At 43.9% G+C, this 144,179-nt stretch overlaps 1 protein-coding gene across 1 annotated transcript; it reads left to right on the plus strand.

Annotated features, from left to right (window-relative positions):
- Positions 1-4,546: 4,546 nt before the first annotated feature.
- On the plus strand, positions 4,547-94,944 carry LOC138513101 (E3 ubiquitin-protein ligase TRIM69-like). Its single transcript, XM_069627767.1, has 5 exons — positions 4,547-4,649; positions 12,997-13,092; positions 30,684-30,803; positions 72,903-73,046; positions 93,914-94,944. Exons 1-5 carry the CDS (start codon positions 4,604-4,606, stop codon positions 94,417-94,419), a joined length of 912 nt encoding a protein of 303 aa, XP_069483868.1. The 5' UTR covers positions 4,547-4,603; the 3' UTR covers positions 94,420-94,944.
- Positions 94,945-144,179: the final 49,235 nt, after the last annotated feature.

Consider the following 144,179-nt stretch of genomic DNA (forward strand, 5'->3'; position numbering starts at 1 on the left):
TGCCTCCCTAGTAGGCTCACCCCACCATCTTATCGGAGAAAGAGAAGAAGAGGGAAATCCAACACTGTTGCAGGCCTGGAATTGTGGTATACAGTTCCTATTGTTCGAAGAGAGGAAACGGATCAGTTGAAAATCAGGAAGTCTGTAAAATAATGTCAGTTTCGAGAAGCCTTCCATTTGCGACTCTTGTCCCATTTCACTGATGACTTGACTGGTAAGGCAATATATTGTGACAATTTCTTGGGTATTAAGAAGTCACCTTAATGGTCTGCTGTGAAGAACACCCTCCTTGCCGTCCTCTTTCAATGACTTTACCCTTAGATTTCATCGCCTCCCCACTGAGCCCCTTGTTTCTGTACAATTTGCTTTCACACAAGGCATTGTGAAGCCACTCTGCATCTAGTTCTCTAGAAACCCCCTTTAAATGAAGCTAAATTCAAAGTATTAAAATGCTATGCTGTATTCATTTTCTTCTGAAAGTCGTTTTTTATGTATAGGGAACTGCATTTCAGATGAAGAAGAAGGATACTGATTTAAGAAGACTAGGCCTTATATTCTCTGCTCCGGCCTATTATATGTGGCCCGTAGCCCAAAAGGGAATAAAGACACAGACACCAGGGGTTAATTAAAAAGTTTATTACATGCTGTGTCTGTTTGTTTATGTGCAGACTAATCCACCCTGCCAACCATGGGGCTGGATGGAATTTTGAGGAAATAAAAGATGGAAAGAACATAGGGACAGAAATCCCCTGGTCATGAATGGACTGGGTCGGGGAGAAAAGAAACTAGGAGTTTGCAAAAAAGTGACCGTTTGAGAGCAGTTGAAAAAAGGAAAAGGAAGAAACCAGAGGAGGGGTGAAAGAAAAGAAAATGTCTCCCTGTGATCCCTCCAAAAAAGGGTGGGATGACGGAGCAGAGCCCCATATAGCGGTAACTCATGGCATGGGACATGTACAGGAACTAGAAGTATAAAGGTTTAATAAGTGAATAGGGGTTTTTAAATATAGAGGGGTGCCTGTTGGGGCCTCTATGAAATCCACCTTGGTGTCTGTGGCCAGTTTGATAAGGTAATAACTCAGGGTATAGTCCATCGTCCGTTATCAGCAATGTTATGTTATAGGTGCAGCGCCCCTCCATAACCGGCTGCCCTGGTGGGTGGTGGGGGGGGGTAGTAGTTCCTTTGGGGACTGTCCCTGGCTTGGAGTGAGTGTGAAGAAACAACTTCCGGGGCACAGTGGTCCAGGGATGAATATCGGTTTCTAAACAATCAATCAGACCCACACCTCTAGTACATCAGAAGGGATCTGAACAGATTGGAACACAAGTAAATTATAAACCTCCTTGTCCAATTTTGGTAACATGGAGGGAACGGCAGGCTTATCTTCGCAAGGTCGTGGATCGCTGGTTTAGTTGCAACACAGAGAAAATACAATTATTACTTAATGATAAAAAGGACTGTCCAGTCAAGGTTGTATAAAAAAAAGGACTTTATTATTATTACAACAGACAGTTCTAGCACACTACAAATACGATCCACCCTGTAAAGGAACAGAGAGAGCAGACAGTTTCATGTAGGAAAGGGATGCACTCTGGATACTGACAGGAGGGTAGTTGGTCTTAACTGTTCAAGTTTATTTGGTTTCAGCACTAAGGGAGCAAGTGGTTGTAAATTGTAAATGTCACTAGGGGCCTTCGGAGAAGGACCAGGGGGACAGAACCACAATATACCTAGTCCTTGAGATGTTCTTGATGCTCAACAGCATTGAGTCGGTTTCAGGACGCTTACAGCTCTTGCAACAGAGTTCAAGGTGGAAGACAGCTGTAGGTATTAGCAGCAGGCAGTTCGGCAAGCAAGGCTGGATGGACGGCTGCAGGCTGGCCTACACGGCGGCTCAGGGTCATGAATTGTCTCTGTGCTGGTTGGCAGATCTGGAACACTGGTCGAGGCATCTTGGACGGCTTTAGAGACTGCAGCGTGATAACAGTCAGTGGTGCATCTGTTCATGGTTCGAGGGCTCAACTGCCTCGAAAACGTCCTTAAAAGATGATCGCTGGTTGATGCCTATGTGGCACTCCTCCTAGCTTCGACGTTAGGCTTGTGGCATCCTTTCAAGGCAGACGGGCCAAAGCTAAGGAGAGTGTTTGCAGGCAACGGCCTTGTCCTTTGTTCAGAGACTCCCTGGCACTTCCCACCTAGGAAGCTTGCTGGCAGAACCGAGAAAGGCACGCTGTGTGCTGGCTGGGTACCGGATCTGGAGCTGCTGGAAGGGTCCTCTGAGTCTGGTATCTCCCTCTGTTCCCTGGGAGATGTTTAGGAGAGGGTTCTTGCTTCCCTCTTGGACATCCTGGCATTCCGTCATTGGCGGAAGCTGTAAGGTAGACTGTACCTTCATCCAGGGTCCAATGCTGAGTTCTTCATTCCTGCTTCTGGTGAAGCCTTCAGATCTGCTAAGTGAGGGGCTCAACCCTCATTTAAAGCCAAATGGGCCCTAGTGATTGGTGTAGGCTATGCCTACCTTAAGGAACCAATACTGGGTCCCCACCAGCAATCTTCTGTTATGGGTGAGGTCAGGACCAGAGTGCTTTGCAACGGGAAAGGTAAGGGGTGACAACATATACTCCTAAGTCCCACCCATCTTCCTGTCTGTTGTAGATCAAAGTGTCTCTTTGGTTAAATGAGCCATCTGTGACTCTTGATAAAAGCGCAGGTCTCCCTTGAAGTTTGTGACGAAAGTAGACTTCCTGTCTCCTTAAATCGCAAACTTCTCCCTCTGAAAGGGGTATACTCTGCAGGGGTTGCCTACGGTAAATAGTGGACCCAGACATGCCATTCACTGTCCTTCATACAGAGGAGTGGGAACTAGTTTCAAGGTGACACATTGCATATCAAAGAGGTGTTCGTTTTCCTGCCCATTGTTAAGTTCTGTCACCAGGCCAATTTGCAGGCCTGCTTTTATTAACTCTCATCAGTATGCGCCGTCACCACACAGATCTTAGACAATAGAACTAGGCGAATCCATGGAGCCTTTGATATTTAATTAGGCTGGCCATGGGAGGAGGAAGGTGTTTCCCTTCACCTCTGGATGTTTTCGCGCACCCGTAGCTGTCAACTGTCAAATAAATGTGACACGGAGGACTGCGCCTCTAGGGTGTGTCCCCCAGGATACACCGGACTATGTGTTTGTTGTGCGGCGAGCATTAGTAAATGTGTGAGGATTAGCCCCACACATTTTTGGAGGTTGATCTCCCATCATTCAATTTCCCCAAAAAATATTTAAAAAAGGCCAGGCAAGCGCTCACTCCATGTGCGTATGGACAGATTCCTTACAGTGAGTGAGGTGGATACCCTTGCTTGGACCAGGGCTAAAAAACAAGGGCTAGATATAGTTATTGAGACTACATTTTGAATTACATATTTGCATGCTGATAAAACGGAGTTCTGCTTTGGCACACAGAAGCAAGATCTTATCTAAACGCCAGCTTTCATTTATGTTACTTCTCACAAACACACCAATATCTAGCAAGCTGACCTGACTTCAGACTGAATGGGCCTCATTACGGGTCTGATGGTAAGCCTGCCGGTGAAACCGGCGGCTTGCCGCCAGACCCGGGAAACAATTCCAGCGCCTGACTTCCTGGTAACACTGGGGTCTTACAACCCCAGTGGCCGGGAAGTCAGGCGCCGGTAATTTTGTAATTCGAAGCACCAGCACCATTAATAACGATGCCAATGCTTCTGTGGAACTCTGCCAGGTCTGACCCTGGCGGGCGCGACGGCACCTACCCGCAGAGTCATACTGTGCCGGTCTGGTAACAATGGTGCCGGACCAGAACAGTTGTAATGAGGCCCAATGTTGATTAGAGGACGGCTTTAATTGGGAAGCTGATGCACATCTGTGCTGGTAGAAAGAAAGAAAGGTAAGTAGGATAAATGAGATGGGAAGAAAGAAAAAATAGAAAAAAGAAAAAATGTAGACAGGAAGGACACATGAGATGGGATGGAAGAAAGAAAGAAAGAAAGAAAGAAAGAAAGAAAGAAAGAAAGAAAGAAAGAAAGAAAGAAAGAAAGAAAGAAAGAAAGAAAGAAAGGAACAAAGAAACAAAGAAAGAAGGAAAGAAAAGAAACAAAGAAAGGAACAAAGAAACAAAGAAAGAGAAGGAAGGAGGAAGGAAAGAGGGAGGGGGAAGGAGAGGGAGGGGAGAAAGAAAGAAAGAAAGAAAGAAAGAAAGAAAGAAAGAAAGAAAGAAAGAAAGAAAGAAAGAAAGAAAGAAAGAAAGAAAGAAAGATAGAAAGAAAGAATGAATGAATCATGGCCTGTATCAGTAGTCCATGCTTTAGACTATTTTCGCAGAGGGCACCACTGTCAGGCAGACCCCCGCAAGAGGAAGAGGGAGGCAACAGGCTATCCCCTTCACCGCCATCCTTTCAGTCACACTCAGTTGTGTGCCGCTGTAAACCGTCAGCAGTATCTATGCCGCCGCGTTTCCTGTATCTGGTATATTTGTACTCTCCGTGAGGCTGCTCATCAGAGGGAGCGTTTACCTCGGCACCACCCACTGCTTCAAGATCCTCTGAGCTTCCAGTGCATTTGCTGAGGACATAATGGAGCGAGCCAGAGACCAAGGGAGGAATCAGCCTTTCCCCAGAGGTAATGCTGAGTCTAACCAGAGCAGCTTGGCTTTACTGAACAGTTAATGTATGGATGATACTTTAAATGGTATTGACAGAAATCGATCTTGAGAGTTACTATCTGTTTCCACAAGTCTTGAATATTGTATTGTACCAGCCCCACCATGTGTTTAGCGTAAAGGGGGCCTTCCACTGTGAATTCTAGCTAGAGCCCCGCCCATGTGTCTTGCCTAAAGGTGGCCTTCCACTGAGAATGCTACCTAGGCGTGCTTTCTCAAACCATTGCGAAGGAGTAGAACATCTACCCCCTTGCCTTGCCTGCTTGCTTGCCTGCTTGCTTGCCTGCTTGCTTGCCAGACTGGACATCCTCTAATAGATGTGGACAGCACACATGTAGAGGATTGAATGTCGTAGTTGTTGCAGCCCTTGTAACAAACAAGTGACACATAGGTTGGCAGTCGTTAAAGTCTATTCCATAATCCATGCAAAACTACACATGGGCAACAAGGACCAAAAGCCTCTGCTCCGGTGTCATGAGGGTAAGAATCATGTTTCGCCTGCAGAGAAGCCAGGTTTGACGTTATCTAGGGTAAGAGGTAAGAGAATAAGAGGGCAGGATGACTCCCAGATTCCTAACTTGTTCTGCTGGAAAAGGCGAAAAGCCAAGTACCAGCGATTTAGTAAATATGTTTCATCCAAGTGTTGATGGCCGCCAACAGTGGTGTAGGCATGATTCCTCGATAGAGGGTCCAGGACTGGGGTCCCTGCAACAAAAGGAGATCATGCAAGTGTTCTCTTTCAAACAATGATCTCCTGAGTTTTACGACGGTAATTTTCAGGCACACAGCAAAAGAAACTGTGTGACAAGTGTACTTGTTCATAGTCACTATTTGAGATAGGAATGCTGCTTGTTTTATTTGATGACATGAAAAATATGAAAGGCTTAAAAAAAGAAAGTGGGCTTAGTTTGCAATTCAATTTGCTGTTGTGGAAGGATAGATTGCTAAATGGGGTGTGTGCTAGTTTTGGAGTCAGGGGTACATGTTGCAGAGTGAATGACGCAAACATTCACACTTGGCAGAAAGCCTTGTTGCAGGAATTGGAATGAAATGTACTGCATCACAGTGAGTGGCAGTAACCCCAAAAATGCTAACATTACCCAAATTAACAATATCAATGTTTGTATGTGCATAAATATAAAATAAATAGGTGCATGTAGTATGCATGCAATTTTAGGTGGACCTAAAAGTGAGAACTTGTTTATTAATTCACACCTGACAAAGTGTAACTTGAGATCTCTGCAACTACCCTACACGTGGTCTTACCTCTTACCGATTTACAACCCAGAAGAGCCTGTTTGATAGGCATCTGCTTGTAGTCATTGTCTGGCACAGGAACGTATCTTGGTACTACGCATACTATGCACAACATTTGTAAATCCACAATTGAAGGTGTCAAATACCCTGCAACAGATGCCAACTCAAAGCCTTCTGTTTGTGTCATGGCTGACAATATCACATATATCATTTATGTTTGCTTTAATAACAGGGTATTTCTGCAGAGGCTCCATTGGCCTTCCTTTATAGTAGAGGTCTCATGTGGAGAAAGCTCTCAATAGGGCTGTGCAGCACTTATGGTGCAGCCAAGAAAGGCAACTGCGTCCCAACAACATGTGTGCTGACTCATTTTCCCTGGTTCCATGTGCATCCATATGTCACGCCACTTTTGGGGAGACCGGGGTCTGTTGCACCCGCTCCCTCTCCCACCTCCTGGCGGATCTACCCGCGCTTTCGCGCTTGGGCGTTCGCCGGGGGAAGAGGTGCTAGGACCGGTGCTAGAGGGCTGCGGCGCATGAGCGGGAAACCACTGTCTCGGTTCCGCGCATGCGCCGTAGATCGGGCCTCCGCGCTGGGAAGGGCTTGCCTTCCAAGCCTCGTTCTGGGTCCGCCGGCGCTCGGAGACGAAACGGCTTGCGTTCCAGGCCTCGCGAGTGCCGGCGGCCCATAAGAGGAACCGCGAGCAGTAGCAATTCGCGTCTCAACCCGGTTGCTACGGTCGTGTTGCTCGCTCCTGCTTCTTATGGTTCCTGTTCCCTGTGCCTGGTCTTGCTTCAGCTCCAGCCTTCTCTTTGGTCTCCCTGCCTTGCTGGTCCCCAGCCTGCCTGGTTCCCAGTCTCCTGTTACCTGCTTGGGTTCTCCTTGGCACCTGTCTGTTCCACGAGCCTCCCTGGGGTCCAGTTCCCAGTCCCCTTCTTTTCCCTGGGGACCCCTGCTCCTTGTCCTGGGTTCTCCTTGGGTCTTTCTGGGCTTAGCCTCTCCTCCAGCTTTCCTGGGGCCTTCGTTCACTGTCCTTGGATTTACCTTAGGGATCCCAACTCGTGGTGGTCTCCCCTCCCAATCTGGTTCCCTCTTCCTGTCTGGACCTGCCTGGTGCCTCATCCTTTGGACCAACTGTACCTCGAGCAGATCAGTCATTCCAGACCAGTTACGTGAAGCTGCTTGAACTTGTCTCCCTGTGGACTGGGGGCCTTACCTTGTATTCATCTGAGAGGTTCCTGGACTATCTTGCTTCATCACCGGATCACGTACCTTTGGAATAGACTCTTTTGGACTTCACCCGTATCCAGTAACTTTCCATCAGATTGTGGCCTCTCCTGCCTGTGCTTGCACAGTCCCTTCGTCACGTTAATCAGGAGAGTGCTTTCCGTGACGCTGGGAGTTGGTCCATTCACCACCCTGTGTCATTAGGGTGGTGGAGAGGCTGGTTACCCGAATCACATGCTCGTCATTTCACTGGATGCAGCCTGGCGGTCCCAACTAGATCCACTGTCAAGAAAACAGGTACACAGTTCTCACGCACTTCTCTGCTGACACCATAGAAGGCACAGACATTGGTGAAATGATGTCATGTCATCTAATGAAGTGAACCCACCTGCTGACTTAGATCTGGTGGTTTATTTCACTCCCTTGCAAGACTGTTCCTGGCCCTGTTATTCCAGGGCCTTCTTCAACATGTGTTGGGGCCTTGCTCACAGGCAGCTTTGAGGGCGGTCGCATCCCCACCAAAGAAAGTCACCCCCCCACATGATACTTTGGAAACGCCCATCCAGACCCCTCTTTCATAACCACATCCCATAATTTGGTCTGTTCCTTGGATAGCAAATACATTAAGCATGAGAATTCCATCGAAAATACTTTATCCACCTTCATCCATGCTGGACTGAGAATAATGAACAAGTGGCATTTCCATGACGAGGGGTGGAAAATTGTATATCATAACAATATCAGCCACAAGGAAGGCATACAGGCTTTAGCGGAAAGCCAGGGTACAGAGCAGTTTCATTAATTATTTATTTATTTGCTTGCGTATTTATTTATTTATTTACGTGTAACGCGTCGCGGACCCGCAGGCATCTGGGCCTACAAAAACACAAATGGACAAACATAAAGGACGGACTCAGCAAAGCACTTCCTGGTCAAATGACAGGATTATTATTACAAAGGTCAGGTACTAGGTGAAAAGTCGGGTTTTGAGTGTTGAGCGGAAGGTCTTCTCATTTCTGTCCAAACGTAGTGTTCTTGGCAGTGAATTCTACACCTGTCCCACCGAGGTCGGAAAAGCCAGTCTATGAATGACAAAGGTACATGTAGCCTATCATAAGTGCAGGATTCAGATTAGCGTTATAATGTGCCTCTTCTGAAGATGGATGAAGGAGGCGGATTGAAAGCAGCACGCAATGCATACATGCCACAGCATAGCTAGAGGATTCAGGCTAGAAGTTACCAGGAAGGGCACACGCCCACAAATAGCCTGAGATCTGCAGAGGGTGAGGTTGTTTAAGTACTTTTGCCATCAGTGAGCTAACAAACAAGTTGTGCTGTGCAACATACTAATGGTCATTAGTATGTTATATGGAGCAACACTATAGCCAATTAAACCATGAGTGAGGATTTCTTAAAGATCAAACACTGAGAAATAAATCACTTCTAGAGGCTGACGATTTTGAAATATTAGGGATAAGCAATTTTCACAGGTTTGCTAGCCACTACGAAATTACATGAGTTGCCCAGGATCACATACGTTTAGGCTAATCTGCAATTTTGGCAATTGATTTCATGTTTTCCCAATTCTTGTCATACAGCAAAATGCCACCTTTTGTGAATGCTTAACTTTCATGAGTTAAAAATGTAAATCTGCATTGTGAATCGGACTTGGAAAGTGCATAAATCACATGATAAACCACAATGACAATGGCTCTCATTACAAATTCGGGGGTGTGGGAAAAAAACTGGTGGTCATTTCATTGCTGTCATTTTATTTGACAGTAATGGAATTGCTACTGTTTTTAATGCACTGCCGAACAGGTTTGACCTGAAAGTGGAGGATTTTCCTCGAGCACCATGCTGGAGTTAAATCTGCGGCTTTATGGTAAACAATCAGCGGAAATTACTGCTAGTGGTAATCCATCAAAATCCTGTGGAGCTCTGTGGACTCCAAAAATGGATTTTAACACTGCCCTACTACCAAATGTAATCCTGTGGTCAACCCATGGGACCAAGTGGCCGTAATAGTAAATGAGTGCGGTGGAAATACCATGGACATACCACCACATTTCCACCAAACTCATAATGAGGCCCACTATTTTTTAAACAAATCTTTTTAAAAACATGATATGCATAGAGAACTTTATTATGGCTTTAGGTACACCATCATATATGGAAGTTTACAATGTTAATGTTAAAGGATATTTATACTGCGCACTATCACCACCGGAGTGGTCCCCTTGCGCTATGGCGGCTCTGAAAAAGGAAAGGGGGTGGGAGGTAAGTTAGTAGGAGCAAGCGGGAAAAGTGCAAGAGAGCAGTGATGTGCTTTGTGCGGCTTCAGTTCTGGTTAGCACTGTTCGCTGAGCTTAGGTGTGGTTTTCGGTCGATAGCCATCATGTTCTGTTGTGTGCAGCTATGTGAGATTTGTTTTGTTGTTGCAGTTTAGTGAAGTTTGTGCAGTTTGCTGTGCTCTAGGGTTGTGGTTGTGTTTGGTTAGAGTATGAGAGGTGTTTACAGGGGGGTGAGATTGTTAGTTGGTTGGTTAATGAACTTGCTATCAAGATCTGGTGCATGCTAATTTCCAACTCTTTCTAGATGCGGCATGTTGATGTCTCTCCATTTCTATCTAGATCCGGCACTTCCTAGCATTCACAATCCTTTCTAGTTGTGACCGGAGGTAATATTCACAATTCTGTCTAAATGTGGCAACAGCTAACATTCCCAATTCTGTCTGAATGTTGTGCTGGCTAACATTTGCAATCCTGTCTAGCTGTGACGCAGGCTAATATTCACAATTCTATCTAAATGTGGCACTGGCTAACATTTGCAATACTGTATAGATGTGACAATGAGCAAAATGCTAATTAATGTAGACATAAGCAATACCATCCGGATTGGCTTACTGTATTTCAAAGATTTAACTACACACAATAAAAAGAAGATTTGTGATACGATTACCTGCACATAGTCATTGTTTGATACAGCCTTGCAGATTGTTATTCATGATGCCACTATTTGAAATTGTGGAAAAAATCACACAGTTTTTGTGGCAAATAATCATACTTTAAAATAACCTTGCTAGAGGCCTTTGACATTAGGTGAGCCCACTCCTGTCTTTCCACTCAATTGGCCTACGGGAAAAGGAAGAGCAGGCAATAGGCTAAGCAAAGGCATCAGAATACGAGAGGACAACCCATGTAAAAAAAGACAGCACCGTACTACACAGGAGGTTAAGACCTGTCCAGGATCACAGTATCATCTGCTGGTAAGGCCAGAATGTGTGATCTGGCACTTTCTCTCCACAGTGTCTAATTTGTATTTGTATTCACTATTTGTATCTATTTGAACAACATGGAAGTCAATTTCAAAGAGAAATGACTTACCATGAAACCTCTACAGATGGCGGAGACAGGCCCCAGAAGGATGCCTGTACAAACGCACAAAGATGAGAACAAGTGATGAGACAATTTATGAAGGTGTATAGACAATGACATTATCACATGACACTCCAAGGAAGTGGGGGCAGGGGGGGTAAGGAAGAAGGAGAAGAGAGCAATGGAATCTCCCTCCTTGGCAAGTAAGCGGACAGTCAGGTCGAGTGCAGAGGAGGGGCAGCAGGAACGAGATTGTGAGTAGACAGAGATACAAGCAGACAGGTATTGCGGAGTAAGACCATGGGATGCTTTGTAGACTAGGAGAAGTAACTTTTAAAGGGACAGCTTTGCATGAAGAGCCATCTTTGGAAGACCATAATTATACAACAGTGTTGCTCCATTTTTGATTGTACAATAATGCTACCGCCATCGTGATACGCTGACTCTGACCACCTTCCTGAGTCCCTGAATCGCTGCTCTTTCATACTAAAAGGGTTGTAATTGAACATGTGACCTGCCAGAAGAAGCAACCTCTCTCTTATGCTGGTCTGGATTCGTAGAGCCGGTTCTGTTACACACCAGAGTTGGTTCTTCAATGCTACACAGGCTCATTGGGCAGGCAACTAAGAGAGTCAGTGCATGGAACATCAGGTTGTGTGGACTTCCTGAGCCAGTCACGAGATATATCGTATCTCTTTGGCTGCTGGTTCAAGCCAGTTCCTCATGGGGCGCATGTAGGACTCCCACAAGGGCTTTTGGTGTCTTTGCAAGGGGCCCCTAGCAGCGTTGAAGAGAAATGTCTTCCTCGCTGCTAGATTACGTGGAGCTTTATAGGGACACTTGAATCTACGTGATATTACCGCGGCTGCACACAAAATGTTCGTACATTTCCCATGCGAACATGTAGGGGATTCCCCCGTAACCCCCGCTCACTATACTGTGTAGTATGGTGAGCGGGATGTTGCAGGGGACACCCCCGCTGGCTCTGTTTATTTATTTATTTATTTATGTATGTTTAATGTTCTGTTAGGAGAGCTCAGGGGTGTCCCATGCAACCCCCGCTCACTGTAGTGAGCGGGATGTTGCGGGGGACACCCCCTCACCCCTGCAGCCTTTTTAAATACATTTTTTTTCATGCCGACCCCACCAATATACCTAAGTACATACCACGAAAAGTTCCAACTTTTGGTAGTTAGATGTTTTTGTGGTGTGTGTTTTAGGTCTTTTGGTGGTGTTGGTAATTTTTATACGGACATTTCTGGACAGGACAATTTACCTACAATTAGTCTCCAATTCCTATAATCCTGAGATGTATCCCTTAATGGTACAGGGCGCTTATTATCCCATGATCTGGAGACAACTGAATGTGTGTTGCTAAATTTGCAGGGTTACTGCAAAGAGTTGTATAGCGTTAGCACCTGACGGGTGTTCCCTGGAATAAAGGAATTCATGGAACTGGACCACCAGGATTGTGGTGATGAAGAAGGTTGATGTCTCTTCTTATCCCCCAAGTGATGGCCCCTTGTCCTAAGGCAGGGACAAAGTGAGGGTGGCAAGAGTATTCTGCGTAGTCCTCCATATACCTGGTCCCTTTTGTTACTGCACTAGATAAGCACAGTGTTAGGCACGAGACATTGCACACTCCCTAGACCAGGGTTGACCAATTCCAGGAATCGAGGGCCGGAATCCTGATAAGTTTTCAGGGTATCCCTCATTAATATTCATGAGAACAAATGTGCATACATTTAGAATCATTGTGTACAAATGTATCTCATGGCGACTGATATAAAGTATCCTGAAAATCCGACCTGTTTCCGGCCCTTGAGCCCTGGAGTTGGACAACCCTGCCCTAGAGAGATGTACAGTGAGCGGGTTTTGAACAGTTCACAAAAAGTTTCAGATTAGCTAGACACTTGTGCCTCCAAAGAAATGGCTCACTAGTGGAATCGGGACAAGAAATTAAATCCCAAACTAATTGAGTGGTGAGATCAGCAGTGGCTTTCCACATCCTAGCCCTTGGGTGATTGACCAGCAAAATCCAAGACCACCCAGAGCAGACTGTCATCACAGAAAATATAAACATGGATTGTAAATGTCTCTTCAATTCTACTGCACTTCAGTCACCTATAACATAATGATTGTTTGTGAATGGGCCATGCCATTCTGACTGGGTCTTGCACAGGAATAGCTGTTGGCTATTAATGCTTAAAATGGTTGATGGGGTGATGTCTGTATTGTCTCAGGGCTGGGTTTCCTGCCAGGGAATGATAGACAGAGTCTCACATGGCTATGTAGGACAAGCTTCTGAGATAATTTGGGGACAAATGTGTGTTAAATTGTGACAATGTGAGCGCTGTTTCGGGTGACAACATTAGCAACACGTGCAGGCAAAGTATACAGCCTGCACGAGCTGAATACCTCACTGCACCTGTGAATTCCCTTACAGGTCCCTTGAGGAAGCAGAGTGTAAGGAGGCGAGCTATCATCCTGGGAGTCATGACTGCAATTAACATCTTCATGAATATCGTGCTCTACCGCGTGGGTAAGCATTGATTGTCAGAATGCCTCTAGCCCCAAGTGGCATTTCTCATAGTCTTCTTATGCGGTTCTCTTCTTCATGGCAGTACGGATGCCACGGATGGTGCGGATGCTATGGATGGTGCGGATTGCAATTAACATCTTCATAAATATCGTGCTCTACCGCGTGGGTAAGCATTGATTGTCAGAATGCCTCTAGCCCCAAGTGGCATTTCTCATAGTCTTCTTATGCGGTTCTCTTCTTCATGGCGGTGCGGATGCCATGGATGGTGCGGATGCCACAGATGTCATGGATGGTGCAGTTGTCATTGATGGTGCAGATATTATGGATGGCACAGATGATGCGAATACTGCGGATGGTGAGAATACTGTGGATATTGCGGATGGTACAGATGTTGCGGTTGTTGCAGATGTTGCGGATAGAGGCAACACCTATTTGCCATGATGTTACCAAATATCCGTATCCCCTATATATGCTATGTACCTGTAACCCCATATATATCTGTATCCCATATCCATCCTGTCGCTTTAAATATTGTATGTCGCTATGTACGTCCCCACCGTCCTGCTCACGTGCCTAGTCTCAGGCATTTTTACTGATAAACCACCATACCACACCACTATGCTCACTCTCCTCTATACACCATCATTCAACTAGAACACAGCTATACGCCTGATAATTCGGCCTAACTGTTCACATACAAACACGACCCCACAATCACCTCATCACCCTAATAAAACACAGCTAGCTGAAGAACATTTCGGCTAGCATAGGCGTTCCTCATGCCTAACGCAGCCAGAACCCAGTCTGGGTGTCCACCCACCAGACTGCACACATCCAACTGATTCCTCAGCACCACACCTATCGCTAGGAAGCAGCTATCATCCGACAACTACACCAGCTGCACACATATCCGGTGCACCCATGCACCATACGACACTCTCTCACTCTACTGACATGAACTGCGGTTCCCGAGGGTTGTTCAACCTACCAGCGCTTTGAGGTCATAGTAATGATATGTAAGGCACTATATAAATGCAAAGTAACATAACATAACATGTCTCCTATTCGTTCCAAATGCCTCGCACATTTAGATATCCTATAGCCCCTTATTTTTCTCTCTGCCCTCCTTCAGCTAATCTAGAGTTCCTCATTACTTGTGTCTCTCTGTTACAAAGTGTCTCTCTCTTTCAAACACCCTATCGTACTCCATTGCGTATATCTCATAGTTCAAGGGTGTCTACCCCTGGGCAACCTACCTCCCTGGATTACTTGTTTTCTACCTCTAGACCCCAATATACCAGAATGTGTATCTCCTGCCACAGTGCAGGTTTTACCAATATATGAGTTCACTTGCGGCCCATGGATCATTGTGAGCATGTCCAGATGTGGAGCAGTAATCTGCTCGCAACTCGAATATATTCGAAAACCATGGGCCATTGTGCCCAACCTATGTAACTGTGCAGGGTTCCCCAATGTGCTAGTGAAGTAGTGCCACATGGAACAACATGTCATACTCCTGCAACGTGCAGGGGTAGCCACGAAACTTCTGCACTAGGGCTGAATGGGCCACTATTTCCATCTTCTGCCACAGTGCAGGCATCAGAACTACATTAGAGTGCTAGAGCCCCCCAACACATCACTCTTGGCCAGATGCTGCTACAGGACAGGGAACACTTTTTACTAGTGTACTAGAGTTGTCCATCATGGCTAGCTCACACAATAGCTCAGGGGTCACCATTCCATTAGTGTGCTAGAGCCCGATCAGCACTCATATCATCTTGCCCAAATCTGGCAGTGGATCGCCATATCATACCCCTGATGCAAGAGTCACGATTTCACCATTGCACTGGAGCCCTAGGGACCATGATGTACAACACCTGATGAAGTGCAAGAGGCCCAGATGACTGAGCACCTTGAACTGGGCCATGAAAGTGGCAAAATTGATATTGCACATGTGTCAGCTCCGGTGAACCAGCTCCACTATGGAAGGTGATGTGTATTCCGGTCAGCTGGGTGTAGCCTGCCAAATGGCAGGACAACAACCTGGAAGGCCAGACCTCCTCTTTGATCTCTTTGGGAAGGTAGGTAACACCCTCAACGCGAGACAGCCGCACCGCAAACAACTGTCAAGGGCCTGATCATCAAAAGAGCACACCTATTCAATAGGAGTAGCCTCACACCAGGTTTCTGCATCTCTTAAGGTCTTTGTCCTTAGTAAGAAGGGAAGGCCCAGGATTATGATAAGCAGGAGAACTCTGGTCAATGGGAGAATGTTTCCACCATTTTGATTCTCACTGTCCCTCTCAAAGCACTTTGAAAGTGACATCAACATGGTAAAGCCCACTCTGTTCCAGGTCAGGGATTGGACCGCTAAGGTAGGCTCACTTTAGTCCAATAAACTGAGGACTTTTGCCTTCAAAAGAAGGGGATCTTCCAACACTTCATCAGATTTTCTCCGTTCCACTCGGATCCTTCAAGGCTGTGGATTTGTTCTGAAGATCTCACTGGACTTCCTTTGAAAGAGTTGTACTCTCCAAAGCCCTTTGCCTGAGGTGAGGTAGGAATAATCCAATACAGAAGGAATATCTGTCCACTACCACTCCCATGGCCCAGGAGTAAGCTGTGCCATGGATCAGAATATACCACGCTGCACCGGGATCTCCTGAGCTGGGAAAGCAGATCCCGAACAGAATCATCCCTCAAAGAGCCTCACATCAACCAGAGGACCACACCAGTCAAAGCTCCCTGTTCACTGCACCAAACTGGTTGCTCCATGTCCACCGCACCAGTAACAAAAAGGATCTCACTAGCTCTGGTTGCTGTGCACCTCCACCAATTAAACATTTGCTTGCACGTTTGACCAACACAACACATCATTGTGTCCCAGTCAAAGCTTGTCACCTGGTAGGCCTGAATTGACTGCTCAATGCCGGGATCCAAACTGAATCACTGGAGAGTCACTTGCTGACTCTAACCGGCTGTTACAACCACAGCTCACCCCAGCTAGCCCTTGGACTGCTGCCTCATTGATCCCACATTGCCGCACCCAAGATCACTACTTCAACGACTGTCGACCACTGACTCGAACAGCTGGAGCATCACTCATCGACCCCCCTGCAAGGACTAAAGCCATGGCCAACTGCAAAGCATTCCTGGGACTGCCCTGACCGGCATCCTTGAAGAGCTGCCATTCTACCGCAGAGAAAACCTGTATTCACCCATACTGGACATTTGCTTGCTTTCAGGGCCTGCACGATCATAAAAGCCCGAACTAAGCCTGATCAGCTCGCATCTATGTTCGACCCCTGGTCTGACGACCCACCAAGAACGTAATCCAGGGACTGTTGACTCTGAACTGCACCCTCGGTCCACTTGGACCCTATAGTCTGGTTAGGTCACGATCACTCATGTTTTCTACCAAGATATAACTTTTATGGGAATACCTACTGCTACTTTTTCCAGTCAATCCCATCATCTCTGTTCTTCTGTTGGGGTGGGTTTTTGAACAGTGTTCTCTAATCATTCTACATGCAGAGAGTGTCTTTGATTAAAGCATTTAAATTGTTATAGAACCTTTATTGACATTCCCTTAATTTTGGACGGTGATACAGTGTTGTTTGGGTCACTACTGGGTCACCTCCACAACCCCTCTTAAGAGCAAAGCCTTCCCTCAGCTCATCTTACCACAAAGGAGTAGGAGGTATATCTCTTAACTGTGCCTGTTTTACCTTTATGATTGGGTTGCGTTTTGGTTTGTAGATGTATGAGGGCTGAGCGGGCCATTTTACCCCTACTCCTCCATATACCCCTGCAAAACAGTATCCATAGCGTCACAACGAGAATTGTGGGAAATAATTTGTCCATTTGCTTAAAGGGTTTAATGAAGCTAATATTGTATGCAGATGCTAGTGAAGTGAATTGAGGGGCAGTTTTGATGCAGACTGATGGTAAAGAACAATGTTCTGTTTTGCTTGCATCAATGAATTTGAAATGGCCTAAGATACAATAATCATTGAATGAGAAACATTGGCATGTATATATGTATATTGGCCATCACAAAGTTTAGGGGAGGAGTTTCACAGTGGTGAGTGAACACTTATCGCTGACTGCCTTGTTTAAAAGTAGAGGAATGTATGGGATATCACACAGGATTATCAAATGGATTATGCATGGTCAATCAGTGGATTTTCAGGTCATGTATTGTAACATATAACACTGGTATTTGTATTAGTATTTTATTCTATTTATTGAGTGCTTTCGTCAAAGCACTTTATAAAATTAAGTAACAAATGATACAATAAAATACATAATGATAAATGTTTGCAGTCAACTATGCAGAAAATAAAGAGAGAAGAAGATGAGCTTTGAGTTGAGAATGGAAGTTATTATAAGTAGAAGAAACACAAATGGAAAGTGGAAGTGTATTCCAGTACTTTGGAACGAGAAGTGAAAAAAACGGACAAGGTGGCTTTGGAACAGAGAGAAGAAATTAGGATTAGGAGCGGAGCTTTGAGCTGAGGTTTGAGCAGTCTGAGGCAGTCTTTCTACCGTGTCGTTTGTGGGAGGACCCACTTATACTCAGCAGACACCGCAGAGCGGTGAGCGGAGCTTTGAGCTGAGGTTTGAGCAGTCTGCGGCAGTCTTTCTACCGTGTCATTTGTGGGAGGACCCACTTATACTCAGCAGACACCGCAGAGCGGTGAGCGGAGCTTTGAGCTGAGGTTTGAGCAGTCTGCGGCAGTCTTTCTACTGTGTCGTTTGTGGGAGGACCCACTTATACTCAGCAGACACCGCGGAGCGGTGAGCGGAGCTTTGAGCTGAGGTTTGAGCAGTCTGCGGCAGTCCGCGGCTGCTCCCGGATGAAGCCCGCCATCGGAGCCTCGATTGGGGCGCCTACCCTTCCCCAAACACCGTCGGAATCGCCATCACCATCGGAATCGCTGTCATCGTCGGAATCAGCCTTGGAAGTGCGAAGGCTTAGAAGTAACTACAAGGCTCCAGAAGTTCATCTACAGAAGCCTCCAACCAAAAATGTAAAGGAGACAAAGACTAGTGTAAACACACCCTTTACCGCAACCAATTCTGCAAGCAAAACATCAAAAACGTGGTTTGATTTCGAAAACCCGTTTGACATCTCTCGGCGTTCACCTTTTCTGTCCCCGACAAATCTACATGCGTAGCATGCAGAGTCTAGGATCTCCTCAAACCACTTTAACTTCCAAGCTACCAACAAATTTGCATTTGCACCGCCATCGCTAACCAAGGACCGGACTATGCCTCCCAACTTGCCCGTCTCACCTGTGCCGCGGATCGATGAGCTGGAGGAATGCCTCTCCCCCACGGGTGCTTCCGCGCCTTGTTCGCCGGGACGGCATACTGCGGCGGCGATCCTCTCCTCCTCCCCCTGCTCTGCGATTTCCATACAGCCTCACCGCCGTACCCCCGGGTTGGCGAGAGGAGCAGTGGCCGTGACTGTCGGAGGACGGCCGGCACCTGCCCCTGTGCTGTCCGAGCCGGCGGAGGCCCGAGGAGACATTCCGTTGGCAGGTGGACTCTCGCAGGTCAGAGGACTGGTTCCGACCGATGAACTAGCTGAGGGGTGGGGAGGCGGGCTTCGCAGGGGAAGGAGGATCTCCCCCCCCTGACGGGACCAAACCCAGCCCCTCATACCAGCTTCAAGTAGCAGAGGACAAGAAAGCAAGCTCTCCGGACCACCGCAAAGGCGAGTCTGCCGTGAATGCAACAAACGTGACTCCAGCGATCACGTTGGTACTGGCACAAATCCATGCAGCAATGAGCCCTACCATGGACTCCCCACAACAGAACAACGACGGTCGGCAGACCGCAAACGAAATAACATATTCCAACCTAACAATAGGGAAGTCTCAAATCTTTGAGCTAGACCGCGCAGGAAACACTGAAACAAACGTTCCAAGTCTGCAATCCCCCACAGATCATTCCTCTGTTACCACAAACAATCCTTTTGCACCCTCTTCTAAACAACAATATGCGGGAAAAGACCTATTTGACTCTACAGTAGTAGAGCTCTCTATATTACAGAATACCCAAACACAGAAAAACCAAAAGTCAAAAAAACCGACTCCTCTTGATAAAGCCCTTAAACCTTTGCGCCAAAAATTGTTGAAGGAATCTAGGTCTTGCTTACAAAACTCTCAAACGTCAAAATACAAAAAAAAAGGTGCAACAAAAAAACTCCTTCCGCATCCGCTTCTATCAGTCGCTCTTAAAGACTTCTTCAAAAAACAATGTAAAAGAAAGCTGGACCAGGACCAAGAACTATCGGACGTGGAAATTCTGGAGGCTATACAAGACCTACCCCCAGTGCCCAAAGTAAGGAAAGTGACTGAAAACACAAAAAAGACACCACGGCTACCAATTTATGGCAAATCTACACCGGAAAGAAGCGCTAATCCAAATAGCGCCTCACCCCCTACGGACGACCAAAATTCGCCCACGGAAAACCCGCCTGGTGAGCCTATGGAAAATCAGTCCCCAGTTAAAATCACCGCACCAGGGTTGTCTAAAACAAACTCAAAACAAACAGAAACGCAAATACAAGCTGAGAACATCAATAAACCCATTCCACCCACAGAACAAGAAATAAACGGTCGCGCACAACCACGAGCCACTGAGAGCCCACCAAAAGAAAACTCACCTACCAAAACAAAGTCGGCACTGCCACCACTCTCTAGACAGTATAGCGTTCCTGGCCGCCCATCGAAGAGTCAACTGGAATCTGCCCAACCTTCACTCCAACCAAAAACCTTGAACAGATCGATCCAGACAGACGAAAGCTCTGTATTTACAGCACCACCATCGCCATGTACAACAAAAGATCGATCACCACCTAAAAATAGGAGGTTAAGTGAAATATCTACACCAAGCGCCAAGGAATCATTTTCAAAAAAACCCGACCTAACAACTATTATGTCGGCTATAACAATAGCATTAGCACCCTTTGGGAAACTCTATGAGAACATCAGTGACTCTTTAAAAGATCACATTACAATCACAGCAATGATGCACACCAAGCTGATTTTCGTCGAAGGCCTCATTACAGCCCTGGAACAAAGGAAAAAGACAGACAGAGACACTTGGGACCAGAAATTTGCTTCACTCGACGAACAACTAAACTCCTTAAAATCTACTACTCTAGCCAAACCAAGTATGGCTGATAAAGAAACCCAGTCAACGCCATCATCTCCGCCTATAGAATTGGCTCCGGTGTTCTTAAAAACAACTGATAAACATTCTCGTCCGCCGACTTAAGCACCTAAACTTACGCCACCAAGTGACATTTCTCTAAAATCGGTGGCCGCCACGAGAAACCATCCTGTGCTGAAACTCGCTACAGGCGCCCAAGAAGATTCTTCCAACTCGGAAACAGTGTCAGCGCTGGATCTAGTGCTGGCTTCAAGGAAAACTATTAAAAAAAGAAAACAACAAAAAACGACGGATGAAAACCAAGATTTTCGATACCAGAGCAAAAATAATGACAACGCAGAGCCACACGATACCCCCTCCCCCAGGACCACGGAGGACTTCCTGATTCTAAGCTCCATGATTGACTTAACACAGCACTGGGACACAATAAAAAACTCAGAACCACAAGTTGAAAATGCTACCAATTCCAAAATTGAAGCACCAAAGGTCCCTCCCAGTTCTAAGAACGATAAAACCAAGGAAATATCCTTAAATCATAAAACTGAGAACAAGGATAGAACGACGACATCGCAGCTCTCGGGAACTATTCAACCACACCTGAAAGTGATACCAGGTCGCCTGGCAACTTCTCCCGAACAGATCGACTCTGGGCAACGAAAATCATCGCCAGCAAACCAGAAAGAGACCCTCTTAAGATCAAAACTTCCTACAACAAGAGCTACCCGCCTATTTAAAATAGAACAAAAAATCACGGAGGAACATTACATGATTCTAAACAGAAGAACAGTGCTCAGGATTTTAAAACAAGTACACACGCTACAGGCCTTAAATTCAAACGACTTCATCTTAATCGAGCCGTACCACAGGTCCAAGCAAGCAAAAGCGTATCTTCATATCAGGAGCTCGGCACTTTGTGAAATTCCTCAGGGCGTCTACAAGGAGTTAGAACAGTTGGGCTTTATACTCAACGAGATCCCAATTCAGAACAAAACTAGCAACCACGAAGAAAACTGTAAGACCTCAGACATCAAAAAATATAGATTCAAATCTCAACGGAGGACTTATATGGATCTTCGAGAAGGAGGAAAACTTCATCTCAGTCGAGAGAAACCATCCAAAATTATACTAGATCAGCCTGGGAACGAACAAACACACCAGATAAATCGAAACATGGTCCTTCCAGAAATGGGAGAACCTTACAAGAAGAGAGCACAGAAACTACAACGACAAAGGGAGACACCAAACTCCCCGACACCCTTCGAGAGTTCGATATCAAGACCAGCGATCCTCCCCGGAACGCGCTGTTGAAAGCAGAAAAAAAACATTAGACCTGCCCACCACTACCTCAGACGTCGTGCCAAAAAAGGGCAGCTGGTCATGGATACGGGATGCCCTAACACCGGGTATCAAAAGATAGCAGCAAACAGGGGGCGCCAGTCCACCGATCCCCCCGACGCGAACAAAACGAGAAGCACAGGAAAAATCGCTTCTCTCCATAGCCTCATGGAACACCAGAGGCCATATGCACTTAACTGAACTTGACAGCTACAACCTGGGAGTACACAACATCCTCTGCCTCCAGGAAACCTGGTTGTTGGACAAACCGGCACTGGATGGTTACAGCATAGAGATCTCTCCTGCCTACAAAGGCCCACTGGGTCGCCCATCATCTGGCCTATTAACAGCTACCCGCATAGGCTCAGGCATACATATCATCAAGAAAATAAAAGCAACCTATGGATTCTTGGCTGTCCTTGCCACATGGACGGACGAAATCGCAGTGGAAAGAAAACCTTCTCGAGAGCCCCTCGCTATCATAAATGCCTATTGGAACCCTCAAAAAACAACACCAGAAAATTTCTGCGATGCAGCCGCCAATATCATTGACGAAATCAGAATTAAACATCAAACCCCAAACATCTTTATCTGTGGGGACTTAAACGCAAACTGTGTAGCCCAAACCACGCCAAAAACAAAAGCTTCTCCCTACACTCTGGCAGAGTCAAGGGGAAAACTATGGCTAGCATTAATGACCTCCAGGAACCTCCACAACGCAGCCAATGTTATGAGCGACCAAATGCTGATACCTACGTGGGAACGTGATAGCTCATCAGCCACCCTCGATTACATCTTTGTCTCTGAAAAGGTCTACCAGCGCATAACCTCCTTTGAAATAATTAGAACAAAGGCTAGCGACCACAACCTATTGAACCTTAAATGTAACACCAGTGTGCGCGACCATCTATTTTACAAACCATCGATCAGGACAAATTCCCAGGCTACCCGTTTGTGTATGTCCTCCAAAGACATCAAAACTCTGACTGATAACTACAAAAGCTTAACTTCTCATATTGAAGTGAAAGACGCAATCTTCAGAGACAGCTACATTCCTCTGCTCCTTCCTTTTAAAAAACCACGGAAGCTCACCAATGATCTAAGGTCTAATCATAACCATGTGTATAACGCTACCCTGGTAACCAAACGCAGATCCTTAAGGAAATTAAAGAAAGAAGCAGCTGCGTTGAACACAGCAACCTTGTGGGAATCTTACCACTCTGAGAGGAGAAGACACCAACAATGGCTGAGAAAGGTAAGATGTGACCTTTACCAATCAGATGCAGAGAGTATGCTCAAGGCTTTAGCCACCAAAAAATCTCGGGACTTCTGGTCTATGGTCAACCAAACAAACTGTCATCCCAAAACCCTAAGGATTAACTCTGTCACCGAAGAAAACTGGGTCAAACACTTCTCAGAACTCTTTGACTCACCTCTAACGTCTATCGACCCTCCAACGAGATCGCTAGAGGGAAATTGGGTGGACCTCTCAGACGAAGACGAGATAAAAAAAGTCATCACAAGGCTGAAACTATCAAGAGCCCCTGGACCGGACGGGTTAGCAAACTCTGATCTAAAAGAATATCCATACGACTGGTCAGCGGTATTGAGTCTGATCTTTAAAGACTGCAAAAACCAAAGGACACTACCTGACTCCTGGACCCAGGCAGTTATCATCCCCATTTTCAAGAAGGGCGTCAGAGAGGACCCTTCCAACTATCGACCTATAGCCCTGTTAGACGTCATAGGTAAGGTCTTCGCCACAATCCTCCTGAGCTACTTTCAGAAATGGGCATGGCTTTCTCCCTCTACTGACCCACTACAAACTGGATTCCAGAAAAACGCTAGCACTGCAGCCAATATAATGATCCTGAGTATCATTAAAGACAAAGTCTTGTCGGGCGCACCAAGAGTTTTCCTCGCATTCGTCGACCTATCTCAGGCATTCGACAGAGTTGATAGACCTAAACTATGGAATAAACTAAAGACATGGAACTGCCCCGATGAAATCCTGGCTCCCATAATCGCCCTCCACTCGAACACCAGCGTGTCTGTCCGTCTGAACAACCAAGGTCTACTATCCGACCATATACCTTCCGACCAGGGAGTGAAACAGGGCTGCCCGCTGGCGCCCGCTCTTTTCATATTGTTCCTAGGTGACTTTAAAGATTCTCAAGATACGATCAGGTCATTTACACCCAAAGTCGGCAACGTAAGGGTCAATCGACTTCTATATGCCGATGACCTGATAATTCTGGACCACACACAGGTCGGACTCCAGCGCCAACTGGACAACCTCGCACAGTACACCAAGGACAACAATTTGGAGATAAACGAATCAAAAACTAAAATCTTGATCATGCAGAAAAAGGGAAATAAGAAGAAAGAAAGCCTGCAGTGGTTCCTCTTCAAGTCAAAAATTGAAGTCGTCTCAGCGTTTAAATACCTTGGGGTCGAAATTGACAGCTCTAAGAACACATCTAGTATGCAACAATCTTTATGGACAAAGACTAAACACCTAACAGCCCAGCTCCGAGCAAATTTAGCCTGTTACCTGCAATCCAGTTCTACAAGGCAAAAGTAATTCCGTCCCTGGTATACGGCATGGATGCAACACCTTCAATCCCATCCACACTCTCGCCTAAATTGGAAGGCTTTATCTGGCGAACAGTACTTGGTCTTCCAAAATCCACATCGTCGGCTGCAATAAGGCGAGAACTCGGCCTGCTCTCCTTGACTGCAATAGTGGCCCAAAGCACAATGCAGCTATTTAGAAAGATTCAACACCCGGAGAGCCTCCAAATATACCGCATGATTAACGAAGAAATTACCGAAGGAAACAACCAGATGCTAAAACACTGGGTTGAAATTCAACAACAAACATTGCAGGAGATTGCGTGTTCAGAAGATGACCTACTCCAAAATCCTTTAAGAATCAAATTGAAAATGGAATGGCTAGATTGGATAAACACAAACGAAAAAGCAGTATCAAACAAACTGCTAAGCCACCTGCCACCTGCTCCTAACAAGCTTAGAGAGCCAATGGAGTACTGCACAAAGTATCCTAGTAAACTGTTAATGAAAACTCTACTAAAAGCTCGTCTCAATCTACTACCCACCCAGGAAGTCTTAGCTATCAGAGCAGCAACTAAGGACAAAACTTGTCGACTCTGCAAAAATTCACAAACAATAGAAACTATAAGACATCTTCTGATGGCCTGCCCGGCGATTGCACAAGAAAGGGACGCCTTCTTTGGCCCTCTGCGCATAAACTCTTTCGTAGACGATGAAGATACGTGGTGGAACCGCCTAATCACAGGAGCTCGAACTAGATGGCTAATTCCGACGGCTAAACTTCGAATCATCGTCATGGAAAAGACCAACCCTCATTGATGCCAACGCAAATTTGCATCCATAAATTACACGGCGACCCAGATCTCCCTGCATAGTCAAGACGATCAAAGTTTTTTTTTTTCCTTTTTTTCTCTCTTTTTTGAGTCCATTTACTTCGTAATGACGAAAAACCGTTTTGTAAAAATCTAAAAAGATTATACACAAATTAAAAAAAAAAAAAGAAATTAGGATTCAGACCGGCGAGAACGGGACGCAGAATAATAAGAAAAAGAGAACAAAGATATGAAGGAGCCAGACCATGTAAGGCTTTGTAGACAAATCAAAGAAAATGGAACATAAGATAGAGAACAAAAGACAACAAATAGGCAGAGCGAAGAGACAGATTCACAGAGGAACGAGAAGTTAATTTCAGAGTTGAAAACCAAGCGTAGAGGAGTAAGGTGAGACTTAGGAAGAGCAAAAAAGAGAACAGAACAATAATTAAGACAGGCAAAAACGAGGGGAAAAATGTGCAATTTAGTAGCCTGAAACGAGTGAAATGGGTGAGCACGCCGAATATTGCAGAAGTGAAAACAAGCAATACAAGCAGTGTTAGAACTATGCATGGAGAAAGAGAGATAAGAGTCGCAGAGAACACCTAGATCATGAGCAGAAGAAGAAAAAAATGAAAGAGAAGGAGGAAAAAGAGGACCAGTTGGAGGAGGAACAGGCGAAGGAGAGGAAGAGGGGAAAAAGAGTACCTCCGTTTTGGAGGGATTCAAATGAAGAAATCGGGAAGCCATCCAGGATTTAACAGCAATTTTAGTATCATCAGCATAGAAGTCGCAGGACAGACAAAAGGAGTATATATGGGTTCAGATAACGAAATAATGAGCATATGGCCTGTTGGGTATCGTTCATACAATGGATGGAGATGGAAAATAACTCAGACACCAAATAATCAAACCAACTCAGGAAGATGGCAAAAGTGCTCTTTTATTGACAATTATCTAAAACGGAGTTACAAAGGACATCAATGGACTTTCAATCGAGCTCTCAATTCATTTCACACAAAAACAGCTTTATATTAATAAAATACATCAGATGTGACGTCATACTACGTGGCAAATGAGAAAAACCTACGAGGGATTGTGATAGGCTTATGGGAACATCTAAGTATACCTTCTATAAGGGGTGGGATTGTGATTGGATATCTACTGTCAGGTGGACAACTTATGACCACCTCTAAAACATGTCATCTTCAACACTATTAAGTACACAGTATATCATTGGCTCTCAACCTATAAGGCCCTTCATTATACAGCCCTCTATAATTGGTTGGCATGCTCATGCCATTCTGGAACATTCGGCTCACTTAGCAGCACAGGTGCCAGAAGGTGGACTTGACTTTACCTCCCCCCCAATTAGCCCATCATCTCTCATCACCCAAGCCTTCTGCCATGCAGATTGTCTTTGAACTTGGCCTTGCAAAGTTTCCTTGTCCTTGGGAATATATGGGAGTGCGAGCACGCCCTATCCTTGTTCTAGGACTCCACGCTTAGCTCTATTTGCATCCTTGGTTCACGTGACAGGAGACCACAATTTAGACTATTTTGCAGCATTTCAATGTCTTAAATTAATAGAACTTGGCACGCTTGATGTTCTTTCTTTACTCCTTAACAAGAGATGATTCAGCTCTCACGTTCACCGCCTTCAAGAATAGATAACCGTCCTTGCTTTGTTTCTGCTTTGACACCAGGCCAGGCAGCCTCGCAATTCGTTTCCACGATCTCAACGTATTCATGCTACAACGCAGTTCTCTGCCTTTCTTTTCCATTGGTCCTGAGGATATCTTCTCTCAAACACTCGCTGCGGAATTGGCACACATGCAGGTGTCAAACATGGCATAACCTCAGGCTTCCAACATATAGAAGGTCGAGGGCGGGACTTCCTGCAGAGGCATTTACCTGTTCCTCTACCATAGTGTATAAAGAAATAAGGAGAGGACCTAGGGCAGAACCGTGGTGGACCCTGTAAAGATGTTTATAGAATGAAGATGACTGGCATGCCCAGGAGACAGAATCGGTATGGTTAGAAACATAAGATTAAAAACATTTAAGCACAGAGCCAGATAACTCCAGTGTAGATAGAGAAGAGAGTATGATAGTGTGATCAACAGTATCGAACGCAACGGATAGGTTAAGCAAAATGATATGATATGATATGGCATTTATACACGCACATAAACAAGTGTTTCAAGGCATGATGAGGCAAGGAAGGCGGAACAGTGGGAGGACAGAGAAAACGATCTTACTAGGCCAAGTGAGATTGAGATTGCACAAGTGCAGGGGTGGGGGTAGGGGAAAAGTGTCAGGGGAAAGGGGAGGGGGCAGTGCTGTACATGGGATCAAAACAATAACAAGAGGTGCAGCCAGCAGGTGGCAGGTGCAAGGGTAAGTGCAGACAGCAGGTGTGCAAAAGTGCAGGTAGGGGTACTGTAGGGTTACAGATACAGGCAAGGGTTGCCGGCAGGCAGTGGGGGTGTGCAACTGGGCGGGCAGGGACCTGGGCCCGAAATCAGAGGGTATCCAGGTGACCAGTGCAGTTCAGACAGGAAACCAGCAGGGGAGAGGGCGAGAGAAGGCAGAAGCAATGAAAAAGGTCTTGAGGTGCTTCCGGAACCGTAGCTGGTTCTCCTCAAGTTTCAGAGAGGCAGGGAGGATGATCCAAATAAGTATCAGGGACAATTTGTTATGACTAGCAGAAAGTAAAGAGTTAGAGAAATGTAATAGAGCTGATTCAGCCTAGTGGGCAAGCCAAAAGCCAGTTTGTAATGGAGGAAGAAGAGAGTGTACATGTAAAAAGGAAGACGCATATTCCACACATTCAAGAAGTTTATATGAGAAAGGAAGCAGAGAAATAAGATGGACATTTGAGGAAAGAGAAGAATCAAGTGTAGATTTTTTGAGAATGGGGATAACAACTGCATGCTTAAAAGAGGAAGGAAAGGTAGCAGAGACAAGTGGCAAGGTAATCAGCGCAGTAAGATATGGAATTAAAGGAGGCTAAATAGAAGAAATCAGGGCAGAAGGAGAAGGATCCAGTGGGAATGCAGTAGGATGAGCCCTCAGCAAGAATGGGGAAGTGTTGAATCAGATATACAGGCAAAAGAAGAGAGTGATAGAGAAACATGAGATAAGGGAGAAGTAGCAGAAAGAGAAAGATCAGGAGACTGGAAGGACACCCGAAGTGAGGTCACTTTTGAAGAAAAGAAATCTACAAAAATGTTAGCTGAACGAGGGGAGGAAAGAGAAGGATCAGGGGGACGAGGAGAGACAATAGAGCTTAATAGTTGAAACAGATGTCGAGGATGGTGGGAGAGAGAAAGAGTAAGAGAGTAAAAATATTGTTTGTTTTCAGTCAAAAGTGATGAATCGTAGGTGGAATGGAGTAAGGATAAAGTATGAAGGTCAGCAGGAGTACGAGATTTCCTACACTGAAGTTCGGCCTTGGTCAAGGGTGAGCGAAGGGAACGAAGAGCAGAGGAAATCCAAGGTTGAGAAGGTATTTTAGAAGGCATGAATGGACAGGAATGATGTAGAAAATCAGGTGTTGAGGATAAAGCAGAATTAAGATGAGTAGAAGCAGTATTAGCCGAAAGAGAATAACATTGATCAAGAGGAGAGAGCTTAGAAGAAAGGGAGGAGAAGATTTGTTGGGTTAAAAGAGCAAAGGTTATAACGTGAGAGAGATAGTTGAGGTGGAGAATCAGAATAAGTGCCAGGCAGAAGAGGATAGAATGAGAGTACAAAGTTATCAGATGAGTAAATAGGATGAACAGCCACATCAGTGTCCGGTGAGAAAGAGGTAAACATTAAATCGATTGAAGAGCAAGGAATATGTGAAGAAGGAGTAAGAAGCAAAGTTAGGTGAAACTAAATAAGAAGAGGAAGCAAAGGCGGACATGCATGAGTAGAAGAAAGATTAAGATTAAAGTTGCCTAAAAGTAGAGGAGGGAGGGAGAAGTTTACATAAGATAACCAAGATGGTGGAAGGCCTTTTGTGCATTTGCCTTGAAAGGATACTGAGAACTCTTTCCCTGAGTCATCATCTACGGCCTCATTAGTGCTATAAATGCTGAATATGTCAACAGAGGACCTAAGGCTATTATGGTTCAGTGCCCAAAGGCCACTTGGTGTTATGAGTCTCTCCTTGAATAGTCGGATTTGTGAGCTTCCCTGATATTTATCATCCTTTTGTGTATGCTTCTATTGGAGGTACAGTCTGCTGTACCCTGGGGTGTCCCTAGCAGGGACACCACTGTATATTCCAGTACCATGCCAAACATTCTAGTGTTATGTCACGCAAGAGTGCATGGGACATGGATGTAACCAAGTTTGGTTGTACCTCCCTGTCATCACAGGGCGAGGGATATGAATTCAGATAGGGTGGGTGCTTTAATGGTGCCTGGGTTCAAATATGAATCCACACATGGATTTAAAATCTTGCAAGATACCCAGGAAGGTTTGAATGTGGTGATGACAACTGATTGGCTGTACATCAAATGCCTAAATTGAAGGAACCCCTTGAATTGGCGCTGAGTCTGCACTCAACCTCTATATAACCCTATTTAACAGTACTGTCTGCAACCATTTCCGTTGAAATCGGGGGCTGATCCCCCAAATGAAGAAGAAGAAGCCACCTGAAGACAAACTACATCTGCTGCACCCCTGACACCCACTTCCTTACCACCCTGATGAAGCTGGAGATTCTGTAGACCATTGTAGTAGCAACTGGGATTGAAAAAGAACACTTCCAAGGTCTTGATGTTGCAACCACAGTGACAAGAACTCAGGAATCATCTGAAGCTAGTCGAAAACAAAAGAGGGAAACCCCGCAGTCAGGTTCTGAAATGCAGAATCTGGCTTTTTCAGGAATAGGCCCACTTCCTGAATTGTAGTGATGGACATTCTTCCTGTACATTTCTGCTGCTACACTGGAACTTTTATCAAAGATGCAGCCTGAATACAGAGGAAACTGCCCAAAAGTTTACTGAAAGCATCATTTATCTACTGGTTTCTACATTGTTTCATCAAAGTGAATTAATTGTTTACTTCAAATCTTGTTCTTTTTTTGTTTTGGGAGTTCTCTCCAAACACCCCAACCCAACCAAACCCTTACCACCCTTATACCCATTACCGCAACGTAAACATATACATTACTTCCCCACAAAGTAAATGCAATAAAGTGAATTACAAAAAAGTAATTCACTTTGATCAATCAGCACAGTCTATTGCTGTATAGGCCCACCGCTCAAAACATAGCGCTGATGAAATTTTTACCAAAGCACTGAGCCAGGAGTGAGAACCTCTATTGTCGGAATGGGGAACCTCATCAAAGAATGTGTTGACAAATTTGATAACTGAATAATAAAGAGACTTTTGGAACTGCAAAGATAACGCACAGTTAGCCTTGATATATTAATTCTAAGGCATATCGATACAGCTGGCATGAGAGCTCTGTGCTTTTTAACCCAGTGAGCTTTGGAGCTGCACCTAAATATCTTTTTATATTGCTTCAGCGAATTCACTTACATGCCTCAATAAATAAAAATGGCTTACACCATCCAGCTTTTTACAGCATATTTTTGCTTTGACCTGTATTGTCATTAGAGTTACTCTGGATTTTTTATTTAAACCTGCTTCTTTTTCCCACTCTCCTGATCCTCCTAAATGCAGTTGAGCGGGAACTATTTCTCATCCCCAGACTGGAGAGCTGTAGTAATTGCCTGGAAGGAGGATCTTCCCAGAATTCCCTGGCTGGTTCCCTCCTGAAACCCACATGGTGTGTCCATCCAGGTAAATGAGTCTTCTTTTTATTATAAACATTACTGAAGTTTAAGAACCCCCAAAAAATGCCCGGAGCCTAGAGGATGTTTTATTAGGAATAGCAAATGGTTTGGAAATCCCGGACACAAACATTGAAAAGATGTTATATGCCACTTTACTCTTTTTTTTAACTAACATATTCGAAATGTGCAATATGCTGGCTATGTTTTAGTGGTCTGTTTGTAAAACACATTTGCACAGTTTAATACTGGTAGGCTCAAATCAGCCCTTCATCTTTGTGTGGTTGTTAAAGTGAGAGCAAGTGCACTGGATTCCAACAACTCCTATTACTCCAGTGCTTGGAATCGGGTGCATTTGGGAATGAAGTGCTTCATGTACATTCCTGACTAATGACCAGCAGATAGGCTCCTGTAATTCACTTCTCTTTTCTTCTTTTATTTTCGTAGCAGCAAGAATCAATTAAAGAAACACAATTCCCTCTTCATGTTGCTCATCCCCAGTAATAATCTCCACTGGTAGTGCTTCTTCATGCAGTAGGTGGCTCCCATTTTACAGATAGCAAGTTCTCACAACCCTCAGTGAATTATTGATTTTGTTGGCAAAGACTATGTGGTGAACAAGGTAGGGTGACATGGGGAACCAATCGACTTGCTATCCTGTTACTTTAATGTTGTGGCGAGCGCAGGGATTCCTTCCTGTGTTTGCCATAGCCATAGAGAGCCGCCTACACAAAGATGCTACATTCCCTGTATGTGCTGACAGTCATGGCTGGCCTCCCACTGAGCTTAGCACAACACCAAAGAACGAGGGAACATTTCTCCTGGATGGGCCTTGAGCTGGTGAAGGACACTTCTGCAGTTCTGTACAAGCCTGGAGCAGGGGGTCAGCCACAGCACATATTCAGCTGCTTCAAGTCGTGGCAGGTAAGGATGGCCGAGGTTGCTATTTTCCTTATAATAGCCCATGTTCCCCTCCCCCTTTTTGTCTTGTGGCGCCTGGAAACACTTGTGCATAGGTGCCATACAAATGTCCAATAAAAACAAAACATTGTTTTTGTTTTGTCCCTCTAGTTTGACTATTGGCTAGTCAAAGTATAGAGGAGTCATTTAGTTTTCCTTTTTTTTCAAGTGTTCTTTTCTCTTCCTCTGTCCGCTGTACTCACGTTATCCTGTGACATTTTGTTTCCACTTAGCAAAAAATTGAATTTGAATGTCTTTTTGACACAAGACCTTTTCATGTCAAATGGGCACTTTTAAACTGATACTTGTGTATAAAACCTCCCGTTGAGCCTCAGTTCTTATTTCTGGCTGAAATGAGAGCGCCTGGAAACATGGGTGTTAGACACATCTGAAACATCTGAAGGCATGCACCATCACTTCCTGTGATGGCATTTCACCCTGCACCCCCAAGTGACATCACGTCATGTGATGTCATCAAAGGTCAAGGGTCGTGTGATGTCACTTCTGCTAACCCTGCCATTTGGTGGAATTAAGTTTTTGCTATGATGCCTGGTTGCAGATCTTTTCCTGCTCTTTGATAACACTCTGCAATGCGGAGAATTATCCAGCGAGAAATCATCTGCTTAGACACAGCCAGACCATTCCTGGACAGAGAGAAATCCCAAAAGAGTTGGTCATCATGCCTAAATTCTGCTGGCCTATTTATGTAGAAGCTGAGCAACCTCTACGGGTCCATCCTGTGTAGACTTTCCTCATCTTTAGAGGGATGTTAAGGAGTATACAACACTGGCAAATCAATGTTCTGGGAAACGTGGAAATCTGAAACCAGAAATTTAGAACATACCTTAAGACAAGCCTTCTCTTTGAAAAAATGAAGGAAGAGTGGCCTGCAAGATAGAGCCTGAAGCTCACTCGCACGCCTCACTGACGTGATTGCCACAGGAAAGCTGTTTCCGTGGTAAGTAACCTGCCAAAACACGAATGCACGCACTCGAACAAAGCCAAAACCGAAAGGTTAATACCAATTTGAAGTCTGCATCTGGAAAGAGAAATGAGTTGGCGGGTATCTATTTACAAGGCCTTCAGAAATTGAGTCATTACTGGAACTGGAAAGAAAGATACGTGATCCAGCGACTTCTTGAACAAATACAAAGCCACCAGGTAACCCTTGACTGTGCCTGCTGAGGCCAGTGACAGAAATAACTCCATCACTGCAGTGGTGGGACATGCAATAGGGTCTATCCTGTGCTCTGTAGAGCAGGCCTCAAGCTTTCTCCACCTGCATTTGTACAATGATCTCATAGAAGGTCTGTGTGCAGCCAGTAACACCTCAAATAGCTCTTCTGAGAGGTCCCAGTCCTCATATCTCATCCTTTCAAGAGCCACGCATGTAGGTTGAGGGACTGATATAGAAGGTGCCAGAGAGGTGGGCATATGGTCAAGTCCTGGGGCAAGCAAGATCATGGTGATTCAAAACCTCCTCAACCTCCTCAGAACCTACGAAATGACAGGTACTGGAGGAAACACATAGTGGAGGTTGAAAGCCTTCTCCACCAGAAACCCTCCCCTAGTGCACCCTTTTCCGGATATTCCCTCAAGCAAAACTTTATGCACTTCATGTTGGCCCTTGAGGCAACAGATCCACTGCCAGTGTACCCCACAGGGCAAATATCTCTTTGAGAACTTCCTGGTACACATCCCACCATTGTGCGAGACCGTGGTCTGTCTACTCAGAGTGTCCACCAAATGGGCCTCCGAAGCAAAGCTCTGGTTCTCCAGCAAACGGCAACCAGAACCAGAAAAAAAGCTGTAGCAACTGCCTGCATAGGGACAGGGACCCCTCCCCCCTCTGCTTGTTCAGAAAATATATGACCACTGTGTTGTCTATCATGATTAGGACGTGTTTCCCCTTGATGGAAGGTGCTAAGGCCATCAGGGCTAACCTGATCGCCTTCCACTCCAGTCTTTTGATATCTCACCAGCATTCCATTGGCAACCAAAGGCCACTCACCTGTAGATAACCACAATGGGCACCCCAAATCTACAGGGATGCGTTAGTGACCACCTGTGCCTGAGGCCACAGTGGCCAAAAGTGTTCCTCCACCATCATGCTCGCACTTCTGGCCCACCAAGAAAGGTCATTGGCCCCTGAGCTCATCACCTTGAGACTGTTCTTCATGGCACCAAAGTGTTGGGACCTCTGACCCCTCAGCAGCCACTGCAGAGATTGCATCTGCAGTCTGGCCTCTGGCACCAGAATAAAATGCAGGAAGCCACGAGACCTAAGAGGCAGAGGAAGGAAGCCTTGGGTAGACTGTTCTGTCACTGGAAAAGCTCAGCCATTTGCTTGCCACTGGTGACTCTTTCTTCATTGCAGAAAAGCCTTCCCCACCCATCTGTCCAGGGCTGCTATGATGAATTGGAGTTTCTGCATTTGTGCTACGTGGGAAATCTGTTAATTCAGGGAGAAGCCCAAACCGTAAAGAGGCAAAAGCAGGTTTCCTCGAGCTGAGTCGATACCTGCTCCAGAGACCTTCTTCAGATCAACCAGTTATCTAGGTACTGGAATACATGAACACCGGATCTCCTGTGGTGCGCTTCCAACACTGCAATCAGTTTGGTGAAAACCCCCGGCAAGGAGAAAAAAAAAATGGGAGCACATTGAACTGATAGTGAGTGTCCCCGATAATGAATCTCAGTGACTGCTTGTAGTTCATGGCACATGGAAATAAGTGTCCTAAAGGTCCAGCGACACCAACCAGGCCTGGAGTTGTAGAGCCTGGAGAATTTCTAACAACGCGATCATCCTGACCTTGTGCTTCCTCAGGAACTTCGGATGGGACAGAGCCCTCCTCCTTTCTTGGGGACCCAAAAGTAGCAAGAGTATCAGCCTGATCCTCTCAGTTCGGTGGAACCTCTACCACGGCACCCCTCAATAATAGGGTGCGCAGTTCCTCTTGAAGCTCCTGTTCCAGTTGTTGCAGAGGAGAATGTGATCTGTCCGGTGGTTTTCTTAGAAATGGTAGACCGTACCCCCACTTGACAAGCTGCAAGGCACATGTGTCAGAGGTTATCTCCTTCCACCTGTCCCAGTAGTATGATATGAAATGAATGTGGCTGCACTAAGAATGAGAGATGGCAGCCACCACACATGAATGCAGGTGTTACTTATATGTCCATTTTACAACTGCCACCAGTATTGTAACTCTCATAGTTATGTGATATTTGGAACAGGAGTACATATCTCAAATGCTTAAAACCTACTCTGTGCCACTGGACAGCATGTTCTGCAGATCAGGATACTGATCCAGCAGGACACAGGTGTACCCATGTAATCCATGTTTTTGGCATGGAGTTTGTGGAGAGGGGGCTTTGGTCAGCAGACCACCTTCTCTCACAGAGAATTACCTGCATCATTTTCTCATTCGCTATTTCAGTATTTAGTTGGAGCATGTGGGGCTGATCAGGTGGCAGGAATGATATGATATGAGATGGCATTTATAACGCGCCCACGCACAAGTGTTTCAAGGTACGACAAGGCAAGGGAGGGGAACAAGGGAAGACAAAACAACAATCTTTCTAGGCCCAGTGACATTGAGAACGAGCAAGTGCAAGGGAGAGGGGAGGAATGGAAAGTACTGAGCAAGGGCTACAACAAAACAAAAACAAAAAGGTAGTGCGGCCAGCAACGTGGCAAGTGCAGGTTTTGGGCACAGACAGGGGGTGTCTGATAAGTGCAGGTAAGGAGACTCTAGGGTAACAGATACATACCCAAGTGCAAGGGTTGCCAGGGGCAGTGTGGATGAGTGGCTGAGTGAGCATGGACCTGGGTAAGAAATCAGAGGGTAAACCAGGTGCACTTTGCCAAAGCAGAAAGATCAGCATGGGAGAGGGAAAGCCAAGGCAGAAGAAAAGAGGAAGGTCTTGAGGTGCTTCCGGAACCAGAGATGGTTCTCCTCAAGTTTCAGAGTGGCAGGAAGGCTGTTTCAGAGGGAGGCTCCTGCAGACGAAAGAGATTTACCACCAACTTATTGCTTGGAGAAGCGATTGACCCTGAGGGACTTGGAGGTGGAGGAGCGAAGAGTTCGAGTAGGAAGGTATTTACAGAGTGAAAGTTGAAGGGATTTTGGACCCAGGCACCAGAAAGCCCCGTGGACAATGCAAAGGGTCTTGAATTTAATCCTTGCAGCCTCTGGGAGCCAATGAAGAGATTTCAGGGCTGGAGAGATACGATCCTAGGGCTGTTGGCCAAGGACGAGTATTGCAGTCCTGTTCTGGATGAGTTGCAGAGGGTGGTTTTAAAAAGAGGCTGTTGCAGTAGTCCAGCCTGGAGAGAACCAGAGCTCTAGAAATAGTACGTTTCTGGGGAAAGGAGAGGAAAGGAAGAATACCTTTGAGGAGGTAATTTGAGTTCTTAGAGACGTCAGAGATTTGAGGAGAAAAGGAGAGAGTGGAGTCGAAGATGAACCCAAGGTTTTTCACAGGTGGGCGCGGGCCGAGGGAGGCCAGCCAGAGAGTGACAGGAAAGGAGGGTGCAGGTCCGCTGATGAGGAGAATCTCCGTCTTACTGGCATTAAAGCAGAGATCATTGGAGGCACACAACTCCTGGATAGCAGAAAGACAGTCAGAGATGAGAGAAGGAGAAGAGGTGGCAGAAGGGAACTTGAAAATGAGCTGATTGTCAACGCAAGCACTGAACGTTGGAGCAGAGAGTGGCAATGCGGTGGTCAAGGAGTGCCAGGTATTGGTTGAAAATCCATGGAGAGAGGTTAGACCTGTTGGGAACACCACATGTAGAAAGTGAGATAGAGGAAAGGAAGGACCCAAGTTGGACCTGGGAGGGTCAATCAGAGAGGAAAGAGGTCAGCCAAGCAAGGGCCTGACCAGTGATACCCAGGTTATCACTGAGACAGTTCAGCAGGGTGGCATGGTTGACCGTGCCCAAGGCAGAAGAGAGATCGAGTAGGATGAGGAGAGAAGTGATGTAAGAGTCAAGGTTGGAGACCAGGTCTTCACGGATGTTCAGGAGATCAGTTTCTGTGCTTCTGGCAGCTCTAAAGCCAGACAGATGGTCATGGAGACAACCAGCAGAGTCAGTGTGAAGATTAAGCTGGGAGATGGCCAGCTTTTCCAGGAGTTTGCCCAGGATGAAGTGATGGAGATCGGGCGATAGTTAGCCAGACATGAGGGGTCGGCTGTGGGTTTCTTCAGAAGAGGGTGCACAAGGGAGTGCAGAGGGGAGGGGTAGGCCCAGGAGGTGACGGAGTGGCTTCAGAAGTCAGCCAGAGCAGGAGCAAGGGTGTCAATGTGGTCCTTGATGGTTTTAGACAGGGAAGAACCTGTTTTGACAAGACTTTCATAGATCAGACTTGTCTAGAGACCTCGTCAGGGGAGAAAAGAGGAAAGGAAGAGAAAGAGGGAGGAGTTGTGGCTGAAGGAGGGAGGAGTTGTGGCTGAAGGAGGGTCAGAATTTGCAGGGACAGAAGGGGGAAGAGGTGGAGAGGAAGAGAGGGTGGACAGGATGTCCTGGGTTTTAGAGATGAAGTGAGAGGCAAGGGCATTGCAGAGAGGCTTGGAGGTGACAGGAGAGGTAGAGACTGCAGCAGATTTGGCCAGCTCCTTGCAGATTTTTAAAAGTTTGGCTGAGTTGTTAGATGGCACAGAGATGCAGGCTTGGATGTTGGCTCTCTTCTTAGTTTGGATAAGGAGCCGGTATTGCCTTTGGAGAAGGCGGCAGGCCAGTTTGTCAGAGGATGCACAGGAAGCACAACATTTTCTCTCATCGCCCCTACCCTTGGTTTAAGGGTAGCTAGGTTCGAATCGTACCAAGACTTGCACTCGGCTTTGGGCTTCAAGCGGATCCTCATGACAGGGGCATGAACATCAAGAGTATCAGGGATAGAAGAGTAGAGCATGGAAAGGGCTGTGACTGGTGAGAGTTAGCAAGAGGAGGAGGGGGAGAGAAAGTGGCAGGGAAAGTCTCAACTGACACCTGTTTCATGGGTCGGATGACCAAGAAGGTAGGTAGCAGTGTTGGAGTTGGTTTGGCCTGATGGGTAGAGAGGGATAGATGGGAGGAAAGGAGGGAGTGATCACTCCAGGAGAGAGGAGTGGTCAGAGGGAAGGAGAGGGGGAGGTTTGAGGAGATCAAAACATCAAGCATGTGCCCTGAAGAGTGAGTCGGGCCAGAGGTGAGAATAGAAAGAGAGAGAGCCACAGAGGTCACAAAGGAGTCCAGAGTAGGAGCAGGGAGAATCCAGATGGATGTTGAGGTCTCCAAGAAGTAGGAGTTGAGTGGTCAAGTCGAGGAGTGAAGAGGAGAGGTCTGCCCACTCAGAGAGGAAGGATGTGATCTGACCAGGTGGCTGATAGATAGTAGCCACAGTAAGAGAGTAGCCAGGAGGGGGAGAAAGCCTACTGACAAGGCATTCGAAAGAGGAGTAGGTCTTCATAGGAATGACAGAGGCAGGTATCCACTCAGGGAAGATCAGGGCTACTCCCCCTCCGGACTGGGTGGATATGGGTGCAGAGAGGATCTTATAGCCATCAGGGAGGAAGGTGTCAAAGTGTGTGACAGAGCTGGCAGTTAGGAATGTCTCAGTGAGACTGAGGACATCAAGGTCAAATTCTTCCAAGAGGTGACAGATGTCAGAGGAGTGTTTTACGGCAGAGCAAGAGTTTAAAGTGGTAATGTGGAGAAGGTTGACATCCTTGAAGGACTTCCGGGGAGGGGTACAAATCAGTGGTATGCCCTGCAGAGGTGTAAAAGGAGCACGAGGGGGGGCAGGAGAGGAAGGAGGAGAGGGCAAGGTAGTTAAGGGGGAGGACGAGGGGGGAGGTAAGGAAGACGGGGAAGGGAGAGAGGGGGCAGCAGGAGATGAAATGAAGTTGATGAGGCGTGAAAAGCGCCTGCCCAAGAGGAGGAGGTTGGCCTAAGGACCTTGGACCAAGATGGTGCATTCAGGTAGAAATGAATGATGTTCTTAGAAGAGTCGAAGGGGGCCAGGAGGACCTCCCAATGGGTGTCATCATTAATGGGAGAGGAGGAGAAAATAGAGAGCACAGAGACCATATGAAGAGCCAATGGTCTGGGGAGGGAATGACAAAGAGGATGTCGGTGAGGGTCTGTCTGAAGGAAGCGCTGGTATAAGTGTCAGCGATAGGGAGACCAGAGTTAGAGACCAAAATGTCCCTTTTGAACTTCTTCCTTCCAGACTTAGTGAGAAGGGAAGGATAGTTGATGGAGAAACAGTTAGCGAAGATAGGAGAAACAGAGAGCGCCATGGGTGAAGTAGAGAGAGAGAGGGGGAGGAGGGGGTAAGAACAGGATAAGAACAGCTGGGCAGAGTAGCACAGAGCAGTCACTGCGCCAAACCAAGTTCAACAGAGAAAAGCAAACAGTACAAACCACACGGCACAGCTAGATTCAAAATTGCAGTTGCAGTCAAAAACACAGCTAGATTCAAAATAGCAGTAGTAGTCAAACACACAGCAATATTAAAATTTGCAGCAGCAGTGAAAAACAGCAAGATTCAAAATTGCAGTAGCAGTCAAAAACACAGCTAGATTCAAAATTGCAGTAGCAGTCAAAAACACAGCTAGACTCAAAATTGCAGTAGCAGTCAAAAACACAGCTAGATTCACAATTGCAGTAGCAGTCAAAAACAAAGCTAGATTCAAAATTGCAGTAGCAGTCAAAAACACAGCTAGATTCACAATTGCTGTGGCAGTCAAAAACACGGCTAGATTCACAATTGCAGAAGTAGTTAAAAACACAGCTAGATTCACAATTTTAGGAGCAGTAGGTGTAAATCACAGCTGTAAGAGTGGGATGGGGAGAGGGGGAAAGACAGAGGGTTAGGAGAGTGAAGGGTTGGAGGAGACTAACCCATTGCTTTGGTGGAGAAATGTCACGGTAGTTCAAGGGTCCACAGAAATGTGTCGGTGAGGCATAAGGAGTGCCTCCGTGAGGGGGTGCAGAATGTTCTCTCACACTGACCCAGCAGCGGACAGGAAGCAGACAGGGGCCTTAAGAAGGGGCTTAGTGAGGGAGCTGGCTAAAGCCTGCCAGTCCCCAGTTGGTTGAGGTATAGCTCACAGTGGCCAATAGAAGGACAGGAGTATGCAGGAAAAGCATATCAGCAACAGAGAAAAGCCGGAGGCCATCTTGGAAATGCTGCAAGGTCGGCTAGAAGGCAGGCAGCAACGTGGAACCACAACCATATGTTGCATCAATACAACATGTTGGGCATAATATGGGAATGCCCAACAGCGCAATGACAACCACTGTAATCACAACAATAGCGGTCCAAAATAAAAAAGATTTTTCGAATTTTCTGATTTCTTTTTTTTTTCACGTTTCCAAAAGGTGCTTATAGCGCTGGAGAGGGCATCAAGGGGCTTCCTACCTCATGGAAGGAGTGAAGACGCAGTTGGGGAGATGAGGGATGTTGCTCATCACTCTCCGTTGTAGGCGCAATGAAGATCCAGCATTTGTTCTCCATCAATCTGATGTTTTGAGCACCTGTGTTGTTTAACTTCAAAATCTCCCAGTTTCTGCCTTTATGTCTTTCACTGAGCCTTTTTTGAGGTTCTTCAAATTTATATGAGTTGTACTTTAAGGGAGTTTCTAGTGGCGTTATAAGGATGTTTGTGTTTAAATAAAGTTTGAAATCCCTTGATGGATTTTTCGATAAAAATGTGTAGAATATCCGTATATCCCAAATGAGTTCACAATGTAGATGACCCACTACAATTTCTCTGTAGCTGGCTCAAAAAGGATTCTAATTGGAAGCTAACCATTTTATTATATTTCAACCCTTAGAGAGAGCAATCGGGTAATCATAGTGTTCTCATGATAAAATCTGAGGGCACATCCATGAGAATGTTGAGACTGAAGAACCATAAAAGTTTGAATTCTATTAACAGCCCTGGCAGAGATAAAGACATAATCTAAAATCAAATTAGACAAGTCTCTTTTCCATGTTGGTGCTAGGGGGATATCACCCATTATAGTGCCATTTAACTTTGTAAGATTTCTTGCCGCCATTAAGTTAATCCATCATTTTACTCTCAATGGAGAAACTTTCTTAGTGTCTGATATGCATCTCATATTCAAATCACAAAAACGACTAGGGTACTTTGAATTTGGCCATCTTCTGCAATCAAATTCAACATACTGTTTATAAGGCCATAGAACCTATCCTCTTTGATCGAAACTGGATTCCAGTATAGATTTAAGATTGGTATATTCGTGCCCGTGGGAAAAATAGGATTTGTTGAGGATAATTTAGTTAGTTGTATCCCCGAGTGAGTTGATGCCCATGCCTCTAATTTAATCCCGAAATCCAGTCTTACCGCTATCAGCATCCCTGCTGAGGGTTTGCCCTTAGCCTGCTTTTCCGCCAGTATCCAGGAAATGTCATAATTAGGTCACATGGGTTCACTAGTTATCCACGTCTCTTGTAATGCAATGATGTCAAATTTTGCCAAAGAGCTTCTACTATTTTGGTTTAATAAGTGTTTGAACCCTATGGAGTTCCACTCCGCCATTGTGAGATTTTGTTTTTCCCTTGACTAATGGCATTAATAGTTTTTCACATGATTGGTATCTGTGATGCTATTTTCAGCCACAACCAGTTTCGATGATCTGGTTTCTTTGACTCCTCTTTAAAATAAACTTGATAATTGCCCTCTCTCGCCCTGGGAATTGATGAGGAGCGGTCCAAATTTAGACCATAGAGGGGAATTATTAGAGGGATGTGGGCAATTAGTTCCCTGCTTCTCATTAGATACATTTTTATACATTTCAGTGGGAATTTCAGCTCTGCCATTGTTGCGATATGACATGTGGTGCTCATTCGCTGGCTTTCTGGGTGTTTGTACATATACGTGAAAACCCTATTGCAGAAATGTTTCTGTTGAATACCATAATAACTCCTTCACAATCTGGGACAGGATCGTTAGCTCCACTGTATCCATCTTCAATTTGTTAATGAACCTTATAAACTTTATATCTTGTGATTGTATGCGTTGAAGCTTTGTACCATCTTAAAAGCTGTCAATAGATTAGTGTGATTTGGGAAGGATCCGCATTGTGTCTGTTAACTATTTTTATCATTAACGTGTTGTCAATTCTCGGGGGCTCTCTAATATGTTTAGTGTTATCCTTTCTCTTGTGGGCTTCAGAACCAAAAGCTCTAGCTGAGCGGTTCCTTGTGCCCAGGGATGTAGATCTCCACTGAGTCTCTCGACCAATGAGCTGGAGGTTCACTCTGGTATGGTGTGTATGATCAGTCAATGGATCTTGAATGGGAGGACGAGATCTTTTTTGCTCTAAGGTCATAAAATGAGGATAAGCATTATCTATTTGCTCTCTGATTTTTTGGTTTGTTTCCTCATTGTCATTTTTAAGTATCACTTGATGATGATGTAAAAAATCCGAAATGACCTCTAAGTGAGTAAGAGACATTGCAGAGTACGTCACAAAATGTAACAGATCCGCCTGCTCCACCTCATCCAGATGTATTGGGGAGGTCGGATGTGTGCATATATTTTTGATCTGTATGTTTGAAGTAAACTGCTCAATGGTCGCAGTCTTTGAAGTTGGAAAATCATGGGGTGGTTTAGCTACCGTTACCATCCGAACTGGAGTAGTAAGTGCCTCTATACATTTGTTTGATTTGCTCATATTTATGCAAGATAAGGGGGCTGATTCTTAGTTTACTTGTTTGAGGCTCCTATTTCTACATTGCTTTTTTCCATTTCAATGGGCAAAATAGATCAAACACTGGTTCTTGCTCCTTATCCTCCCTTATTGTTTGTTTTCCCAGTGTAATTTCGATAATCTCACATGCCTCACCGTGCAAGGAAACATTTTGCAGTGAGCCTATATTATACTATATTATTATTATTATTATTATTATTATTATTATTATTATTATTATTATTATTATTATTATACTGAGCCCCATCTTCTATTATCTCGCATGTCTGTGAAACTGCCCCGAAAGGCATAAGAGATTTTGATCTGCCACTTTTTGTTTCACATATGATGAGGCTTGGTGTAGGAGTACAGGGCTTTTGACCCTGTTTATCATAGTGTGTTGTTTCAAAAGCTAGCCAATCAATAAAGCATTTAAAAGTGTAGTATTTTGTTGAGTTTTTGCTTCTAATGACTCAAATATTTTTGTCAAGCTAAAAATGCCAGTATTAATGGCTGCATATAGATAATTAGGGAGGTGGATCATCCCAAATGAGGGTCTTGGGGTAGGTTTAAAATATGACATGTCAAATGAAGCCGATAAGATAAAAGAAGAGTTTCCTGACTGTGAATATAAAATCAGCGAATTTGATACATTTAGGTGCGGTGTTATTGGCAAGTCCTCAATTTGTGTTTCGCTAATGATGTATGGAGATTGACAAGAGGGCCTCGACGATTGCTCCTGACCTACATTCTCCCCACTTGATTTTATACAGCTCGCCTGATGAGGTTGTACATGTTTGAGATTGTTAGGTGCTTGTACTGTATTCTTTAGAATTTGGGAGTATAGAGGTGGAATATTGGAATTGTCATTTAGATTAATTTGGGCCTCACAAAGCTGCAGAGATTAAATTAGCTCTGCCTGTTGCAAATTTCTTATTTTTCGGCTTCAATTAAGGCCACTTCACTTATTTGAGCCAGTAGTTGGGAGTCTGATCATGGCTCATTTAGACATACAATTTGCTGCAGATCGATGTGGAACCAAATAAAGGTGAGTTGGATATTCCCGCCTGATCAGCTTGATTGAAGAGCCTGGGTTATTCCTTAACCCAGGCCTCCTCATCAGAGGGAACTCTTCCTCGCGATACGCCCCACTGCTGAATTCCGATCATGACCAGACAGAGGAGTGGATCAAGCGAGAGAGCGGGTAGCAACACTGCTAGGTTATCAAGCTGTAAGGGAAAATGGTAACGGTTAGTGGAAGCCAAAAGGTAAAGTAGAAACACTCTCTCAGTATAAATTATTAACCTGTTCTATGGAGCTTAGCAGGATTCGTGTACCTAACGTAAGACGCGAAAAAACACCATCAATGAGAGAGGCCTCTCCTAAGGTTGTGTTGTTTTGAGGGTAAACAGGGCTTTCTTACCAGGTCATATGATCAGGTCAGCATTGAGGAAATGAGGAGTTGATATGGAAGGCAGAACCCGGAAGGATAGGACAAAATGAATGGTATAAAATAACAAACAGGAAGATTAGTAAGGGAACTAAACTCAGACGGAACAAGGGTCGCGCTAGATCTGGGGTGGTGCACTAACAATATCAGCAAGGCGTCACAATGAGTGCAGTATCTCCAGTTGTTCAGAAGAGGATGCTTGGTAATAGGGAGGTTTCAATAAGTGATTATCAATATGAAGAAGTGGAAGTACTTGTATGCAACGTAACCCATGGGTCTGGGTTGTAATTACAGTAAAGATATTAGAAACGAGCAAGTAGGGGACGAGGAAAGGAGTCCTTACGCCCCAGAGCGATAAGCAAGGGGAGATCAGCAACACACGTGGGTATCCAAGTCCAAATGGCAGGCAGAGGGCAGTCCGGTAGAGCAGTTAGGGTTCGGCAGGTTACGTGGGAGACAAGGTCCAAATGGCAGGCAGAGGGTAGTCTGGTAGAGCAGGCAGGCTTCGGCGGTTTAGGAGGTAATTTCAGGAATACGTTAGGAAACGCTAATGAAATGAAGAATCAATCAGAAGCACCAGCCTGTGGGCGAGAATGCCATATAAACAACCGCTGAGGGCATTTCCTCCTACGCACCACAGCTGACTTGATCACATGAGCGCCTAATGCGGCGCAGCGTTTTGCTGTGTATAGAACGGCGGATGCCCATCTCCACGACAACCGCCAACGCCACAGAAATGGAGCAGCAATGTTATGCTTGTTCACTGACAGAGGCGCCCGGGGAGTAGACCAATGAGGTGGGAACAGTTACGTGGAAAAGGAATCCTAACATGGAGGAGGCAGACTAGGCACAACCACCAGCTGGTTATTGGCCTTATGGCTGCCTTGACCTCCCTGGTAAAACTGCCTGATATCACCAGATAAAATATTTGCATGCTGTAATTTCGATTGCCGGAATTTCTTGCTGTTCCGTTGAGGATCTTTTAAATCAGCATCTAGTATGTTTTTATGTACAACAAACACAGTCGAAGCAGTTTCTGCCATAGTCGTCGTCAGAGTATAAAGGGCCATAAAGGCTACCTCAGTCTTTGCTCAAAGTGGGCTGATCACTGCTGTGCTGAACAGCTACTCCCACGTTGTGCGCAATTTTATGGGGGAACTGGGTAAAGTGGGAGTGGATTAACGCTCAATGCAAAGTCCAACGTTATTAAGTCTGATAGTACAGATGCTCCGTACGCTGTAAATGAAGTAAAGAATCACACCAGCAGGAAACAAGAAGACAGAGGTCAGTCACAGCTAAACAGCACTCTCTGGTGCACTCTCACTTTGCAAGCCTATGCAATTTTAAGTCTAAAACCCTTAAGGATCTGTCTATTGCTAGTGGTCTCAGTGCCACAGGCACCAAAGCCAAGTTGACCAAAAAATTATAGACTTACATGAATCTACTTCTACTAGAAAAGGGGGCAGGCTGAAGTGGATGTGGGTGTTCCTACTGTTTCCATTCTCCCTACTGCTGTATCTGTAAATACCTCAGATATTGTAAGTGCTCTTAAAATGCAGAAAAAGAGATCCATAGCAGCAAAGGAATATAGATTGATTTAAAAAAGGCTCAAAAAGTGGGAATCTGAGTTAGTTACCCAGGGCAGAAAGAGGGCACATCAGGCATGCGAGTAAGCAGGATGATTCTGTCAGTATGAGAAGCTCTCAAAGTTTAGTTTGGAAATTCACCTGCATGACATCAAGGTATCCGTTAAGAAAGCCCTACGTAATGTACTCGCAGAGAAATGACAGTCTCTTGAAAGAAGTTCTTGAAGTAGTATGACGTGAGTCTGGTGACGTCACAGGAAGCAGAAATGACATGCCATGAAGAGATGCAGAAGATGAAAGTATATAGACTTTATAGATTCTGATGATGAAGTAAAGAGTCAAGTGAAATTTAATGTGCAAGAATGAAGATTGCACGTACAAAAGCACTGAAGAAAATGCTAATCGCTTCATGTAAGTGTACAGATGCTTTAACGCAAGTAGACTAAGAAATCATAAGGCTGGCTATACGTATTGAATAGACTGCAGGCGGTGCCCCCATTTTACATATGTGTATAGAATCTGGATGTTCCACAATGCGTTTAGCAAACTAAGACCCAATGAGAAGAATGGACTGAAAGTGTGACGCAGCAGAGAAAGATGGCTGATGATGAAGGAAGAATGGAGAAGGCTTGTCTGGCCCAGTGTCAAGGGTTGAGGCAGCCAAGAAATTGGTTATCTATTAGAGAAGATAAAATAAACGTGAGAAGCGAGATGAGCTTCTGTTGAGGTGCAATGGAAAAACACTAGGAGTGCCAGGTTCATTTAATAGTATTAAATACTAAGAAAGGAGCTCAAACACAGTCTCCTGTCACATGGTCGAGTATGAAATAGACTTCGGGCAAGCTACATTGTGACTTGAAGATTAGGCTGTGGTCACACTCCCTTCTATTCTCAGGCACAGTGATACTTTGCAAGGCCGAGTTCAAAGACAATTAGAAAGGCAGACAGAAGGAGTGATGATGGATGATGGGTTAATTGGGTGGGAATGCATGATCAAGCACACCCACTAGCACCTGGGGTCAAAGCTTGCATGCTGCAATCAAGTGGAATATTCCAGAAGGGCACAAGCATGCCAACCAATTATAGAGGGCCACATAGCCAAGAGCCCTATAGTTTGAGAGCCAATAAAACGTTGTGTATTCTATGGCAACAAAGATGACTTGCACTAGGGGTGGACATAAGTTGTGCACCTAATGTTAGAGTGCCAATCATAATCCTATCCCCCATAGAAAGTATACCTAGATTTTCCCCTTAAGCCCAGCACAACCCCAAGTAGGTTTTCTTATTTTGCCAAGTAGTATGACGTCATTGATGACGTTTTTTAGCATATAAATGTTTTTTTTTGTGAAACATTGAGAAGCTTGTGCGACGTCCGACGATGTCTGCTGTACTCCCTGTTTTAAATAATTGTAAATAAAACAGCTACATTTTGCCAACTTTCTGAGTCAGTCTTATTATTGGTGTCAGAGTAAATTCTGCATCCCCATCCATCCAATAAACCGTTACCTACGAGGAACTATGGGTTCACTCCCACACTCAGTTCTCAGTGCTGCTTTCTTCATTCATCCACCTTTGAAACTGGATGTTGCTTCCTCCTCTTCCTCCCCAGCAATAATAAACTCCAACTCTAAACTTCACACCTGCTCCTCAGAATCAAATGTACACTTCTCTTGCATTACCATCTCATCCTCATAATACCACCTTCTCTTGCCAAACCCTTACACTACTCTGCTGTTACCAACTCCTTCCTCACAATACCACCCTCACCCTCAATACTCTTCCCATTTAAGCCTCCATCCACCAGCCCCCTCTTTCCAACTTCATTTGCAACTCCAGCTTCCCATTCGTCCAAACTTCTCTTCTCACCAACCATATCCAAATGCAGGTCTTCTCATCAGCCCCAGCTTCTCTCTCTCCGAACAACTCCAGCTCCTTCTACTCTGACTAAGGACACCTGGAACAGTGTTCATTCCGTCCCATGGCTGCGCTATTCAGGGAGGGGCTACACCTGTGGCTTGTTAGTGGTTGTGTGCTGGGATTGGTTGTTGTTACTAAGTGCTCCCAGGTTTTTGCCAACTTGGAAGCCATCAATTTCTCTGTGACCCTGCCATGTGCCGCCTGTGCTGTGGTGAGATCTCCTGTTTCTCAGAAATGTAAATGAAACACACTGGGGCGATATGACCGGAGCTGGCGGGCTGACTGTCAGTAATGGCTCACCCAATTTAAGGGCCTGAGTGAAGCGGGAGTCGCTTTACCTGGGCTGCGGTGCCGTTACTGACAGGGCCAGCCCTCCGCCAAGGGTTATATCGCCATTAGCACCCATGTAGTTCCCTACGCGGGTGCTAATGGTGTGTATATTCTAAAAATAAAATAAAAAAAAGAAACTCACCTTGCTGCGTGGTCCGGCGCTGCGCCATGGTTCCAATTTACTGAATAGTCTGTGTATTTGTGAGAATAGCAACCTTGTATTCTCAGCAAAGAAAATCTCAGATAAGACAATACTTCTCTTACTTGTTTTCAGCCATGGTAGAAACCCTGGTCATAAAGCAATGGGTTTGCATCATTGTATCTCTGTAAGAGCTTGGGTCATGTCCCTTTTACGTTTTGCAGTGACTTCCATGTTCTGGATGAAGTTATAAAAATGCTGCAACACTTGCTACTAGTATCTGGTGAAGAGAAATGTTTCCCTTTGCAGGCAAAGGCACCAGTTCGTGCACAGGGGTTGGAGGTTACTGTAAAGAGAGCAGCATGCTCTTTCAGTTTGCGATGGGGTGCCTTGTCAGAGTGTTGAGACCATAGCAATGGTGAAAGGCACTATACAAATGTCCCTTAACATAGCATAACATTTCCCTGCAGTGCCTCACTGGGGACTGGCAGGAGTAGGGCTCCTGGGACTAATCTGCCCCAGTCAACTGGTAGTTTTTTTGTTTTATTGTGTTTTTTGTTTCACAATTAAACTTTACACATTCAACAATTACACAATACAAAAATATAGTAACACATCAAATATTTCATTAAATTAGGCTATTGGTCACACGTCTCCTACACAAAATACAATATTTATTTTTAAAATTCAATAAGTTCATCAAGACATCGTAAAACAGCCAAAGTCAGAGAATCCTGTCTCCCATTTAAAATGTGTGACCAAAAGCAATCATGATTGTAAAACCTTATATCATCTATTTAAAAAAGTAATATATTTACATGTATTCCATAGTGTTTGGGGGCATATTAGCAGCAGATGTTCCAAGGTGTCTATCATACCATCACCCCTACAATATCTACAGTCTATTCTTCACTTCAAAGCCATTTTCTTGCCCCTTCTACTTCTCTAGTGGGATATAAACCCAATCTAAATCTTAGAAATGTATTTCTTTAGACCGGGCATGTCAACCTCTTAATGTATTGTTAAATAGATAGTACTCAGTGACGTCATTTCACCAAAATGCCAGGGGTTGTGGAAGTGACATCACATGACCCTTGACCTCTGATGACATTACAGGAAGTGATGTAATTTGATCAAACCCCAAAGTGACACCACAGGAAGCGAAAGAACATAACCTTTCGCCCCTTGACAAAACAGGGAGTGGCATCACATAGCATTGTTCCTAAGTACAAAACGAAAAATATGGTTATGATATCACTATAATGGGATATACATTTCATACAAGAATGGATCCCCATATGTATCATTAATATAAGTGTGTATAGGCCCATATTACCAAATTACTGTGAATGCAAGCAGACATCCAAGGCCATATGATAATGATGTGTTATTATAAAGCACTTAGGATTTAGCACTTTATATGGAACAAATATACATACAACATCACCAAACATGTGTTGGTACTCATTTATTGACCTCAGAAGGATGAAATGCTGAGTTGAGGTGTTTAAGAACAGACTAAATCAGTGACTCCCCCCCTGAAGTGTTCCTCAAATAAACCTTTAATGAGTCTAGCAATTATTGTATAGAATTCCACAGAGACAAATGATTTGTTATTCCTATTCTTTCTTATTTAGGGTCACTGCTCAAAATGTAAACCCCCTGTTCTTTTTTTAAGAGGCCTGAACAAAAAGCCACTCCAGAAACAAAGAGCCACATGGCACTGGCCACAGCAAGCCCAGGAGCATACATTTTTTTATTTTTAGGGGTAGCAAGGGAGATGTTGGAGGTTTTGTCTTATTGGGGCAAATTTGGGATTTGGTGGTATTTTCTTACCATGATATTTTGGTGGTACACTGGCAGTAAACTGGCCTTACCATTAGAGATAGTCCAGTATTACCCTATTTTGGTGATAATATAGTGTTAGCTTGTGTTGGTGGTAATTTTAGTGGTATCTTACCTTGTGGTATTTTCAGAATTACCTTATTTTGTGGTATAGCAGTGAGCATAGCTTTTTATACTACCCCATCATAAAACAAACCTATCCTCTCTATTAGAATGTCTCTTGGTCGCCTGTAGAGAACCCCCCAAACCGATCACACTTTTTGAGAACCCATCTATCGTATGTAGCTTGTATTACTGACTTATTTAAATCCAGTAATATATGTGTCTCATCTGACACTGCCTTCTTTTTTGCATGCAAAGAAGGACTCATTCACAACACATACACACACCTTCCTACCTTGAAGGTATTTACTCACTTTTCCTTGCTTGCTACTTTCACTACAGTGATAGAATAGCAAATGTTTTACCGCTCTGGTATAAACATCAAACCCTTGTGATTCCCTTGTGTAGAAATGATTCACAGACGCACGAAATGACACCAAAATCCCATCCTTTGTTTTTTGTACACTATGTATTACATAACCATTATAAACATAGTTACATCTTACCACATGATATCACAGCATCGAGCCTACAAAATATAAAAGAGAACAGAAAACAACCGGCACATTGCAACAAAAAAAACCGAATTTGGTATTCAGCACTTTTAAACATGGAGAGAGAGACATGAACATGCAGTATTATTTTTTCTAACTCCCTGCACTGCCAACAAATTATATACTCTCCCATTCATGCTCATTCCTCACTTGGCACCTAACTCACCCCGGACAAGGGAAGTTCGAAACTCTCATTGTCAGGACCTTACCTGCACGACCTCGCTGCTTCGCAGACCCAGTCGTAAGGATTCCTTCGCATCAAAGGCAGCAACTCGACCTCATTGTGTATGGAGCTCCCAGCTGTTTAAGTTTGTAGCCAGCGCTCACACCCACATGGAGTCCGGCAACATTTCCTTGGAAGCACCCTCTGTACCTCTGTCCCAGCTTGAACTAAACTCTCCCCACTGCCTTATACATCAAGAAAATTCCTCCTGTCCATCACCCCTAGGTCAGCCCTCTATTGATGTGGCCCATCCACTTCCAATCCCTACCAATCAGAATAAAAGAATGTGCCCTGTACCAGCCCTTGTTTTTCAAGACAATGAAGATTTCAGTCCTGCAAAGCAACTGTTTCCGTTTGCCTTCCTGCCAGTGGCATATTTCTGCTTTCGACGCAAAACACTAACATGGTAAGCATTTCAGAGTGTACATCTCTTTATGGGCAAAATATAGAATGCATCTCATTGTGCACAGGAACTGCATTAGTAATGTTAGAGGGATTGGAGTTAATATATTAGTAATGCAGTTAGTATAGGGTTATTTAATTATGTATTTCTAATGCAGTTCCACACAGATAAAGACATCCCAATTGTAAAATATGCACATTTTTAAAATGACAGCACATTGTGCCAAAATGTTTTATTAAATGCTATGAAAAATTGCCTGCTGGCTGTTACTGAAAACTGCTTTGCACCTATTGTGAACCTATTTTGCACATATTTTGAAATTGCTGCGTTTATATATTGCATACCACATACTGCCAACAAACTAAATGCTTTTAAAAATAATGCCTGCAGTTTGAAAAACTGTGCCTGGCTGCATTTCCATACTGCATACTGCATACTGGCAGTAAAATCCCCATATATATCCTTACATACCCTGCTTTTTCTGACAATTTTGGCTAATAAACCCATAATTGGAGGAAACCCGCATTTTTAAAATGTACATCTCCCTTTTTCCATCGTTATTAGATGAATCACGGTTGAAATAATAGCATCTTAATAAAATGAAGATTTAAATATTTCACAACAAACCTTTGCTTAATCATAACAAAAGTGAAGCAGATTCCAAATAGGGCCCATCAGTCCTCACACACATGTGCATGTATAATGAAACATTGTATGCGCTTATTTCCAACCGAAGTGCCCACGTACTTTGCGGTTATAATGTCTTTTTCAATTACAATCTTTATACATGTATGAAATAAACATTTCTCATTAGTGTATATGTATAACAACAAAACAAAATAAAATTAAAAAATTTAAAAAATGGCTAACATAACTAACTAAAACAATTAAATAAAGTAACAAACTTGTGGGTCTCCATCATTCCCATTTTAAGCATAGATCAATACTATGCCCCACCAGCAACGCTGCAAAATTAGTTCAACTGATTACTTTTCCATTGATGGCATTCACCATCTTCATGACTGCACCTCTGAGATGTCCTGATCACCAAACTTCCATTACATCATCCCTTCAATGGAATTCTTCCATCCTGGCGCTCTTGGGTGTCTCTCCACAGAAATCATCTCTTTTAGCATCCCAGTCTATTTTTCTTGACCTCCATACCTTGGTCCGGAGGCTTTTCTGGGGCTTCCTCCCGTGGACTCCAGGAATCCATCATCTCTTGCATCCTCCGGTCCTGCAACCTCTGACCCCTGCCAAGACGATAGTTAATTGTATCTAAATCAAATAGAAAAAGAACAGATTCAGTACATAGCACAATACCAATTTTATCATTTCTACTACCTGGCCGAAAACAAAAATGTGGCCCAAAACATTATGATCCTTTACTTTTGAATACCTGCAAATAAGCACATGTTATAGAGAAACAAGAAACATAAATATCCCACCTTATTACACATTTCTAAAGAGCTGCATGTATAATAGCTTTATCACATTGTGCTAGAAAAGATTGGTTTGATTCAGCACTTTTCATAAACGCATAGTGTCCCACTCTTCTTTTTTTTCTTTTTTTTAACATTGCTTTTTTCTCTATTTACTACTATACTACTATAACATGAACAGATATCTCTGTTGCTATTTCACCTTCTGTCTTTAAGATTTTGTACATTACCGGGGACACTTTATCTATTATTTCGAAGGGACATTCCCATGCCGCACAAACTTTTGGGTTTTTATGTTTACCTTTCCCAAAACTAAACTTATATACCCGATCACCCCTTTTATACTCTTTCATAGATGTCTTTTTATCATAGTAGGACTTTGCACTATCAACAGCTCTCTCCAAATTTCTCTGCACAAATGCAAATGCATGTTGTAAATGCTTTCTCAATTCTTCTACATACTCGTGAACTGTCAATGCACTCACAAGTGTTTGTTCATGCGTCCTGTATAATAAATGTTGTGGCAGTACCATTTTCCTTCCTGTCAACACCTCATGAGGACTGACACCTGTCGCTTTAGCAGGAGTTGACCTAATAGCCATCAACACTAAAGGTAATCTCAAATTCAAACTATAACCTGCCTCTGTGACAAACTTCTTTAGTATTTCCACTACAGATCGATTGCAACGTTTAACATTCCCAGAAGAGGCAGGCCGATATCCTATGTGCAACTTCCTTTTTACCCCCAATATCTGCCACACCTTGCTCATTAAGGCACTCGTAAAATGACGTCCTCTGTCTGACTCTATCCTTTGTGGTAATCCAAATCTTGAAAATATGTGATTTACCAGCAATGTAGCTGCTGTTTGTGCACTACAATCTGGTGCATCAATACATTCCACGCATTTCGACATTAAACACACCACCATCAAAAGATATCGGTGTCCCCTACTCGATCTCTTTACAGGCCCTGCATAGTCGATTTGTAAATCCAACCATGGAAGGGTTAAACCTCTTTTCATTAATGGAGCTCTATACATTGGTGAAGCAGGTTTAAATTGTACACATACCAGACACCCTCTGGTATATAATTCCACATCTTGGGACATGTGTGGTCAGTAAGCATAATCTTTCAATATCTCTAAAGTGTTTTGTGAACCTCTGTGGACTGCAGTTATCACATCATGTGCATGGTGCAACATTAGCTCTCTAAATGAAAGGGGTACCACAAACTGTACCTGCCCTGTTATGGATTCCCTGATCATCAGACAATCCTGTAGTTTAATTTATTTTTTGTTCTTTAATAACACTCTCAACTCTTCTTTTCCTGTACAATCATTTTCAGGTAAAGGATTTTGTTCGGGTCCATCAAATGATTATAATATATCCCCAATACTGGATCTTCTTTTTGTGCCTTAATCAGATCCTGATCTGGTGTATCATAACTCCATTGCACTACAGGTTGTTCAACTTCTTTTGGAGATTTAGATCGTGTAACTACATCTATTTGTATTTCACCAATTAAGTGTTCAATGGCCAACAATTCTCCCCTAACAGCCCCAATCTTGGCTAACTGATCTGCTCTATCATTTCCCTCCTTATCCTCTCCTGGTGTTTTCAAATGTCCACACATTTTTCTCCAGTATATTGTTAAATCATTCTCTAACACCCATTTGTCTATAGCTTGAATCATTTCCCCATGTTTGAGGGGCTTTTTGTTATATGTGAGCATGCCTTGCAGCCAGGCAAATATACTACAAAACTATTTTGTGCATAATCAGAATCAGTCACCAGGACAATTTCACTGAATTTGTTATCAACTGCAGTAGTAATTGCTTTATAAATTGCTGCCAACTCTGCTATCTGGCTAATCCTATCCCCAATTCTCATTCCTATACTAGGAATGTCCTCACATCTCAACAAGACATTTCCTATCCCTGACACCAACTGTTTATTGCTGTCATTTTCAATGAGAAAAGGACATCCATCGACATACACAATTGGCAATTCCTTGCATGTATTTTCATCAAAAGCTTTGTGTGGTGATTGTTCAAACACCTGCAAACTGGAATTCACCTCTACCTCATCTGATACACACTCAGCTGCACAGTCATGTGAATCTGCTCAGTCATGTAGATCTGCCAATCCATTCTTCTGGCAATATCTCACTTCTACAGGAAAGCCCTGCAATGCCAATGTCCATGAAGTAATTCTGGACTGTGCTAGATTGCCTGATCTAATCCTTTTACTCTGTACAAACTGCAATGGTTGATGATTTGTCTCAATGATCACCTTCTCCCCTTGAACAAAGGGATGAAAATGTTGCAATGCCCATACAGTGGTCAGAAGGGCCTTTTCAGATTCACTGAATTTAATTTCAACCAGAGAAAATGCCTTACTTGCATAAGCAATAGTTTTATGGTTCAAATCATGTTTCTGAGATAACACTGCTGACATACACTGCTCAGTGAATCCTATTTCTATAAAAAAAATCTTTATTCTTTATGGGACAGGCCAAGCATGGTGCCTTTATGAGACATTCCTTCAATTTAGCAACCGCCTCTGATTGTTCCTTTTCCCATTTCCAGGGTGTATTTAGCTTCAATAGTTCAGTCAATGGTTGAGTGATTTCAGCATAATTTTCAATACATTTCCTGTTATATCCTGTCATTCCTAATAGGCTTTTTACACCTTTCATGTTTCTAGGATCTTTCAACTTCTGTATGGCCTCCACCTTTGTCTTTTGTGGATTTAACCCATGTTCAGTCACTTCATGGCCTAAAAAATGTACCTTTTTCTTACACCATTGGGCCTTCTGTAAAGATACTTTGGCACCCACCTTCTGCAATTGGTCAAGTAAATGTCTAATTTCATAAAAATGACTTTTTAAGCTTTCATTTTCTATCAGGACGTCATCTACATAAACTATGGTCCCTCTTTCCGCTGCATCTGGCATAGCTTTTCTCAAAAATATGCCAAATTCGCTCCCACTATTGACATACCCAAATGCTGTTCTGGACCAAGCGTATTGTGTTTTATCAAATGAAAATGCAAATACATTCTGAATGTCTTCTGCCAATGGCACACACCAGTACCCAGATGTAAGATCTAATGTGGTAAATACCTTTGACCCATGCACCTGAGCAAGGCCTTGATCAATGAATGGCAGCAGCCATCTAGACACTTGCACTCATTTATTTAATTCACTCAGGTCTGCACACAGAAACCATTGACCATTTGGCTTTAATACACCCAAAATGGGAGTGTTAGAAGTACTATGAATGGGTCTGATAATTCCCCTAGACTCCACATTTTTAATTATCTTTGCCAAATACTCTAAGCATGCGAGTGGTAATCGATATTGTCGCACAAATACTGGATTTCTACCAGACCCCTCTGGTAATGTGGCAACATGTAAATCAGTTAGGCTGCAATCATATGCGTCTTTGGCAAAAATGTCCTTAAATTCCATAAATATTTTTATCAATTCATTCTTTTCCTCTTCGCTATCACAGGCATCTGCTAACAGAATCTGCTCCTCTACCATTTTTGAAAATTCCCGGAAATCCTCCAATGGAGGAACCCCTGTGCTTTCTTCCAACTGTATGGCTGTATCTCTCTGCAGAGTTGCCACTTTTAAATATTTTGGCATATCAGCCTCCATTTCAATGTGCTGGTTTCCTGTTTCATTTTGACTTAAATCAAATAATATACAATTCTACTGGTGACAGCACTGTGTCTCATTGGAATCATTAGGATACACAGATTGAATTTTGAACATCACTTTGGTTTGAGAATCCAGGTACTCTGGCAACACACCCTGTGCATCTACATATCTCTCAGGGATATTTCCAATCACCATATTGTTTAAATCTGCAGTATAATGTGATTTTTGCATTGCCATTCGCAGCACGGAATTCTCTTAATAATAATTTGGCATTTATATAGCGCTACGAACCCTCAGGTATCTGAGCGCTGCTTATTATTACCCACGGTGTGTGGTACTCATTTGTTGACCTCGGAAGGATGAAAGGCTGAGTTTGGCCCCACCGGGATTCGAACCTGCGTTAGCAGGATCTGCACAAATGTCAAAGCGAGCGCTCTACTTGCTGTGCCACTTAACCGGCTTGTTCTTCTAAATGAACATCTTGACATCCTTTATAATCCACCATAGTTTTGACGGACCCCTCCCCAATATCTACCAATGGGGTATATTCATAGTCCAGCCCTTGTGTTTCATGGACTCATTCAAGCACACAAATGCATCAGAATCATTAATTTGCTGTCCATTTTTGCGCTTTATTGTTATAGCAACCTGCCTGGTGAATGCAGGAATAGTAATATCCTTCTTCACCTGTAGTTCAATTGCATATGGCACCAATTGTGCACAATGATAAGCCTTTCTTTTGTCTTCAAATTCGGGCACAGGCCCGACCATACTTTTTGGTTAAGGAAATTTAACACCATACACATCCTGTGCATGATATAATTGCCCAGGTTTGTGTTCCACTCACTATCCACACATTGTGGTAGATGGTTTTTTGTCCAACAGTAATCTTTAGCTTGCACCGTCCTGCAATTCGGTTTTCAAAATCTGGATTGTCCAATCCAGAGATGTATTGGTTTTTAATTCTAAACTTCGGGATCTCCTCCCTTTCCATCATTCTCTGAAGTAATTTCTCATTAACAAATCTACTTTCCTGTTCAAGTGCCAAAGTGGCTTTTATCACTTCAGAATGGCCATTTATACCAATATGAATCCATGGCTGCTCATCTTCCATATGTATTTCAGCAAGAGTGGTGACGTGTTTTTCTGTGTCTGTTTTAGGGATGGTGTTCTGTTTGCACTTCTTTTCTTTTAAATAGAAGCGCAATGTGTGTTCATCTATTTCAGTTTGCTATTTCTTCCTAGGATCCAAATAAATCTGCACATATTGTTTTTCTTTTTCACTTTGCATTTTGTCCTGACACATTAAAATAACGGTAACACTACGCACACAGCTATTTTGGAGATACACTTCCACTGCATCATTTGATTTGGCAACAGTATGGCATTCATTTACACTGCTGTAATGTGAATTTATTTTCTTAGGCCTTAATGGTTTTTTGGCTAAAGACAACAGAACCCCATTTACCACATCAATGAGAGGAGTCAATCTTTTCAGGCAATCTGTTCCCATAAAGAATGGAATTTCACAAATAGATGTCATCAATAGTTCCTGTTTCATTTTGTGTTTTTCTATTTTTATGTCAACTTCAGTGACACCTTCAATAGGCACCTCCTCACCGTTAAAGTTATGTACTGGGCCTTCACTTTGTCTCACTTTGATCTGATTCTGTGGAGATCTCCCTTCATTAATACTTTTTACCCAATTCTTTGGACATAATTGTGGCCTGTGCACCTGTGTCGATCATTGCAAATGTATTGCACTTCTCTTCCAAAGTAATGGGGGCATAATATCTGTCCTCAACTTCCTCTAATACACACAAAAAGTGAGAATTTTTACTGATTTCAGGACTCACTTTTCTCTGACCCTTCTCACTCTTGGCTAAGCAGCGGGGTAAATGAAAGGACATTTTTCCCTCCTTTCTGTCCATTTCCATTTGAGAAACCTTGCCCATCTCCCCATGTTCAGAGGTCATTTGGAGTGTGGCCACTGTTCGCCCTTACATCCGGGGATCATCAGAGTTTACACTGCAATCTTCCAACTGAATATGCGTATACACATCACCTGATAGGTTGTCATTTTCTAATTCTGGAGATTTGTTGGTATTTGGCATAATATCAGTCTTTTTCATTTCTTCAAAAATATGTGGCTCAAAGAACTCTTGAGGTGACTGATCTGTACCCTCCTTTTTAGTACTTATTTTCCCTGCCTGCATTTTATTAGCATCTTCATTGTCTATGGAGGGTGTTCTAACATTAAAATCTACTCCCTCATCAATTATTTTATCTGTGTATAAGTTGTCTTTCTTAAATCTGTCTCTTTGTTGCTTTGCAACTTCATGCTTTTCTCCTTTTGCTTTTTTATTTGTACAAATGTCCAACGTTTGATTCAATGCTAGGTTAATCCAAACCTCTTTTTCAGATGTGTTTGCAATCCCTTCCTCATGTTCATTTGCAGGTATTTTCATTTTTAAATCATCAATCAGCTCAGGGTCATTATGCCAAACCGGCTCGGGGGAATCTGTTTTTTTATCATTGCAGGTATCATGAATATTTAGTCACTTATTATCAGAAGACACCAGGTCACTTCTATGACCTTCTGCCCCTTCATTTGATTACTGTTTTTGAACTGTTCAGATTTTTGCTATTTGTTCAGCCAACATTTTTACTTGGGCCTCGAGACACAGGAACCTTTCAATTTCTCTAGAATTTTCTCTTTGCGGCCTAGGCCGGTATTGGTTGTTTTCCCCCTGGTTAAATCTATTCTGATATCTCTCAGGAGAGTGATTCCTATTCAAATTGTTTCTTAACTCTTGATTCATCTGAGACGGGGAGGGGGTGTACCTATTCTTTGGTTATAATCCCCCAGTGGCAGTGATTAATTGTATTGACATGGAGCATAGTTCATATTCTGCCTCGTGTTCTGTCTCTCATTTTGTGAGTACTATTCCCCATGCTGATTCCCATTTTCAATAAATTGATCCACATACTGTGGTCTGTCCTGGATACCATATATCATGATGTTGGGGTCTAAACTGCTCTGTGTCCCCAATGTCTGGTAGGGACTATTACCTCTTTGATCTTGATTTTGTCTCTGATTGTTGTTCATGCCTGACATATCGGGTCGATATCCTGCCCGGGGTCTATCTCCTAAGTACCTAGGACTAATGTAACTCTCTCTATTACTAGGATCATGTGACTGAAACATTGGCTCCCGAGGGTGGCAACCTCTGTGGAGTACCCCTCTGTTCGGGTGTCATATTATTTTTGCCTTGACTTTGAGCGGATTCAAGTGACATTTTAGCCGACCTGATTTCCATTCCTGTTGCAGAGGATTCTTTAGATTTTGATCTTGTTTCTTTCAATTTATCACCCTCTCTACACTGACAGTAGAGCACTTCATACAGTTTGTTACTTTGGTGCACAATCCATTCGAGGGACTTCTCACTATCAAACTCGTTGACTAACTGTGATATAATGTCTTTCTGCAAACCATAAAAATAGGCAGTTATAAACTCCTTGCAATTGGGATTAAAAGATACATCTAAATGAGAAAAGGCTCTTTTTAAATCTTGAAGAAATTGGCGAGGTGATGTATTTGGCCCAGCTGTGATCGTATATGCAACTTTTTTCACCTCTTGTAATGATTGAAATGGAGAAAAATTACGCCTAACCTCTTTTTCAAATTCTGCCCATGACATGTTCTCCTGTTCATTCAATCCTCTTGTGATACTCGCTGTGGGAGCATCCACAGTTAAGTGAAAGTATTGTCTGTATTGTTCCTTGGGTATATTTAGGGCTTCAAATATATCATGCACTGCTTCTAAGTGGTCCTCTATACAGCACTCCCCTCCTTTTTTGAACGGTTTGATCAGGGCCTTGATTGACTTCATTATCTTGATAGGGCTACTTGGCGCTATATTTGGAATTGCATTACTTTGTGGATCAACCCTTGTCTCAGGTGTATGGGATTGGTGGTAACCCCCAATGGGTGAGTCAAACCCCCCAAAGGCGCTGCAACCAAGTCCAGACGCCGGCGCAGCCACCGGGACGCTATTTCCCCATGTAGAAATGGAGTTCACCTCAATCCCATTGAATGTGGTGCCCTGTCGCTTGTCCTGAGATTGGAAATCGCATATCTGCTGTTCCAAAACTTTGCACTTTTTAATGAGTCGGTCTGCCTCCTTACGTAGGTAAGTGTTTTCATCACCCATTTTATTAATCACATTTTGCATATCGCTCATCTGCATTTGACATTCATTAAACTCTTTGTCCCGCTTGTCCCTTTCTTGAAACGTTTTATCTATCTCTTGTTCAACAGTCTGGTGCTCACCTTCTTTCTCTAGATTCTCTCTTTGTAAAACTTGCATCTCTAAAATAGCCTCCTCTTTATCTTGTCTAATGTGACATACCAACTTTTTTAGGTTTTTTAATTCTTGTTCACTGTCCTCAAACTGTTTTGTCCTTTGAGACAATTGAGTGTCGAATTAATTACACTTTGATTGTATGTCTTTTTGACATACCTCCAGTTCTGCTCTTAACTTTTTCTCCTGTTCACTAGTTTCATCTAATTCAACTTTTAGTCTGCTAATTAGCTTGGCATAATTTTCATGCATTCGCAGAGACCTATTTAAAATGAACCATGTGTTGGCCCAGAGCCGTATCAAACAGTCTTTCACTGAATGTTTGTCAGCAGCATTAAATAATCTCAGAAGACACACCTGAATTATGCTACCCTCTTCAAAAATGCTGTCCAGCGATTCTTTCTGAACTTCCCCATAAATACGGTCATGCCATTCTGTGGCATCATTTGATGACCATGTTCCATGTGCATATAACTTTGCCGCCAAATATTTCACCAATTCTGGGAATGTGGCATCAATTTGAGACATTCTCAGATTCATTTTCAGTGTCACACTGCTCTCACAAAATGAGTTCCCTTTAATGCACGTATGGCGGTGTGGAACATACTTGCCATGCCCAGTAGTTGCTCTACAGTCTGTTTCCACAGGCCCAACACATCATTTTTGTTGAAGGTTTTGTCTTATTGGGGCAAATTCGAGATTTGACAGTATTTTCTTACCGTGATATTTTGGTGGTAAACTGGCCTTACCATTAGAGATAGTTCAGTATTACCCTATTTTGGTGATAATATAGTGTTAGCTTGTGTTGGTGGTAATTTTAGTGGTATCTTACCTTGTGATATTTTCAGAATTACCTTATTGCTGTGGTATAGTAGTGAGCATAGCATTTTACACTACAGCCCCATAATAAAACAAACCTATCCCCTCTATTGGAATGTCTCTTGACCCCCAGACTTATCACCCTTTTAGAGAACCCATCTATCGTATGTAGCTTGCATTACTGGCTTATTTACATCCAGTATTCTATGTGTCTCATCTGACACTGCCTTCTTTTTTGCATGCAAAGAAGGACTCATTCACAACACATACACACACCTTCCTACCTTGCAGGTATTTATTCACTTTTCCTTTCTTGCTACTTTAACTACAGTGGTAGAATAGCAAATGTTTTACCGCTCAGCTACAAACATCAAACCCTTGTGATTCCCTTGTGTAGAAATGATTCACAGACGCATGAAATGAAACCAAAATCCCAGCCTTTGTTTTTTGTACACTATGTATTACATAACCATTATAAACATAGTTACATCTTACCACATGATATCGCAGCATCAAGCCTAAAAGATATAAAAGAGAACAGAAAACATCTGGCGCATTGCAAAAAAACAAATTTGGTATTCAGCACTTTTAAACATGGAGAGAGAGACATGAACATGCAGTATTATTTTGTCTAACTCCCTGCACTGCCAACAAATTATGTAATCTCCCATTCATGCTCATTCCGCACTTGGCACCTAACTCACCCCAGACAAGCAAAGTTTGAAACTCTCGTTGTCAGGACCTTATCTGCACAACCTCGCCGCTTCGCAGACCCAGTGCTAAGGATTCCTTCACATCAAAGCCAGCAACTCAACCTCCTTGTGTGGGGAGCTACCAGCTGTTTTAAGTTTGTAGCCATAGCTCACACCCACATGGAGTCCGGCAGCATTTCCTTGGAAGCACCCTCTGTACCTCCATCCCAGCTTGAACTGAACTCTTCTCACTGCCCTATTCATCAAGAAAAATCCTCTTGTCTATCACCCCTAGGTCTGCCCTCTATTGACGTGGCCCATCCACCTCCAATCCCTACCAATCAGAATAAAAGAATGTGCCCTGTACCAGCCCTTGTTTTTCAAGACAATGAAGATTTCAGTCCTGCAAAGCAACTGTTTCCGTTTGCCTTCCTGCCAGTGGCATATTTCTGCTTTTGACGGAAAACACTAACATGGTATGAATTTCAGAGTGTGCATCTCTTCATGGAAAAATATTGAATGCATCTCATTGTGCACAGGAACTGCATTAATAATGTTAGAGGGATTGGGGTTAATATATTAGTAATGCAGTTAGTATAGGGTTATTTAATTATGTATTTCTAATGCAGTTTCACACAGATGAGGACATCCCAATTGTAAAATATGCACATTTTTAAAATGACAGCACACTGTGCTAAAATGTTTTATTATATGCTCTGAAAAAATGTGCCTGGCTGCATTTCCATACTGCATACTGGCAGTAAAATCCCCATATATCCTTACAGAGACCAAAGGGGTAGCGAGGGAGACCTCAGCGGTTGCGACCCCTGGCGACCTCCAAATTACATCCCTGAGAGTACTCATAACATCTTCAACAGTGCATGTCCAATCCCTTTCCTCAAATACCCTTCTGGTAGATTTAGGATGGTCTAGTCCGAGATGTGACTGTATCTATGTCAGTGTAAAAGCACATTCAGAAAAAACCATTCGACAACGAGTCAATACAAATAATGTTTAATCACATTTGACAAAAGCAACAAAATGTATTTAAAACAAGGAGAATCTACTCATTAATACTTCTCACCATAGTAAGATAGATGAAAAATGTAAGAAGCTAAAACTGACCTGCTAACAGTAGCTGCCTGTCTTAGATAATTGTTCAAATTAAATTAAAGAGCCATATCTGACAGCAAAAAGAAATACGTTAAACCTATATTCTTTATTGTTTGGATAATATTTGTTCTTCTAATTTCCTTATAGACCACATACAAACTAAAAATTGGTCCAATGTTTCGATTTCATGTTGACAAATCGGGCAGCAAGTAATCAATGAGATCAGTACCTTGCCATTTTCCCTCCCCAGTATTGATAGTTAAGCAACTTAACATTAAAGGCACCAATAGAAAAGCTGTTGTATTGAACCATCAAAGATACGGTTCCAATTTGTTTGGTGTTGTAAACATGAAATGAGCTCTATTGGGTGGTTTATTAAGTGCTGAGATAACACTCTCATTAATATGAGCTGCCAAAAAGAGAGATGTTGGTATAGCCTAACTATGCTTATTAATAGCTTCGGAATTGTCAAACCAACAGCTTGCATTTATTGCAGCTGACCTCTTGTTACATGATGATGCCAGCAGTTTTCGTTCCACCTCCACAACATAAAATATCCATTATGATATCCCCAGACAAGCACGGATAGTGATTATCCCACAAGTGATAGGTTGGTGCAATAGTAAGCATATCTTCTGCATATTATAGCCCTAGCTCTTGATGAAATGAGAAGACAGAGGCACTATGAGGAAATGCAGTGACTGAAGGGAGCAATATATGTCTGCTTGTTGTCTATTCTTCAGTAAGTGTTCCAAAGAGTGCTTCATCTAACTGTCCTCTGCCTTTAGAGCAAGGGAGAGGATTTCATTACAACCCACATCAACAAGCTATTCGAAAATGTCTTCTTTATGGACTAATGACTATGTGAATGGGTAGGACCTCGGTTGCCATCTGTCATCTTTGTCTTCAGGAAGTATTGTGGCAGGTGCATTTTTCTCTTCTGTTGAAAAACTTATTGAAGTTTGTGCTGAAGTTATTTCAGGGTCTGCTGTGTACTGGGAGGAAAAGTGCACTAAGACTTATATTTCTATCCCTTACAATATAACGCCCTACTTTTAAGACTGGGGCGCATTACGAGTCCGGCGGTAACCTGACGGTTTTTCCAGCACGGTTACCGCTGACTCGTATTACCATTCCGCCTCCATGATTCCTGGAATTACCGGGGCATTACAACCCCGGTGACCCGGGAATTCCGGAGGCGGAATTCAGGAAATCCCCATTCCCATTGAGTTCAATAGGATTGGGGACCATGGAAACACCGGCACCATCTCGCGATGGTGCCGGTGTTTCCACGTCCGCCTGCAGGCGGGCGGTGTTAAACCCGCCAGGTAAGACCTGGTGGGAATGACACCTCCACCTGCAGGACTCGAGATCACCCGGTATGGAAACAACGGTGGCGGCGGGTTTAACGCCACCGTTATTTCCATACCGGGTGACTCGTAATGAGGCTGGCCACAGGACCACTGCATTACAGACACTGGGACCAACATGCCAATAGTCATAGAAAATGTGTCGAGCCACAGGAGTTTGTGAAGGATCCAAAGAGGCCTACTAAACATGCTGCTATCCCTTCAGAATGTATTGAGTCTTACCTGTAACTCTTTCACTGAATTACATGTCTGGTAACTTACCTGCTAGCGTATAGAAGAAGAAAGTCACAGGATAGTATCTAGCGTCTAGTTTCTCCTGGGACAAAGTCTCAGCCCAAAAAGGTCAAGTCTACTGCCAAACCTAAGACTGAGCCAAAGACAAAGGGATAACCCAAGGCCAAGAAGGGGAAGAAGCCTTCTAAATCTTTACCACCTGCATGATTACCTCAAAGTATAGCTGAGGTACTTGAACCTGCCCTACATCTATCTAACCTAGAATATCTTAATACTTAAGATCATCCTAGTCTGGAGAATTTACTTTCAGAAGATGGACACTCTATGCATCACTTCAACAAAGGACTGATGGAGAATCCTGGTATCCATAGAAAAACAAATAGAAAAGGAACATAAGGTGAATGACCGAGTTATTTTGGTCGAATTCTGTAGGGATCTATGTATATTTTAAGTAAATAATAGGCAGGGGTGTGCTAAGGGTATTATGTAAGGTAGGGGGATAAAGAGGGTCATCCCCCCGCATTATGAAAAAAAAGTGCAAAAAGTAACAAAACAAAAACAAATCGGTAATTTCTCCATTCGATTTGTCTCTATTTTTTCATGGACATCTGAGTATCCCTCCCTGAAATGGGAAGGTCTTGTAAACATTTGATTTATTATGAAGATGGGCCCATTTACAGTTAGCCCACATAGTCTATTGCTGGAGACCACAGGATGTTGGGTTGCCCAAAACATGCCCTTTCAACTGCAGATAGACCACTTGGTAATTAAGACAAAGGAAATGTTATATCCTTATTTCTACTGGCCACACATGACTGTTCACACAAAAAGCCACTACAGGAGTTGTGCTACTGGCCAGAAGGCCTGCAAAAGTGGTGCACAAATAAAGGTACCTGGTTAAGACATACTGGCCATGAAGACTACAAAGCCTTAGTAACACATGATCAAGACCCGAACAGATTGTTTTCAAATGTGGTCACGGATGCTCCAGGACTTTTCCGCATACATCGGTTGAAGTCTTTCATCCCTAGGTTTAAAATGGTGGCTCTAAGTAAGAGACCACACCTGAGACTGAGGTGAACAACATGTTAGACATAGGATGGTAGAGCCCTCTAATAGTCATTGGTTCAATAACAGTAATGCTTGTATCAAAAGCAGGATCTAAAAAAATCCTGATTCGTGGTTGACTATAGCAGTCTTAATGCTGTCACCAAGACAGATATCCATTCTTTGACTGAAACAAATGAGTTAGTGGACCCTTTAGGTGCTTCTAACTACCTCAACACTGTTGACCTCAGCTATGGTTAATGGTCAAGTCCCCTTAACTGACTGAGCCAAGGAGAAGGCTTCCTTATCAACTCATAATCAGTTTAGCATGATGCCTCTTGGATTGAAAAATGCTGCTGCCACCTAAAGAGGTTTGTGAATTATGTTTTGACTGGCCTACACAATTTCTGTATAGCATTTCTAGATTATATTTCTCTATTTAGCGAACATGTTCCATGCCTTATGAGAATGCAGCAGGCTCTTCAAAAGGCCCTCCTGACCAGAAAGACAAAAATGCACCAAAATGGCAAATTGAGCATGGACTAGTGGTTTACTCTGGGTCTAAGGTAGGAAGGGGGAAACCTCTCCCTACCAAAGTTAAGGCTGTGCAAAGCTCATTGATCTCACCTGCTCAAACTCAATTGACTGCTATTTTGGGCATCACTGGGTACTCTAGAAATGTCATGGCTGACTATGCTTCTATGAATGTGAAGAAGCCTTTTTGGGATTGTGGAATATCTTAATCCTAGCCCCTATTCTCAGAGCTACTGAATACAAGAGAACTTCCATTGTTCAAAGAGATGCTTCAGAAGCAAGCATAGATGGAGTCTTATCTCGGCTGGATAAAAAGGGTAAGGGTTCTTTGGAGTCACTGACATGATTCTTTGGATTGGAACACTTTTTTAATCTCCTTCCCTTCCTTAATTCATTTTGTAGTGGAGGTACAAGTTAGTCACCATCACGTAAGTCAATGATCAATCACTACTACCTTCCTTGTGGAGAGTACTGCAGGGGAACCAAGTTTACCATTTCTTTTGACTATACGCTTTTTTTTCAATACTTAGAGAATCCCAGACAGGTTAGAGGAAGTGGTACGTTTTTAGGTGCACAACTGTGTACCTTATACAGTTTACTGCACTGCACGTCAACCTTTTGTTCACTACAGTGGTCAAATTTGCCATACGTGTTGTTTAGGACCAGGCTTTGTGTTTCACTTTACTTTTTCCTCCCTTTCTCTCGTGGGCATGGGTACAAAAAGGCCACGTAAGTGCATCCTTTTTACGGTTTCTGGCCAGACTGGGGTAGCTTTTGGGTGCATTTATCCGATTTAGGCTAGCTAAGGGTCTACAACCGGCCCGATTACCCATCCCAAACTCTTTGTGGTGGGTTACTGGTGGGGTAAGCCAGCTCTGAGTTCTGCATCATGTAGTTCATCCTCCTGGAGCTCTGAAGCATCACGGGCCTGGAGCTGGTATCCACCATCAAAAGAGGGTGCTGCTCCTGTGGCTTGGATCTTCCAAAACCTGGTGCTGCACAACCTGCAGGTCATATATCACTGCCCTTATGTTGTTTCCTCTGCTAGGAAGAGGAGTTTTGCTTGAACCTGAGCCCTGTGGTCCTGCGTCTTTGTGCCTGCTGAACATGCAGTGGTCACTTCATCTGCTCAGCTCATCGGAGGCATCCTGTGGGTTCTCCAGTATAATAGGATCTGAAGCAGTGAACCTTCTTCATCTTCAGCTTGGTTCCAGCTCAGTGATTTGGAGAACTGTTAGGTTGCTGAAGGAGGCCAGAGGAGGAGAACTGCTGGCCCAGTCGCAGAAGAACACTCTGCACTTGCAAACCTTGTTACACCAAAGCCGCAAGATGCAATTAGAGCAGTTGTCGCCAGTGACCTATATTTGCCTAAGATCATTGTCCTTCGTTATCAGGGTATGAGTTGCTGATTATCATACCTGTTTTACAGACTCTTTGTTCCCTGTCACTTACATTGAGTGTGAAGTCCTAATCTGCAGCAACCCTTTCCTTGCCTTTAGTGGTGGAATCTGGATACAGGAATACTCTGTGGTGTCCCTAGGTGACCAGGAATCTTAGCCACTTTCTTATAAAACACTAACTACTGCTTTGAGCCCATTGCTTCCTATAAGTAATCTTTGAGTATCCAAAACCTAGTTACTTTAAATCCAATTAACATGTATTGTTATACTAGGGCTGGACTCCTTACATTTTCTTATTTGGTACTGATGCTAACATATCATTTCATGATTCATGTGATAAATTGTTTTACCTCGTTGCCCTCCTCTTATTATAATAGTCTTTACCTCTAACAGTATCAAATAAAAAGTGATGATTTGTGTCGTATTTAAACTGTGATTTTATATATCTGTATATGTTTCTTCTAGAATTCTATCTTAATGTACTTCTGTTGTTAAATAAATATGTGCATTTTTATACTTACCAGTGTGGACAATATTTTGCTTGATAAACCATCAAACTCCTGATCTGTTCTTATGACTCAAGCCTCACTACAAAGTGAAAGTTTGGATTTGTGTTAAACTTTGTAGGCCCACTAATGTTGGCTTCCCAGAATGCTACACCAGTATTGATTCTGAAACCGTACTAACGAAGACTGTAGTAAAAAGAGAGAACTTTAATCAACATAGTCTGAATATCATCACAAACAAACACACATGTTGGATTCTAATTACGCGCAAAACAGACTAAGCCACACTACCCTACTCCTACTCGATGATCCGGCACTCGGCCAATGTAGTCAAGATTGAGCAAATCCCACTAGAAATAACCATTATCTCCCCAGATAATCCTGGGGCATCCCTGCCTATTAGAATTTACACGCACAATGATCTCCTCGTAGTAATGCCCACATGATAGAAAGGTTGGAAATATTACGTGATATAACACAAGGCTTTGATGTGTTTTGGATCAAAAAGATTTTCCTAAAGTTGAAATGTTTGTACCAGGCAATGTGTGACGTCTCATGGTACCTTCTAAAGCCTAACGGCAACTTTGAAGATTAGCCTTTACACATGTAGTAAAGGAGCACGTTGATATTGACGCTCTGCATACCTATGACAATATGTACACATTGATGTTAAGTTCCATAATGGCCATATTTTCCATCATTTTCAGTATCTTTTTTTATACATTCTTGTAGATAGAACGATGCTACATCGAAGGGCATGGGGAATGCACATGATGCGTTGATGCAGTAACATGTATGTTTTATAGTGATCACTCTCACTCATATTATGATGCCAAAGTACAACTCCAGTGCAACCATGACTTCCTATGTTAAGTAATTTATTGTCACATACCACAGCTAAGACAACCGAGAGAGTTTGTAGTTGAAAACTACAAATTCCTGGAATAAACCCTGCAATACCATTCAGAAAGGAGTGATGGCCATAGCCCATAATTGGGTTTAAAGAGAAAAAATATAAACCACCCATTGACAATTTGACGGTCGTGTGACCATACAACAGTTAGCAACAAAAGCATCTCCAGGCCGTCCAAAGGGGGACTGATGATCTCTGTGAAACAACCTTGGAAGGTAATAGAATTAAAAAATAGTACCCCCAATATACAAGTTGCCATGATCTCATATGAAAAGGTAAAATGTATAGTAATAAATGTTTATATACCTCCTAATGCCATCCATACCAAGGGAATAGTGAAAGAAGTAGCATATATAGTGAAAAAGGTACTCTAATTCATATCCTTTAGGGGTGATGGGGGACGTTAATGCTATATTAAAATGTTCCCCAAGGCGCTGGAGTCACAATTAGAGAACTGCTCCGGTCCAACAAATTAAGAAATCTCGAATTGCCAAGGTAAACTGTGGCCAAACTTAGTAGAAGAATTTAATTTAACTATTATTAATGGTTATTGCCCCAGTGATGCGACCGGAGCCTTCACTCGGGCAGCCGGCAAAAGTGCCTGAACAATTGATTACATCATGGTGAATACCGCTGGACAGTCCTTGACTATTGATATGGTAATAACATCACGGGAGGAAAGTGATCACTTTCCTCTCTGTGTCCTGTTGCACCCAAGTATCTGGAACGTTACTGCTCATAGCAGGGATATGAATGGGGATATTGGCTTAAATGAAAAACATAATTGTATTGTATGGAACAGGGATACAGTGATTAAGGCTAACATTTCAGCCCTTCAATAATTGTCAGCATGCATTAACAAGTATATAGTGACTAATATTGAAAATCACTAAGAAGAGATTATTGCGTTCTCTAAAATGATGACTCAATTGATTGACAACTATAGGACCAAACGGGAATATAAAACCCCATATGAACGCTCTAACATTAAAATACCAAATAGAACACATAACGATAAAAATATAGTACCTGCAAAAAATGTATGCGTGATGCAATTGCAGCAACATTATATCGAGTGACAAGAATAGTGGAGGCTAATATTACGTCATTAGTAATAAAATAGAGTAATCAATCATATCGTAGCTGGCTAAAGGCATATAAATATTCATGCGAAACTGAGAGGTGGAAAAAAAATAGCATTTCTGGCAACCCAAAGTAACTCTACCGAGATATGGAGAGAAATCCGCAACTCAAATAAAAGAGATTTACCAATTCATTGCGTACAGGAAAGTGAATGGGAATGTTATGTCCACAGTACATTAGGCAGGAATGAGAACAAGGGTGAATGTATGAAATTGCCCGAAAGTAATTGGGTAAATAGTTCTACGCCAGCTGAAATAAAAAAAATAATTATGAGCTTGAATAACCCGAGAGCCATAGGTCCAGACGGCGTGTGCAATAATTTGCTCAAAGAGTCAGCTGATCAGTTGGCACAGACACTATCTATTCTTTTTAATGCAATAGGAGTACAAGGAAAAATACCAACAACTTGGAAAATGTGCAATATCCTTCCTGTTTACAAAAAAGGTGCCTGGGATAATCCAGGTAATTTTAATGCAATAGGAGTACAAGGAAAAATACCAACAACTTGGAAAATGAGCAATATCCTTCCTGTTTACAAAAAAGGTGCCTGGGATAATCCAGGTAATTATCACCTCTTGGCTATGTTAGGCATCCCAGCAAAAATGTTTGCAAGGGTATTGCTAAAAGAACTAAAATCCTGGATTAAAGAAAAAAAAGATACTCCCACCAAATCAAACAGGATTTATTGAACATTGAAATACAGCTCACAACCTGGTAATCCTGACCACAGCAGTCGAATACACTTGGGTAGTTTGGAATACTAACCTTTACTGCGCATAGATAGACTATAGCGCGGCATTCGACTCAGTGAACAGGAACTTATTGTGGAGAAAGCTAACAAAATGGGCTATTCGAGCAAGGCTCCTTAAAATGATTATGTTACTCTATTCAGAGACTTCAGTCCAGATTCGATTTGATGTAAAGTGGAATCTCTCACAATCATTTTCCACATTCCTTGGTGTAAAACAAGGGTGTATAGTTGCCGCCACCCTTATTAACTTGTACTTAGCTGACCTTCCAGAAAATTTGCCACAAGAAAAAATATGATCTGCAAAAGTAGGAGCGGTAACATTTAATTGGTTACCCTATGCAGACGACTTGATTCTTTTGGCTCATACGGCACAAGGATTACAACAGACCCTAAATGCTTTGATTACCTACTCTGAAATTAACCAACTCAAGATAAATATAGAGGAGAGTACGATCATGGTCTTTGTGAACAATCGAACCAGACAAAAATTTAATTTTTGTATGGTTGTTAGAGGGAAATCCGGTGCAACAAGTTGAACAGTATAAATATCTTGGACTCTTTGTAGATGAGCATTTAAACTGGAACTTTCACTGGTCAGAACTGAAAAGCAAATGTATGAAAGTGGCAAATATGATTAGTAGCTTCATTGGAAGAAACATGGGCTGATCGATACAAACAATTTTGTTCTTGTGTATAGGTAAAATCAATTCTTCTCTATTGAATAGAAATTTGGAGCTATAAATATATGTCACACATGCGAAAACTAGAAGCGCAGATTCTTCATAAATTATTTAGGGTTCCCCAAAATGTTTCCATAGAATACATTATTTTAGAATTTGATTTGAACAGTATTGATGTTGACGTGACTAATAGAATAACATTGTGCTATGACAAACTCTTGGCACTGAATAATAACACGATTGGAATGCAATTTGTAGCCAAACTTAAGGAAATTGACATGTGTAAAAAGATTGGCCCACTAGGGAAAATGAAGATGATGCATAAAATGTGGTTTGACAAATATAAAAAAAGAACCTGTGTCAGTAAAACATTAAGATTCAAAACTTGCCTGCGAAAATATGGCAGAGAAATGGATGTTGAAAAAAATATAGTTCAATTTGCAACATTGAATAACAGTGGTGGTATCTGCAATACTGCATTTACCACCCGAAATTACCAAAATATATTCAGGCATATCCATCACACAAAATTATGCGCCAATATCTTCTACTCAAATTTAATAAGGGAGAACACTTTGAGGTAAAAGGAGCACAAGTGGGTATCCACCGCTTAGAGAGGTGGTGTAGATTATGTGGTAAACTAGACCAAAAATTGCTCAAACATGTATTAATAGAATGCAACTGTCTAAATACATTAAGAATGATTTTTTAAAGCAGTGCAACAACCAGCTTGATAGTAATAACAATGAATTGTGTTGGGACTTGTTTTTGGAAGGAAATGATACAAATTTGATTTATTTTATGATAAAGTTTTATTGGAAATGTATTGGGATTTTACATTCATTATCCGAAGGAATTTACTAATTGTAAATACGAGTAGTTGATTTAGATATTAGTTGCATTAAAAGTGACTTCCTCCTTCTTAAATTAATATGAAAGAATGAAATCCACAGATGATAAAATGAGGAGTAAATGAGTATAATAAGAAATGTGGATGAAAACAAAAATGCTTTTTAAACATGTCAATGAACTTGTATGTATGTAAAATGTTTTTATGTAATTGTATTACTGTTTGTAATGTTTGTTGTATTTACAAAACCAAATGGATGTATGTAAATTAAATCAAATAAAATAAAAGTAAATAAACCACCCATGTTCAAGCTCTATCTCTGCATTTCTCTATTCCTCGCTCTCTCTCCTCATCTCTATCTCTCTTCCAGTATCAAAGTCTGACCAGCGCCATGGCCAGAAGAAGCCCATTCAGAAACTATGCTCATGTGCAAACCACGAGCCTGGAACAGAAGATTTCTCTTCCTGGAGCGATATGCTGCCCCCCATGAGTGAGACCCAGTGCCTCCGCACAGGTAACACTGATTTATCCTTTACTTTTAGGTTTCTGTTGTTGTTTTAATAATCCAGGAACTCATGCCTACATTAAAACTTCTAAATATATAGAGTATTTGTTGTCCTGCTGTTTTCTTCCAGATATTACAAAATCAACCACATCCTCATTGGCCGTGCTTGCTAATCTGAGCACCTACTCTCCACCCTGCTCTGTGCACTTTCATGTTGATGGCCATTGCCTTAGCCTGGACGTGCATGCTATTCTGAGCACCCAGCCTCCACTCTCCTCCATGCAGCTCCATGTTGATGGTCATTGCCTTAGCTTGGCCGTGCCTGTTATTCTAAGCACCCAGCATCCACCCTACCCTGTGCACCGCCATCTTGATGGGCATTGCCTTAGCTTGGCCGTGCATGCTATTCTGATCGTCCAGCCTCCACCCTCCCGCATGCACCTACATGTTGATGGCCATTGCCTTAACTTGGCCGTGCATGCTATTCTTACTACCCAGCCTCCTCCGTGCATCCTCCATATTAATGGCCATTGCCTTAGCTTGGATTTGAATGGTATTCTGAGCACCCATCCTCCACCCTCCCCTATGCACCGCCTACTTGATGGCCATTGCCTTAGCTTGGCCGTGCATGCTATTCTTAGCACCCAGCCTCCACCCTCCTCTTTGCACCTCCATCTTGATGGACATTGCTTTGCTTGCCTTTGCATGGTATTCTGATCACCCAGCCTCCACCCTCCCCCGTGCACCTCCATGTTAATGGCCATTGCCTTAACTTGGCCGTGCATGCTATTCTGAGCACCCAGCCTCCACCTTCCTTTGTGCACCTCCATCTTGATGGCCATTGCAATAGCTATTCTTAGTCCTGCCTTCTGTACTTAGAACCCTCACACTACCACGTGCCACTCTGTGGATGTGCATCGGAACGACCCCCCTTGAACCCCTATTATATATTAAGCGAGAGGTGCTTGCTTTCTACCATGTGCCTCTATGTACATGGTCATTGGCATTGCCATCCTCGATCCCTTATTCTATACTGAGCCCAAGTCCCTCCTTCTCTGCCACTGTCCGCCCTATTGGTGGGCATTGATACCACTGTTCTGGATCCTGTATTCCAAACTGATGCCCTGCCCCGTCCTTTCTACCCAGCCCTTCCGTTTTGATTTAAACATCAAAACAGGTAACATATGTGAATATACAGGGCCAGCCTGTATGGAGGAAGCCATATATAATCAACACATTTCACAAAAGTACACAAACAAAGGTGAACAATGTCCAATGTTGGCAATGCGCTTCTAGACGAATTCCTCTTGCCTCTTATTTGTATTTGTATTATATTTATTTATATAGCTCACCAGGCCCAAGGGCATCCGGGAGCATCACTTAGGTTACAGCACGGTAAAGGCAAGCAAGAACAATTTACAGAATTATATACAAATGCAAATAGTACAAGACACTTAGTTACATAATTAATAACATATTTGCACAAGAGTGAGGTGTAGGCTAACGCAGAAGGGTGGTTAACGATCAGTCTAGGTCAAAGGCAGGTCATGGGCGGCCAGCCGGGTTTTGGCCATGTTTTTGAAGGCTAGCTCTGTAATAACAGGGATCAGACAGAAAACTTGAGTCAGGATATAGCACATACTTCAGTGACATAAATATCTTGGAATACAGCTGGAGGAATCTGAGTGTGCGAATCCTCACAAATCCTACCAGGTAGATTTCCAGTGAATCTCCGAGATCTGGGAGTCAATATGGAACCCCAAATGTGACCACAAATCTTCAGGGGGATTTACCAGCATCTAAGCCTTGCTGGAAGGGCTGCGCGGGGTCCCAGAGAGATTTCCTGTCTGAATGTCATAATTCCCTACAGGGCCTCTCTACTATGCAGAATGTAAACCTTGAACGATAGCCAAACTCTAAATTAAATATTTTTAAAAAATGCTCCACCTTCTGAGTGGATCTACCATACTCTGTAGGGCTTTCAATATTTTAATACAATACATCTAGGCTTACAAATATTAAAGCAATGCTGCACTGTTTTGCCATGAAAACCATGATTCGAATAACCTGTAAACCTGTTCACTTTGGCTATTTCCAATATTATTCACTCAGTACTATTAACCAGTTAGTGGTAGGCCAGGTCTTTCTTAATTTACAAATTTGTATATTTTTTTAAAATAAATGCAGATTTCTTTTTATCCATTTACTGTGTGTGCACTGAGATGTATTGCCATTTGCTATCTCCACAGCACACTATAAAGAGTATGACAGAAGATGTGGATCCTTCCTTATGCCGTTAAGAGATGAAGACATGCTTGCCAATTGAGGGACACGCCATATACTTAGAGGATGTACTATACTTATATGATGTGCATAACCTTGAAACAGGAACATCTCTGTAAAAGTGTGTGAACCGCAGTCAAGTGAAGGGTAGCCTTGAGAAGGTATAGAGGAGCATGTGTGAATGCTCCAAGAATAGCTAAGTGCCAGGCTATTATGAAAGTCTATGCAAATTAGGACGAGCATACTCATCCTTGGCACTTAAGGGGTTAATCGACAACCAGTGGGGCTGTCAAGACAAAGGACAAACAAGGGAAAGACTATTGGGCATCTGGGGGCGGGGGTGGATTGTGGCTATTGCGATCTGCGCCTTCCACATTGGTCTCCTCTGGGATTTAACTGGATAAATACATGACTTTAGGCTGTGACAAAATGCCTGCCCAGCCTAGGGGACCAACAGTTGGGTGGTGAATGGGGAGAGCCTGCCCTGAGTTTATGGAGGTTGGACCCCCAAGGCGCTATGGGGGGATCCATGTGCCACTCAATGTGTGCACCTGCTCTGAGCCAGGGGACAGTCAGTAGAGCTTTTACACCCATCACTCCTACAGGCCTCCATGACTACCAATGGGACAGTCGAAGTAGCAAACACACCCCCACCACCTCTAAAGATGCCAGTGGCCACAAGACGGAATGGGGGTGTCAAAGAGTCTTCAATATACACCTTTCTATAAGGTGGTCTCACTTAGCTAGCCATTCCAGCACACTGGCCAGGCCCAAACACCCTGACAAGAAAATAAAGCAAAGAAATGCATTCCTCCAATGCTGTGGGAAAAGCCTATCTCAAGTGACTGATATGCATGTAGTGCAGAAAAGCTCCACAGATGCAAACATGCCTGAAGACAATGCAACAATGACTTACATTATACACAAGAGGGGGAGAGAAACCTGAAGCCATTCTCCCCTCTGGTGAATGCCATAGAAGATACAAAATGTCAGCTTTCCAGCAACAAAGGCGTCACAGACTTAGAAGAGGTGTTTTCTGGTGTGTAATTCACACACTGGGCAAGCCAGAAGGACACACGGTAAAGCAGACAATGGAGAGAGAGAGAGTTCCAAGGAGGAGAGAAGGAGAACAGAAACATCTTTGATCTACTGGAGAGCTTCAAGGTAGAGACCTGAAGGAGCTACTCTGATCCCATTCCTGCTGAAGATCAAATGTTCACCTGTGTTTGAAGATGGTAAGGGTTGCATGGTCCCATTGCGACTCAAACAAGGTCAAACAAAACATTGTAAGATTAATTATACGGTTCTTCCAAACCTTGACTAAATCCAAATCAGGAAAGCATTAAGAAATATCCCAAACAGGCAGCTTGCGGCTCTCTGATTTATATCCACCAGGGCTTTGTGAGGAAAACTGTTCCATGTGTATTTGTTTTTATAAAGGAGGGCATGTGCCTTGACCATAAACTCTTACAAAGTATCCAACAGTAGCCTGGGCAGACCTCTGTTCTGGTGCTTTACAAAATGATAAAGAAGCATGGCATTAGTATTGCATGATCGGGTGGAATGGGGCGTCATAGCATTAGGTAGATCAGGGACAAATGTGGAGTAAGACATCTGATCAGACAATTGGGGACTCTGGATTAGGGGGAAGAGGCAGTAACTGCAGTGGTAATAGGCATGATTTGGAGTTAAATTGTGCATGATGATGAGTGATCCATTAAAGTGCAGGAGGTGGTGCCTGAGTGCTGAGTTGAATGTGTGAATGTTGGTATTGTAATTGTAGGTCCAGGAGGAGACTAGAGTTGTAGCCATGGTGGATATCGTGTTTTTGGACTGGTAGGTGGGCGTTCTTGCTGATTATGATTGAAACTGCTGGCAGGAGCTGTGGAGGCTATACATGTATGTAAGTAAGTATGTATAAATGTATGTATTATGGGGAGGAAAGTGATTGATGAGATGTTCTTTGAAGAGGAGGGTCTGAAGGCCCTTCCTGAAGTTCAGGATAGATGTGCCAATTTAATCTACGTGTGTAACTTTTTCCAGAGATAGGGTGCATAGGAAGACAAGGCCTGTTTGCTGTTTATTTCCCTATTGAAGTCCTTGGCGATGTTCTGTCTTCTGGTAGTGCGCCTACCTCTAAAGATAATTTCTCAGCCAAGTAGAGTGTAGATTAATTGGGCTTACTTTGTGTGTGATGCAGGCATTCATGAACATGTTGTGTGCTTTAATTTGGTACTAGTGCACCTCCTGAGGACTGGCATGATATTCGTTGAGTTTCCTTAGACCTGTGATGTGGCTTCCTGTAGAATGCAGAATGGCTTGCAGAGGGGAACATGTGGCACCCTGGACTCATGCAAGTACAGTGCTGCTACTGTTTTGGTAGGAGATGACCAGAGTTTCAAAGGTTTGACTTTCCAGGCAAGTGCAAGGTAGTACTAGGCTGCTTGGGTCTTCTGGCATTGTGTGTTTTAAATAAAAGGTGAGGTGGGAAAATACTCCACTGAGCTTCCTCCCCCCAATAAAATGTGTTCTAGTTAATATTTGAAATGTACTACTTCTGATGTAAAGGTTCAGGCTAGCATTGGTCCAAAGAAGTGGCACTAACCCAATGTCACTGCCCAAATAAAAAATGAACAAGACCACTCCAGACCAATTGCACCTCACCCTTTTGGCATAACATTGGTATTTTGAATGATTGTTTATAGAAGCTGAGAAATTCCGGGTTTTTGTGCATATGTGTCAGATTTCAAGGTACTCTCCCGATCCCTCTCCTCACCTGATTCTTCTGATAAACGTCTTATTTCTTCAGCGATTCTATTCTTGCAATCCTTTTGGGTCTCCCTTGGCTTGCTCTCCGTTTTTGTGTGTAAGTAAGGGCGAGCTCCCTCGGAGGCCACCTTGACCTGTTCGGGATTAGGACCAAGATGAACCCCAAGGAGAAAGCTCCCATAAACTTCCAGGGAAAAAGCCTTACGAGGCAGAAAAAAGCCTGGGTAAGATGGAGATTAGGTAATTGAGTGATAGGAAAAGCTTCTTCGGGAATAGATCCCCTCTTTGAAGATGACGAATTGTAGATGACACACCGATCTTGAAGACACAGTTCAAAGTTCTTTACAATGGTAAGAGTACAGTTAAAGTTAGTCCTCTTGTGTTCAAAAGACAAGCCACCAGAAACAGCCAAAATTGCTAAAGGATAACTGTACAAAAGAAAAGGCAGTACAGCTAAAAAAGGAAAAGGAACTGCTGAAAAAAGGAGGAAAGACAACTAGCCTAAACTAAGTAGGAGAAAGGGGAAAAAAGTAGCTGGTTAGATAAGAAGGATCCGTGAAAAACTATAAAGAAGAAAAGGAATACCCGGTAAGGAAATAGCAATAGAAACTAGAAAGAGAGAAAAGAGGGGAACATACAGAAGTACGGACCGATAACGAAGGAAAAAGGAAAGAGAAGACAGAGAGAGAGAAAAGATTGGAACGTACCGAGGTGCGAACCGGCAGGAGTAAAAATGGAAGAAACAGCTACGAAGAGGTAAGGACGGAACGTACCGAGGTACGAATCAGAAAAGAAAGCAGAAGGGAAGCAGGTAACAGAGACAGCAACCGAAATGGAACTTACCCGAAAAACCCCAGAAGTAAACACAACGCCACCCACGAGAGGACGGAACGGTCCAAGATAGACAGAAACCAAGGGAAGGAAAGTTGGAAAAGCACAGAAAAAGAAGGCACAAAGTAAGCAAAAAAATGCAGGAACAGCTAAGGTAAAATGCAGCAGTATGAGAAAGGTCCTAAACATATACAACGCAAAGGCGTATCCGGAAATGGCCACCTATAAACATCTGGTGGCCATCTTGGGAGAACACTAGACCACAGCATGTGGTTTAGAGTGAATGAGACAGCCTAATCTCCACTTGTGCCAGCGCTTCCATGAATGGAACGTGACAGTATACCCCTGTCTCAACCTCCTTCCACCCGGCTTGGCCGGAAATAAAGAGTGAAAACGTCAGATGAGACGAGGAGCAGCAATATTCTGAACAGGTTCCCAGGTACGTTCAGCCTTGGAATAACCCTTCCAATGAACAAGGTACAGCAAGGACCCTCTACGGTATCTGGAATCCATCAAACAATCCACTTCATACACATCTGGACTCTCAATCTGCTGGATAGGGGGAATCTCCCTTCAAAAAGGATCCTTGACATAAGGCTTGAGCAGAGAAGTATGGAATACAGGATGTACCTTCTTAAGAGGACCTGGCAACTTTAACCAATAGGCCACTGGAACCTGGAAACTATTGGAAATGGTCCGATGTAACGAGGAGAAAATTTGCCCCGATGAACCGATCTCGGAAGGAACCTGGTAGATAGCCAAACTCGAGTACCAACCTTCCAATCCGGATTAGGTCTACGGTGTAGGTCCACTTGCCGTTTATAGGAATGACGACTCTTCTCCAAAGCATCTAAGGCATCCTTATGTACCTGTTTGAGAGATGTAACCAACACATCCACCGCCAATGAGTTGGTACAAGAGAGGTGATTCAATGGTATATGTTGAGGATCGAAGACATAAGTGCAATAGAAAGGACTCATCCTGATGGCGGAATGCTTGGCATTATTATAGGAGAATTCTGCCATGGGAAGATAGTCTACCCAATCACCTTGCTCAAGGGAACAATAACAGTGAAGAAACTGTTCAAGTGTAGCATTTAACCTTTCGGTTTGACCATTCATCAGGGGATGGTAACCTGACGAAAGAGCCCGATTGATACCCATCTGTTCACATAATGAGGCCCAGAACTTTGAAGTAAATTGAACACCTTGGTCAGAAATGATGGTAAGAGGTATGCCATGGAGTCTTACTATCTCCTTAAGGAAGACACCTGCAGTTGTCAGTGCAGATGGAACACTGGGTAAGGCTGTGAAATGAGTCAGTTTACTGTAAGAGTCCACAGTAACCATTATAGCAGTACAATGCTTGGAAAATGGTAAATCTACAACAAAATCCATAGAAATGTGTTCCCAAGCCGGGGACGGTAAACCAATCTGTTGAAGGAGGCCAAGTGGTTTTTGTCTGGAAACCTTGTTAGAAGTGCAAACTGGGTGGGCTTCTACGTATCTCTTGGCGCCAAGGTGCATAGTTGGCCACCAAAATCTTCTGGAGAGTAACTCCAGTGTCACGTTCTGTCCTTTGTGACCAGACATGGGAGTGTCATGACACCATTGCAGAGCTTGAAGTTGTAATGAGGAAGAGGCTAAGTATAGAGCTTCCTGATGAAATAGTAAGCCCATCTGGATAACCAAGTCCTTAGGAAGATCGTTCTTCTTAATCCTCTTGGTAGTATGCTGTACCTCTCTAAGAAAAGGAAGTACAGTATCCACAAATACTTGGCTTGGAAGTAAAGGTTTATGATCAACATAGGTGCCAGACCACTCCCCAAGACTTCTAGACAGGGAATCAGCTACCACATTCTTTGAGCCAGGTATGTAAGTGATCTGAAAATCATACTCAGAAAAATAGTATGCCCATCTGGCGTGGCAAGAGTTTTTGCACTCCAGTTGTTGAAGTACTCTTAAGTTGCGGTGGTCTGGTCTAACCAAAAAGGGGTGAGCAGCTCCCTGAAGCAGGTGAAGCCATTCTTCACATGCCTGGCAAATGGCCAGAAGCTCCTTCTCCAAAACCAAATAGTTTTTCTCACTGATAGTAAGGGTTTGAGAATAATAGGCCACAGGATGCTCAATTCCCTCTCTCTCTTGAATGAGGACTGCCCCTATAGCCCCTCCTGACGCGTCTGCTTCTAGTATGAAGGGTAAAGTTTGATCCGGTTGGATCAGGATAGGAGCAGTGGTAAATAAGGTCTTAAGAGCTTGGAAGACCTCTTGAGCTGCAGTAGAAAATTCAAAAACCAATCCCTTCTTAAGTAAGGAAGTTATAGGCAAAATTAGGTATAAACCGCCTATAAAAATTGGCGAGCCCCAAAAATCTTTGAACCTCCTTCACTGTAGTGGGTGGTTTCCAGTCCAGAATTGCCTTGACCTTGACAGGATCCATCTGAACCGCCTCTGGAGTAAGGATGAAACCCAGGTAAGCCACCTACGATACTTCAAAGACACACTTCTCAGGTTTGGCAAACAATTGGTTCAACAGCAGTCCACGTAACACCTCTTCCACATGAGAACAATGCTCCTCTAGGGAGTAAGAAAATATGAGGATGTCATCCAAATATATCACCATGGAAAGGTTCAAGAGATCAGCAAACATCTTGTTGACGAACTTCTGGAATATAGCTGGGGCGTTGACAAGGCCAAAAGGCATGACACAATATTCATACAAGCGGAGTGGTGTCCTGAATGCGGTCTTCCACTTGTCACCACTCCTTGGACGCAGAAGATGATTTGCACCGCGGAGATCTAATTTGGTGAAGTATCTTGCTCCTCAAACTACTTCCGATATATCTCGGATGAGGGGCATGGGATAGCGGTCACGAATAGTCAGTTGGTTAAGACCTCTGTAATCGATGCAGGGTCTTAACTCTGAAGATCCCATCTTGGAGACAAAAAACAATGAAGCCCCACCAGGAGATCGCGATTTTTGCATAAGACCATTATGAAGATTAGCTTTGAGGTATTCTTTGAGAGCTTGTGTCTCAGGAATGGAGAGAGGATACATTCATCCAAACGGAATCTGAGCTCCTTCCTGCCGGTTGATACGGCAGTCTTCTGGTCGGTGTGGAGGTAGAAGTCGAGGGAGTCTGTCTTCAAACACCTCACTGTACTTATGATATTGTCTTGGTAATGAAGAAATGATGGTCTTTGTCAATGCGACATGTTCGCTAGACTGAGCAAATTCTAGAGCAGACTGTAAGCAAAACTGGGCACAATAGGTGGAAGCAACATGAAGGGTGTTGGCCTTCCAATCTATCTTCGCGTAATGTCACCATAACCAAGGTATCCCTAGGATTACAGGATAGTGTGCTGCCCTTATGACATCAAAAGTCAACCTTTAGGTGTGGTTTCCCAATGGCATCTGGATGGGAGAGGTATCTAAGACAATGGGCCCAGAGGACAACGGCATACCATCAACCCCTTACACTGGTACAGGCTTCTCCTTCTCCTTAAGTGAGAGTAGATTAGTCTTAGCCCAGGTTATATCTATAAAATTTCCTGCAGCCCCACAATCCAACATGGCAAGTGTCTTGAAAGTCTGTGTGTAGGAAACATTCAGCTGAACAGAAAATACCATAAGGCGACTGTCCTCCTCCTCCTTTACTGATCTAGTATTCTCGCAGGGGGTTGAGAGTAACTCCCCGATACCTCCACTGCATAGGTTCGGGGTTGGGAGTTTCCCTGACGCTTGCGTGAAATCTCTGGACATGAATTAAGTTGGTGTTTGTCAGATCCACAGTAGGCTCACAATCCCTTCTCTCTTCTTCTTCTCTCCTCTGGCGATAAATGCCCTCTTGTAGCCCCTATCTGCATAGGTTCTTCAGTGTTACAGCGTTCTTTGGACGTTGGTGAGAAGACGGGCAATGGAGAATAGTACCTTCCTTTTCTCTTCTCCTTTCTTCATTCAAGGCATCTGAATTTGATCTGTAAAGCTGCCGCAGCTAAGTCCTGAAAGCTGGTAGGTCTGGGTATCCGTGCCAATTCGTCCTTGATCTCTTCGTGTAATCCTCTGTTAAAAAGTGTCCGCTGAGCAGAATCAGGCCAGCCAGATTGTGAGGATAGACATTGAAATTGGGATATGTAAGTCTGTACATCCTGAGTTCCCTGTCAAATGTCAACCATGGCTTCAAAAGAAGAAAACTGAACCTCAGGTCTATCAAATCGGCTTTTAAGGTTCTGCACAAATAGTTGGCAATCGGTCATAGATGGATCTGCATTGGTTATCAACGGAGTAGCCCAAGCAAGGGCATAACCAATCAGATTGGCTATCAAGAAGCCAGCCTTAGATCTGTCTGTCTCGTACGTCTTAGGGCGAAAAGAGAAATATACATGACATGCGTCCAAAAACTCCTTGAGTTGTTTCGGGTTACAATCGTATCTTCCAAAGGGAAATGGCAATGGAGGAAGATCACCTCTGGTATCCTCTCTAAGGGCAATCCGCTGAGTCAGAATAGTATTCTGGTCCTTAATTGTCTGTACTTCAATTCAAAGACCCTGGATCGCATTAGCCAGATCCTGGAATTTTTCCAATGAAGCCATCGTTGAGCACTGTAGACTGTCAGATTTCAAGGTACTGTCCCGATCTCTCTCCTCACCTGATTCTTCTGATAAACGTCTTGTTTTAGATCTGTCTGTCTCGTACGTCTTAGGGCGAAAAGAGAAATATACATGACATGCGTCCAAAAACTCCTTGAGTTGTTTCGGGTTACAATCGTATCTTCCAAAGGGAAATGGCTATGGAGGAAGATCACCTCTGGTATCCTCTCTAAGGGCAATCTGCTGAGTCAGAATAGTATTCTGGTCCTTAATTGTCTGTACTTCAATTCAAAGACCCTGGATCGCATTAGCCAGCTCCTGGAATTTTTCCAATCAAGCCATCGTTGAGCGCTGTATACTGTCAGATTTCAAGGTACTGTCCCGATCTCTCTCCTCACCTGATTCTTCTGATAAACGTCTTGTTTCTTCAGAGATTCTATTCTTGCGATCCTTTCAGGTCTCCCTTGGCTTCCTCTCCTTTTTTGTGTTTAAGTAAGGGCGAGCTCCCTCGGAGGCCACCTTGACCTGTTAGGGATCAGGATCAAGATGAACCCCAAGGAGCAAGCTCCCATAAACTTCCAGGGAAAAAGCCTTACAAGGCAGAAAAAAACCCTGGGCAAGATTGAGATTAGGTAATTGAGTGATAGGAAAAGCTTCTTCAGGGATAGTTCCCCTCCTTGGAGATGAGGAATTGTAGATGAAACACAGATCTTGAAGACACAGTTCAAAGTTCTTTCCAATGGTAAGAGCACAGTTAAAGTTAGTCCTCTTATGTTCAAAAGACAAGCCACCAGAAACAGCCAAAATTGCTAAAGGATAATTGTACAAAAAAAGGCAGTACAGCTAAAAAAGGAAAAGGAACTGCAGAGAAAAGGAAGAAAGACAACTAGCCTAAACTAAGTAGGAGAAAGGGGAAAAAAGTAACTGGTTGGATAAGAAGGATCCGTGAAAAAATATAAAGAAGAGGAATACCCGGTAAGGAAATAGCAATAGAAACTAGAAAGAGAGAAAAGAACGGAATGTACAGAAGTACAGACCGATAACGAAGGAAAAAGGAAAGAGAAGACAGAGAGAGAGAGAGAGAAAAGATCGGAACGTACCGAGATGCGAACCGGAAGAAATTAAAATGGAAGAAACAGCTACGAAGAGGTAAGGACAGAACGTACCTAGGTACAAATCAGGAAAGAAAGCAGAAGGGAAACAGGTAACAGAGATAGCAACCGAAATGGAACTTACCCGAAAAAACCCCAGATGTCAACACAAAGCCGCCCGCGAGAGGACGGAACGCTCCAAGATAGACAGAAACCAAGGGAAGGAAAGTTGGAAAAGCACAGAAAAAGAAGGCACCAAGTGAGCGAAAAAATGCAGTAACAGCTAAGGTGAAATGTAGCAGTACAAACGAGGTCCTAGACAGATACAATGCAAAGGCGTATCCGGAAAAGGCCACCTATAAACATCTGGCGGCCATCTTGGGAGAACACTAGACCGAAGCATGCGGTTTAGAGTGAATCTCTCCACTTGTGCCAACGCTTCCATGAACGGAACGTGACAATATGTTCTTTACTGGTTTTCTAGCAAGTGTTTCGACCTCTTCAGCAAGGTCTTCCTCAGTGCTACAGTGCTAACAAATGTATCCATATTGTGACTTAAGATTATATATATAACATAAATGATATATATGATTGCATAGTCATCATGTAAGAAGAGATATTGTGTGTAGTGCATGACCATCAAATAATCATCAATTGTCAAAGTAAAACCACAAACAAATTTCCACATTCAAACAAAATTGGCAGCAAGTAATAAAACAATACGAAACAAATGCCGGACTCCAAATGGGTTGAGGTGAGAGGAAAAAGAAAGATGTACACAGAATAATTACTATCAGAATAATATAACAGTTGTCAGGTTATTCAGCACTTTGACCAACAGTGTTCCACTCTATAACTAAAGTGTATTAATTCATACCTTCACTATTAAAAACATGTTACCACCTCCAAAGGTATATGAGCGTATCTTTGTGTAATTAAACCGGGAGCGATCCCCCAATGTACCATTGTTAGTCATACATCATCGTTTAACAACACCACAAAAACACTGACATATAATTTGCTCAAACCCAACCCATTGAATAATTAATGTCTCATAATTACCATGTTTAATAATTACTGAACGTAGGTCTCTTTCTCAGTTCGATTGGCACATATCCACCAACATGCTAGACTCATAGGCCCATTCCAACAGGATTACAACCCTACAAACATATACATACACACTGAGGATTTGCCTATCTAGGAAAACCATCACACTACTCAGTTCATATTTAAATGTTATCCAATATATTACATTTTCGAGTTATGCAACGTTGTACTCTCCTCGTATGTGTCAATACATACTTATTTTAGTACTATTAGTCACAAGGGATCAATCCCACTCCATAATTTCCTGAAAACCAAATAATCAACCTTTGTTTATGATCCGCACCCTAATAGCCAATTCATGGAGTTGCACGTCACCAATTAAACGCCAATGATGGTGAGGGTGCTCCTTATCTTTTTTCACACGTAGATATTACTAATTTCTAATCCGATCTCAATTTTTTATTTTTTATTTTATTGCACATTTATTAGGCACTTGTACAACAGAATTGTGTTCCAAAGCGCCACATGGCTAAATGGGAAAGGAACAAGGGGAGAGAAAAAAACATTGGCAAAACTGTGAATATACAGTCGTGGTCCTACTAGGCCTTGTGGTATTCTGCCGTGCAAGTGCAGTGAAGAGCAGTTCAGGAGAGGGGGTGGGTGGGGGGAGCAAGGAATGGACAAGTGCTGGTGGCGGGCCTGGGAGAGAAGTGCCAAGGGGAGCCAAGGAGAACGCCTCAGACTCAGTGCTAGTGCGGGCGACTCCCAATGGTGGGATATAGAGCCGCCAAGCTGGCGCCCACTGGGGCAGGTCAGTGGTGGGGGGGAGGTGCTGGTATTGACTGGGTAGAAAGACATGCTATCCTGTGAGATTCATGAGGAACAGGCCACCAGCCTCAGCGGGAGTAGGGTGATTAGCAGGGAAGGGAAAGAGGGAAAGAGCTAGAGACAAGCAGGGTTTTGAGCAGTTTCCGGAACTTAAGGAGGTCCGGCTCAAGTCTGAGATGGGCAGGGAAGCTGTTCCAAGGGGAGGCATCAGCAAAGGAGAGAGACCTGCCCCCCACTCTCTGTTTGGAGAAGCACTTGACAATCAAAGAGTTGGCATTAGAGGAGCACAGGGCTCTAGCAGGGGAATATTTAGGGAGCGAAAGTTGGAGTAATAGTGTGGCCCCAGGTCCCAGAAAGCCTTGTGGATAATGCAAAGGGTCTTGAATTTGATCCTTGCAGCCACTGGGAGCCAGTGGAAGGATTTTAGGGCTGGATAGATACGGTCCCTGGACCTGAGGCAACAGATAAGTCATGCAGCCCTATTCTGGATTAGCTGGAGGGGGCGTAGGGAGGAAAGAGGGAGTCTGAGAAAGAGGCTGTTGCAGTAGTCTAGTCTGGAGAGGACCAGAGCTCTGGAGACATTGAACTTATGGGGGAAGGTGAGGAAAAGGAGAATGACTCTAAGGAGGTGGAGCTGAAAATGGGCCTTCTTGGTAATGTCCATGATGTGAGGGGTGAAGGAGAGAGAGGAGTTGAAGATGACCCCATGGTTTTTGGCCTCACAGGATGGTGGGGGTAGAGGGCCCAGAAAGGGTGGCCAGAGGGTGAGAGGAAAAGAGGGCGCAGGTGTCCCAATGGGAAGGATCTCCGTTTTACTGTGATCAAGACAGAGTTTGTTAGGTGCACACCATGCCTGAATGGCAGACAGACAATCGGGGTTGAAAGAGGGGGAAGAGGAGGTAGTAGAGGGAATTTTGAAGGAAAGCTGTGTGTCATAGGAGATCAGGTGAGGAAGAGGGGCAAGATAGATATTTAAGAGCCATGGCAATAGCATAGAGCCCTGGGGGACGCCAGAGGTATAAAGTGTGCGGGTGGAGGAGAAAGGGCCCAGTTGCAACTGAGAAGGGCGATTAGTGAGGAAAGAGGTCAGCCAATCCAGTGTCCGCTCAGTGATGCCGAGGGTATCACAGAGTCATTTTATAAGGATAGAATGGTTGATAATAGCATTTCGTTAAAAAATGTGCTTAATCCAGTATCTATAAAACAAAACCAACAATTAGGAAATCCCCATAAACGATTCGATCTGATCTAAAATTGTAACTCTAATACATTCATGTCACAGGTTTCACTAATTCATCCTTCACCTAGATACTTACATCCAAATAAGTGTCTTGATTCTAATGGATCTCCTTGCGACGTTCCGCGTATCAAAAGAAATGCCATTTTGGATTCTGATGCATTTAATGTGTTGTGACTTCAATGTCATATCTATTTAGCATAACAAAACAAGTCCCACCACTATTGATAAACCTACGTCTCCTAAATGAATTCCGAAATCCATTAGCACTTGTGCACTGACAAGCGCGGATACATAATGTGCGCAACCGTGCCTTTACTCTGATCCAGGTATTCCATCCTGTGGCATAATTCGTCTGCACTCAGAAACTTGATAATATGAATAATATTATACCCACGAGCGTCCCTTAAATCGAATAATGATAATCCAGTAACCCTTCTTGGAGACTGCAAACTGCAGCTTTTGTGGGTTCATACAACAGCTAAACCTAAATGTGATCAGTCTCACGCATCTATTCCATTTCCTTGTTGGACCCAAACACGACCATTGTCATGCCTCTAATCCCTTTCCTAATTGCACTGCCTGAAGTTATTATTAGACCATGCACTATGTAGACATGCTCCCTCTTATTCTCCTAGCCATCATAAGTAACTGCATTCAATATTCACGTTATCAGTTCAACTTTCACATGTTACCAGAAACTCGATCAGTCAATTCATTATGTATATCTGTGACATTCACCAAGAGCCTTTTCAACTCAAATTCCTTATTTAATCCATCATACAACTCCTCTTGATGCACTCGCTACTTGTCTAATCTTCCAAAAAGCATTGCTAACCTTCATTCATCAGCAAGAGCCAATCTAATCATTATATAAAACCTTTAACCTCACAGTGTACTCAATACTCAAATATTCTTCCAATTGTCATTGCAAACCTTTATTCACCAACGAGGGCCAATGCCACCAATATACAGATCCTTTAACCTCACAGTGCACTCGCTACTCAAATATTCTTCCAATCCTCATGCCTAACCTTCATTCATCAACCAGAGCCAATCTAATCAATATATACATCCTTTAACCTCACACTGTACTCAATACTAAAATATTCTTCCAATTCTCATATCTTGTTAATAAGTGTTAATGGCCACAAACTACTAATTGCCCATTAGCACCCGGCACGCGCGGCGCAACGGGAATACTGCGTGGTGATTGGCTCATTTGCGAGCCATACCACACGGTATTCCCTTTTACGCCGTGTGTGCCGGCTACTCTGTTCCCGGCGAGGGGCGTGGCAGCCCCTCAGCCAATGAGGAGGCTCGAAATGGGGCAATCCCCGCTCCGAGCTTCCCCATGGCTGGAGGCTTCCTTCGTCCTCCGCCGGGGACTCAGGTAAGAATTTTTTTTTTCCTCCCACCGCCCACCCCACCCGACTTACCTTCTATCCTGCGATCTCCGGCGGGGGACGATGGAAACCTCCAGCCGTGTGGAGACTCGGAGCGAGGCCATCCCCGCTCCAAGCCTCCACACGGCTGGAGGCTTCCATCGTCCCCTGCTGGAGACCGCAGTACTTTTATTTTTTATTTTTTTTCCTTCCCCGTCCCCCTCCCTTCCGCCCTCCCAACCCCACTTACCTTCTTTTTTCTTCTGGTCTTGGGAGCAAACGCGCTGGGAACACTTGTGTTCCCAGCGCGTCTGCTCCCAATGGCCACCATGGAAAGAGAAAACGGACTATGTTTTCCCTTTCCCGGCGGCCATTTTAATTTCTTTTATTTTTTTTTTTTCTGTTTCGAAACAAGCGAAACAGAAAGAAAAATGCCATTAGCACCCCGTTCTAACGGGCCGGGGTGCTAATGGCAATAAGACCCTCGGTGGCGGCCAATACCGCCCACGGTGATGCCCCTGGGGCTTTGTTAAGGCCCTCGCCACGCTCAGGCCTGTAACTACGGTCCCGGGGGCATTACCTGGGGCGGTATTGGCCCACCGCCTCGGGTCTTATTGCCACATTAAAGTCCATGTAAATGTCAATTGTTCTAATACTGGGAAGCATACATATTAGGTCTTAATGAGGCCTTGGTAATTTGCTGGTGGCAACATGTTTCAATGCTAAACGCATTGAACAGTACCTAATAGCATACACATGAATTAAAACTCTATATTGACTAAACAATTTAGCTTTCAAGACATCTCTCATTGGTCTTCTTTGTCCCACAGGTGTACCCAGACAGATAACGTTATACATTGCTATATTGTATACAGATGAGATAACAGCTGAAATGTTTAGCAAATGCAGACAATCAAGAAGTTTCTTATTGGTCCTATTTATCACACAGACCAACCACATATATGACTTCCAAGCTTATTCACATTTCTTAATATCACTTTAAATGCTGTTATATATATATATCTATTTTACAAAGAAGGCTTATACATTAGATTTTCACCCATAACAACTCTTGTTCTTATTTTTGTATTTCAAAGAATCATATATATAATGATATATATCTTTTATGTTATACTTATAATCTTATGTCACAATATGGAAACATGTGTTGGCCCTGTAGCCCTGGGGAAGACCTTAATTAAGAGGTCGAAACACGTGTTGGCAAACCAGCAAAGAACATATGCATACAAAACTGAATTTGTAAGCTTCTGTAAACAATCATTTGAAATACCAATGTTATGATAATAGGGTGTGGCGCAAGTGATCTAGTGTCTTGGTCATTTTTAAATAAAAGGTCCCAGTCGATATAAAAGCAGAGAGGTGTTGCCCTGGGTGAGACTTGAGGTGTGCATCTATTGTGTTTCATGTCAGCCAGTCAATTCTTAACTTGGCCATGTTTGGTGGGGTTTCCTGGTCGAATATGTTTGGTCATTGTATAATTGAGCAACAGATAGGTACTTGATATCCAGGCTTGGATGAAGTACAGGAGGTTTTTGAGTTGATAGATCAATAGACCTATAGGTGAAGCTGTGAGTCAACTGCACAATGGAGTATCTTCATATCAGTGATGATGAGTTGTTCTCCCAGATGTTCCTTGTAGAGGATGAAGATGACTGGGTACAGAAAAGAGCCTTGTGGAACCTTGTGTAGATTGAACTCTGCATGTTAATGCACGGTGCTAGGATCTGATTGGGCACATCTGGCGAGCCATTACAGGAGTGTCCTGTCAAAGTCTGTGAGCAAGGAAGGATGTTGAGAAGGTTTTCATTGTCAATGGTATCGAAGGGAGTAGAGAAGTCACGAACAATGAGTAAGCACAATGTATATAGCATCATCAATAACTCGGATGGTAGCACTTATCTTTTGGTTGGAAACTGGATTTGTAGTCCTGTAGGAAATTGTACTGGGTGAGTTTTTCATGCAAATGAATGGCAACTGACTTCTCAATCAGTTTGCTGAGGAAGGGTAAATGCATGATGGGGCGATAATTAGCTAAGTCATCTAGGTTGAGTACAGGTTTCTTAGGCAGGGGGGGATCTGTCCCATTTTAATCTGGCTTGGCTGGGAGGATCTGATCCAGATAGGGGGCCTAGAGAGTCAGGTGCCTCAAGAGACTGAGGGGATGAGAGAGTGGGAGGCTGATTGTTGGCGGGCTAGAGATGTTGAAATGAATAAGGGTAGAGCTTGTTAACCATGTTAAGAAGGAAGAGACAAGTTCATCAAGATTGTTGCCTTGGGTATGAGTGGGGAAATTGTGGAAGGAGGTCAGAGAGTGGTCGCAAAGTCGGATGTCCAGTTCAAGTTGGTGGGAGGAGGATATTTGTGGGAAATTGAAGTCACTTCTGAGAGCAGAAGGGGCTCCTATGGGAAAGGAGTCAAACAGAAAGTTCGGGAAGAAGGAGTTGAGTAGATCAGGTGGACAATAGACATTGCGAATGGTAAGGGAGTGGTAGAGAGGAGTTGAGTCTCAGTAAGCTGGAACAAGAGTGGAGATTAGAAACATGGTTGAATGGGACAGGGGGCTTAGCACTGCAGCATCTCAAAGCCTGTATGGAGATGGGTAGGCTACAAGAACCTGACTTCAAACTCTCACACGTAGCCTTCCTGGTGCAGCACATACTGTGTGGCTCCATGAGTCAGAAGGCGATGCTTCACAGAGATGGCACCATATGGAAAGCATTTAATAGACCCATGAGGAAACACACATTTATAACAGTAGTGTTCCTTATGGGGAAGACAGATTCACTTAAAGGGGATTACCATATGCATGGGTTGGCGTGACCTTATTAGTGTGGCATGTGCCAGTGGTGATATACAGGCAGAGGGTCATTTGCTGCCATCTGTACAGAAACAGGAGAATTGTAATTTGTTAGTGCAAGAGTACTTCTGCTACTGCAGGCTGAGGTCTTGCACTCTAGATGGTTAGCATCAAAATGAGAAAAGTCTCCATACATCAGTGCAGTCAGTGTCCAACATTGTCAGGTGGATAACTAGTGTCACATGACCATAAAGGTATTTCAGTTACATTGCCCCACCTGCGCACTGGCAAAGAAATTGCGGAAAACTACTTGAGATACCTGAAATGTTGGATGTATTGAAAATGTCGTGTGAAGGAATAATTCAGTCACGACATGACCACGGTCACCTTCCTAAATGAATGAAGTTTCATTGTACAGAGGTATGCAGCCCAACTAAGACTGTGCAAAACTCACTTGCAGGAATCAATGTTGTGCTGGCATTATGACTTCGAGGAAGGTTTGAATAGGCATGACATGCTACCAAACGTATTCTCCCAGTTCCGTCGGGCTATCATTGTCTACAGTTAGTCATCATTAGTAAAATGGAGGGCAAATGTCATCCACTGAAGTCTACTGTGATGAAATCGATTACTGCTAATTGGGAATCAGCTTATTTATATGCACACATGATATGCATGTAGGACCTCCCAGAGAGGTTCAGCTAGTCCAAACAGTGTACAGATACACGGTTGGTCCCTCTACAAGCACACTGAATGCAATCTCAAGTGAGCTATGCTGAGGGTTTTCCTTAGATTGCAACATGCATTCATGATTTATTTCATGTTTATCTGTTGACTACTCCATTTTTCTCTAGTGTCCCTCACTTTCACCAAACGAGAAGGATATGATAGATCAAACTAATGAATTGAAATCAATGTACAGAATTTGGTAATCCACTTATGCGCTCGGGTCCGTCAGACTATTTACCATACTGTACAACTACCTCAATGTATTAAGATAAGCTGATGGTCTTTTATTTTCTAATCCATCTCTCTCTTTGCCGCCCTTCCTCTCTCTTCGCTCCACCTCATCTTTTCTCTTCTGACTTTCCTACCTCGCCAACCGCTGCAATTTAGCTTCAAAGTTAATGGGCCTCATTACGAGTTTGCCGCAAGCTTACTGGTACCGTTGTATCCGGACCGGCACACTCCGAGTTGTGCTCGCGGGTGCCTTTCATTCCGCCAGGTCTGACCTGTCGGAATGAAAGGCCCCCGAGAGCACAGCATGCCTGTAGCACAGGCACCGTTATGAACCGTGCCGGTGCTACAGGCATCCCCATTCCCATTGAGCCATATAGGGCTCAATGGGAATGGGGATCACCCGATTCCGGCACCCGCGAAAGGGAAATTACTGGGTCCAGTGGGGCCAGAATACCCGGGTAATTGACCATTCGCGGGTCCCGGACTTTCTTTCAAGTTTGGAGGTAGCCTGCTACCTCCAACCTTGTAATAAGGCCCAATGTCCTAATAACATTGTTAATTGTGTCCTTCTGATTTTTATATGTATTTCATTACAATAAAATGACTGGGACGAAAAGAAGAAAAGACTAAGATTGAATAATTGGAGACAGTACAACTTTGAGAAAAAAATATATCTCGCTGGCCCTAATGGTTATGGCTGAAATACACCCGGGGAGACCTTAAAATAAGCACCAAAATGTTTCCCAGTGGAGAAATCTGCTATGGCTGGCATTGGGCCCCACAGTAACTGGTGCATGACATGTTGATTACTGGAAGGCGTTATTATGTCAGCTATGCATAATGCGAAGTAAATATATCTATGCAAACTCGTGCTCCCACGGGTGAGGAATTGAGATTTGTTCTGCAATTTAAATTTACAGGAATTTAAATTCAGTGATGGGACACGAGATCATGCTTTGGTGATGGAGGGTAAACATGGAAACATGAAGTGGAATGCTCTTTCTACACATTGACCCCTCTCTCATTTCTCTGCAGTGCTGTTGACGCTTGATCCCAAAACTGCTCATCGAAACCTGGTCCTCTCGCAGGACAGGAGGCAGGTGAGATGGAGGGCCACAGAGCAGCCCCTGCTGGACAACGCCAAGAGGTTCTCTATGACTACCTGTGTGCTGGGGAGTGAGGGGTTCACCTCAGGGATACACTACTGGGAACTTCAGCTGCTGCCACAGGACACATGGGCTTCTGGGATCGCCCATGAGTCTGTGCCAACGAACAAACATATACCGTCACCTGAGACAGGAATTTGGGCTGTGACTGGGCATAATGATAGCTATATGGCTCTCAATCCTCCTTTTTCCTACCTATATGCACACCAGCACACTAAGAAGCTGGGATGGTATCTAGACTTTGAGGGAGGGAGGCTGTCCCTGTACAACGCTGACACCCTGGAGCATCTCTACACGTTCTCCAATGCCTCCTTCACTGAGGGGCTCTACCCCTATTTCTGCACTAAATCAGAGACAGGTATGCTCCTTGTGTAGGCGCTGCCTAGACCCTCACATAGTTTCCCTTATCCCTCCTTTTGCCCTCTGCTCTCTTCCCCTTTCTGTTATGTTCTCACATACTGTATGGGCCATGGGGTTCAGCATACTCTGCTCCTCAGAAATATCCAGGAGCCCCCTTCATTGCTGGCGCGGTGTGGCCAATTTAGCACCGGCAGAAGCAGCCTCACAATGCTCATGAGCAGAGAGAAGCAGCAACGCACCAAAGTCATGACCATCCAGGTCAGCAGACAAGATCATAAATAGACAGAACCTGTAGCACACGGAGCTCATGAGCAGACAGAAGCAGCAGCACGCCAAATTCAGGAGCCGATAGCAGATGGTGGGTCTTATGCGAAGAAAAGACCAACCTTCAGTTCCCTCTTACCATGCTTCACGTCGATAAAGGGAAGGAAGGAATCCTTCTTATGAAATGCGTTTCCTGTCATTTTCACTATAAAAGCTCAAGCTTTATTTCTTTAAATGTATTGAGATTTGTGGATGATAAGCCTGATTTTCAATAAAAGGAAGACATCAGTGTTCTAAAAGGTATTTTCCTCGTTTACAGGTGGTTCGATGTTACCCAATGACACGTGTGTGCAACGTATCCAGACATGCTTTTTCTTTGCAGTTGGTCACTTTTTGCCCTGTATTTGGTCTGGATGTGGGCATTATTTTCCACTTAATAGCTCTGCATTCTCACTTGGTAAATGCAGGATTAAATTGCCTATGGGTACTAAAGATAGCATTTTGTAAAATATATACATTTTTAAGGAGTGTGAATGGAAAAACAAAGTATCAGTAAGATTTTTTTTTTTTTTAAAGTCTCTGCTTCTTTCATCCCAAGGAAAGATCAGACCCCGACACCGCATGGATAGGGGGCATCTATTTGTTTTTCTTTCTTACGCACATCCCTTGTTCCGCTCGGGCGGGCATAGACCACAATAGGTTTTTTATCATCTACTCCTGCCATTTGTAGTTTGGCTCCAACGCATATAATAAGGGCCTTTGCGCTGGTGAAAGTGCAATTTTGCACAATATGAGCACCAGTGGCGTGTCCAGAGGCTTTTGACTGGGGTGGCCCAAGTGCGGCACTTACTTCTCCAGGGGTGGCATGAAGTACGAGCGCACACACAGTTAATTATCATAGTTTAGGGGAATGGCGTGGCACCTGCGGTGGCCAATCAGATTCCAGGGGAAGCACGTGCCACCCCAGGCCACTCCATGGACAGGCCGCTGAGAACACTACGACAAATGTTGCTCTAGTGCAAATAGGTATTCCTTAAATGCTTTTTGTAGTAGGTCAATGTTTGACCTACTGCTAGTGTCGTGCCACTAGGGCAGTCATTGTCCTGGGAGAGAAATGCATAGGATGAATGTATTAACACCGTACAAAATCACAATTACACAGGTGTTATGTTTCTGTAATGAGGCCCCATATGTTTCCACATTGAACACCAATATTCTTGATGCCAGCTCTCCATTGCACCCTCTTGCTTTGTGAATTAGTGGCACATGAGCTGGCACATGCAAGAATATACACTTTCAAATATAGAGACAAACATATGTAGGGGGTACTATGTCTTTGTGCCAAAGTCATGCAACACCAATATCACTGAATCTGATGCCCAAAATTAGATGTTTCCTGCACTAACGACTATTGCCTGCCTTTATTAATAGAGGCATTGGTAACCATAACACCCCTTTTCCTGCGGCACACATGTCTGAACCCGTCCGCCTACCACACCCACCTGACCCCTTGCACAGATTCTGCCATTTTACTTCCCTACTCCACTTCAGCCGCTGGTCTACCGCCTCCTACCCAGCAGTGCCCTCCATGTCCATAATGCTCCCAAGCCGCCTCTTTCCCATCCCAACACATCTGCCACCTCATGCCTCCAGATAGGACTTTTACACATTAAAATCTTGCAAATACAACACCTTTTCTATGCGTACCATTTACACACCAGTTGAGAGCAGAGGTCACTGCAAATGGTTGGTGACTTGTCAGGAACCAGAACACATGCTTTGATTCTTATCTGCATGGATGAAACTGCAGGCCATGAAGGAGCGCTTCAGAAATGTTTCTCTGAGCTGTTTGCTCTGAGCATGTCAGAGCACACAGTGAGATGAGAAATGGTTTCTTTCTGTTCAACTGCTGCTGTGTTTTGTGCCTGAAGAGGGGCATTTTGCATTCATATTTATTTTCCTACCATTTTAGGATTGTTGCAGTAATAAGATGGAAGGATAAATATTTCTTACCAGTAATCGCCTTTCTGTGGCTTGTATCTATTTAGTATCACATACGCCGCCATTTAGTGATTGGTGCAGAGTATTACATATTGTTTTTCAAATTTGAAAAAGGGGCGTCATCAGGAGTGTACCTGTAACACTAACCCTGCTCTACAGGTACACATGAGCCTTCACGCATTTAAGTCCTCAGATTGCTTGTTTTCTGTTATCTGAAGAATGTTGCCTCCCTTGTGTGTACCCTTGTATGTACTCTTCTGCTCCCATGTGGTTTGGATTGGTGGGTGGGTGTGATTCTAAGCTGATACACGCTATTGAAAGATGATTACTGGTAATGTTAGTCTTCTGGAGCTTGTGAGTCCCCTTAGATTCACATGCTTTGAAATAATTAGCAAGCAGTATTTAGTGAAGGCCTTGGGAGAGCCGAAGGGTTGGTAGATAATACATGTTTTAATATGGTGGCTCACCTGTGGGTCTGATTTAGATTGTGTGTCTACACAATAGTGTTTTATAAGTGCTGAACTGAACTCCCAAGCTGCTGCTTTGCAAATGGCTACCATTGGAGTATTATCTAAAAAAGCAAGGGTTGCCCCTGTGCATCTTGTGGCAGAGCCCTGGGTGTGCGTGGTAATTAAGTATCTGCTATGGAATAGCACATTTGTTTGCATTTAGCAATCCACCTAACAATAGTTGCTTTGGTGACTGGCTCCCCTTCTCTTCCTGCTGTAATGGACATGAAAATAAATTCGGTTTTGTGAAGGTTGTACATTACTGCCCTACGTATATCTTGAAGAGTATGTAGTGTTCTTTCTCCTTTTCTTTGTGGAATTTCGAAGAATGCTGGCAATTCAATTGCTTGGTTCATGTGGAATTTAGATATGAATTTAGGAGAAAATCTAGAGGGCGTTCTTAGAACCACTTTGTTTTAATGTATTGTGACAAATGGTTCTGAGACAGATGGAGTTTATAGCTCACTTATCCTTCTAATCAATGTTATAGCAATGATGAAGACTACCTTGTATGCTATATCCTTAAGGGAGGTTTTGTGCATGGGTTTGACGGTTGTCCCAGAAGCCAGTGAGATCTGTGTTTGAGTCCCATTTCAGAGGTATGTGTGATACTAGTGGGTGTATGCGTTTTACACCATCCATAAATGCTGATCAGTTTCCCCATAACAATGAGCAAAAGGCAAGAGACATGAAGCTGAAGGCGTTATTTCCCTTCAAAAAAGTCAGGACAGAATCAAAAAGAGAGCAAAAACAATGGGGTCCCATAGAAAAATATGGATGGAAAGTTGCAAAAAGAAGCTCTTTCCTAACAATGAGTACTTTGAATGGGTGGATTTGAGTGTGCAAAGTGGGCATGCAATAATGGTTTTTTAACTTAATCATGCTTGAGAAAATGTTTTACTTTTATCCCGCTGATTTGCACCAGCATATTACTATTTGCATGGTGGTCGACCCTAAGCGGCGAGCTGTGTTTACAATTCAGTAGACTGCCTAATGGATTAACCAGTAGAGATACGGCTTGCATAAGAGGCAGAATAGCGATCCTAATTTATAGCCTATGTGCCCCATAAGTACAGCAATACACAGCAATCGGTGGGTGGTTGGGCCAATGAAACCCAAATATGAGGGTGGCGGAGCCAGGATCCTTGTCTTTCTGGACAAATTAACTTAGGAATAATTAATGACTATGATCCTGGCTTTTGAACCCTCAGAGGTAGCATGGATTTCCATGAGTGTCTGGCAACGGTACCTGGAGGATGAAATGGAGGATGAAATTCCAATGAATACTCATTGGTACCACTGGTGTGCTTTTATCAATGGCCGGAGGACCTCTGCCTTCAGGAACATGGTAGTAAGCATCACTGCAGTAGACACTACGCGATCTATGTGATTTTACCTAATATAACACAGTGAATGGAAAACAGAGAAAAAAATATCGATTTTCTTTTCTATTTGGGGGCCACCTCCCCCCTCAAACCCCTGATTCCCTATGCATTTTACCCCAGCCCAAACCCCTCCCCACCCCTGTTAGCCCCTTACCCCACCCATTATATATACTTTTAAACATTTTCAATGATTTTTTCTCTGTTTTATATTCAATGTTATTGTATTCTTTGTAATTGCTTTCACTATTATCACTGGATGCCGATACAATGCTGCTCCAGGTTAGTGACCTGTTAGAGAATGCATTGATTCCTCTAGTCTAGCTCATCAAGCACCTAGGCGTTGTACTGCTGCCATTGTCACCATCGAGATAAATGTAAGAGCACAGGACAATGTTCTGTACTGTTGCTGTGAAGGGTACAACGCCCTTTCATTGCGGGATGTTTTATTCGCAGGGTTTTTTACAGTGAACTTTTTAATGACAAAACCCATAACATTTTTTAGGGGGGGTTAGAAAATTATATATATGGGTTGTGGGTGTTTGGGAATAGATACAAAATTAAAGAGAATGGGGGGCTTAGGAGGGCACACCAAAATAACTAAAAAAAAACAAATCGATGGCTTTTTTCATTAAACATTTTGCGGTAAAAATCCCTGCAAAAAATCATCCCATGATGAAATGACATGGAACCGCTGTTAAAGAATGAGATGGAAGCCATTGGCCTAGTGTCTGCCGATCCAGAACTGGCTGTGGTTGTATAATCACACTGTCATGGTAAAAAATGAAACAGCCTGCCGAGGAGTGTGCGTCTACAAAATCGAAAAGAATTAGCTTATTGCAGAATGTGACTGCTACTCAGCAGCCCAGCCAAAGAACCCTGTCGACACCTAATGCACTGCTGCATGGGAGATGTCTGAGTACCCCGTGGGTGCTGTGATACCTTGGGAGAATTGCTCATGACAGGTGGCCTTGGTCAGGAGGAATTCTGTTGGGGTTAGTCTGAGTGTCCCACTCTCCCACTCTCAAGGGATTGGGCAGTCAAACACTCTCTCGGTCAAAAGCAGAAGCTCCTGTGAAGCCCCGTATTTGCTGGGGAGCCTGTATTCTGTACCAGAGACTGAGGGTGCCCCTAAAGCAGCCACACATTGCATTATATTTACCACATAACTTACCTACTTTATGAGGCTTTGAAGTGAAAAAGACTTTGAGGGGAGGGTGATTCGTCACTTTCATTTTCCCCCAACTGGAAGTCCAGATGCAGTTTCCTCTTCCTTCAGACCCTGGAGGGTCTCTCCCCCCTGCACCTTGTGGCCTGGAGGCCCTGGGTCCCTGTGTTTACAATTGAAGGTAAGCCCTTGGGCTTTTGTGGACTGCACATTGTCCGGAGTGCGCTACCTCTGGAAAAATCGGAAATCACCATCTAAATTTGTCTTTAACAAACTTTGACATTGCTATAATGTTTTAATCAATGGTGTCTGTCTGCATCAGCATTTTCGTTTGAATTGTGCATGCTTGGGCTGTTTTGATCAAGCCCTCCAGGATGGCTGTCCCTTTCTTTGTTTGTACAGCTGGCCTCTGTACACCAGCCAGGTCTGCCCTCATTGCATGTCTCTCACACCATCTGAGTCAATCAGGCAAGCCGGCAGGCGAATGCTGGCCCGCCTTCAAGGCCCGAGACTAAGGCCCTGTTTGTTGTTGGTTTGTGAGATGAGCCCATGTTGTAGTACCCATATGGTTTCTCCCAAGTTGCTTTGTTAGTCACCCAACCCCCTCCATTATCCCGAGTTGTTTCTCCCATGCCCCCCACCCCCTCCGTTGTCCCATGTCGCGTTTTTAGTCCCCCCGATCCCCTCTGTTGTCCTGAGTTGTTTCTCCCATGCCCCCCACCCCCGCCGTTGTCCCCCATTGCTTTGTTAGTCCCCCACCCCCTCCATTGTCCTGTGTTGCTGTTTTATGTCCCCCACCCCCTCCTTTGTCCATGTTGCTTTATGTCACCCCACTCCCTCCTTTTGTCCTGCCCCTCCGCTGCCCTTGCTCCTCTATGTTCCCCCCAACCCCGCCCCTGCCCCGTGCTGCTCTGTGTTCTCCCACCCCCTCTTCTGCCTTTGCTGCGCTGTGGCCCCCCACCCCCTCCTTTGCCTGTGCTGCTCTCTGTGTTCACCCCCCCCTCCGTTTCCCTGTGTTTCTTTGTGTTCCCCCCACTCCTTGCCCCCAGTGATTGTTTTTATTAGCCTCCCCTGACCCTTTTGCCCCCGTGAGTGTTCCTTTGCTCCCTCCTTACCACCTCCCCTCTCTTGTCCATACCCGCCCCTCCTTCCCTTTCTTTCCCTCCTGCTGTTCAAACGCTGGCATACCCCAATTGCCGCCAGGCATAGTAATTCATAGTTGCCTGTCCTTTGAGCCACCTGCCCTCCCCTCCTTCCTTTTCCTCCCTCTGTCCTGTGGACATTTTAGCACTACCTCAATTGCCATTAGGCATAGTAATAGTAGCTGCCTGCCTTTAACAGTCTTCTTGTCCTCCCGTCACTCCCTCCCTTCTTTTTTCTTTATCTGAGCACTTACCCTTATCATTTGTCCCTCGACCTCTGAGAATAACTTGTCTGTCTCCCCCCTTCCCTCTTGTTTTCTCCTCCCACTCCCTTCCCAGCACTACCTACAATAGTCATTGACCGTTACAGATATTCACTTATTCTGTTCCTCTCCTTCCTTTCTCTCCACTCCCTTCATCCCCCTCCTGTCAATCATGCACTGCAACAATCGTCGTCAGACATAGTAATGTTACTGCTAGTCTTGTCTCCTTTTTCCCTCCCCTCCTCTCCCTTATTGTTCCATGCACTTGTACTATCTGAAACGATATGATACGTTTTTTTTCACATTCGGATTTGTTTTAAGGACATGTAAGAATGTTACTGTAATCTCCCATGTTCCCACCCTCCTTGAAGCGCTTTGAAACACATTGTGTATAGGCGCTATACAAATAAACAATCAATCAATCACAGTAACAGCAAAGCCTGCCTGACTTGAAAATTGTCTGAAAAGTGTCGAATACAGAAAATGAACGTTACAAGAGGGTAGAGAGCAACACTGCTGGTCCCCTTAGCCCACTAATATCTCTGGGAACCATTTCACTTTGTGCTTAGGAACAATAAAGCCAGATGCCCTTGGGCCCATATCTGCCCCTGTGGTGGCTGAGGCTCTCAATGGGATTTTCCTGAGGTTCGGGTTCCCTAAGGAGGTCCACATGTATGTCCTTTTATAGGATGTGGTCCAACAAATGATTTTCTTCTTAACAACCAAGATTAACTGGCCGGTTCAGTGCTTCAATAAGAGCATTAAAGAGACACGTTCTGCCTGATTCATGTAATTAATTGCGGCGAAAACAGGGATTTGTGCGCCATTCTGCCCGCAAAGCCCAGTTTGACAAATGGGGATTTGCTGGCAGAATGGCGCACAAATCCCCGTTTTCCGGCACAAATATTTCCATGAATCAGGCTTTATTTCTTTTTCTATAGCAATAAAACAAGTTGACCTATAAAGAAGCCTGCAAAAGCATCTGTGAATGTGCCACTGTAGATGCTTTCTTTAATCTGCAGTGATTATGACGAATACAACACAGACAATACCTTTAATAAAGAAACAATAATAACGAAAAAATATCCAATGTTTGTTTAAAATGTTTATGGGGGTGGGGCAAAGGGTTACAATGGGTGGGGAGGGGGTTGGTGGGTTTAAAAGCAGAGGGAAACAGGGAGCTTGGGGGTGGACTCCCATAAAAAAAGGAAACAGTTTGATATTTTTCATTATAAAAGTTTCGTTATTAAAGCATTCTCTGTAATTGAATTAGTTATAATCACATGTAGCCGCTTTTTTCATGGAGATTAGCATAGTCAGATAAGAGGTTGTTGACAGAGCAGGAAGGGCAGGGAGTTGCAATCTAAGATTTCTAGAGTGAAATTGATGTCCTATGCGCTGGTGCTGCTGTCAGTTTCCTGTGTCATTCCCCTGAAGAAGGCTGTGTCTCTTATCTCTTTTGACAGTCAATCACCTGCAAAGCAGAAGAGTAACACAGGAAGTTCCTGTGGTCCAACGGATGGGACTAGAGGTTACCGGGGGGAGGCTGGTGGTGGTGGGTATTTCAGATTCCTATCATGCCATCCCCACATTAGTACTGGCACGTCTCATCAGCTCTGCTGTACATGTACTGGGACAGTACAAGATCCTTTAAGCAAGGTCGATGCCTTTTTAAAGTGACAGTGACATAATTCCTCGAAGGACTGCCATGCCAGATAGTACGGGCACACTTGTTGGTGCCAGCACTTTGGAATGGGCATGCCATGTAAATAACAGTACCAGCCCTTCTCAGCAGGCTTGCAACACTTTTGGTGTTACTGCACCAACAGGTCTCAGCAAGTCGTCCATGCTTTCAAGGTTGTATTATCATCACTGGTAAGAGTAACAATATTTCTTTCAGTGTGATAGTACGAGCAATAATACACTAGGAAACAAAAAAAATCACCTAAGACATTGCATTGTCCCCATTACAAACTTGGACCAATCAATACCAGAGGTCTTCACCAGCACTGGGGGGTCTGATTAGGCTGTGGATATAGGCAGGGCACGGCCTCCTACCTCGCCCTTGACTCACTTATTGGTATCGGAGTCCGAGCAAGTAAGATAAGGCTTTCAGGAGGAGACTGAGCTAAGGAAAGTACATGATAACCTATTTATCAATGCGGATATAGGAAAGTCCACATGGAGTTATAGTTTATATAATTATATCCCTTTAAGGGTAGCTGAATAAAATATGCACAGTGTAAGGCAGTCACGCTCAAGGTTTCATTATTCGTAAATCCGGGGGTAGGATTTGGGCATTCCTGGCTCGGTTCTTCTAGTTCAGATGTTGTTGGGCTGTGGAGTCAACAGAGGCGCTTGGTATCAGGAGACAGCAGGTTGACACATGGAGATGTTTATGGGTAAAGTTTGTGTAGCTGATACTCAGTAGTATTGCTTCTTCATGCTGGCTATTGGTGGGTGCCTCTCGGGTATAACAGCCATATGGTAGCTGTACCGGAAGAGGAACAGCAAGATCTCAAGCACTGGATAGGGATTGGGGAAACACCCCAGTGAGATGTGGTTGTCACATCAAGTAAAACAAGATTTTGCGGCAGTGTAGAAAAGAGCACCACCAGCAGTGTTCTTGTTGTTTTATGAGGTAATTCAATTTATGGACTTTTTTGAATAAACAATGTTTATTGATATATTTGGTTCTGCATTGAAATACCGAAAATAAAACGAGCACCAAAATAATGAATTTATATTGGTCGAAATTCACTTTTTTCATTTTTTAATACGGGGGTTGGTAGGGACCCCCATCAGATCCCCACACCTTGTTCTATTCCCCAACCCAACCCCCCATCTGTCTATTGTTAAAAACAGTGCACAGAAATTGAAACATTCGACCAAAACAATTCGCTATTTTCATCCAGGTTGTTTTTGTATTCTTTTCTTGGGGGGAGGGATTACCACTGATGAACGTTATGAATAGTGCACATAACTAAATGCAAAACAGAGACCAGAACATTTTGCCAATGCAACAAAGAATACCTACTACCGGGACCGACAAATATGTGGTGTTGGGGTAAAGGGCATGGCATAGAAAAAGGATGGGCACGAGGGTGGGGGTTATTACCAGAAATATTGGAAAAAGATATAAAAAGCATCATTATTAGAACGCACTATAAGAACTAAATACCACTTTATAGGGAAAGAGAAACTGCAAGCTTTACCTGCATTGGGCTCAGTCATATTATATTACAACCTGTTGACATTGATTTCATAATGCTGCATTCAGCTTGCTAAAGATCAGATAGACTATAATAGGTCCACAAAAGACAAACCATGTCCAAAGAAGTACATGTCCCAATCTTAGTTTTAGATTTACTGGTTCGGCAGATTACTCCAGGGAGTGTTATAGAAAATTAAGCAATATGCCCCGAGCTATGTAACTACTGTGTTCTTTGGTTTAGGGCTATTCATTCATTCATTCATTTTGTCATATGTATAGCGCCTTTCATCATATGTATGGCCCCAACACGATGTCGGTTGAACGTCCTCGGAGGGACTGGAGTCGCAATTTAGAAAAATTGGGAGGTTCTATAATGCGTGTGTGCATTTCAGCCATTAAAGTTATGTGAGGGTGGCCAAGACCCTGTTTGTCACCCATGTCTGAAGGGCATGTGGATGGGCACAGCGGAGGTAAACTATGAACTAAACAGGGGTCGGTTGTGTTTAAGGAGACAGAGAATGATGTGGGAAGCTACAATTCAAATTGTATCGCTAAAGGTAGCTTAATTATTATGGCAGAGGTGTTATGCAATAGTGTTTGTGTTCTATGTGAGTGCAGAGTGTGTTGAACGAGCCCATGCCTTCCACTAAGTTACAGAGGTGCGGTGCATGGGAGGAGAACATGGGTTAGCTGTGCAAACAACAATGTTTACATCCTGGGTTCCATCTATGTACCTTGCACAATTGCGCTAAATGGAAGCTATGGCTACCTTACACAATAAGGCCAAATGCGAGATATAGCTGGCTAACACACATGGGCTAAGGGTAAGATAAGGCTACGTTACACAATTAGGCCAAATGCAAGATATGGCTGGCTAACACAAATGGGCTAACAGCAAGGTAAGTCTACCTTACACAATTAGGCTAAATGGGAGATATGGCTGGCTAACACAAATTGGCTAACAGCAAGGTAAGGCTACCTTACACAATTAGGCTAAATGCGAGATATATCTAAATGCCATTAAGTATTTGGAAGGTCAGTTCTTTGTCCATTGTGAATGGCAGCAGGGATCCCTAAATTAGCATTAATGTTTTGGTGATAGGAGCTGATGGGGCCTTTACAATAGCCCCCACACAGGTCCACCTGTTGACTACTGAATTCTTCTCCCAAGACACTGCAAGAGAGTCTAAAATGACCCACTGCCTTCTTTTTAAAATGTCTAGTTTATGTCCATGACATCTGTTTGACATGCAAGCACAACACAGGTTATTTTTTGCTTTCGAAATTTCATATTTGATTTACATTGCTCTCAACTGGAAGCTACAGGTGGTGTGTCTAAGACTTGAAAGTAAGTTACAAAGCAAAGAGAGGAATAATTACGTCTGCCCTACTTTGCATTTCATTATGTGTATACTTTCATTTTGAATGGGGAAGCTACAATGAGGCCCTATTTCTGTAACGTATTTCCATTGCGATGTGTGTATTTGTCAGGTTGGTTTATTATATATTGTTACCAACGCCAGCTGGGAATATATGTGGCAAATCAAGGGCCTACATTGGATACTGGGCTCAATACCTACCATCCCCACTTAACTAAAATGTGTGACCTTGGACAAATCATGTTCTCTTAGTGTGCATAATCTGCCAAAATATTGAGCCTGTAAGAGTGAGTCACTTTAAAGTATGCAGCTTTTGATAAAGCCTCAATCATAAATTAACAGACTACAAGTAGTTTTCCATTATTAATAATAATAGTGACCAACACTTTGACCAAATGACTTCTGTTCTGCTGAAGTACAAGGATGAGGAGTGGCTAACCCGCCTTCTAAGCCCCATAATTCTAAAAGCCAAGAGTGACCCCAACTATGTAGGTATAACAGGAACATTCAAAAGATACGCCTCATTCACCTTTTGTGGTAACCGGAGCAGAGGGAAGGCTATTCTCACAGACAGGGTGTGAATGTGAGGCAGTAGAAACCCAAACAGTAATGGTACAACAGTTCTAAAATAAAAGAATGTCCAACCATGGTTGTATAAAAATATATACTTCAATCACACAAATCTATCAAATACACTAGAAAAAACCCACCCCTATAAAGGAAGACAGACAAATGCAGAATGTGATGATGTAGCACTCTGACTACTTAGCAGGGGGGAAAGACAGGCAAGAACTGCAACAAGGAATTCAAAAAGGAGGCATCTTGTAGGAAAAGGTGCTCATTCAAGAGAGACATAACCAGTCTCTAGGGCCCCAAAGGTGGTGGAGGAGGAGAGGGTCACTTCAAGGTACCTGATTCCGATGTCCGACGGTTCACCAGTGTCGAAACAGGCTTCAAGTTGTTGAAGATGCTGGTTGAACCAGGTTCGGGGACGATGAGTCATACTGGGTAAAGTGGTGAGATGATATGGAATTGTTTCACAGTGGACACTCAGTGTGGGTCGGATGAGGCTTCTGAGCGATGCAGTGCTAATATCTCGCCATAGTCGGGTCAAAGGTTGCATCAGTTCAAGACACTGATAACTTGCTGGTTTTGGGAAGAGTAACGTGACACTTCAGGGGTTTGAATCGTGATCTGACTTTTCAAACTGTGATCCAGACAATCCGATGCAGTGTTTGAAGAAGCCCCGATCCGAATTCATTCACAGCAGTGAGCTGGGTGCAATGATGCGTCAAGCAGGTTCGACAGATGCAAAAAAGCAGTGTTTTTCAAAGTTTGAGAAAGTGCCAAATTTAGCATTGACCTTTGGTTTTAAGGGTGTTGAACGTGGCTCAAAGGTGGCTCAAAGAAGTTTGATGGCAGAAAAATAGGGATCCTGGCTGTTCTGGCTCTAAGGATGCTTGTGAGTATATCTGCTGGGGCTCTAGTACAGGGGGAGTGCGTTCATGTTCTCCACTCCCAGCTTGGCGGGATTTGCTAGCAGAATTGACCTCTTTTTAGCGAATTGGTCTTTTTAAACCCCTCAGCCATTGAGGTGAAGAAGTGCTCCAAAGTAGAGGCAGCTTTGCTCCGTACCCACTCGATGTCACATTGGGCATGACTCTTGCTGAGGATCAGTACCACCGATTCCATCTTTTATAGGCATAAGTCCCCAGGGGACTAGAGGAAAGGAAGCATGCTTTAAGGGATCTAATCCTTGTCCTTGTGCTAAGTGGTCTTTGCCTGGTTGCATCATACCCAAAGTGTTTTGTGCTAAAGGGACTGTAGGAGATAGAAATGAAGGAGTGGTACAGAGAAAAGCAAGATGGTGGAATCCTTGCCCAACTGTGTAGATCTCCCTCTGGCTACACTTTACTGCCAATTTCTAAGACCCATGGCATCAAAGGTCCTTTGGTATGCAAGACTTGGTGTGAGGATAGCCTTTTTTGTTTAGGATGTGCCCTTTGACTCCTGTTCCCCAGGGCTGCTTCTACGGAGGGCTGTCCTGTTGCAGAGAGGTGTTTCCGGACCTCACAAAGAATCAAAAAGAGAAAGTGTCCACTGGCTATTGTCCTGCTGGTTGCAGCAGAGACAGCCAGTCAAGGGAGAACATGCACAGCCTGTCCATGGCTTGCCTAGGCTCACTGTGTTATAGTATCTATGATTTAAATCAGATTTGTCTCTAATAATCACTTGAATTATGAGCCACCATACCCCCAACTCTGCATGGCTTACATTTAAAGATAAACTATCACCAGGATGGTAGTTCACCATAATCATGTGGTTTTGGAACAGAGGTGTAGATTTGATTTTAAATGCAGCATCTGCTGAAGTGACTGTGCTGTTATCCCAGCTGTCACGCAGGGCACCTGTGACATCTAAACCTGCTCTGTGGATAAGTGATGCTGCAGATTAAGATATTATGCATGATATGCTTTTTACATGGAGTTTGATGAAAGGGGTATGGTTAACAGACAACCCATTTTGAGATGGAATTACCTGCATCTTTTATTATTAATAAAAATCAAGTAAGTGCTTTTATACCCTTGCCAGACGGCAATCCTTTACAATCACTAAGCAATTTGTATTGTATTACATTCCTGTAATGCAAATCCCTGTAATGTCCTAGAGTATCAACGATTGATGTCACGCCTTGTGATGTCATTAATGTCATTACGCCTTCCATTACGCCTTCCAGCAACGTCACAGGGTGGCACAGGGCCTCACGAATCTTGGAACTGTCCTTGGTAGTTAAAACGTTTTTCTCTTAAGTCTCCTTTCATCCACCGGGGAAACATCAGCGGATCATCATGATTGCGTCAACAGCACTTTTATAAGGACATTGTGTTTGGGAAAACAAAACAGAGGATGCCTGAAAACAGTTACAGTCAGGTGAGGTTGGAGGCAGTGCACGGGATCGTGTGGGGGTGGAGGGTACAGAAGAGGAGGCGGAGCAGCAGGCTGTTCCATGATCCCAGGACCATGCACTTCAGCTTTAAGACCATTCTGCAAAGCACTTTGACAGATATGGTTTCTTTCAGCTCTGGGTCGTAGAAATGCAGGTTCATTTTTGTCTTTCAATGGGTGATGTGAAAAGTACACACATCATAAATAAAAGTAATTTAACAAAAATCTAAAACCTTAAATATGTTAAGCTATTCAAGCAGATTGGGGAGCACACAATTGGGCTATATCTGGGCTCGCTTATGAGTACACATAGCATCCAAAATGCAGGCAGTAGCAGCAGCACTAGCTTCACTCACACACCCAAGTCAATGTGGTGCTGGTAATTGGTGGGTTCATAGGGAACATTTTAGCCTGGCAGTCTGCCAGCTGACAATCACCTCATTTCCCGGCACCTGGAACCGTCAATGCCACCAGATTGTTTCATTGGAGGGTGCAAATATTTGACTAATCTTTGATAAATACCTTTATTTAAAATGCCGTAGCTCTATCTATAACATGAAAGTCTGTGCAAACAAATAGCCATATTACGCAGGCATACCACGTGCCACGTGGCTTTCACATTCCATGGCGAGCCATGCAAGTCAGTGATGTGTGCAGACACTTTTGACTGGGGTGGTCCAAGTGGGGCACTGACTTATGCAGGAGTGGCATGAAGTACGAGTGTGAACACATAGTTAAGGATAATGGAGTGGCACGTGACATGGGGTGGCCAATCAAGAGGCCAAGGGTAGCACGTGCCACCCCAACACTCCCCGTACGCCCCATGGATGCCACCTGCGCATGCGTTCTACGTCGTAGCCTAAATTAAGATGGTTGATGAAGTGTCCCCTTTTCGTCTCTCCGAAATAAAAACTTGCAGCTGAAGGAAAATGCACCACAGTTAAGGTTACAGCTGAGATTACCGACACGCATTTACTGAGCCAGCTGCATCGGGGTTGCAGTCACGTCACCAGGCATCTCCTTGGCATCCAGCGGGAAAGAGGCCCAGGCAGGTGCTGCTAATGGCGGCGCCTCGCAGCTCCTGGCAGCCGCTACCATTTAGCTACACTTATTTAATGGGCACTTAAAATGAAGCCCTGGAATAAAATACAACACCTCGCGCTGAATCAGACTAAAAGGATGGATTTGTGCGCGGGAATGAAAGCGGGTTTTACGGGATCCCATGGGGACGCGGGTTAACAGGGACGTAACGACCACTGTTAAACATACAGGAAAGCGGGCAAATCAATACTCAACCTTTCGAGTTCAATCAAGGTTGGGATTTGGTTTTTATTTTATTGGGTTGCTGGGCAGCTTTTCGTACTAAACTACTACTGCTTGTGCGGTTACAACCGCTTCTTTAGTGACTCAATAATAAAATTAGGTCATGCTATTTTTTCATTAAATCCATTTGGCAGAAGGTGTGCTTATGACGTGACAGAGGAACGCTAAATTGAAATGCGTCACTTTAGGAGGGCAGGGGCCACAATATCAAAATGTAATGCTACATTTTACACAGTGGTGTAGCGCAAAATGTGGGGGCCCCCTTGCGAGCCAGTCTGATCGAGGGCCCCACCAACCTCCTGAACAAAACAACGGTCACGTCATAAACCAGGATGGCCTGGACCAACATGTGTGCACCAATGAACTATGAACATGCCACTGCAGAGGCACGCACTGCTCCAGGTGAAAGATGTAAGTATGTTTTTTAGTCAAAGCTTAAATGTTTCACCTATTGCATAAACAAGGGGGAGGTGCCTGGCCCCAAAATATACCAGCCACTAGTGGTGGCTGGTGAGATGTTTTATTGGAGGGTGTAAATATTCGCCACAAATATGTGAGAGTGACCGAGCGTAGTGAGGGGGCCCGAACCAAGGTAAACAGATTTGGGAGTACTCTTCCACCAACCCCTCGAGAACATGTTTTGAATATTGGATTAACATGGCGCGTTACACAGCACTCTTTCTATCCAATAGATGCAAGCCATCAAAAGTGCACAGGAGCATTTTCCAATGCATTTTCATGTCTTTCCCGGCAAAATATGCCAGTGCAAAAAACATTTCCATGCTGGCTGTGCCCATACGTTTCCATGCTGGCTACACCAATATATGCCAGTATTCCCTTATAAGAACATACTCATATTTGCTTTGTACATAATGCCAGTAATGATACTGTAAAAAAAAACACGTCAAAGCTGGCTCTGCCAATATATACCATTAGCCCTGTATGAAAACATACTCCTGTTGGATTGGCCATGAAAAGTGCCATGCTACAGTAAGAAAACATGTCCAAACTGGTTAAAGTGTAGGCTAGTCTAGACACGTAAGAGCACTTATCACGCTTGATTCATCATAGATGCTGAGTAAAAAAAGTCATGCCACAGTAAGGTATAGCTAAGATGGCTACACCAAAATGTCAGTCTAGCCACATAATAACACGTATCATGCTTGCTTAATCATAGATGCCAAGATAAAAAATGGCATGCTACAGTAAGCAATGGCTAGAATGGATGCACTAAAATTCCCATCTAGCCTCGTAATAACACATATGAAGTTGGCTTTGCCCGAAAAGGCCTGTAAAACATGCCATGTCACTTGATGTTGCGTCAAAAATGTTCCAGTGATCCCTGACCTCATCCCCATTCACTCACCAGTCACTTACCCATACACCTTCTCTCACATTCACTCACACTGCATTCCCTGCACAGGAAAACCAATACCATTCACACACACATTCATAGTCATTCACACACCAGTCACGAACCCATATACCAGCTCTCATATACACTGACATGACATTCTCAACACAGGCACCCACCCACCCAGAACATTAAAAAACTAAAACAATCACGTTCATACCCATTCACCCACCAGTCACTTAATTATACACCTTCCCTCACATCCAATCACACTGCAACCCACCCAGAACATTCCCACAAACACACAATCACATTCATACCCATTTACCTGCTAGTCACTGACTCGTACACCTTCTCACATCCACTAACACAGCATTCTCCACACAGGCACCCACACAACCCAGAACATTCAAACATCCACATAATCACATTCATACTCATTCACCCACCAGTCATTCACCGATACACCTGCTATAATTTCCTGTCACACTGAATTCTCCACAAGGGCACCCGTCCTGAACATTCAGACACCTACATAATCAAATTCATACCCATTCACCCATCAGTCACTTCCACTTATACGGCATTCTTCACACAGGCACTCATCCACCCAAAATGACTGGCTGTCTCACTCATCCACCTAAAATGTTCAAACACACACACTATCACATTCATACTCATTAACCTACCAGTCACTCAACCATACACTTTCTCTCACATTGATTTATACTGCATTCTCAAAACAGGCCACACCCACCTAAAATATTCAAGCACATAACTAATCACATTCATACTCATTCTGCCACCAGTCACTCACCTATACACCTTCTCTCACATTCAAACACACTGCAGTCTCCACCTTCTCCCCTAACCTCCAGTGCTATGCAGATGACACATAACTCATCTTCAAATGTTCCATTGACCCTCTTACTTCATCCTGGACTGCCTATATGCCATCCAGTATTGGTGCCCTTCCAACAATCCCTGCCTCAATGCTAGCAAAAAGGAGATCCTTCCTATTGGGACTCCTGCTTCCTCTGTCTCATCTTCGACTCCTCTCTCTCCTTCCTCCCTCACATTCAAGACATTGCCAAGAAGTCACACTTTCAACTCTTCCTTCTCAAAGGAATTCTCCCTTTTCTCACTCTTCCCCAAAAGCTCAATGTTACCAGAGCCTGGGTTCTCTCTGGGCTAGACTACTCCAAAAGCCTTTTCTTGAATCTACCCTCTTCCTCCTTTTGACCCCTCCATCTAATCCAGAATAGGGCAGCAAGACTTATCCTTGGCCTCAAGCCCAGGGACCACACCACTCCTTCCCTAAAAACTCTTCACTGGCTCCCGGTTGCTGCAAGGATCAAATTCAAATCCCTCTGCATCATCCAGAAGGCTGGGTGGGGCCGGAGACCACACTATCTGCAACTTGCTATTACTAAATATTCTCCCTCTACACCTCCACGTTCCTCTGGTACCAACTCTCTGTGTGTCAAGCAGTTTGCTAAACAGAGGGCCAGTGGCCGATCTCTTTCCTTAGCTGGCTCCCTTTTATGGAACAGCCTCCCCCTTCCTCTTCGTCTTGAGCCGGATCTCCTCAAATTCCAGAAGCTCCTCAAGTCTTTCCTTTTCACCTCCTCCTTCCCTTCTTCCCTCCTCTGTTAATCCCACAGTTGCTGAGATTGGTGACCTGGGCCCTTACGTGTCCTTTGGGTCCCGTGCCTCCCACACCCAATTGCCTTCAACCTCTGCCCACCCACAGCACTTGCCTTGGCACCCACTGGCCTATGCCACTGTAGGCCTGAACTTTCCTATTTATTGCAGCTGAACGCTCCCTAGCACTTCCTACATGGGGCACTTATATCTGCTGGTGACCCACAAGCATAGGAACTACAGTACGACGCGCATTTACTGAGCCAGCTGCATCGGGGTTGCAGTCACGTCACCAGGCATCTCCTTGGCATCCAGCGGGAAAGAGGACCAGGCAGGTGCTGCTAATGGCGGCGCCTGGCAGCTCCTAGCAGCCGCTTCCATTTAGCTAGACTTATTTAATGGGCACTTAAAATGGAGCCCTGGAATAAAATACAACACCTTGCGCTGAATCAGACTAAAAGGATGGATTTGTGCGCGGGAATGAAAGCGGGTTTTACGGGATCCCATGGGGAAGCTGCTGCGCGCCAGGCACTAAATTCTGACTGAACGCGGGTTAACAGGGACATAACGACCGCTGTTAAACATACAGGAGAGCGGGCAAATCAATACTCAACCTTTCGAGTTCAATCAAGGTTGGGATTTGGTTTTTATTTTATTGGGTTGCTGGGCAGCTTTTCGTACTAAACTACTACTGCTTTTATGTGCGGTTACAACCGCTTCTTTAGTGACTCAATAATAAAATTAGGTCATGCTATTTTTTCATTAAATCCATTTGGCAGAAGGTGTGCTTATGACGTGACAGAGGAACGCTAAATTGAAATGCGTCACTTTAGGAGGGCAGGGGCCACAATATCAAAATGTAATGCTACATTTTACACAGTGGTGTAGCGCAAAATGTGGGGGCCCCCTTGCGAGCCAGTCTGATCGAGGGCCCCACCAACCTCCTGAACAAAACAACGGTCACGTCATAAACCAGGATGGCCTGGACCAACATGTGTGCACCAATGAACTATGAACATGCCACTGCAGAGGCACGCACTGCTCCAGGTGAAAGATGTAAGTATGTTTTTTAGTCAAAGCTTAAATGTTTCACCTATTGCATAAACAAGGGGGAGGTGCCTGGCCCCAAAATATACCAGCCACTAGTGGTGGCTGGTGAGATGTTTTATTGGAGGGTGTAAATATTCGCCACAAATATGTGAGAGTGACCAAGCGTAGTGAGGGGGCCCGAACCAAGGTAAACAGATTTGGGAGTACTCTTCCACCAACCCCTCGAGAACATGTTTTGAATATTGGATTAACATGGCGCGTTACACAGCACTCTTTCTATCCAATAGATGCAAGCCATCAAAAGTGCACAGGAGCATTTTCCAATGCATTTTCATGTCTTTCCCGGCAAAATATGCCAGTGCAAAAAACATTTCCATGCTGGCTGTGCCCATACGTTTCCATGCTGGCTACACCAATATATGCCAGTATTCCCTTATAAGAACATACTCATATTTGCTTTGTACATAATGCCAGTAATGATACTGTAAAAAAAAACACGTCAAAGCTGGCTCTGCCAATATATACCATTAGCCCTGTATGAAAACATACTCCTGTTGGATTGGCCATGAAAAGTGCCATGCTACAGTAAGAAAACATGTCCAAACTGGTTAAAGTGTAGGCTAGTCTAGACACGTAAGAGCACTTATCACGCTTGATTCATCATAGATGCTGAGTAAAAAAAGTCATGCCACAGTAAGGTATAGCTAAGATGGCTACACCAAAATGTCAGTCTAGCCACATAATAACACGTATCATGCTTGCTTAATCATAGATGCCAAGATAAAAAATGGCATGCTACAGTAAGCAATGGCTAGAATGGATGCACTAAAATTCCCATCTAGCCTCGTAATAACACATATGAAGTTGGCTTTGCCCGAAAAGGCCTGTAAAACATGCCATGTCACTTGATGTTGCGTCAAAAATGTTCCAGTGATCCCTGACCTCATCCCCATTCACTCACCAGTCACTTACCCATACACCTTCTCTCACATTCACTCACACTGCATTCCCTGCACAGGAAAACCAATACCATTCACACACACATTCATAGTCATTCACACACCAGTCACGAACCCATATACCAGCTCTCATATACACTGACATGACATTCTCAACACAGGCACCCACCCACCCAGAACATTAAAAAACTAACACAATCACGTTCATACCCATTCACCCACCAGTCACTTAATTATACACCTTCCCTCACATCCAATCACACTGCAACCCACCCAGAACATTCCCACAAACACACAATCACATTCATACCCATTTACCTGCTAGTCACTGACTCGTACACCTTCTCACATCCACTAACACAGCATTCTCCACACAGGCACCCACACAACCCAGAACATTCAAACATCCACATAATCACATTCATACTCATTCACCCACCAGTCATTCACCGATACACCTGCTATAATTTCCTGTCACACTGAATTCTCCACAAGGGCACCCGTCCTGAACATTCAGACACCTACATAATCAAATTCATACCCATTCACCCATCAGTCACTTCCACTTATACGGCATTCTTCACACAGGCACTCATCCACCCAAAATGACTGGCTGTCTCACTCATCCACCTAAAATGTTCAAACACACACACTATCACATTCATACTCATTAACCTACCAGTCACTCAACCATACACTTTCTCTCACATTGATTTATACTGCATTCTCAAAACAGGCCACACCCACCTAAAATATTCAAGCACATAACTAATCACATTCATACTCATTCTGCCACCAGTCACTCACCTATACACCTTCTCTCACATTCAAACACACTGCAGTCTCCACCTTCTCCCCTAACCTCCAGTGCTATGCAGATGACACATAACTCATCTTCAAATGTTCCATTGACCCTCTTACTTCATCCTGGACTGCCTATATGCCATCCAGTATTGGTGCCCTTCCAACAATCCCTGCCTCAATGCTAGCAAAAAGGAGATCCTTCCTATTGGGACTCCTGCTTCCTCTGTCTCATCTTCGACTCCTCTCTCTCCTTCCTCCCTCACATTCAAGACATTGCCAAGAAGTCACACTTTCAACTCTTCCTTCTCAAAGGAATTCTCCCTTTTCTCACTCTTCCCCAAAAGCTCAATGTTACCAGAGCCTGGGTTCTCTCTGGGCTAGACTACTCCAAAAGCCTTTTCTTGAATCTACCCTCTTCCTCCTTTTGACCCCTCCATCTAATCCAGAATAGGGCAGCAAGACTTATCCTTGGCCTCAAGCCCAGGGACCACACCACTCCTTCCCTAAAAACTCTTCACTGGCTCCCGGTTGCTGCAAGGATCAAATTCAAATCCCTCTGCATCATCCAGAAGGCTGGGTGGGGCCGGAGACCACACTATCTGCAACTTGCTATTACTAAATATTCTCCCTCTACACCTCCACGTTCCTCTGGTACCAACTCTCTGTGTGTCAAGCAGTTTGCTAAACAGAGGGCCAGTGGCCGATCTCTTTCCTTAGCTGGCTCCCTTTTATGGAACAGCCTCCCCCTTCCTCTTCGTCTTGAGCCGGATCTCCTCAAATTCCAGAAGCTCCTCAAGTCTTTCCTTTTCACCTCCTCCTTCCCTTCTTCCCTCCTCTGTTAATCCCACAGTTGCTGAGATTGGTGACCTGGGCCCTTACGTGTCCTTTGGGTCCCGTGCCTCCCACACCCAATTGCCTTCAACCTCTGCCCACCCACAGCACTTGCCTTGGCACCCACTGGCCTATGCCACTGTAGGCCTGAACTTTCCTATTTATTGCAGCTGAACGCTCCCTAGCACTTCCTACATGGGGCACTTATATCTGCTGGTGACCCACAAGCATAGGAACTACAGTACGACGCGCATTTACTGAGCCAGCTGCATCGGGGTTGCAGTCACGTCACCAGGCATCTCCTTGGCATCCAGCGGGAAAGAGGACCAGGCAGGTGCTGCTAATGGCGGCGCCTGGCAGCTCCTAGCAGCCGCTTCCATTTAGCTAGACTTATTTAATGGGCACTTAAAATGGAGCCCTGGAATAAAATACAACACCTTGCGCTGAATCAGACTAAAAGGATGGATTTGTGCGCGGGAATGAAAGCGGGTTTTACGGGATCCCATGGGGAAGCTGCTGCGCGCCAGGCACTAAATTCTGACTGAACGCGGGTTAACAGGGACATAACGACCGCTGTTAAACATACAGGAGAGCGGGCAAATCAATACTCAACCTTTCGAGTTCAATCAAGGTTGGGATTTGGTTTTTATTTTATTGGGTTGCTGGGCAGCTTTTCGTACAAAACTACTACTGCTTTTATGTGCGGTTACAACCGCTTCTTTAGTGACTCAATAATAAAATTAGGTCATGCTATTTTTTCATTAAATCCATTTGGCAGAAGGTGTGCTTATGACGTGGCAGAGGAACGCTAAATCGAAATGCGTCACTTTAGGAAGGCAGGGGCCACAATATCAAAATGTAATGCTACATTTTACGCAGTGGTGTAGCACAAAATGTGGGAGCCCCCTTGCGAGCCAGTCTGATCGAGGGCCCCCCCAACCTCCTTAACAAAACACCAGTCACGTCATACTCCAAGCTGGCCTGGACCAACATGTGTGCCCCAATGAACTCTGAACATGCCACTGCAGAGGCACGCACTGCTCCAGGTGAAAGATGTAAGTATGTTTTTTAGTCAAAGCTTAAATGTTTCACCTATCGCATAAACAAGGGGGAGATGCCTGGCCCCAAAATATACCAGCCACCAGTGGTGGCTGGTGAGATGTTTTATTGGAGGGTGTAAATATTTGCCACAAATATGTGAGAGCGACCGAGCGTAGTAAGAGGGCCCGAACCAAGGTAAACAGATTTGGTAGTACTCTTCCACCAACCCCTCGAGAACATGTTTTGAATATTGGGTTAACATGGTGCATTACACAGCACTCTTTCTATCCAATAGTTGCAAGCCATCAAAAGTGCACAGGAGCATTTTCCAATGCATTTTCATGTCTTTTCCGGCAAAATATGCCAGTGCAAAAAACATTTCCATGCTGGCTGTGCCCATGCATTTCCATGCTGGCTGCACCAATATATGCTAGTATTCCCTTATAAGAACATACTCATATTTGCTTTGTACATAATGCCAGTAATGATACTGTAAAAAAAAACATGTCAAAGCTGGCTCTGCCAATATATACCAAGAGCCCTGTATGAAAACATAATCCTGTTGGATTGGCCATGAAAAGTGCCATGCTACAGTAAGAAAACATGTCCAAACTGGTTAAAGTGTAGGCTAGTCTAGAGACGTAAGGGCACTTATCACGCTTGATTCATCATAGATGCTGAGTAAAAAAAGTCATGCCAGAGCAAAGTATAGCTAAGATGACTACACCAAAACGTCAGTCTAGCCACATAATAACATGTATCATGCTTGCTTAATCATAGATGCCGAGATAAAAATGGCATGCTACAGTAAGCAATGGTTCGAATGGATGCACTAAAATTTATCTAGCCTCGTAATAACACATATGAAGTTGGCTTTGCCCGAAAATGCCCGTAAAACATGCCATGTCACTTGATGTTGTGTCAAAAATGTTCCAGTGATCCCTGGCCTCATCCCCATTCACTCACCAGTTACTGACCCATACACCTTCTCTCACATTCACTCACACTGCATTTCTCCGCCCAGGAAAACCAATACCATTCACACACACATTCATAGTCATTCACCCACCAGTCACTAACCCATATACCAGCTCTCATATACACTGACACGGCATTCTCAACACAGGCACCCACCCACCCAGAACATTAAAAAACTCACACAATCACATTCATACCCATTCACCCACCAGTCACTTAATTATACACCTTCCCTCAAATCCAATCACACTGCAACCCACCCAGAACATTCCCACAAACACACAATCACATTCATACCCATTTACCTGCTAGTCACTCACTCGTACACCTTCTCACATCCACTAACACAGCATTCTCCACACAGGCACCCACACAACCCAGAACATTAAAACATCCACATAATCACATTCATGCTCATTCACCCACCAGTCATTCACCGGTACACCTGCTATAATTTCCTGTCACACTGAATTCTCCACAAGGGCACCCGTCCTGAACATTCAGACACCTACATAATCAAATTCATACCCATTCACCCATCAGTCACTTACCCATAAACCTTCTCTCACATTCACTCATATAGCATTCTCCACCCATGGACCCACTCCCCTGGATCATCCACACACCTGTATAATCACATTCACACTCACTAATCCACCAGTCACTCACCCATAAACCGTCTATCATATCCACTTATACGGCATTCTTCACACAGGCACTCATCCACCTAAAATGACTGGCTGTCTCACTCATCCACCTAAAATGTTCAAACACACACACTATCACATTCATACTCATTAACCTACCAGTCACTCAACCATACACTTTCTCTCACATTGATTTATACTGCATTCTCAAAACAGCCCCCACCCACCTAAAATATTCAAACACACAACTAATCACATCCATACTCATTCTGCCACCAGTCACTCACCTATACACCTTCTCTCACATTCAAACACACTGCAGTCTCCACCTTCTCCCCTAACTTCCAGTGCTATGCAGATGACACACAACGCATCTTCAAATGTTCCATTGACCCTCTTACTTCATCCTGGACTGCCTATATGCCACCCAGTATTGGTGCCCTTCCAACAATCTCTGCCTCAATGCTAGCAAAAAGGAGATCCTTCCTATTGGGACTCCTGCTTCCTCTGTCTTCCCCTGCCTCTGGTCATCCGATATGGGCTCTCCACCTTCTCCTTCATTTGAAGCCATAAACCTTGGAGTCATCTTCAACTCCTCTCTCTCCTTCCTCCCTCACATTCAAGACATTGCCAAGAAGTCACACTTTCAACTCTTCCTTCTCAAATGAATTCTCCCTTTTCTCACTCTTCCCCAAAAGCTCAATGTTACCAGAGCCCTGGTTCTCTCCAGGCTAGACTACTGCAAAAGCCTTTTCTTGAATCTACCCTCTTCCTCCTTTTGACCCCTCCATCTAATCCAGAATAGGGCAGCAAGACTTATCCTTGGCCTCAAGCCCAGGGACCACACCACTCCTTCCCTAAAAATTCTTCACTGGCTCCCGGTTGCTGCAAGGATCAAATTCAAATCCCTCTGCATCATCCAGAAGGCTGGGTGGGGCCGGGGACCACACTATCTGCAACTTGCTACTACTAAATATTCTCCCTCTAGACCACCACGTTCCTCTTGTACCAACTCTCTGTGTGTCAAGCAGTTTGCTAAACAGAGGGCCAGTGGCTGATCTCTTTCCTTAGCTGGCTCCCTCTTATGGAACAGCCTCCCCCTTCCTCTTTGTCTTGAGCCGGATCTCCTCAAATTCCAGAAGTTCCTCAAGTCTTTCCTTTTCACCTACTCCTTCCCTTCTTCGCTCCTCTGCTAATCCCACAGTTGCTGAGATTGGTGACCTGGGCCCTTATGTGTCCTTTGGGTCCCGCGCCTCCCACACGCAATTGCCTTCAACCTCTGCCCGCCCACAGCACTTGCCTCGGCACCCACAGGCCTATGCCACTGTAGGCCTGAACCTTCCTATTTATTGCAGCTGAACACTCCCTAGCACTTCCTACATGGGGCACTTATATCTGCTGCTGACCCACAAGCATAGGAACTCCAGTACTTAACACACCCCCACTCCCTCTTCTCCTCTACTCTCTCTGCACTTACACGCTCTGAATGCTCAAAAGGCATAGTAGGTACGTCTTTAGCCTCCAGTGTATTAGATTTTCAATCCCATGTTCCTTCCCGGTTTCTCTGTGGGCACTTTGAAATACAATTTACTTGTGGTATAAGCGCCAACCAAATGCACAATAAATAAATAAACGCTTTTTGTAAAAACAGCGTAAAATTGTCATATGGCTGTGCAACTTGGTGCAGACCCAACTGTTGTTTCATTAAATTCCCCCTGATTAGCTGAATCAGAAAAAATATATTCTATGGCAGTTTCTAGTAAAATTCTGAAGTTATGCCCCATAACTAGTTTTTGCAAAAAATTTGACATGAGAACAAAGGGAATTTCAAATGGGAATTGCCATATGTCTGCTATAGACTCCTAAACTAATCCTTAGAGAGGGGCTGGATTTGGAAGGAGAGAGAAGGGTAACTGACCAATCTTTTTTGCGAGAAGTCTTGGAGGGGACTCTCCACGATTGTATAGTTGATGGTGTCATCGCTGCTATATTATGTGGATGCACTATGAGTAAGGGAAAGAGCTGCTGAAATGTACTAACTGACAGCTGCCAAGAAACACCAAAAGGAGACTTTGCAGAGATTGCCTCTGTATGGAGCTATTTCTGGAAAAGCCTAAAAGTTAACTGGGTCATATGCCATCTTTGAGAATGGAGTGACCAGACCCCTGCCCTGTCCTTCCAGAGGGCCCTGCCATGCAGCTGGCTATCCTGACTTTAAACAGAGGTTTTCTATGTGAGTAGAATTGCACCCCGGGAGACAAAAAGGTGGGGGAATCTGGTTGCCTTAAATCATTTCCCTTTATAGAGTTTGGGGGCGCAAAACTGTGTAGTTCCTAAGCCTATTTACCTAATCATATTATTTTTATTAATTTCCATTCGCAGAATACCACAGGGTAAATTATATTACTTTATCAAAATTCTAAAGTAACAAAGTTCATTCCTAGTGTGTCCCGAAAACTATAGACTGTAATCTAATTTGGCAATTTTTGCTATTCAGCTTGCCCAACACAGGCCTTTAAGTGGAGGTGAGTCTGAAATCCAAAATTCTCCAATCATCCCAATTTTTGCTATCCAGCTTCCCCAACACCTGCCTTTAATTTGGGCGGGTCCGAAAACAAACCACTAAACGTATTATTATGGTTAGAATGCACGCGATCAGGGACACGTGTTATATTACATAACTGCGCAACATTCAAGCGTATTTTGTTATTCGTAACTCAGACTGGCAATGTCCGTAAGTTGGAAAGAGCGGGTTTATTTACATTTGGATTTTCACGTGACCGACGCGGGACACGTGATTATGAATCACGTCATGTTAAGGTGCTTTTCTTCTCCTTTTATCCGGAACATGGGATTGACTGCGTTTGGATATGTTGAATTAGAAATGGACGGGTGCAGACGGTAGTGCACTGATGTAAGTGAATTTTCCATTTGTACTCGTTTTTACATGCTGACTTCCGTCTAATTCCATCCTTCGTATATCTTCAATGTGCAGACTGTTTTCCATCAGGTATTGCCAATAAAGGCTGAATGCTGAGCGGAATACGAAACATTCACTAGGACATTTATAGTAATTAAACTATGCAGGTAACGTTAGTGTTTTCACAAATTTTTACAATTGTGACTTCATTTCATGAATATGCTTTTGAGACATTTGTTAACTCGGATTCATTCATTGTATGCCTATATTAGGTTTTTCTTCTTGGAATATAGGACGTTAGCTTCACGATTGATACCTTCGTTTGAAATCATAAGCGGATACTCAACAGTACGATCTTATAATCGGTAATGGCTGATTTGATATTTGGCGGCATTGCATGATAAAGATGGGGTTTTGGAATCCCAAGGCACATAGCAGCTGGAAATGATTAAACATTGATTCACTTCACATTGATTTGACTTATATGTATTTGGTCCATTGGGTTCGGTGAGGGGCGTTGTAGCTGGTGACACTGGGCTCCTGGCGGCGGCACGCGTGGGTCTGTGGCATGAGCCTCAGCAATTGCAAATATGATACTCAAATGATACTCCATAGCATATTTGTTGATTTACTCAATGTATGAGAGGTACTGTAACTAGTGACACTGGGCATCTGGTGGTAACACGCCTCAATTTATTGCATGAGTTTCAAAAAATGCAAATATAATATTCAGGTGACATTCCATAGCATACCAGCTGATTTATTTTTGTCCATTTGAGTTTGAAGTTTTCTTGTTTTATTTTTTCTTCATGCGCTGTTGATGACATGCTGGTGTGTAAACTGTTTGTGACATCTTGACTTGGTAATGTATACCTTACTTTATTGTTTGATGTTTTTTCCTGTATTGTCTGACCCTGTTTTCTATGGTGACACACATGCATATTTAAACACTGTACACCGCATTTGTGGAGCAGAGTTTTGCCTTGAAAAAACACCTTGACAGGTCGAAACACGTGTTGGCACGCCACTCTGCCATTTGAAATCAACACAATTAAATAACGCTAAAATCTATTCACGCCTCAAGTGAATTACATATTGTATTTGGACTGTTTAAGAGGACTTTTGCCACTGCAGATGTATAACTTGTGTTAGCCGGCAGCGCATCCAATGGTGGAACATTCACTGTCCCTTTTCATTTGTTGAGTGGGTTTGAGGTACCCACTTGTTCCCCCCGGGTGCAGCAGCCAGTTCGATGTGTGTAAAGAAGGATTCTGTCTAAATACATAAGCTCAAGCGCTTCCAGTCACCTTGCACACCACAGCTATACTGTTTCTTGTTAAACCACTAAATCATCCTGTGTTTATTTTAAAGCAAAATTGTGGGTGAAATCAAAATTGCCATGTGCATTTGTACCAATCTATAAACTCAAATGCTCGCCTTTTAAGCGTGCCGGAAAATCAAAATTGCCCGGCATTACACATGTAAATGACTTTTGTTCATTGACCAGTTTGATTATTTTTTCAAGTGTAATCTGTAAAAACAAAAAGTATTGTAATTTGTGTGATTTATTTGCGTATCAAGAAGTTAATTGTGAGGCACAACAAAGGTTATGTGTGTAGTTTATTGTGGTTTCTACTACTTCTAATTTCAATAAATACAATTATATATCCTCTACACCGGCCTGGTTCTTGGCTCATTGGTAGCTCATCGGGAGGGATCCAAGGGGTATTAGATGAATTGGAACTAGGGCTACATAAAAAGAACCAACATTAACCGTTTATTGTGTGACACTTAGCTTGGAGAGGGAAGGAATTCCCTGTGTTGAGGGTGGCCTCTCAATAAAGCTGTACAAAGCTCACTAAGACACATACATACGAGAGTGGTGCATGACTGTGCTGTTACAAATCAATCTGCAAGGTAAGGAAGGAACATGTACTAGGGAGGAAGCTTATTTCAAGATCAGAGTAGGACGAGGTGTGACAACACACAAAAAATGTACGTTTCAACTGGGCATCTGGGTCTGCCGAGTTCTTTGATCACATGAAAAGACCATTGTATTCTCAAAGGGGTGTCCCGGTGGTATGCACATCTCGAGCTGATCAAAGCCACTCAACTAACAAGGATGATCCATCGGTGTAACAGAACATCTGATTAGCAGAGATCAATTATATTGTAGTGCTTTACGATGACTGCAATATTAGTCATTTTAGGGACGTGCTTTAGATAAATATGTATCCAATGGGGTAGCAATATATATGTGAATGTTCAAGGTTGTGTATGGTTTTCGTCCAATGGGGAATGTGGGAATGTTTTTATCTGAGATGTTAAATCAGCGGGTTTACCAGTATAAAACATGTGACTTCTGACAGTATGATTAAGCTTAGCGAGTGATCGCTTTCAGTGCCAAGGAGCTGACTACGCTCCCCGGCTGGGTTTGCATGTAATAAATCTTGTTGTCCTCGCAAAGCCATGCACTCATTATTCGGCGTGTGGATTTTCCTTTTGATTGATTTGGGACCTGCCCTACAAGGACTAGAAGGGCTGTGTGATGTTGTGGAGGTCATCCAGGATGTGGAAGGTTGCAGTCCGGGTGCTGTGGATGAGGCAGAATCCTCATTGGAATTGGTTGAGGATGTTTATGCTGACCTGCTGTTGGAGTTGGCTTGTGACACAGTGTTCCGTTATTCTGTCTAGTTATGGTAGGATTGTGACAGGAGTGTTCGGTGGATGTGGGGTCGAGGAATGGTTTCTTAAGAAGGAGAGATATTTGACCGCTTTTTTGTGTCTGTGGGGGGGTGGTGCTGTTTGAGAGCCAGTAGGTGATAGCGTTGACCCAGTGTTGAGCTAGGATGGTGATGCAGTGGAATGTGGCATGAGCATGCATAGTCCAGGAAGTGTGCTGGTTGTGTATTGGATGTTAAGGTGATAAGTGTATCTCGGTCAATGGAATGGTTTGTGTTCTATGTTTTGGAGGGTTGTGGAGTTGGGGATGGCTATGTGTTTGTGGAGCGCAGGGCTTGTCTGATGTGGATCAGTATTTTCACTTTTTTTTAGACGATTCAATGCTCAGAGAAGTGTGAGTCATCGGCACGCAGTGGTAGGAGGCGGCACATGTTAAAGGCATTTCATAACTCCAAGTCCTACTGAGTGTCTCTGAAACCCATGTGAGCTGCCAAGTCCCATTTACATGACACTAGGTGTAAACAGATGAACATTTGCTCTGAGTCTGCAGTGCCTTTGTGGTGATCCCTATGAATAATTGTAACCTTCACTCCCATCTTCCCTATTCTGCCCTGCCCTGTAATATGACACCTACGTGTAGACTGGCTTCTCTATAAGGAGTTTCTGGGCTTCTATCTGCTATGTTTAATCAAGCATATAAAAAGTGGGTTTCAGTGGCCATTCCAACCAATATTCCCCACAGCGTGTGGATGTTCCAAATGACAGGTTGCAATTGAGTCCAGTTGTGGGACATGGGGCCTCATTTCTAGTTCAGCAGTAACCCGCTGGTGCTAATGGCAGGTTGCCGCTGAACTCGTAACACTGCTCTGGCGCCTGAGATCCCGGTGCCACCGGGACATTATAAGTCCCACCGGCCCGGGATATCAGGTGGCGGAAAGTGTAAGTCCCCATTCCCGGCAGCAATGGCCCAGGAAGGCAGAGATGGAGTGTGGCGGTCCGGAAAGGGAGCCTGTACGGTGCAACCGGCACCCTTATTTCCAGACCGCCACTCTCGGAATGAGGCCCATGCTCTATTCAAGAATGAATTACATCATTCTAGTGAAAAATGCAAGAGAAAATCTACGTGCCACCATAAAATTCAAAGTGAAACTGGAATTGAATTGTGCCCATAGTTGATGTCCAAACCTCCAAAAGCCATCAACTGGGTCCAGTGTAAACCATGAGTACATTTTGAACTGGGATTTCCATCAGATGACTACAGGTATGTTACTGCGTCCTACATAACAGGGCTTCTGAAAGCTGCCCCGCCATTTAAAATAAAACCTTGCAGCTGAACCGTTCCCGTTTACATGTCAGATGCATTTTTCAAGCCTGAAATTCTCCCGATCGACCTTGAATGACAATTGTATGTTTATGTTTCTACCTTAAACATGATTTTCTTGTTCTCGTCTTAACCATGTTAGAAACATCGCACGTGTGCACACGTCTTATGTGGCCACAAGGGGGCAGCAGCCATTAACTGGTTTTGCTCGTCGCTCTGTTCACATCCTTTACAGAAAACGTTACTGTGGTAGAAACATTATCTAGTAAGTTAATACCTTTCATCTTGATATTTGCTGAACGGCACATAGAGTGCAGGGGCACGCAGCCCGCTGTCAGCTGTGAAGATATTAAGGTGGAGGCCTCTGGTGATGTTGAAGTGTCAGGGCTGAGAGGCTTTGCAATCTGTCGTCACGCTTTAAGAGGAGTCACAACATTTCAGCATCTGTCTGTCAACTAGACTCTCTGGCCAGGGCTTCCGGCAGAAGACGTCTGCGCAGTTTACTGTCTTTCTGGAGCACGCCACTCCATTCATTGAGGGAACGTCTCACGGCGTCATTGACGGTTCTCCCGCGTCTTCAGCAGCACCACACAAACTCCATGCCTTCGGCTTAACTTCTATATATACCCTGCCGGTCATTTTTCAGTTTCCTGTAAATTGCACGGAGGAGGCCTGTTACGTTTGCACATAAGAACAAACAGGTCTGCTCTGCGAAAAGGAGTCAAAATAGTTGGAATCGTCTTCATGCCTTTTTTGTACTGTAGTGCAAATAGTGCAAATGCCGCCCACTATTTTTATATCGCAGGCGGCATTTACAATGGATTCCTATGGAATACGCCTGCTTTTTGCTGGTGTAAGAAACAGGCGGATTCCATAAGAATTATTGATTTCTCGTCAGCATTAAAATGTCATGCTGGCGTAAAACCAATTCGTTTTTGAAGGCGCGGGGCAAAAAGGAGGCGGAAACCTACCTTTCACTGTACCCATACCATCTCCTTCAAAAACGACGAAAATTCCCTGAAACATGAATGAAGGCGTTAAGACAGGCATAACATCGAGCAGACCGAGGGACCATGGCTGGACATGAAGACCCGGTGCTGGCCCTGAAGGGAAATCACAGAAGACTAGCAATCTACACCCTACATGTTATCCCATGTGGCTCCAACATATCGCATCAGAGGACTTTTCTACAATTCGAAAATGGCCGACGACATTACCACCACTTGCTGGATTCCTTTGTGCTCACTTGAGCCCGCCTCTTGAATTTACCGATTGGCTCCATCACACTGGTTATTCCCTATCCGGGAAGCCGGCAGACGAAGGCGGCCCCCTGCACAAGGCCCCCCTCTTAAGGGCCATGCTCCTGTCTGGCCTGTCCGGCCGATGCTGCCTACTTATTTCTTGGGTATTCATTGGGTATTTATAATGTGCATATACACAATGGGTTTCAAGGCCTACCCCTCCTACCGCCTTGCTCCCCTTCTGCCTTCACTGACTACCTACTGATGCGGCTTCAAGACCTGCCTCCTTCGGACGGCCCGCTGCTTCTGCCCCATTAACCCAGTTAAGCGCAGCAGCCTCGCACTTGCATTGGGCACGCGCTCCCTTTATCCCCCCTGCTGCCTATATAGCCTCTCCTGTGGCGACACCACCTAATGTCTCTGTGTCTTCTTGTGTGGCCCTGCTACCACTTCTTTCACTGTGCCATCTGATCCTCGACTTGGTTCGTGCCAGCACTGATCGTCACAAACCAACATGTCCGCTACTGTACTTTCTATGTATCCCCTGTTGACTTTTCCTATTCCCAGCCGCTGATCTCTGATGTTACTTGCATCCCACTGTTCTCTCTACGCACTTGACTGCTCCAGCCTATATTACTGCCACTGGCTGCGATAACTTTATTTTTGTGACTCCTACGGACTTCCTGCTTTGTGACACTCTGCACCCCCTTTGCTCTGTTACCCATTTCTACCTGCAGCCTACCCACTGCTCATTAAATCTACCTCTGCTGCTAGAGTTCCACTTGCCTAATGTGATTTTGCCAACGTATGCCGATGAGGTTTTCCAGTTGTAAACTGGTTGGGTCTTGGCCTGCCTGTTGTAGCCCCTTTCAGCGCTAGCATGCTTCTGTTCATATTCTTGCATGACGCATACTCAGTGGTAGAAGTGTACTAAAAAAAGTAGTGGACCTGTGGTCTCAGCAGGGGAGAGGGTAGGCGGAAGCATAGTGCAACATGCGACGCAGTGTTGCAGCCATGGCATTGCAATAGTCTAAGTGACTAGCAACTAAGTCTCCTCTTACACCTTCATACCTGCCCAGGGACCTGAATGGACAAATCCTCTATATAGAATGGTGAATATGGTCGTACAAAGTAGAGGAATGGTAAACAGAAAAAAATAAAAGCAGTAGAACACTGCTCCAGACCGTTCCTGCGCACTTCGATCACTGCGCACACAACAAATTTAATTGACTCTTGGTGCAGGAGCTGAACGAAAGTGAGAGGCGAGCCGAATGCAGCAGCACACCTTTCGACTTGTTGGTAGATGTGGGTCAGCTTTTAGCGCAACAGAGACAGAAGGTGAAGGTGACTCAGTAAATAAATAGTTTGGGCTTGTATGGGCTGATGGAGTAGTTGTGTGGTGCAACAGCTGTACAATGTGGATCTTACTAAATGGAACAGGCATGTCACAACAACTGGGTCTTGAACGCTGTGCGTTAGGGGCTAGGTGGGTCTTCGTTCCATCGGCAGAAAGTACCAAAGGCAGGTGCCAGTAATGGTAAAACGTTGAGGCGATAGGACCCGTGGTGGCAGGCCGACCCTTTCGTTATCGGCCCGCCGACCAACAGCCCGAAGCTAGCCAGGTGAGACCAGCTGCAGCCTGAAAGTTATCTGGCTGTTTTTGGTTTTGACTAGACAAGATCCTAGTCTACAGAATACCACATCCAGCATGATTCTTCTATGCTCTCGAGCATTTGGGGTTTTACTTTTCCATCATAAATGCATGACTATAAATCTTAAAATGTAACAAAACAATTTTGGATGAGGTGCACTTCCTGTCATGGACCGACAGATTGGTGAGTCAAAATGACTACGGCTCTGCAGGAGTACAACGATGAGTAGTGGTTTAAACTGCCTACTCAGCCTCACACTACTACTAAACTCAATCCTAAAGCTAAATCAGACACAGCCCAATGGGTTCAACTCCTTCACCTTTTCTGGTAACGTGGAGGTGAGGGCAGGCTACACTCTCAGGATGGGTGTGATTTGATAACTGTAACAACCATAGAGAATTGGGATAAAAACACCATAATAAAGGAATATCAAATCAAAATTCTATACAAAATATATATACTTTAATTAAACAATCAAAGATGCAAATGAATGACTAGAAAACACAAGCCAAAACCCACCCCTGTAAGAGAAAACAGAAAATGCAGAACTGGTATAAAATACCACTCTGGGTACTTGAGCAAGTGTGATCAGGCAAGGAATTGCAGCCATGTCAACGTTCAAAGGATATGTCTTTCAAGAAAAGGATTGAGAAGTGGGCTTAGAAATCAATATAGTTCCAAAACTGGACTATGGGTTCAGGGCCTCTTGATAGTACCTTGTTGTTTGTCTTCGTGGTTCAACAGTGTCGAAGTGTGCTTCTCTGTGCTTTCCTTGTTTTGGAATGTGTCCAGCGGCATCGATCCAGGCGAACAGTTAACGTCAGGTTGGCGTCGAGATGAGATTTTGCGCTCTAAGATGCAGTGAGTCAACGTCTTCTGCAAGGGTGAGCTGTTGTTCAAGCCAAGGAGGAAAATATCCCTACCAGGGTTAAGCGGCGTATAGCTGATTGGAAGATGCAGGCGAGTAGTTTCTAGAAGTCCCAATACAGAGCCTCCAGGACAAGTCAAATCCATTGTTCTGACACTCCCACTGTAGGGACCTTAGCTGGCACCTTCAGGGGATCCTTCCCCTCGAGTGTGGAGCCTGGTTCCATTGCAGCTGGTAGAGGGACAGGCCGTGGTCCAACAGCCGTCACACGCACTGTTCCTGGGGGATAGTTAGGGGACAGAGCGCTCCTCCTTCCGTTGATACCTTCTATCTTCAACTCAATGTTGGAGGACTTTGGAATGGACTGCACTCCCAACAGAGGTCCAATGCATTCTTCTTGTCGTCTTGAATGTCCAAATACAGCAAGGAAGGTGTGGGAGACCCCTTCCTTATAATGGCAAAATGACATAGTGGATTGGGCAAAAGCAAACCTCCTGTAACGGGTCCAATTTCTGACACTGTAACAATTGACCCTTGCCTTCTTGCACCCTTTCCCGAGGTACTTGTCCTGCAGGAAATTAAGGGGTCAGTAAGGGAAAAACCACCAGCAGAAAAGCAAGATGGTTCAATACTTTCTCAGGTCCACTTTTCCATCTCTGTTGTCTCTAACTGCACCCCTTTCCCATACATGCTAACCTTAAGGTCCTCTGTAGTACAGCAACATGGTGTGAGGCTAGCCTTTGCTATGTGAGTGCTTCTATGAAGCAGGGTACACAAGAGAATTCCTAGGCAGAGCTCATGTTCTTGCAGGGTACCGCCACGGATGAAGGTTGGACTGGTGTAGCTCTGGGAACAGACCAAGAACCACCACAGAGGAAATGTGAGCTGCTGTAGCTCTGGAAGAAAGGAAAGCACCGGCAAGGAGGAAAATGGACTGCTGCAGCCCTAGTAATATTGGTCGGTAGCAGAGGGGAAAGAGGGTGATAGTTTATCATTGATGGCGAGGTTCCTTTCAATGGTTATGTTGAAGCAGTGGTCAGAAAGGGTTTTGCATACTGCTTGGGAAACTTGGGATGAAGAGGAAGAGCAGGGGCGGTCTTGAACTCGGTGATGAACTGGTAGAGTTATTTGCCGGGGTTGTTTGCATTGGCAGTGCAGGAGGTGTAGAAGGCATGTTTGGCCTTCCTGATTTCAAATATGTAGGCTCTGGTCTGTCTAGCAAGAGTGGCTTTGTTTTGGGCAGAAGGGTTGGCCTGCCAGTGGCGTTCCAGGTGATGGTTGGGAGTTTCGAAGGATTTGGGGGAAGGATGAGCTACATGGATTAAGGATATGTGTGGTGGGAAGGGGGTCTTGAGAGGGTTAAGCGGGATAGAGCATCAGAGAGGCATTGGTTGAAATGGTCTGGTGAAGGGGGAGACTCAGAAGGGAGGAGAGTAGGGAGGAGCACAGATCCGGAGATAGTTACCTTGTTCCAGAGCAGGATCCTGGAGAAGTCAGCAGTGATTGGGAGGCGGGAAGGGAAGGGCGGTGCAGTTGTCAGAGCTGAGAAAAAGAGAGCAGAGTGAAGGTCTAAATGAGGGGAGTGGATGAGAGAGGGGATTAGCTCAGGTTGGACACGCTGAACACTACATCTAGGGTGTGACCAGCAATGTGTGTGGGTCCTGATGTGAGTTGGGACATATTTAGAGCTTTCAAGTTGTCAAGGGGATGACGAGTCCTGTGGCTGGAGGGGGTGTCAAACCATATGTTTACATCACCAAGAAGGGTAAGCGTGGGATGAGAGATCCAGAGGGCCACTACACAGTCACTCAGACTGTCTGTGAAAGTTCTGCTATAGCCTGGGGGTCTGGAAAGGAGGAGGAAGCTGAGGTAGAACATGGTGGACAGTGGAAATTTGACTATCAGGGATTCACAGACGTCACTGCAGGGTTGTTTCTCGACGTGTAGGGGCGTGACGTTTGTTGAGGATGGCTATTCCACCTGCTGCTCTGCTGGCTCTGTTGCATGTGATCAGTGAGTGGCATGGGGGAAGGCCTCTGTGCAGTGGGGAGACATATAAGAAAACAGGAGACTTACAAAGCCAACATTAACCCCAGGGGGCAAGTTTTGCTTCAAACTTAGGAAAAGTACTTATTAAATATACAAAATTACATAATTAAGCATCACTGGAGGCAGTTTTGGGATTAGGTTGGGGGGATGGCATTGGCAGTTTGGGGGTAGGTGGAACTCCCTCTTTAGCAAGGAAGTAAAGTTTAAGCTGAGCTCTGAAGAGATCCACACTTGGGCTGGCATTGGTGTTATGGGCCGCGGGTTCCAGTGGAGCGGGCCGTGTACGGAGAAAGAGTGGAAGTGACAGGAGGAGCAGGGAAGGTATAGGATGGTGAGGTTAGTTCAGAGCAGGATCAAAGGTAATGAGCTGGTGACTAAGCTGAGATACAATCACAAAGGTACTGGGAGCAAGGCCATTGATAGCTCTGTAACTAGGAGAAGCAACTTTAAAAAGAGAGCGGTTATGCATGGAGAGCCAACCAACATGTTGTCGGTAGGTAGAAGAGGGGGAGGATATGGGTTGGTTGTAAAAAGTGAGGATAACCAAGTTGTTGCCTTTGTCTAGAGGGAGAAAGGAGTAGATGATGAGTAACAGAATGTCATTGTTCACCCAAGAGGTTCACATGCGAAGCAGGAGGAGAATGCAGGCTCATCTACATCCCATGGTCGGGCCCCAAGGCCAACACCAACAGCCACCAACCTGCACCACCCAGCGATGGGAAGGGAAAGAGGAAGGGCTGGATTGTGACACTAGTGCCCAGCAATGCCACACATGCCAGCACTGGCACGGCACCCAATGACAAAGCTGTAGGTACCCATGACATCTGCAACCACCCCCCCCCCCCCAACAGCTAGCCACTGTGGTTGTGAGAGGGGAGCCAGATGCTGGCAGGCACACAGAAGATACTGTGCATGCACTCACCCACCTGACCCATGATACACCCTTGTCATAGGAGTGGGACGCCCAGTCACTTGGTCAGTGTGGACAGGAGACCGGAGGGTGACGGCGATGGCAGGTCATATGGCTCACCCTGCTACAGCCCCAGCCCTCCCCATATCCCTCAACCCATAATCCATGCATCACAGGGTGCCATGTGAAGGAGGCTGGATGACATTGAGCAGCACCAGGTGCACTTGGAGAATCTTGCAGATGCACAGGTCCAACACCATCAAGCCATCCAAGACTGTGTACAGGGTGCATCACAGAGGATAGTGAGGGCCATGGAACAGGACCGACGGCAGTCAGCAACAACATCTGCTGCCCTGATGGTTGTCTGACCGAGGGTAAGGGAGATGACAGGGAACAGCTCAGCCTTTGCATGTGTACATGCGTTTAATACTTGACATGCTTATATCTACAGTGCTCCATTGCATGTGGATATCAATGTGGTCAGACATTCCTCCTGAGGCATATGTGGTGCTGCATGGCCCAGACAAGCACCATTTGTCCAACCTTTTCTGCCCTGTACATCAATGCCCTCCACTCCGGTGTAGGCACCGGAAACCAGCCTTCAACAGGCCAATGGTCTGCTCAATGCAGAGCTTGGTCCAGACGTGTGCCTCGTTGTGGGCCACCTCCTGTGGTGTCTGTGGATCCCACAAAGGTGCCATTAGCCATGGTGGCTGGGGGTATCCGGAGTCCCTTGCAAGGGCAAAGGTTAAAGGTGTCAGTCACAGAGCTTTGTGGATGTGTTGCCTTTTACAAAGGCATGTTGATTGACTTCCTTTGCATGCAAACTACGAGTATTGTGGCACTACATTTCTTACAATCACAGTACTTGCTTGTGGAATCATTCAGTATTTGTTGTGGTAACACCATGCACAGGCTCACGGACAGCAGTTGTCGCTTTCAGGGTCTTTGTCATTGCAGGATGCCATGGTGCCTGTTTTGGGCCTGTACGTTGCTCTCATGTGTGCGCCCTGCTGGTTGGTTAGTTGGACCTCTGCAGGTTTGTGTTGTCTGCATCTGTTCCATGGTGGCTTCATATACCTGAGTACATGGGATTAATACTGCCAGTGTTACGTTCCTTTGGTGCAATGTCGTATGTTGTGGTTCAATGAATAGGGATGGATAATGATGCATTGTGGTACCTGTAGTCATGTGTGTGGGTTGTGAGCCTGTTGGGGCAATGTGTATTGGTGACTCGTACTGCATTGTCCATCATGTCAAAGTCATGTGGGTTGTAGGCTGTCATGTGTGCGGTGAGAGGGCAGGTCCTGCATGTACAGGGCGTAGACAGGGCATGCATTGATCAGTTGTGGCTATGCACTCCCCTCCCCTTCACATTAGCTTTCTGTATTGCTGCAAGAGAAATGTGTATGATGCCAGTTGCCAGGACTTACAGGACAGACACAAGCTTCAGCACCGGGAGTACGCCTGTTCTTATGTTAAACCTGCTCTCTGTGTCATCCTGCATTAGGATGAACAGCTCAGCTATGGTCTTCCCGGTCAGCCGGTACAGGGTGAGGGCCTGACCCGGGTTATGGGCCCTTCACCTTACATGATGTCTCCGCTCTGCACCCTGTGGCCTGTGCTGATCTTTCTGCCTCTGCAGCTCAATGTGGAGCAGGAGCACCGACATGTACGAGTGTGCAACAGCTAGTGGCACCATGGTGTTGGAAAGTGTGCCTTATGTACCCTTCTTGAGTGGATTTGGTGCACCTGTGGCCTCATTTCTGGCACCTGTATGCACTTAGGCGGAGGTTAATGCACTGTGTTTTTGGCAGAATTACCACCCATTTTTGGAAGTATTTCAGCTGTATTTCTATTTGTAATACGGCGAATATACCATTATGGATTAGGGTAGTTATTCTGCTGGCGGAATTAGCGCCAGGGCTAATGGCACTGCTGGCGGAATTAGCGCCAGGGCTAATGGCACTGCTGGCGGAATTAGCGCCAGGGCTAATTCCGCCCTGTGTTGGCAGTAATTTCGCCGGTGCTAATTGAATCAGGGCTAATTCCGCCGGTGGAATTACCACTGAATTATAATTTGCGGTATGTTAACAGTAATTCCGTTACCACCACTTTTACCATACACTGCTCAAAATAAGCCCCAATGTTTGTTCTACTTACAACGTAATGGCTTTCAGAAAAAAAAAGTAAAAACCTTTTTTTTTCTAACTTCCTGAGTCTAGATTAGTTTCTACTGGATGACTTTCAGTTGAGCGCTTAGATATCATTTGCTTGTAGCGCCTCCTTCTGTATTACATTACATTACATATTTCATGTGCGATGCTTTATCGTGATACTAGCTAATGCTGGTACATGTATGGCTGTGCGCTTGTACCCTCTTAAACCTAATGTACAATCAATCATGTGTCATTTTTCATTGTTTTTCACTTTTTATCTGCAAAAAAAGCGTGTGTTTATAACTTCTTAAGCAATAGAACAGTGGTCTTCAGACTGTGGGGCTGTCCCCATAGGGGGTTCACGAGGATGTCCATTAGGGGCATGGTCCTGATGAGGAAGGACATGTTTAGTAGAAAATATAAACAGTACTAGCATTTGGTGGGGAAAACCGAGCAATCAAATGTGCTGCTCATGTTGCATAAATGAAGATTTTTCCCTGAAAATGCACAACTGTCTATCACAAACCACTTGAGAGTTGTCTGGGGGTAGATGTCCCACACCAACATACTCTCATCTGGCTGTCCACTATTATAGATGTTGAGTTGTCGGTATCCCCTTTAACAGGGGATTTTCAAGAAGATTCTAGATTGCCCTAAATAGCCTCTCTCTGACTGGCTCTCTGATGGAGTTGAGGCGCAGCATGGCTACTCGATGATTGCTAATAAACTAAAATGGTAGATTCATTAGAATCGAATTAGGTTTATCTGCTCGTGATGCTAATTCTAATATGTTTCATCATCTCATGGTGGCAAGTTATACAAGATCTATAAATTCAATCAGCAAAGCAGCAGGCAGTGACAGGCAGTAATCCACACATGCACAATTCCAGCACATCATTTAGGACTGGTATGTTGGAAATGGCTGTCTTATATTTGCGCAGTTACTGAATCTTGGAAAATTAGAGTGATTGCTTAGTGAGTAGTTTTATTGAAGCTGGGATCCATCGTAGCTGTCAAGCAGCTCCGCGTCATGTGTGCCTGTGTTCAGTTTTTGTGTTGACTTTATTAATAAGAATTACAATATGATGGACAAAAGAAGGCAGCTGTTTGACGGATCGCCATGGCAAAGAATTACTATAAAGGTAAAAAGAGATAAAAAAAGGACAAGGAAAAAACAAACCTTTGACAGGGTGGGATGGTTAGTTGAATGAGTAAATGTTTGGGGTAGTAAACGGATAATGGTAAATCAAAGACTAATAGAAGAGAAAGAAGCTAAAAAAGCAATGAAAAAGAGGAGACGGAGGTAAAGGGGTCTAACAATGGGGGGTGAGGGGGTTATTCCAGCAGCCCCCTTCCCCACAAAAAAGAAAAGAAGACAATGAGAGAAAAGTGATAATTTGTCATAAAGAAAAGCATCAAGAAAATTAATCAAAAATGAACTTCTTAATAAATCGTCGTGAAAGACATTTAAAGAGTCGTCAGAGTAAAGATGTCTTTAAAAAAAAAGTTCAAGGGGCGCAGTAGGCATAACAACATGGCATCTATGGGACATGTCACGCCAGGTCTAGCTTCTTGGTTAAATTCCCTTTGCATTCTAGTGCAGGTAGTTTAATTTCCCTCAAGTAGTAGGTGCCTGCAGGACCGGATTTACTGAGTGCAGTTGGTTAAAAAGGTTGACCTGGCTGGAGATTGCACAAACATTAACACCTTCCATTCTTGCCTCTTGAAAAGTCAATTCAAACAGAATGAAGGTCACAACTTTATAACACATGCAACATGGTGACTATGTTAAGGTTTGGCGAACTAGCTCAGATCTGATTCAAACTCATCGAACCAATGCGGGTGTTGAATCTTTGTGAATTTTCTGAACCAAAGTTTCAAACCTTCGTTTGGGCAGCTCAAAAAGATGAGGGCCTTTTGACCTGCTAATGCTGAAATATATGGCAACTTTTCTGTTTTTTTATCTTTATTTTATTTTCATTGTGGTTTTATTTGATATCAGGTAATGTCATTCTGAAACACTGTAATCGTTTACTAATGCGACACATACAAATAATATATTTTTATTTAGTAATATACACCGAGGAGTGAGAATCAAGGGCTTGTAAGGGCTCTCAGCCCTTACAATGTTGTACTTCCCTCCTCCAAAGTGTGCATTGCTACTAGCCACCCTGGCAAGAGAGTCAAGGTGCTAACAACTGTTTTTTTGTGCAATCTGTCATCACATATGCACCAGATTCCATTAAAAAAAAACTACACACTAAGACGGTCACATATAACATAGTAGAGATGTCTCTTTTCTATGTCTATGGCCTTGTAGCTCGACGTCGAAGATGGCGGGTCATAGAGAGGGATCAGAAGACAAGGTAAGTGGGAGCGAGCGGGTGGAGGTGTGAAGTGGGTAGGAGTCATGAGGGGGACTGTGTGTGTGGGGGGGACAGGGAGGCAGCAGGGGCAAGTGCATGGGGATGCTGTAGAGGGACAGAAATAGAGGTCTGGGGGAGTGGAGCTGGTGGCCTGTGTGGAGCATAGGCTTTAACATGTAGAAAGGTCCACATTTCTGGCCACTTGATTGGCTAGCTTCTCTCCCCGGGTGATCCTATTTAACAAACATTGTAGTCTAGTACTTTGTTACAGTTGGTTCAAATAAACAGAATACAATAGTTGATTTTGACTGGTCTTACCAACCAATGCCAATGTTGGGTACACGGCTGCTCTGTGTGATGTATTAAAAGCTTCAGCTGATCACCGGGGAGGGGGAGAGGAACCCTCCTTTGTTTGACAAGGAGTGGTTGGTTTCAAAAAGTAACATCCCCCCAACTGGATCAGAAACCCCCCTCTTGTGTCATTGAGCAGGCTTTCTCAATTTCACGGAGATCCTCAAAAATACCATAGGAAAATGTTAGAAAAAAATAGAAATTGCTAAACAGAGAGAGGATGTTGTCACAAATCTTCCAGATTATAGATCATCCTGACTCTGAAGTTCTGAGGAAAAGCTGCAAGAAGCCCGCCCTCCCCTTATTATCCATTTCACATTGTTAGCAATAGTAAGATATGGAGCAACTAGCAAGCCACATTGAATCCATCTTTGGGTGCAGAGTCCTTATTTTCCTTACCACCATGCTTAGGGGCAAGCAAAAACCACCCAGTGCTCAACCCTGTAGTGTGCTGCTTGTAAAGGAAACCTTCTCAAGTAATTTTTCTTGACTGAAAAGTCTACGGCCCCTGCACAGATAAGATCTCAGTAGCTTTACTAAAAGTACAGACAGATTGGTGAGTCACAGCGCTGCTTGTGATATTTAAATTGGTGTGCGAACAGCAATTGTGCCCCCTTGATGATATGGGGAGATTAAAGTTCATGTATTTAAATGTGGCGTATGGGAGGATATGAAATTGAATTAGATGCTCCTTCTATGAGAAACATTACCAATATTATTAGGAAGGGTTTTGTCTTATTCCAAGTACTCAAAGCCATACATGGAATCATTCATTCATTCATTCATTCATTCACCTGGAGTTGAGTTCCCCATGGAGCTATTTTGACTTCACTGAACTACATTTTTAAGGGCCTGTCTCATGGCCCGATTCTCATGTAGGTGTTAAGTACCTAAAAGGACGTTAAAAGGCTTAACAACCTTTTCGGTACTTAAGACCTATTCTGAAGGTGGCGCAGAAGGAATGCACCACTTTTGGAATACATGGGGCGGTTGCTAAAATGGGTTGGAAACCAACCTAGCAACCGACACATTCGTAAACTGACTTTTTGGAAGCCTTTTCTTGTGGCACTCCTCCAGTTTAATATGTGCGCTAAACTAGCGCACATTTACGGTACCATTTTGATGCAGTTAAACTGGAGGAGGAGTGCCACCAGTGTAAATGGAAGTGTCCATACACCCATGTTGTATTTGGACACTTTCAACTACACCAAAGCAAGCAGCTTCAACATCCTGCAATGTTGAAGCTGCTCACTTTGGTGTATAGGATCGGCAGCATTTTCGTTAAATAACGATTCCCTCGTTATTTAACGTAAATGCTGCCGAGATTCTGCAATCCGCCTGTTTCCATTAGAAACAGGCGGATTACAGCGAAAGCACTGTCGTGCTTTAGGATGACGCCCAGGCCCACTTCAGAATAGCAGTGGTGCCTGGGCGTCACGAAATGGCGCAGTGAATCGTGCTATTTAGCACATTCACTGCGCCATGACGAGAATCGGGCTCTCAGAGATGTGTACTAGCTCCATTACTCTAGACCTTATAATTAGCTAAAAATCATATCAAGCAGCATCTATCCTAATATATCCTTGCTGATGACTGTGACAGGGAGACCCACCACAAGGAATCACGCTGACTCTTAAATAAGTGCAAGGTTGTTTAGTAAAATAAAAGTGGTCTCAAAGTTCTTTGGGCCTACTGGGGTATTTGTGTGATTGGCGCTATTCTTTCTAGTCTGCACGGTCTTGATTCCTACCTTCATAACCTAAATGTCCCTGGCGGGGTGTTAGTATTGCTAAGCTCAGTAATCCCTGTATGTCTTTTCTTCTCTCTGCACTTCAGGTGTTTTCTCTAAGTCACCGGCTGCCTAGCTCCCTAGGGATCTTCTTCCTCTCCCATGTCTCTTCCCGCTCAGTATTCTCAGGGAGTAATGAGTGGTGCCTTCAATCGCCCAGTGTCACACCTACTCTGTGCATACACTCTCAGGAAAGCAGGAGAGAGCCTGGACAAAGTCAGGCACGTTGAAAGGCAGAGCTTTAAACAGAAAGCTAATGCCACAAGTCCTTCGGTCGCAGATCGCGAAGGAGCTGCTTGGTGAAGTGTTAGGCTCTTTCCTACTCGCTCTATAATGGTGACGAACAATCACGGTCACGCATCCAGCCCAAAATCAACACCCAGTGCTTCATCTCGTTTTTTATCTATGAGGAAAGCCTGCATCTGAGGGCTAGTGCCGTATGTTTCTTCAAGACAAGACTTTCTTTTTCTTGCAACATACACCACTCTCTGTAGGAACTTCTGTCCAGACTTGTGTACTCTAAGAAACAACACTGTTCCTAGAGAAAAAAGCAAAATACTTACCCCTGCAACCAGGAAACTTTTGTCCCTTATCCTTGGACTCCTTTGTGATCCAAGATGGCAATTGCGAGACTCGAGATCGCATCCCCAAGAGGAAAGCCTGTCGCCAGCAACCAAAAGGTCCACTAGTCTGCATATCCCTGTTTAAACAAACAGGGTCCGTCTTGCCCTGAGGAAGGCTCCGAAATCCACGCCAACGAAATGGTGACGGTTTTTTGCTTAAAAACCGTCACGTTGGCAGATTACAAAACATGATCATGCATTGATCATAACACACAAAAATAGAGAACTCTCCAGGAATAGACATCTTCAGTAAATTTTGTGAACTAAATATGAAGTCTATTGTAGAGTAACTTATGTATCTATTCTTGTCTTCATATTTTCTTGTAAGGTCTTTGGTATTTATTGCTGAATATGATACTTTCTGTGAATTTGTTTCTCATGTTTATAGAAATGTATTTCTTTCCGCGTTTGAATAATTTATATTTATTATTAAGCTTTGTTTAATTTACCTTTTTGAATTGTTTTATTTTTTTATTTTATCATTAATAAATGGTCAATATCCTTCCAGACATATCTTTAGTGTTTCCTTACCTGTGACTCTATATACAAGCACAGAACATTTTTTGGTAAAAGAACACACGTAGTAGATGCAGAGCACTCTCAGAGCACTAGATGGATTCACTGCTTAACACATCATGCACGAGATACTTTCCACCCTAGTACACCAGTCCACCTTACTTACCTTAGTGATACTCTTTACAATGTCCTCATCAGGAGGTATAATAAACATCTCCAAAAACCAACTACCATTGCCTAATCTAGTCAACCATCAATATAACCCACCATACCATACCAAACCACACCTTGCAACACACTTCTTAGAAACACTAGACTACGGGCACGACTACCAAGAATCTTTGATCCTTTTATCAAATATGAGACAATACCTTCCGAACAAAAACTGCATCTGATCCTACATCCAAATCTAACCACTATAACTATAATAGCCATAATAACCCACAGGTAAAAAGAGGTAGAATTACTAGCTGCCCAACAGGCCCTCCTCCTCTAGTTAAATCCATATCTAAACTGAAAGGTGCTTAATAAATGCTAAATCTCTAGTTGCCCATGCTATAGAAATATTTGAAGTCATTTCCACTGAAGATTACGATTTCTTAGCGATTACTGAATCTTGGCTCCATGAAGCATCAGTTCCAGCAGTGTCCCTAGCCATCCCAAACAACTACACTATCCCCAGATTGAATAGACGTGAAGCTCGAGGCGGTGTCGTCGCCATTATTGCGAAAACTGAGCTTGGCATTAGACTTTCTCCTTCACCTGTCGTTGAAGCATGCAAAATCTTGTCCATTAAAATTCCCACAGCCAATTCTCAAACATTTAACATTCACTTGATATATAGACCCCCTGGTCCCATCAAGACCTTCTTTGAAGAATTATCCACTATTCTCTCAGAAAACTTAAAAGCCACATCACAAACATTACTGCTTGGCGACCTTAATATTAGTTTCAATGACTAATGACCTACAAGCTACAGCAGCATCTAACATTCTGACAGAACTGGGCTTCACCCAAACAGTGAATGAGCCAACGCACAACAAAGGGAGAATTTTAGATTGGGTTGCAGACCACAATTGCAATATCTCCACCCTAACTATCTCACCCCAAATTTGGACAGACCACCACCTGATATCCTTTACATTAGACACTAAAATGTCCACCTTACAAAAACCGCTTGCACCACCTATACTTACCAGAAACAATAAAAATATGACAGTAGACAAACGAATCCCTGGCATCTTGCCCACCCTTAATGCTCTATCTGCTAACCTAGATCCTAACCTTCTAGTTGATGAATGTAATAAAATCATGAACAAAACTCTCGATAACATTGCCCCCCTAAAACTCAGAAATAGTAAACCTTATAATCATTTCAACAATTGGTTCACCCACACCTAAAAAGCCTCAGATTAGAAAAAAGAAAATGCGCTAATATTTGGAAATTCTACCCCACACCAGAAAATAATCTGAAACTACAAAACCTCTTCTCTCATTACAAGAAAGAGATCCTCTTAGCTAAACAACAGAATTATAACAACAGAATTACTCAAGCTAGTTCTAGCATGAAAGAGCTATTTTCCATACTAAGAGAACTTGAAAACCCCATAACAGCCCAAGATAACTGTGTCAAAGACAAAACTTGGTGCTCTGAAATCCAGTACGCACTAGCGAACAAAGTCCTAAACCTCCAAAAGAAAATTGAATTAAAAAAGAGTCACTAGCTATCACAGCACCGCCTATAATCACAATACCGCCCAAAACTAAACCCCACACCCAATTTCACTTCTCTGAAGTCTCCATAATCGAGGTTGAGAAAGTAATACTTGGACTCAAACCTTCCAATTGCAAAGGCGATCTATGTCCAGCACAATTGATCAAAGATGCTGCTAGGGACCTAGCTCCATTTATCACCAAGCTGATCAATGCCTCCTTCACCACTGGCACTATTCCCAGGAACTTAAAGGAATCATGGGTACTCCCACTCCTCAAAAAGCAAACTCTAGATCCAGCTGTACCCACCCATTACAGAACGATTACAACTGTGCCATTCTTGTTGAAGATTCTGGATAAGGTAGCTTACATACAAATCCAGAACTTCCATGAATCTAACCAGCTACTAGGTTCCCGACAATCCGGCTTCTGTCCCCTACATGGCACGTAAACCGCACTTATTTACCTCAAAGCCCAAATAGATAAACTCAGAGACAATGGAAAACCGGCATTACTTCTCCTACTAGATTTATCTGCGGCATTCGACCTAGTGGACCATAAAGTACTATGTAACCACTTGGATTCAGCAGCCCACTTCTCTAGTGAGGCTATAGCATGGATTCAATAATTTCTTAGTGACTGTACCATGAGGGTCTTCTTTCGTTCTGCGGCCGCTGACCCTGTCCCCATCACCTGTGGAGTGCCACAGGGTTCTTGTGTATCACCAACACTACATAATATTTTCACTAAACCCCTGTTTGATGACTTCATCTGGGTATCACCTACACTAACTATGCAGATGATACCCAGGTCCTCTTGCCACTTACAGGGGACTACAGTGAGGATCTGGCAATGGTGAACAGAATCTACAGTATCGTTCAGGCATGGATGGCCACCCATGGCCTCTGCCTGAACGATGATAAAACACAGCTTCTCATCTTCGGTACTACAGCTCTTCTCAACAAACTAGGCGCAAGCTACTCTTCCTTCATCATCGATGAGAACTTAATTCAAGTAGCTAAGGAAGTAAAAACACTAGGTCTATACCTAGACTCTACTCCATCATTCACCAAACAGGTAAATACTCTAGCCTCATCAACAGCTTATACATGTAAACTTATCAGAGCAGGTAAACAATTCTTATCTCCGAATAGCTGCATGACCTTAGCCATAGCCTTGATTATCTCTAAATTAGATTATTGCAATGCCCTTTACATTGGAGCGACCAAATCCACTATCAATAAAATCCAGATACAGCAAAATAATGCTCTTCGAGCTGCACTGAATATCCCTAAGAGAGAACAAATCTCTGAAACTAGAAGAAGATACAAATGGCTCTCCACTCATGAGAAAATTAGACTCAAAACTGCCTCCCTCACACACAAAAGTCCAAATAACAAAGCCCCACAATACCTAGCAGACAGATTCTCTAGAACCGCTTCTTCCAGACTGACTAGATTAGCAAACACTAATCGCCTTTAGGTACCCCGATTCGAACTCTCCACTATTGGAGGCTCCAGCTTCCCTGTCAAAGCCGCCCAACTGTGGAACGGGTTACCTACCTCAATGAGAATGAAACAATCCTTCACCAAATTTAGGCAAAACCTGATCAGCTGGCTAATAGAGACTAATGACAAATAAATGTACACATCTATTCCTACTGTATATACTTTGATTTTGCTCACAGCTGTCATGTCCATATTGTTAACTTAAACT

The sequence above is a fragment of the Ambystoma mexicanum genome, chromosome 12 (assembly GCF_040938575.1).
Source record: "Ambystoma mexicanum isolate Mex_15411 chromosome 12, UKY_AmexF1_1, whole genome shotgun sequence".
Classification (NCBI taxonomy): domain Eukaryota; kingdom Metazoa; phylum Chordata; class Amphibia; order Caudata; family Ambystomatidae; genus Ambystoma; species Ambystoma mexicanum.

Coding starts and splice junctions, on each gene's coding strand:
- LOC138513101 (XM_069627767.1), top strand. CDS start 4,604: ATGGAGCGAGCCAGAGACCAAGGGAGGAATCAGCCTTTCCCCAGAG. Junction 4,650..12,996: donor GAATCAGCCTTTCCCCAGAG/GTAATGCTGAGT, acceptor ATTCCCTTACAG/GTCCCTTGAGGAAGCAGAGT. Junction 73,047..93,913: donor GACCCAGTGCCTCCGCACAG/GTAACACTGATT, acceptor ATTTCTCTGCAG/TGCTGTTGACGCTTGATCCC.